Raw genomic sequence first — 144,179 nt, 5'->3', positions numbered from 1 at the left:
AGAGGAGTGTGTAAGGAGATGAAGTGAAAGATGTATGATGAACAAAAGTTTGTTTATGCCATAGTAAGCTAAGGAGTCAAGTAGACAGTTTGTAAGTGGATGTGAGTGATAAAATAGTAGCAATCATCAGCATGAAAAGAAGTGTTTATGAATTATTTACAGGCCAGAGGGATTTACAGTACATGCAAGCTGACTTAGCTAAGCCCCTGCTTCCTCTGCATCCTCTCGATCTCATTATTATCCATTCCATTTAAACCACGTCCCTTTACATTTACACAACATCATCTTCAGCTTTTTATGGCCTCTTTATGCCTTCCTTCTTTTGTCTACCCCACTAAATCTCTAACTCATCTTTGTTCAGCTAATCTCTTCTCTTCCTTCAAACTTTTTCATCCTTTCTACCTTTCCCTCTTTTTCTTAACCATATCTCTGTTTTTATAGACAGCTAAGGCCTTTTAATTATTTTATCTCATTTTCCTGATGAGTTTATGGTATCAGTTGCTAGTTTCTGTTGTTAGCTAGTGTCCTGTTTCCCGGTTAGATTCACTTCTTGCTCGTCATGTCTAGTTTTAAGCACAAGATAGAAAAAATACTCGGCTTGAAGCTACAATACCTAGATCAGTGCTACAGTAGTAAAAACTGTCTTTTAGATACAATCCAGTCTGAATTCAAACTGGAATCAAGATTGACTGTTTATATAAGATACAAAGAATTCCAAAAAGAAAAGGTATACAATAACACATGCATTGTTAAAATACTTATACTGTTCATGGGACAATATATAAAACTATTCATATATATATGAATATATAATTCCTCTCTCACCCCTGAGGGCAGTCTATCCTTCAAGCTCAGGTCCTCTACAAGAGGCCTGGGAGCTTAAGGATTCTGTGCAGTATGTCTTTGCTGTTCCTGCGCTGATCTTGACAGAGATCTTGGATGTTGTTCCTGGGATCTGCTGGAGCTACTTGGACTCAGTGCTCTGATTACAACTGGGGCCACTGTGGCCTTCAGCCTCCACATCTTCTTCAGTTCTTCTGTGAGCCCTTGGTACTTCTCCAGTTTCTCGTGTTCCTTCTTCCTGATATTGCTGCTGTCATTTGGTATAGCTACGTCTATCCTCTTCTGTTTTTCTACCACAACTATGGCTGGATGGTTGGCCATTACCAGTCTGTATCTGGAAATCCCACAGAATCTTAGCTTACAGTCAAAAGTTAGGATAAACCTTCTCAGTAAATATTCTTTTGTTTATTTTCATGACCATTTACATTGTAGATTCTTACTGAAGGTATCAAAACTATGAATGAGCACATGGAATTATGCATTAAACATACAAGTGTGAAATAACTCAAAACATGTTTTATATTTAAGATTCTTTGCAACAGCCCCCCTTTGCTTTTATTACTGCTTTGAACACTCTTGGATTTCTCTCCATACTCTTTATGAAATGGTTTCCAACAGTCTTAAAGGAGTTCCCAGAGATACTGAGCACTGATTGGCCCCTTTTCCTTCATTCTGCGCTCCATCGCATCCTAAAAAAATCTCGATTGGGTTTAGGTCAGGTGACTGTGGAGGCCAGGCCATCTGGTGCAGCACTTCATCACTCTTCTTCTTGGTCAAATAGGCCTTACACAGCCTGGAGGTGTGTTTGGGGTCATTGTCCTGTTGAATAATAAAGGATGGACGGGATGGCATGTCGCTGCAGGATGCCGTTGTAGCCATGCTGGTTCAGTGTGCTTTTAATTTTGAATAAATCCCCAGTAGTGTCACCAGAAAATCATCCTCACATCATCACACCTCCTCCTTGCTTAAAGGTGAGAACCATGCATGTAAAGACCATCTGTTCTTCTTTTCTGTGACACACAAAGACACGGCAGGTGGAACCAAACCAGCTTCTCATGTTCCTTCTTCCTAATGTTGCCGTCATTCAATATCGCTAGGTCTATCACTACAGCCGCCATCCTATGCTTGTCCACCGCTAATATGTCCTGACATAGTAGTCCCACAGGATCTTAGCTTGGTCATTGTCGACCACCCATTTTGACCTTGGAACTTCCAGGATCTGATCTTGGGCAGAGCTTAGGTGTTGATAGCCCGGATCTTGTTCTTACCATTCAGCTGACTCCTCAGGACCTTCCTGACCATCTGCAGGTGCTTGGTGGTTGCAGCTTTTCTAGTGGCCCCTTGTGGTTCCCATTTGCTTGTGGGATTCCCAGGTAGTTGTGGCTGTCCTTGATGTCTTCATTGTTGCCTTCTGGTAGTTCGATCCCTTCAGTTCTGACTACTTTCCCTCTCTTTGTTATCATCCAACCACACTTCTCCAATCTGAACGATATTCCGATGTCATTGCTGTATAGCCTGGTAGTGTGGATCAGTGAATCGATGTCTCGTTCACTCTTGGCATACAGCTTGATGTCATCCATGCATGAAGTTCTAAATTTCTCATAGTTATATTCCTCACAACATGAATTAATACCAGTTTTCATCAGATTAAAAAACAAACACACAAAAACAACAACAACAAAACAAAAACAAAACAACAACACAACCATCCACTACCTTCATTTTTACAACAAAGCCAAATTACGGTGGCCCTGAGAGGCCAAACAGACTGCAACTTCAGAAAGCACTTGCAAAAAGAAAAATGTTGAAAAAAGAAAACACCTGCAAAAAGAAAACATCTGCAAAAAGAAAAACGCTACAAAAAGAAAACATCTGCAAAAAGAAAAACGCTGCAAAAAGAAAAACCCTGCAAAAAGAAAAATGCTGCACTGCAACTTCAGAAAACATCTGCAAAAAGAAAAACGTTGAAAAAAGAAAACACCTGCAAAAAGAAAACATCTGCAAAAAGAAAAACGCTGCAAAAAGAAAAAAACCGCTGCAAAAGCACACAAAACACAATGGAAATAGGAAAAAACACAATGGAAATGTTTCTGGGGAGACAGTAACCCGACGGACCAGTTGCACGAACCAAAACATGTATGTATGGCTGGATCCCAATTCAGGGTCTGCAGCCTTAATGGTCCTCAAGGGCCGCGTACTCAAAGACCGCTAAGGCCAGAAGTGTGAGGCTTGTAGGCCTGTGAAATGGGACGGTCTAGCCTCCATCGCGCTGCTCAGGTTGCCTAGCAACCATGATACTAACAGCTGGAAACGTTTCATACAGCTTTGTTTGACAGAAATGAAGGAGAAAATATTTTGTACATTTTTTTCTACATGAGCTTTGTGTGATTTGATGAGTATCTGAGGCTGAGACCACAGGACTGTAAAACATGATTGTTGGGATTCATTTCTGTGCTGAACAGTCATTTTAAGATTAGCTAGTAAATAACAATTAGCTAATGTTGTTCATGAGACTAAAGTCATCTCACTTTGGTAATGTAAATATAATATGGGCAATATTATAGTTATTATATTAATCATTATTAGTTATTACAGCAGTGAGTTTGAACTCCGTGTCAAATACTGAGGTGTGTTTTTTTTGCAGCGTTTTTCTTTTTGCAGCGTTTTTCTTTTTCTTTTTTTTTTTTTGTCCTGTCCCGTTTGGCTCTTTTGCATCAGAATTGTTGTCTAAAGGCAAAGAAAGATGCCCAACGGATTTACTTTACCAAACTGACCATCCCAGCCTTGCCGTAATGGTCCATTTGATTCACCTTTTATTGTTTATTTTATTTTCACTTACTGAATACGGGACAGACTTGACTGGGGGAAAGAAGGGGAGAAAGAAAGAGGGAAAGAGAAACAGCTGAGAAGAGGGACGGGGGAGAAGGGCAAAAGACAAAAACCAACAGAACGGGCAGAGAAAAAAAAATGCATATATCAATCACCTGGATCACCTGCTGAGAAAGAAAAAAGAAAGCAAGCAGAAGAGAACAAGAGTAATAGAATAAACAACATCACAATGATATATGGGAATATGACAGCAAATACTAAATATTAAACATTATTGTGCAGCACATAAGATCAACAGAACACAGTGTGCTTTGAGGCAGGAGCCAAAAAGGGTGTAGTTTGTGGGTGTGATCACCCGTGTGTACACCTGTGAGCATGGACGCGCTTGTTTTTTGTTTTTTAAAAGGTTCCTTCATGTAATAATCTGCTAGAGGGTGTGGGGGGGCCACAGCCCCGTCCTCCAGGGCATGAAGCAGGTATGGAGGAGATCAAAACTCCAGACATCCAGAGGCCCCCAGAACACAAGAGACCAAGGAAGACCAACAGAGGGGCAGCTGCGCCACTGTCCCGGAAAGAGCTGAGGAGAGTCCCAGATGAGGGCTCACTCAGCAGCCGCGGAGCAGAAGCCAGGGGGAGTTGCAGTGACGCGCCCGTGAGCTCCGCCGGCCGCCAGCTGCGCCTGAGTGACCGAGCCCCAGGCCGAGAGGCTGGGGGCACCCCACCTCCGAAGTGGCCCGAGCGAGCCCCAGGCTCCAGGCCCGGATAAGCGGCCGCCAAGGAGTGAGCCGGTGTGTACCTGGACGCCCATCCCCGGACACAAAGAACCACCAACGCACCGATGTCTGAGGGGGTCCGCCACTGGCAGGGGAAGTGGTGGTAGGGGGAGATAGGCCTCCAAACCTTGGAGGGCCTGAGATGTCCCCAGAGAGGTGGCGCCTGACACCCAACCTGACATATAGACACAGACATACAGGCACACACAGACACAAACATCTATTCCCACCCTCATGCTCTCATATGCACTTACTCCACACTCAACCAACGTGGAGACAGACATAAAGAGACGTTGTACACACGATCACACTCTCCAAGCGTACTCTACAAACCGGGTCTAGGTGCCCCCGCCCCTGGAGGGGGGAACTGCACCCAGACCCAGGTGGTGTTTCCCTTTTCCCTGCGGTGGGGGGAGGCAGACCGCCCCGACTCCGCAGCAGCAGGAAGGCTCCACACTCCAGACCGCAGTCGGACGGCCAACTCCTCCTCCTAGTCCTAGCCCCCCTGCTCCAGCAGGTCGCAGAGAACGGGGGTGAGAGAAGACTCCGAACCTCCCTCCACCTGCTCATTGTAATGTTGATGCATGTGTGTTCTAAGGTGCATTTAAAACCCAGGAGGGCATGGAGCTACCTGCCAGAGAGCAGCAGGTAAGCGCATGGTCCCTCCTGCTAGCCCTCAATGTCTATGTGTATTTAAAATTGAGAGGTGGGCAATGATGCCAGGGGTGAGGTGTACACCCTGATGGTACTTTGGACTCCGTGTATCGTGCCCACCCCCAAGATCCTATATGTATGTGTAATGAGAGTGTGAGTAATGTGAATGTCTAAGTTGTGGGATAAAATTGAGGCAGAGGCAGCCAGAAGGGGACAGAGGGGGGGGTAGCCTCCTCTGCACCCTGGTGACATACCCCTACTCCAAGGCCCTGCATGTGTGGGTGGTTGTGGTGGAGCGGGAAGAGGGAGGCAGCTGGAGATGGGGAGGGAAGGAAGGGAGGGGCAAGTGACCCCTCCCTGGGGCCAGCTCCCCCGCTGACCCCAGTAGGCACCCCCATACTCCGCGACCCGCCAGGGAAAGGGGGCCCAGGCCCATCCAGACCGGGCCCAGTGCAGCAGCGCCGCCCGGCCCCACAGAGCCCGGGACAGTCCACCCAACCCCACCACAGAGAAAACTGCACCCACCCCACCATCCACTCATCTTCCAGACTACATAAGACAATAAACACCCAGGCTGAGATCTTCCTCCACCTCTCCTGTATCTCCCCCTCCTGCAGAGGGAGCTCCTGAGGAGAGGAAAGCTCCTGCAAGATGTGACAATCTCCCCCACCAGTTGAAGAGCCCCCCAGGTGGCTCGACGCACCGGCGGCACCCTGCTCCAGGGCTGGGCCCCCATGCACCCACCCGCCCACAACCCCGGCAACACACCAACCAGGACCCAAGCCCCCGAGGCCCGGTCCGGGTCCCAGCCCAGAGACGGAGTGCCCCCAGAACCTCACGCCCATCCCGGACCCACCCAGGGGCAGCCAGGCTACCAGGTCAGTAACCCACGTCCGTCAGCACAGACCCTCCCCTAGCCCCGCTGCACGCAGCCGCGAGGAAACAGTCACCGGAGAGCCAACAGAGCCCCTAACCGGACATGACCGCTACCCCGGGTGAGCCCCCCAAGGAAGATGCCTCCGGGGAACCCCCCGACGCCCTAAGCCTGTCCCTACCCCCACACCAATCACAACAGTGAAGGCGGGACCAAACTATACCATACCAACTTTATTTCTAAAGCACTTTAACATAAAACCAGAGTTTCACAAAGTGCTGTACATGTTAATAGCATACGTAAAGAAAATTAAAATGAGATACAATAAACTATGACCCCCCACCCCCACTAGGTGATGGAGCTGATCAAAGGAGCCCAGAGCAATTGATCTGATGTGGTGGCAGAGGCTGTATCAAGACTAATGTAATCTAATAGATAATTTCTATATTGGTTAGAATTAAGATTATTTTTATTTTTCCAGTTCATGAGGACTGTTTTCTTGGCTATGCATAGGGCAGTGAAAACCATATGGGCTATATTCTTTTCTGAAGTGACATTATCTAAGCTGCCCAACAAACACACTAAGGGGGAAGTTGGAATGTTACATTTCAGACACTTCGATAAGTCTTCACATATCTCGCGCCAAAACTTCTGAACTGGTGGACAGAACCAAAGAGCGTGGATATAATTGTCCGGTGAATTGGTTTGGCAGTGTGAGCAGTTGTTGGTAGACGTAAAGCCCATCTTGAACATCCGATGACCTGTATAGTGCACTCTATGTAATATTTTGTATTGAATTAATTGAAGACTGGGATTTCTAATTAGATGAAAGGTTTTTAAGCAAGTCTGAGACCAGAAGTTTAGGTCTAAGTTAACTGATAAATCCGCTTCCCATTTTGCAATAGGAAGGGATATTGATTCATCTGTTTTAGAAAGCATTCTGTATATTTTGGATAGTAATTTGGGGGGTTTAAGAGTAAGAAATTGAACCACACTTGGTGGTGTTTGTAGTTCAACTTGACCCGGTTTAAATTTCTTTTTTACTATGGATTTAATTTGTTGATATTCTAAAAATCTTTTCTTGTTGATCCCATATTGTGTAACTAGTCCGTCAAATGAAATAAATTCTGTTCCTTCTAGTATATGTTCTAAATATTTGATTCCTTTATCACTCCAATCTGAAAAGTTTTTCTTTTTGCAAGTGTTTTCTGAAGTTGAAGTTGGCCTCTCAGGGCCACCGTACCAAATAGAGCAAAAAGCATGCAAAAAAAAGGGAAAAAAAACCCTTCTATGAAAAAAGGAGGCTTGTGTAATGCATATGAAGATTCTGTTTCTGCATGGGAAGTTGTTGAAAAACATAGTTCATGAGGAGAAAAATTATGTACGTACAAACTTTGAAATGAATTAAATTGATTTAAATCAGACCTTCTGTCATGTTATAGGAAGATACAAAACCCGTTGATGTCACAATGACTTTAATAGAGTGTTCCTTCAACCTCCATCAGTTTTGTTTCCTTTTTTTCTCTTCTTTTTTAAAATAGTGATTTTCTTTAGAAGTGGTACATTATAATCCGTCACAAGAAAATCATAAGCAAAATGTGAGTTGTAATAACTTTTATAATCATAATACCTGACAATATAGCTGCTAATTTTCATGTAATTTTCTTATATCTCCCTAGAAGTCAGCTTGTTTCTAATCGGTCCTAATCTACTGTTAATACATCACAATGCATTTCAGTTAAAGCAGTGCTAATTTACACATTGTAAAACCTGGAGATCTAAGTGCCATTGCAGATGTAGGGATCCCAGCTGTATCTGAAATAAAAAGACAACCCAGCATAAAGATAACAGCAGTTCCTCCTTTGTTGTTACTCCAGGTTAGGCCCTGGCTTGGGGGTAGACCAGGTTGTGCATAGTAATCTTAGGAGCTTTGAAAGAAAAGCCACTGGACTTCTTTCAGTCCTAGCTATTTAAGCTGTAGTGGAATTTGTCCCTTAAGAGGGTTTTTGACCCACTATTGATCATGTGCCTCATCACACATGATCAATAGTAAGTCAGTGATCAATGGTAGGTCAACAACCCTCTTAAGGGACAACTTCCACTACGGCTTAAATAACTAGGACTCTCTATAATTTGGTCTTAGAACTAAAGAAGCTGCTCAGATGAGAGGTGAAACACCTTCAAGAAACTTAAAGAAGTCCAGACGCTTTCCTTTCCAAGCTCCTTAAATTACACGACTTGGATGACGGAGAACATACACAGACAATGTGCATAGTAGTAAAAATGTCTGTCTCAGTTAGTGTTGAAAGAATTTTGAGTGATTGGTAAAACTAGAAAAAAACAAAAGCACTGTATATTATATATTACACCACTATATATTATAGAAATATATTAAGCACCATTTATCATTTAACAAAGATCAGTGCTCCTACCACTCCAGTCACTGCAGTAAGCTGGGTTAATTGTTGCTTTGAAAAATGTACGAAAGTCAATAGGCTTTCATTGAACTCTGATAAGACCGTCCATTTGAGAGTCCTTATTTTTGAACACATCATTGTTCTCCCAGTGATGAGCACTACACATGGATACAAAACTCACTGGAGCCAGAAGAAACCTAATTAAAAATCTCTTAGGTTAGTTGAGATGAAAACATATATTTTAAAGTTCAAGAGAACCTAAAGATGTTCTCCAGGCAAAATAACAGGAAACAAATCCATCAGCCCATAAATACTGACTCTATTTCAACTGATGACCCACAATGTTTTTTAGAAAAAGAAGAATGTTTTTGGCTGTTTTAAGTCTTCTTCCATTTGCATTAGGCTACAGAAATTAAAGTTGTGCCACATATGTATTTTCACTTGGTTTTTCTTGCATCACTCGGTAAGGAAAGAATTTCCGTTTGAAAACAAATAGTTCAGTCACTTTTTTTTCTTTTGTGCTGCACAGCGAAGATGTCAGGCACGTAGGCAGTCAGTCAGCCAAACAGTGTTATTAAGTTTTGTGCAATGCGTCAGTTTTCCATAAAACCATAATAAAGGATCTGTTTTATGGATTCTCGTCAGGATGTTAAGCTATATCCAAATTACAGTTACAGTTCAGCTCATTAATTTTGGGGCATTATAATAGTTGTCTCCTGTGTGTTTGTGTGTGTGCATCTGTGTGTTAAACTGACTGGTCTCTTAGTGTAGTGCTTCAGTTCTTTTCATTTATGATCAGCTTGCAGAGGCGAGCTTTTTTTGTTGATTTGTTTGTATCAATATGTAATTAGAAACCAAGAGCCACTGTAGTCTGGCCCAGGTGTGTGTGTGTGTGTGTGTGTGTGTGTGTGTGTGTGTGTGTGTGTGTCCGTGTGTGTGTAATGCCATGAAGTTCCTTTATGTGCCATAATTATACTTATGAGGCACTGACAACAGCCCTGCAGTCACTGAAGTACACAAACACACACACACATCAGATGTGCGCACACGTATACACACTCTTTTTTCCACACATAAACACACACAGGCGGTTTGCTGGTTAATGGAGCTCTTCTTTTCTTTAATGAGCGTTGCAGTCGTTCTTCTCTCCACTGTCCCCCTCATTACCTCCGTCTTCACTCGCTTCTTCCCCCTCTTCTCTGCTCTTTTGCACCTGTGCCTCCCTCTTCATCTTTTACTTTTTTATTGTGTGTTACTTTCCTTCTTTCATTCATACTTTCATTTGATTGTCTCGAACAGCAACAGGGGAGCTCATGTGATGTGTTCCCCTGTTGCAGTTTTCTTCTTGCCCCTCTTCATTGGCTGTCTCAGTTCACAACCCAGTTGTCTTTCCTTATGTCTTTTCTCTGTCTCTCCTCCCTCCCTTCTTTCTTCTCACTCCATTACTCAATACAACAAATAGCATAGTGTCACAGCAACATAATTCCACTACTCCAACAATTGTGTTTTAATTTATCTAAATTATTATTAATAATAACTCTGTCAGGGGCAGCCTTGGGAGCACATCTTCAATAACAAAAGTCAGACTTTTAACTAAACACTGTTCAGACATCTAAATTCTTAATCCTCCCTGATCCTGGTTCTTCCAAAGGTTTCTTTGTGTTACAAAGGGGATTTTTCCTTCCCACTGTCACCTTGCTCAAAGGTGGTCATATAACTGTTAGAGTTTATTGTAGGTTCTTTACTATATAAAATGCCTGAGGCAACTGCTGTGATTTGATACTATATAAATAAAATTGAATTGAATTGCCTTGTTCTTTACACAGAGAAGAACCTTTCTCCTGGCATCGCTTTCAAACATCATCATCATCCAGTCTTTTTCTAACTTTATTTTCATGAACTTTAACAACTTTAATGGCCTGTAGAATCTGAGATGTAGCCCTTGAATTTTCTGCAGTTTGTATGAGAAAACTCTGAGGTTTGCATTTGGGAGTTACACCAGGGAGTCCACTGAGGCTTACTTTTCAGAGGAGCTACAGAATCCAGAAGTGAAGATGTAAAAGTATTAACAAGCTAATCAACCTCTGTGGGAGGTCAGTTATCTTTTTCAGGTAGCTGCTCTGCACTGTGTTTGCACAAGGCAATGTTCACAATAACAGTGGATGAATTATAATTCAACTTTTTAGAAAGACATTTTTGGTGATGAAATCTATTCCCCACTGCTGCGCAATTCAAAATTTACAATATCATAAATTTAAACGTTATTATAAAATGTTCAGTTTCTGTGCCATTTATCAGAACAAGATCTATGGTGTTATTAACCCTTGTATGGTGTTCGGGTCTGTGAGACCCGTTTTCAGTTTTTCTCAAAAGAAAAATTAAACAATTAATTATTTTTTCAACCTGAAATTCATTGGCTGTGGCTTATTTTCTGTGAAGAACATAAATCCAAACTAATTTTCAATGACCTCATACTGTACCTCCCCCCACACATTTACATTACATACAAGGTGCTCGGGTCCACTGGACCCAGGTCTAACAAAAGTGTTGAGAGTGCAGGTCCTGTGTTCCCACACTCTGTCTTCCTCCTTTCTGGTGCTGCTGATAGTGTTTTCTTCCCCTCCTGCTCCGCGCAAAGTTGCAACATTGTTGAAAATTCAACTATCAGCACCGTCTGCTCTGACATTCCCGCACATTTTACCCTCTTTCTTGAGGGATCCAAATTTTATTTTCTCATACCCTGTCCCACCTGCAAATTAGGGGCATAATACTATAAATAAGACTTTGCCAGTGTGGTTCTTTATCACAACTGATCAAGATGGCAAAAGATTATCTGCTGCGAGGGCCATCCAATTGATTTTGGAAGAGAGAGGGGCTTCGGATGATGATGTTGACAAAGAGGTTTCAGAATATTTCACATTTCTGAAAATTCAGAGTCTGACAGTGACTTTGAAGAAGAGGATGAGGTTGATCACCATTTAGTAACAAAACGAAGACGAGTACCCCATCTGCAGCCAGCTCCAGGACCAGAACAAGCCCACCAGACAGCAAGTGAAGAAATATGGATGTCAATAACTGGTGAAATTGAATGGTCTTCTTGCACAAGAAATGAGCCACCCTGCAGAGCTGCTACTGTGATAAGCCAGGGCCAACACGGCTGACAGTTACTCATGTGCAGGACATCAAGTCTTCATTTGAGCTTTTCATCCCAGATTCCATCCAGAGAATTATTCTGGATTGCAGTAATCTAGAAGGTACCGGTAGGCGTGTTTTTGGAGAGAGGTGGAAGGAGACCAAATTCATCTAAGAACCCCAAAGGCCTACTTTGGGGTTTTTATCCTTGCAGGAGTTTTCAGGTCCAAAGGGGAATCCACAGAATCCCTGTGGGATGCAGAAACCGGCAAGAACCTTTCCGTGCATCAATGTCTCTGGAAAACTTCCACAAAATTTCCAGGATTATCCGTTTTGATAACCGAGACGACAGACCAGCTCGATGGCAGAGAGACAAGCTAGCTGCCATCAGGACAGTGTGGGATAAGTGTGTGCACCGCCTCCCCCTGTTTTACAACCCTGGGCCTAATATCACCATTGATGAGCAGCTGATCCCATTTAGTTGTGAAACATATTGCTTCACGTGTAAATGTGTTGTCTTTCCACTCACTCCACTCGATTATAACATTTTTTTTTTATAATATTTTATAAAAAAAAAAGAGAAGCACATCAATTCATAAATGTGATCTAACAAAGGTAAAGGGAAAAAATTAACCATGTTTGCTGTTCATGTGGCTTGTAATTGGGATGAAGTAAACATCTGTTGAGTAATTTAACACAAAATTGTTTGATAGTGTTCATTTGGAAAGCCAAAACTCTAGCGGGTCCACCAGACCCATGAACACTGGCTGAGTAACAAAAATATGAACACCACACAAGGGTTAAAGGGTAGGTAGGTTCTTTTACATTTTGAAAGAAGCCAATTGAGTCTAATAATATTAATATAATATTAAATAATTGATGAAATGTATTTCATTCTATGTGGATGTTAAAATAACCCATAATAATTATTTTATCACTAAATCAGATAAAAAGTTTAAGAAATCAGACAGAAAGAGTAAGGCAGAGTTAATCAAATTGTTGATCAATTATTAATTTATGTACTAGACTGGACTTAAAAGAGAGAGACATAATATTTAATAATATACATTTCACTGTTTTACTCTTTGGTGCACTTGTGGATAATATATTGTTCTTTGTAATTTCTTGTGTTTAAATCATTTTTTGCCAGTTTGTGGTTTGTTTTTGTTGGTTGAACAGATACAGTCTGTAAGGGGATGGGACTTTGGGGGGATGGCAGCAGGAGAGAAGCTGCAGAGAGGCATGTAATATGTCTTTCAACGCACATATTAAAAATATATGTAGTGTTGCTTTCTTCCATTTGCACAATATCTCTAAATTTATTACTGTTTAGGCTGGACGACTGTAATTCATTATTATCAGGAAGTCCTAAAAACTCCCTGAAAAGCCTTCAGCTAATCCAAAATGCTGCAGCAGGAGTCCTGACAGGGACTAGAAAGAGAGAGCAGATTTCTCCTGTTTTGGCTTCCTGTTAAATCCAGAATTCAAAATCCTGCTCCTCACATACAAGGTCTTGGATAATCAGGCCCCATCTTATCTTAATGACCTTGTAGTACCATATCACCCTATTAGAGCACTTCGCTCTCGCTCTGCAGGCCTACTTGTTGTTCCTAGAGTATTTAAAAGTAGAATGGGAGGCAGAGCCTTCAGTTTTCAGGCCCCTCTTCTGTGGAACCAGCTTCCAGTTTGGATTCAGGAGACAGACACTATCTCTACTTTCAAGATTAGGCTTCAAACTTTCCTTTTTGCTAAAGCATATAGTTAGGGCTGGACCAGGTGACCCTGAATCCTCCCTTAGTTATGCTGCAATAGGTGTAGGCTGCTGGGGGTTTTTCTTCATCACTATGTGTTAACAGACCTCTCTGCATTGAATCATCCATCCATCCATCCATCCATTTTCATCCGCTTTGTCCGGGGCCGGGTCGCGGGGGCAGCAGCCTAAGCAAAGAGGCCCAGACCTCCCTCTCCCCAGCCACCTCCTCCAGCTTATCCGGGGGAACACCAAGGCGTTCCCAGGCCAGCCGAGAGATATAATCTCTCCAGCGTGTCCTGGGTCTGCCCCGGGGCCTCCTCCCGGTGGGACATGCCTGGAACACCTCACCCAGGAGGCGCCCAGGGGGCATCCTTGTCAGATGCCCGAACCACCTCAGCTGGCTCCTTTTGATGTGGAGCAGCAGCTGCTCTACTCTGAGCCCCTCCCGGATGGCCGAACTTCTCACCCTATCTCTAAGGGAGAGGCCAGCCACCCTTCGGAGGAAGCTCATTTCTGCCGCTTGTATCCGCGATCTCGTTCTTTCGGTCACTACCCACAGCTCGTGGCCATAGGTGAGAGTAGGGACGTAGATCGACCGGTAAATTGAGAGCTTCGCTTTTACACTCAGCTCCCTCTTCACCACGGCGGACCGGTGCAACGTCTGCATTACTGCAGCTGCAGCCCCAATCCGTCTGTCGATCTCCGGCTCCCTTCTCCCATCACTCGCGAACAAGACCCCGAGATACTTGAACTCCTCCACTTGGGGCAGGAACTCATCCCCGACCCGGAGTGGGCACTCCACCCTTTTCCGGCTGAGAACCATGGCCTCAGATTTGGAGGTGCTGATCCTCATTCCCGCTGCTTCACACTCGGCTGCGAACCGCTCCAGTGCGAGCTGGAGGCCCTCACCCGATGAAGCCAACAGAACCACATCATCTGCAAAAATCAGAGATGAGATTCTGAGGCCACCAAAGCGAAAGCCCTCCGCCACTTGGCTGCGCCTAGAAATCCTGTCCATAAAAATTATGAACAGAACCAGAGACAAAGGGCAGCCCTGGCGGAGCCCATCACCCACCGGGAATGAGTCCGACTTATTGCCAGCAATGCGAACCAAGCTCTTGCAACGGTTGTATAGGGATCGAATGGCCCGTAGCAATGGGCCAGACACCCCATATTCCCGCAACACCTCCCACAGGACACCCCGAGGGACACGGTCGAATGCCTTCTCCAAGTCCACAAAACACATGTAGACTGGTTGGGCAAACACCTATGCACCCTCGAGTATCCTCGAGAGGATAAAGAGCTGGTCCAGTGTTCCGCGACCAGGACGAAAACCGCATTGTTCCTCCTGTATCCGAGGTTCGACTAATGGACGAACTCTCCTTTCCAGCACCCTGGCATAGACTTTCCCAGGGAGGCTGAGGAGTGTGATCCCCCTGTAGTTGGAACACACCCTCCGGTCCCCTTTCTTGAAGATGGGGACCACCACCCCGGTCTGCCAGTCCACAGGTACTGCCCCTGATCTCCACGCAACATTGCAGAGGCGTGTCAACCAGGACAGCCCTACAACGTCCAGAGCCTTCAGGAACTCGTGGCGGACCTCATCAGCAGCAGTATCAGTGACGTTTATATAGGTTTATATTAAATCAAGTGCCTTTTTACTCAATTAAATTTACTGCTCTTTTTATATTTTTTAAATATAAAAATATTGAATCATATCTGTTATTAATCTCTGTCTCTCTTCCACAGCATGTCTTTATCCTGTCTTCCTTCTCTCACTCCAGCCGTTCGCATCCAGCAATGTTCCAACAAAACCAGGCAGTAACAACTAAGGGATTTTGCCATGCTGTGCTGACTTGATCTCCAGGTCCATGCATTTGTGTATTTCCTATATTATTAATAAATACTAATTAATTCATCAAGTGAGAAGACCCTGTCTGTGATTTTCTCTGTGAAGAATGATGGCATGTTGATTTTGGGCTATTATGATCACAGCTTGCAAACCACCACTTCCTGAATGGCCCAGAATCCCTCTGATCATCATTATCTTCACTAGTTTTATGCGTGGCGTGGACAGAAGTGAGGGCAATGTTCTCTTTTGTAGCTGCAGTAGTTACCATGGCAGTGCATCTGTATCTTAGCCATCTTACCATCATTAGCTGATAAATATAGCTAAGCAAAAGCGCATCAGGCATGTACACTGCACACACGTACAATTAGTGCATGTCTACCTACTGAGCAATTTTGATACATGCCCCACAACCTGTTTGTCTCATTGCTGCCAACATTTGTCACAGCTGACTGAAAGTTAATGAATAGCAGGATACTAAAAAGTATTTATTCACTCAGATCAGGTGTCGTTTCCTTGTATTAATGATTAATCAAATAATATATTTCAGGCAAAATTCTACATTTTACACATTTTTTCCATTCAGGGCAGAATCAGCAGAGTAAGTTACACCGTGATTAAAACCATAATCAGTGATCAAGCAACACAGACAATTTGTAGAAAAATAACATCTGTTATTTGCCCTCACCTGCATTTTTACTAGCACACTAAACATATGAAATAATTGTATTGCAGTCTGTTATGATATGAGTGTAATGTAATGTGCACTGATTTCATCCATGTGGGGAAGTTTTCCATCTTAGAAATCCAAATAGCTTAGACTAACTGTTAGGGTGAATTGTTAAATGTTGCCATTGTTGTACTCAAAATTGTGAACCTTGTTTAAACTGCACGATCAAAGACATTCGTCACGATCGGGGGCGATCATGGTTCTAGAGTTGGGCATTCGTCTTGTAATCGGAAGGTTGCCAGTTCGAGCACCGGCTCCGACAGTCTCGGTCGTTGTGTCCTTGGGCAAGACACTTCACCCGTTGCCTACTGGTGGTGGTCAGAGGGCCCGGTGGCGCCAGTGTCCGGCAGCCTCACCTCTGTCAGTGCGCCCCAGGGTGGCTGTGGCTACAATGTAGCTGCCATCACCAGTGTGTGAATGTGTGGATGATTGTGTATAGTGTAAAGCGCTTTGGGGTCCTTAGGACCAAGTAAAGTGCTATACAAATACAGAGCATTTACATTCTTTTGTTTCTATTCTCCTCCTCTGCCTGTTGGAGGGTGGGAGAGGCAATGTGTTAACCGCAGGCACATTATATGTAAGGTTCTTATTTAGTAAAGAATGTTCACTTCCTGCCCTTTATAGGCTCACCTGTGTTTGTATATGGTGGACCATTAAAGGAGCTAAGCCATATATGAGGGGTGAGGGGAGATGACCCTTTGTGATCTGCAGGAAGGCCCCCCCCCCCCCCCCCCCCACACACACACACACATACAGTGCCTTATGACGCACCACAGGGGTTTTACAATGGGTGTTTGTGAAACTGTTTGTCACTGAATAAAAGGTGGCAAGGGGACACTGGGAATGGGAATTGTCTTGGATCGGGTGAGGAGCTTCCAGCTCCAAAAGCCTGATCCGATCAGCTCCCCTTGCAAGTTGAAACCGATCGATCTCTGTTTGTCTTGCTTTGTTCACGGGAATAAGTCTCTGAACCGGCAGGGCCTGCATATTCTGTTCAATGTTATCATGTTTAGTTTTTTGGGTTTGTTTGTTTACTTGTTCCTGTTTTTAACGCTAAGATTTCGTTGTTTGTTGTATTCTCTGGCTTCTAGATTTGTTTCCTTTATTAGAATACAGTGAATTTTAGTTTCGGTAATACTAAAGCTTTTTCCCTCGTTTATCATGGGTGTTAAGTTCTAAAAATAACCCGCGATAGGTGGAATCCGCGACGTAGCGAAATTTATTTTTGACAATTATTATAGATGTTTTAAGGCTGTAAAACCCCTCACTACACACTTTATACACTTTTCTCAGACAGGCAGGAACTGTCATGGTCCTGGGTCCCCTGACCCAGCGTTTTTAGTTCCTTGTGATGTTTGTATTATTGTACTTGGTGTGAGTTTCTATGGTTTCTAGTTTCGATCCCTTGCCCTTCATGTTTTTGTGTCCCCTCTGTTCTGTGTAAGTCTGTGTCTGCAGGTTTGAGTTCCCCTCTGTGTCTCTCGGTTCTTAGAGTCCTCTGCCTTATGGTTTATGTCTCTGTGTTTCTTAGTTGCTGTCTCCACTGTGTCAAGTTCGCGTCTCTGTGTGATCCTTCCTGTTTTACTTTGAAGGTCCGTGTCTTATGTGAATGCGTCCTGCTTTGCTTGTCTCGTCAGTCCTGATTTCTCCCAGCTGTGCTCTCCTTCTGTGTCTCATTCCCTCGTTATCCCTCTGTGTATTTAAGCCCTGTGTTTCTCTTTGTCAATGTCGTAGTCTCCCTCATGCTGTGTGTGATTCTCCCCGTGGTTCCTGGTATACTTTATGTTTAGCTTTCCCAGTTTAGTTTAGTACTGTTTTTGTGTTTCACCTTTTGCCAGCATTAAAGCTGTGTTTTTGAGTTTACGTTTTGTCTCCGTGAGTTTGCGTTTGGGTCCTCTCCTGCCTGCCACACAGCCGAAACATGACAGGAAGATTTTAATACTTTTCTCTCTTGTTTAAACCTCTTCAAAGTTCAAACCTTTGTGGAAATATAAGTCCAGTATTATAGAATGATACCAAAGATCAAACCCTGTTTTCAGGTCCAGAACATGGGAATAGAGCAGCTGCGAGAGAATTCAACATTAATGAATCAATGGTACGGAAGTAGAGGAAGCAAGAAGAATGAGTTGAGTAAAGTTTGACTTATCTGACTGTTTGGTTTCACTTAATGCGCCTTATAATGCTTTGCCGTTGATACTGTTGTGTTTGTTGTCTTCTGCTAGTGAAGATTTATGTAAATTTGACAAGCTGGACGTATTCTGTACTGTACAGGAGACACAGCACGAGATTGGCTGTAGACCATTTTCAGTCAATCAGGACGCAGAACACAATCACAATGCGCTGTAAAAAAAAAGCCACAAACAAACAAAAAAAAAACATGCAAAATTGCACCAAAAAAAAAACATCTGCGAAACAGCAAATAACTTTGTTATTTCTGTTTCCCCTGTGCTCTTATCATGTTGAGCATTAGTTTCTTGTTTCCGTGGTTACCAGTTTTCTCATGGGTTATATTCTGTTCTACCTGATTGTCTACACCTGTGTTTTATTTTTCCAAGGTGTCTCCACTCTGATTCCACATCGGTTATCCTTTTGTGTCTATATAGCCTCAGTTTACTTTTCTCCTTTGTGAGGTGTTATTACGATCAGTCGTAACAGAGGGCAACTGTTTTGTTTGTATTTTTTTCTGTTCCTGTGTGTGTGTGTGTGTGTGTGTGTGTGTGTGTGTGTGTGTGTGTGTGTTCGTGTTCCCAGGCTTTTTAAAGTCAGCGTTCCTTCCTCCTGTTAAAGTTATCGACCTTTTATCCGTTAATATAAAGGCATTCTGTTTTACATCTGCCTATGTTTGGATCATCAACCTGCATCATAACATGAATACTGAATTTTTAACTTATGACTAGGAATACTATCATAATACCCATAATAGTATTTACAATATATGTAGCCAGGTGAACTAGTACTACGCATAAAAAAGATTCAAGAAGGGGTGGCTGTGTTTTTAACTGCTTGCCTGTCTACCAGAGGTATTTGTAGGGTTGTCATGGTGATGACTAGACCTCGCATTTTGGGGGTTTGCTGTCCCATTAAGAGCTGCCCTAAACCAGAGCACGCATGCACTTAAGCTTGCGCCCCGTTGTGAGCGGAAGCATTGGACAGTTAGAGGTTTGCAAAAGCTACACATAAGGGTTCTGAACGTGCGACGGGTGTATGTTTAATGGTCACGTGCTGTGAGAAGGACTGAAAAGTGGGTTGGCAGGGGAGATCACTTGCTGCGCATGTACTTGTCCTAGCACAGTGGCTGTGTAGAGAAACCAAAGTCTCTACTGTTGTCTATACTGTTTGAATTTAATGTGCACATATGATAGTTACTGTTGTTAAGTTCATTACCCTGAGGCTCAACACAAAGAGCGAGGGTGAGTGTTAGAGCTACACTCCAGAATGGGAAGCATCTATGAATACACCAGGAAGATGTACTCAAGAGCTGAAGACAGAGGTGAACAAGAACAAGTAGAAGTATCATGGCAGTCCTTTGGGATGTACTACGGACAGACAGTAAAAAGTGGCTGAAATTAAGATATCCTACGAGTAGCTAGAATAAAAACAGCTAGCACAGGGTACAGAACAGGGGTTCTGATCATGGCATCACAGGAACATCACTAAGTACAAGATCCAAGACAGTAGTCTACCACAGCAGTAGATCTCCACTTGTAGACTGTGGAAAGGTGTATATAATAGCAAGATGTAATATGTAAGTAAGTTTAGGGATGGGTATCGTTTAGGTTTTATCCGATACCGGTGCCAAACCGGTACTTTTGAAACGGTGCCGGTGCTTGAACGGTGCTCGAAGAATAGAGAACACAAACTTTGTCCAAAAACCTCTCATGTTCAGCTGTTTTTTTTGTAAAAAGATAACAATGTTAGCCTTTTCTGCAGCTATGGGTCATATATGGCATCACTCTTGGCTGGAAGCAGTGCTTAAACAATGGAAAAAACACAAACTTTGTCCAAAAACCTCTCATGTTTAACTGTTTCCCACTTTTTCTTTGGTCATTTTAGCCTTTTTGGCCAGGGTGAAGGGAGTATCTGCCATCAAACAAGAAGACAGCAGCATGTAACTACGACGGTGTTTGCTAGTTCACCTTACATGCATTAATGTAATAACGTGGTTAGCCTACTCAACGTAAATTACACACGAACAACATTAAGCTACTCACGCAGAGAAGAACGGCTGCTGCTGCATCATCATCCTCATCATTCCTGCTACACTGGCAGGGCTAGGGGCCAGGACTCTACTCTTCGGGTTTTTGGGGGATGTTGCTAACTCCGGGTCAGCTAATAGGCAACCCACCCGCAGTAGATGCCATAATGGCACCGGATACTGGTACCCATCCCTAAGTAAGTACAGCACACACTAAAAGACACAACCAAGTGGCACACAACTAACCACCCGTTTAATTAAAATTTACCATGTCCCAATGGGAGACACCATCAAAGGTGGTTAGAACAACAGGGCTAATGTCCTGTGGGACTTCAAGTTCCACACTGACAAATAGGAACTGGCCAGCTAACTATGGAGGACCACAAGAGCAACGCGCATCGGAATAAAGATTTGTGCTTAAATAATGAATTGTAGAATAAATTCTGCATTTGTAAATTCATTTTTGAATTCCAATTTAATAAACTGCATTTCAAAAACCTTTTGAAACCACACATAATGTTAGTCGACAAAGAACAGAAGCTGCAGTTGTCATAGATGTGGCAGTAAAAGGAAATATTAGAAAGAAGCATAAGAAAACAGAAGTATCAAGGGTTGAAGAAACAGCTGGCACAGATGTGGATGGTAAATAAAAAAAAAAGGTCCAAAGTGGTCCCAATTCAATACACTGGGGGAAGTCCAGTTTGTTATATTAAGTATCGAACTTGCAACACAAACCAGAAGATGGAGACCAGCCAAGATTTGAACTTTATCACTAATAAGTTTATAAGACTATAGCGTTATCCTAAGAGTTTTCCACAAAGGTCCTTCAGAATAGTTTTCTTTTTTCTCAGTAGCCTTAACCAGTCATACAAGGCATCATGCAAGTTTAGGTTTTTCCACAACCAAATGAATATCTTATTAACCTGTGACTGCTATCATTATGCATGTTTTACTTGAGATTCACACTTTAGGTTGGTCCAGGTTTTAATTTACATTTGCAGCTGTAGACTTGTGAATATTTCACACTAAATTTTCTTGGTATCAGTAAATTTACAAGAAATATTCACAAGTGCACATTGAGTTCAGTTAAAAAGATCATGGGCTGTCACATCTAAGTTTATGTGGTGAGTCATGCATCTGCAAGGTTTTCTTTGGCACTTGAATATTTTTTTCTTTCCTTCTGCATAGAGCAGGTAACTTCTGTGTTTATCTGACACTATCTGACACACAAGAGTGTCTTTTCTGTACAACCAGCCAGCCACAATATGTTATTAAGCATTGCTTCAGTATTGTAAGAAAATAATAAAACATTGAGTTTATCGACTGCATTCCAGTTGCAGAGCACATGTCCATATTCTATTTGCAGTTCTTTTCTTTATGTGGTTGGATGCTTAAATGATTGGATAGATGGTTGGTTGGCTATTATGCACTGCAGATCAGCAGTATTGAGTTAGTTGAATCTGGTAGAATCTATTCTAGTTCTCTAGAATTTCAAGTGAATGTGCAAATAAAGCTGACACTATCAGCCGGCTGCACACCTGGAGACACAGAAAGAGAAGGGGTGAGAGAGAAAAGGTAGAGACGAGGAGAGAGGGGTGAGATGATGCTTAATGTGGTGTGTAATGCTGTTTTTCTGTCTGTGATTGGCTCCATTTAACCCCAAGCAACCTTCTCTCTCGTCCCCTCCCCACCTCTTCACTAGCCAGGTGGATCACTGTCTGAGCTGCTGCCAACCTATAGGCTAAACAGATTGTATATTAGGAAGCATACTTTTGCAGTTATCTCAACCTGCTTTTGAGCAGATATTCATTTTTATCTGTCCTCACCCATTCACTGTTACCCGACCATGCTGTGTCAGCCACATCTGCTACAAATCAGCACAAACCAGAACCCATCATAGGTCACACAGAGGGAGAGTTGGATAAGTGGAGCATAGAGGAAGAAAGGGAAAGGAGCAGCAGAAATAGAAGCTAAGAAAAGATTCCAACTTGTAACATTACACAGATCTATCAAGTGGGGAAATTTGTCCATATGAATCTCAGTAACACATATGGCATCATAAACATTTAACACCTAGGCTAAAAAAGTGAAATACTGGAAAGAGACAGGTGTGGTATGCTGCAGAGCCATTCAATAGTGCCATGAGCAAGAAATCATGATCTGATAAGGTGGATTTTTTTCCCCTATACGTAGAGTACCCTGCACCGTCAGCAATCATATTCATAGTGGCTTAATATCCCAGGGAATGTGGGTGATTAAACATTCGTCATGCTGAACTGATCATTCGTAGCAAAATTTTAAATGGTCCCAAAAAGAAAGGGATTCCATTTTAAAATCTATCAAAAATATGCTCACAGCCAGAGGGCAGAAAACATAATGGTATCATGATAACATTTAAATTCAGCTCTGCTTGCCATAGAAACAATTATGGTTTTAGACAGATTTCAATGGAACATCCATGACTAGCTGCATATTGACAACTGGTGGATGGGGCCATAATAACTGCCCTAGGAGGTGAGTTCTTTTGTTTTTTACATCCATCTTGATACTAGAGTTATTGGTAAGGATACTCGATGCTACTTAGGGATGGGTATTGATAAGATTTTCACGATTCCGATTCCATTTTCGATTCTGTTTAACGATTCGATATCGATTCTTTTTTAAAAAGGAGAACACTAAGGTCGATTAGCTTAGAACTATGTTTTACATCTTCTCTTTGAACAAGATAGAAATTTAGGAGTAACATGGCCTTACAAACCCAGCAGTGAGATCTTAAGAGATCCATGTCAGGGCTCTGTGTGCGGGCAGGCGGAGAGGAGGATCCAAGCGCAGGACTCGAACACAGAATTATAAATCAGAACCTCAGCTTTTATTGCTGACATGAAAACCAAACGTGAAGTGACGTGAATACAGAAACCAAAGAAACACACAGGCATAATCTGAGGGTACGACACGACACTGAGCACAGGAAAACACAGGGCTAATATACACAGGGTGGTAATCAGCGAATGGGCAACAGGAGGGAGACACAGCTGGGAGAGATCAGGGTTAACGAGACGGGGGGAACCAAGCTGCACACACTAACATAAAAGACTTTCACAATAAAACAGGAAATATGAATTACTAAACAAGCACGCAGACTTGACACTGAGAGACAGACAGACAGAATGACACATGGAACGTGAACTAAACTAAACGTGAGATATAACCGAGAACAAATCCTTAAACAGAAACAAGAAACTAATAATAATAATCATCATTACTACGAGAATAAGAAAACAATCCATGAAGCAGAATTAAACCGAAATATAATAAACTCAAAATACTGGGTCCAACGGACCCAGAACCGTGACAATCCAGCCTACGGCTCTTCAATGGGGTGTCACTGGGTCCCCGGGAAAAAAAATTGTAAATGTAAAATAATAAAATAAATATTCTTCTGTAGCAATAACAAAGTATAACAAATTATTCTGTAGCAATTACACAAGAATATCCAGTAATGTCCCTGCCTACAATTAAACACATTCACTTACTGAAAATCATCTGCTGTGGCAAATAGGTGCAAGCCTTTTACCACAAACTGAGTCACTGCTGGGTGACATTCGTCTGTCCTGGCCTGAAAGGAGACGCTACCGGTAGACTGCAGCGAGAACTGCCAGCATCTGAGCCAGACTCTGTCTGTCTCATCATGGTCACCTACACTCAACAAAAATATAAACGCAACACCTTTGTTACTGCTCCCATTCCCCATGGGATGGACGTAGAGACCTAAAATTCATTCCAGATACACAATATAACCATCCCTCCCAAACAGTGGTCACAAATCAGTCCAAATGTGTGGTAGTGGGCACATCTGCTATATTGAGATAATCCATCCCACCTCACAGGTGTGCCACATCAGGATGCTGATCTGACATCATGAGTAGTGCACAGGTGTACCTCAGACTGCCCACAACAAAAGGCCACCCTGGAATGTGCAGTTTTGTCTCACAGCAAAATGCCACAGATGCCACAAGCAATGAGGGAGCGTGCAATTGGCATGCTGACAGCAGGAATGTCAACCAGATCTGTCGTGAGAAAGAACCCTTCACAAACAGAGAGATGTGTTTAGGGAAAATGTAATAAACGTTGTGGAATATTCAATTTGACAGCAACATGCTGCAGTTTATTTGCACACTGCCAGCAGTCTGGTTTGAGGACTAACATATTTTTCTTTGTCTTCGCTTCTTTCAACTTCAACCCCCACCCGCCCCTTCTCCATTCTCTTTCTCGCACCTCCTCCCTTTTCTCAGTAGAGTCGTGTAACAACATTGATTTGATTACTCTGTGCAGCTACAGTCTTTCTTTGTTATCATCCTTCATAAATGTTTAAAGAGCATTAAGGAGACACAAACAGACCAGCTGGACAGAGGGGATATCTTAATGCTTACACGACCGTTTCTCTCTTCCCTTTAGAGATTAAAAGCTTTACTTTGTTTCTTCTGCCTGCTACTCATCTTTACTCATCATCATCATCATCATCCCTCTCTCTTCCTTTGCCATCTGAATTCTGGAGATTTATTTTTGTAGGTGATGTCTAAGTGATGTGGAGATAATGGCAGTGACGAAGCCAAGTAGAAAGGTATGGAGGAAAAAAGAGGAAGATAAGTGTATAAAAGATTCAGTAAAATGTGATTAGCATTTCAAATGAGATAAAATCATTTTATTATGAGTGGATCTATCATGCCAAATAATATATATATATATATATATATATATATATATATATATATATATATATATATATATATATATATATATATATATATATATATATATATATGTAATGATCTGCTAGAGGGTGTGGGGGGGCCACAGCCCCGTCCTCCAGGGCGTTAAGCAGGTATGGAGGAGATCAAAACTCCAGACATCCAGAGGCCTCCAGAACACAAGAGACCAAGGAAGACCAACAGAGGGGCAGCTGCGCCACTGTCCCAGAAAGAGCTGAGGAGAGTCCCAGATGAGGGCTCACTCAGCAGCCGCGGAGCAGAAGCCAGGGGGAGTTGCAGTGACGCGCCCGTGAGCTCCGCCGGCAGCCAGCTGCGCCTGAGTGACCGAGCCCCAGGCCGAGAGGCTGGGGGCACCCCACCTCCGAAGTGGCCCGAGCGAGCCCCAGGCTCCAGGCCCCGATAAGCGGCCGGCAAGGAGTGAGCCGGTGTGTACCTGGACGCCCATCCCCGGACACAAAGAACCACCAACGCACCGATGTCTGAGGGGGTCCGCCACTGGCAGGGGAAGTGGTGGTAGGGGGAGATAGGCCTCCAAACCTTGGAGGGCCTGAGATGTCCCCAGAGAGGTGGCGCCTGACACCCAACCTGACATATAGACACAGACATACAGGCACACACAGATACAAACATCCATTCCCACCCTCATGCTCTCATATGCACTTACTCCACACTCAACCAACGTGGAGACAGACATAAAGAGACGTTGTACACACGATCACACTCCCCAAGCGTACTCTACAAACCGGGTCTAGGTGCCCCCGCCCCTGGAGGGGGGAACTGCACCCAGACCCAGGTGGTGTTACCCTTTTCCCTGCGGTGGGGGGAGGCAGACCGCCCCGACTCCGCAGCAGCAGGAAGGCTCCACACTCCAGACCGCAGTCGGACGGCCAACTCCTCCTCCTAGTCCTAGCCCCCCCGCTCCAGCAGGTCGCAGAGAACGGGGGTGAGAGAAGACTCCAAACCTCCCTCCACCCGCTCATTGTAATGTTGATGCATGTGTGTTCTAAGGTGCATTTAAAACCCAGGAGGGCATGGAGCTACCTGCCAGAGAGCAGCAGGTAAGCGCATGGTCCCTCCTGCTAGCCCTCAATGTCTACGTGTATTTAAAATTGAGAGGTGGGCAACGATGCCAGGGGTGGGGTGTACACCCTGATGGTACTTTGGACTCCGTGTATCGTGCCCACCCCCAAGATCCTATATGTATGTGTAATGAGAGTGTGAGTAATGTGAATGTCTAAGTTGTGGGATAAAATTGAGGCAGAGGCAGCCAGAAGGGGACAGAGGGGGGGTAGCCTCCTCTGCACCCTGGTGACATACCCCTACTCCAAGGCCCTGCATGTGTGGGTGATTGTGGTGGAGCGGGAAGAGGGAGGCAGCTGGAGATGGGGAGGGAAGGAAGGGAGGGGCAAGTGACCCCTCCCTGGGGCCAGCTCCCCCGCTGACCCCAGTAGGCACCCCCATACTCCGCGACCCGCCAGGGAAAGGGGGCCCAGGCCCATCCAGACCGGGCCCAGTGCAGCAGCGCCGCCCGGCCCCACAGAGCCCGGGACAGTCCACCCAACCCCACCACAGAGAAAACTGCACCCACCCCACCATCCACTCATCTTCCAGACTACATAAGACAATAAACACCCAGGCTGAGATCTTCCTCCACCTCTCCTGTATCTCCCCCTCCTGCAGAGGGAGCTCCTGAGGAGAGGAAAGCTCCTGCAAGATGTGACAATCTCCCCCACCAGTTGAAGAGCCCCCCAGGTGGCTCGACGCACCGGCGGCACCCTGCTCCAGGGCTGGGCCCCCATGCACCCACCCGCCCACAACCCCGGCAACACACCAACCAGGACCCAAGCCCCCGAGGCCCGGTCCGGGTCCCAGCCCAGAGACGGAGTGCCCCCAGAACCTCACGCCCATCCCGGACCCACCCAGGGGCAGCCAGGCTACCAGGTCAGTAACCCACGTCCGTCAGCACAGACCCTCCCCTAGCCCCGCTGCACGCAGCCACGAGGAAACAGTCACCGGAGAGCCAACAGAGCCCCTAACCGGACATGACCGCTACCCCGGGTTGAGCCCCCCAAGGAAGATGCCTCCGGGGAACCCCCCGACGCCCTAAGCCTGTCCCTACCCCCACACCAATCACAACAGTGAAGGCGGGACCAAACTATGACCCCCCACCCCCACTAGGTGATGGAGCTGATCAAAGGAGCCCAGAGCAATTGATCTGATGTGGTGGCAGAGGCTGTATCAAGACTAATGTAATCTAATAGATAATTTCCATATTGGTTAGAATTAAGATTATTTTTATTTTTCCAGTTCATGAGGACTGTTTTCTTGGCTATGCATAGGGCAGTGAAAACCATATGGGCGATATTCTTTTCTGAAGTGACATTATCTAAGCTGCCCAACAAACACACTAAGGGGGAAGTTGGAATGTTACATTTCAGACACTTCGATAAGTCTTCACATATCTCGCGCCAAAACTTTTGCACTGGTGGACAGAACCAAAGAGCGTGGATGTAATTGTCTGGTGTATTGCCTTGACAGTGTGAGCAGTTGTTGGAAGATGTAAAGCCCATCTTGAACATCCGATGACCTGTATAGTGCACTCTATGTAATATTTTGTATTGAATTAATTGAAGACTGGGATTTCTAATTAGATGAAAGGTTTTTAAGCAAATCTGAGACCAGAAGTTTAGGTCTAAGTTAACTGATAAATCTGCTTCCCATTTTGCAATAGGAAGGGATATTGATTCATCTGTTTTAGAAAGCATTCTGTATATTTTGGATAGTAATTTGGGGGTTTTAAGAGTAAGAAATTGAACCACACTTGGTGGTGTTTGTAGTTCAACTTGACCCGGTTTAAATTTCTTTTTTACTATGGATTTAATTTGTTGATATTCTAAAAATCTTTTCTTGTTGATCCCATATTGTGTAACTAGTCCGTCAAATGAAATAAATTCTGTTCCTTCTAGTATATGTTCTAAATATTTGATTCCTTTATCACTCCAATCTGAAAAGTTTATCATATTATTGTTTTGTAATATGTCAGGGTTGTTCCAGATAGGTGTACGTTTGCATGGGATTAATGAAGACGCCGTCAATTTTAGAAACTCCCACCATGCTGTCAGAGAAGAGCTGATGTTGATGCTTTTAAAGCATTCATGTCGTTGGATGTTTGAGCTGATAAATGGTAGGTCTGAGATCTCTAGATTATTGCAGAGTGCTTGTTCTACATCTAGCCAAGGTTCATCTAAGAGGGTGTGTTTTAGCCATCCTGAGATAAACTGAAGCCTGTTGGCTAAGAAGTAGTGCTGAAAGTTAGGCAGTTCTAGTCCTCCTTTATCCTTGGTCCTTTGTAGTGTTTTTAAGCTTATACGTGGGGGTTTATTTTTCCAAAGGAATTTGGACATACATGAATCTAGAGATCTGAACCAATCTTGTGGCGGTTTAGTTGGGATCATTGAGAATAAATAATTTATTTTTGGTAAGACCATCATTTTTATAGCGGCAACCCTTCCCATGAGTGATATGGGTAGACATTTCCATCTAGCCAGATCATCTTCTATCTTCTTTAAAAGTGGGATATGGTTTAATTTAGTTAGATCTGCAAGCTTGGGAGAAACATTAATACCTAAATATTTTATATTTCCCGATTGCAGTGGTGTAGAAGAGGAATTATGGAAGGAGCATGCCAAATAATATTACAGGCACAATGCATTATGACTGCTGTGCTTGGAAATTGTTGTCTATACATTTTCTCCTGCTTATCTGTGTTAGGAGCAGCAGTCTAAGCTGAGATGCCAAGACTTCCGTCGGCTCAGCCACCTCGTCTAGCTCTGCTGGGATAACACTGAGGTGTTCCCAAGCCTGCTGAGACATCATCTCTCCAGTGGGTCCTGAGTCTGCCTTGAGTCGTTTCCCAGGTAGACATTCCTGAAAGACCTCATCCTGGTGTCATCCAGGAGATATTATTTCAGGGTCTTTTTAAAGTGCCTTGAGGCAACTATTGTTGTGATTTGTTGTGTCAGTCTGCCCCAGGGCAGCTGTGGCTACAACTGTAGCTGCCTCCACCAGTGTGTGAATGTGAGAGTGAATGAATAGTGGCATTGTAAAGCGCTTTGAGGGTCTTGAAAAGCGCTGTATAAATGCAATCCATTATTATTATTATTATTTGTGCTATTTGAACTGAATTGAACTGAATTCAGTTGAAGTCGGCATCCTGGTCCAACTGACTGAGCTCCACATCCAGTATCAGACACCTTTGGGAGCAAACTCATTTCTACCGTTTGCATGTGCACTTTTATTTTATTTTTTATTGTTGCCGTAGGCAAGGGCTGGAATGTAAATCAACCACCAAGCTTTGCTATAACACTTAGCTCTCTCTAACAAACCTGGAACATCAGCTGCAACTGCAGATGCTGCATCTTTCAGTCTACTGCTCCTTTCTTCCCTTACTTGTAACTAAGAATATATCATAATTAAACTATTTTACTTGGGCCAGCAATTTTTTCCCCATTTAGAGTGGGCAGTCTATGGCCTCAGGCTTTCAAGTAATAATTTTCATCCCAGCCACTTCACACGGTGCTGCAAACAGCCACAATGAAAGCTGGAAGTCGCCGTTTGAACTTATCAGAGGAGTCACATCATCTGCAAAAGGCATGACCCTAAAATGATCAAATCCAGTACACTTTGTACCTGGGGCTAGCCTAAATATTTTATTCATAAAAAATTATGAACAGACAAAAGGCAGCACTGGTGGAGTCCAGCACTCGGTTCAAATATCCTAGAGAGGATAAAAAAGGCATCAGTGTTTCACAACCTGGACAAAAACTGTGATATCACTTGTTCCCAGATCCTCGTCCTACAGAGGGCATGTCAGTGGGACTGGAGTCTTTGAAGTACTCAACCTTATTATATTCTCAGTTGCAGATATATATCCTGACTGTATACAGGAAGGCAAAAGTCATGCTCCATGTGGCCTGCCTAGTGTCCATCATTTGGTTTTAGGATTACCACCACGAAAGGTGATAATCAACTGACAGTTAAACTCCTCTTTACACACATTGTTTGAAAGGTTAATAAGACTAAAAATGCACAGTTTAAATGACACTCCTTTTACATTTCTTTTTGCCATTCGAATCAGCCTTTTTTCTGTAATGTTTATTACATGTACACAGAAGTTATTCCAGTGTCCAAGGATCAAACATTTAATGGTGACCTTAGTGTAAAGATCTCCACTCTGGAAATTTTACTGGAAGGCAAAACCATTTCAAAGTGTAGTGTGTGTGTGTGTGTGTGTGTGTGTGTGTGTGTGTGTGTGTGTGTGTGTGTGTGTGTGTGTGTGTGGAGAGGGCCAACAGGCAGTGATAGAAATAGGTTTCTATGTGTCTATAGGGAAAGGGGGGAGGAACTGATGGAGGTGGATTTGGATGTAAAGAGAAGCTGAGGCTTGAATTCAAACAGGGTCATTGGTGAGAGATGAGCCATGGAGGATGAAAATACTCAGCACTAATTCTAGAGCTGCTGCTCAGAATGACAACTTTGGAGCAGACATGACATACACGCATGCATGCACATGCAGACAAACAAGATTAGAGGTCTGTATTTGAGTCTCCTACTCACTAACATATAAAGAATCTTGCCTGTGTTCAGAGTCCAGTCTTTCTGTCAGCAGCTTGTCACTAGCAAAAATCAGAACCGACTGGCTGCTCCTCAGCAAAGAAACCCACCTGATTATTTAATAAGCCTAACAATGGACACGGAGCTTTGTGTGTTTGTTCTGGTAGTTGTATTGGTGTAAGGACTGCTTATGTTTCTGACCCAGACAAACGGCAACTTATTAGTTTGATGTTCAAAAGCTTGTTTGGGTGTTTAGGGCTGAAAGTTAAGTTAACCACCCATGACACAAATAAATGCTCACTTTTCTACTTTGTATCACAAATGACTACAAGACAGTATTTATTCACCTGAAACCCACTTTATGAAAGCTTTTATATTTCCTCTTCCAAACACCTGGGGTTCTATCGTTGTGAATCAATGGCGCATGGCACAGACGCACAGGGCGTGGCAAGTGATTTGTGGTCATTTTTATGACCTGAGGTGCACAGTGTTGCAAACAGCATGAGATGCAGTGATAATGCATTGATGGGTTTTGCTTTTATAGGCGGGAGAAAGTGATGATCTGGTCATCACCACACAACTTATAAAATGAAGCTACCTGACATCGTCCGAGTGCATTAAAGACATTTAATTATCTTTTATAAGATAAGATAAGATAAGATAAGATAACCTTTATTAGTCCCACACGTGGGAAATTTGTTTTGTCACAGCAGGAAGTGGACAGTGCAAAAGTTATGAGGCAAAAATTAGAATACAATAAGAATAAATACAGTACACAGCTGTACAGAATAGAATAAAATAAAATAAAATACTATATACAGTAGAATAAAATAAAATAAATATACAATAAGATAAAAATAGAATACAAATACAAATACTATATACAACTGAGTAAAAATACAACGATGCCAGAAAGGATTATTGCACTTAGTATTATTGCATATGTATGGATGTGTGTGCTTGATCAGTTAAAGTCTTTATTATGGAGTCTGACAGCAGTGGGGAGGAAAGACCTGCGAAATCTCTCCGTCCCACACCGTGGGTGCCGCAGTCTCCCACTGAAGGAGCTGCTCAGTGCTGTCACAGTCTGCTGCATGGGGTGGGAGATGTTGTCCATCAGGGATGACAGCTTAGCCGCCGTTCTCCTGTCACTCACCACCTCCACTGGGTCCAGAGGGCATCCTAGAACAGAGCTGGCCCTTCGGATCACCCTGTTCAGTCTCTTCCTGTCCCCAGCAGAGATGCTGCCGCCCCAGCAGACCACGCCATAAAAGATAGCAGAAGCCACAACAGAGTCATAGAAGGTCTTCAGGAGTGGGCCCTCCACTCCAAACGACCTGAGTCTCCGCAGCAGGTACAGCCTGCTCTGCCCTTTCCTGTAGAGGGCGTCTGAGTTATGAGTCCAGTCCAGTCTATTGTTCAGATGAACACCAAGGTACCTGTAGCTGTCCACAGCCTCAATGTCCATACCTTGGATGTTCAGTGGTTGCAGTGGAGAATGCTTGTGCCTGCGGAAGTCTACCACCAGCTCCTTGGTTTTACTGGCGTTGATCTGGAGGTAGTTCAGCTGGCACCAGTCCACAAAGTCTTGAGTCAGTCCTCTGTACTCCTTGTCGTCCCCATCAGTGATGAGGCCGACTATTGCAGAGTCATCAGAGAACTTCTGCAGGAAGCACTGGGTGGAGCTGTGGGAGAAGTCTGCAGTGTAGATGGTGAAGAGGAACGGAGCCAGAACCGTTCCCTGTGGGGCCCCCGTACTGCAGACGACCCTGTCCGACACACAGCCCTGAGTCCTCACATACTGTGGTCGGTCGGTGAGGTAGTCCAGGATCCAGGTAGTGAGGTGATGGTCCACTCCAGAGTTCACCAGCTTGTCCTTTAGAACCGAGGGAAGAATAGTGTTGAAGGCACTGGAGAAATCAAAGAACATGATTCTCACAGTGCTTCCAGCGGTCTCCAGGTGAGCGAGGGAACGATGTAGGAGGTGAATGAATTATATTTGACTCTGTACATTTAATGAGAGTGTATTGTGGATGAAAGTAATTTACACCATATACATATAGGTATGTGGCTTCCTGAATATATGAGTGATGTCACTATCACGTCTTAAAAGTTCTTTCTTTCTTTCTTTTTATTCATATCAGAATGATTATTTTTAATGAGACAGATTTAGCCTCACTGAAATCTTACAGGAGTGAGGTGGCTGTGGTTTGTTGAGTTGGGGGCTGCTGTTGCCCTCCTCCTCAACTATGTCTGTGAGAGCAGATTTTTGCCCGGCTCCAAGCTTGACTGACATCTGCTATGTATTATATGCAATAATTTTTGATCTTCCTTCTTATGGAGTTATTGCTCTGAAAGAAAGTATCATTTATTTCTTCTAAAAAAAAATCAAGGTATATTATACACGATGGTTTTGAACAAATAGTCACTCCAGGCTCCCATGTAAACGCTCCAGCGTTTCCTGGCTCTGCTGGGTGCCAGGCGGTTCTTGGGTGCCTAGGTCCCTGTTCTCAGCTCGTCCCAGGGTGACCGGCCTCTGGCGGGGCCAGATGCCCGTCGCCTCTGCTTTCCTAGGACTCTCGTCCTTTGGCCGTGGGCACCCCATCTGGGGCCTTTCTCCTTTTTCCTGCTGGGATGGACACACAGTTGTCACCATGATGTGTGGTCTCACATCTTCAATGCTGTTGTGGATTGGATGGCCCGGATCTCCTGGGTCTATCCCTGAGGGGGCATCAATACAGCTTCTCACTTTCATTATCAAGTATATTTTGTGAGAAAGACACATAAACAGACACTTACACACACACACACACAGATGAAGATTGATTTATCCATCTCTGCATTTTCATATTTTTCTGTTCCCAGTACTGTTTTTTTTTCTTTGTGCAGCAGTTGGCGATACATCATCCTTTTTCCTCCCCCTAACTTTTTCCCCCTGCCCATCAGCTTAGTATTGTCACACTACAGATATACTGTAATAACTGAAATAACACTAATAGAAATTAATAAAATAAAGACACAAGAGTCAAGGGGAGTCTACAGAGAATTTATAGAGCTCATCTGAAAAAAGCAAAAAGTGTTTTTCAAAAGCTGTCAGACAAGACGGGATTTAAAAAGGAGGAAGAAAAATAAAATTATGTCATGGTGGCTACGCCCAGTTTTACACAGACTATTGTTTTGAAGGCATAGTTAAAGAATAAGAGACTTCATGTGATCCTTGGAAAGTCGGTGCGAGTATAACAATACTACTATATTACTTTCAGTGTTTGCATATGTGCTTGTTTTCATTTATGCCGAGATCAAATGAGTTTTTAGACAGACGAGTGTTTTCATCAGTCCCACACTGACAGCTTCTATTAAAAACACCCTTGGATTCATTCTGATCACAGTTTGACAGGAGTAATTTCCGTGGCATGCAGGATGAAGAGATGGAATGCAGACACAACTTAATTTAAACATTTTAATGTCTTTTTTCCTACTGAAGAAAAAAAATGTAGTTACTTGCTGCATCAAAGCCATATAAACATGTAAAATCTTAGCTTGTAAATAGCAGCTTCAGTACAAATCATTCACAGCTTTGGGTTGAGCTCAGCAGTGTCTCTCATTGTTGGTGAAGACAATATTTCAGTTAGTTGAATGCCCTAATAAAGGTATTGTAACTGAGGTTTGGAGCTTGCTGTATCAGGCCATTTGTGGTGGCTGCAATCTGTCCTGTACTTAAAACTATAGCCTGAAGGAAAATCTAGATGCATCTAAAGTCGATTGAAATAACAGCAATCCCCGCATGCTGCGCTTGTGCATCATAATGTATGTGCATTCTTATTACTGTGGCCATATGGCTGAGCAAATGTGCCAACTAGCAACTTTGTATCACTCTTTGTTTGAAGTTTTGATCAATGCGCATTTTTTCAGATGCATAAAAATGTTATTTCATCATCATCCATCTGTATGCTCTGCATGTAGCCTCACATTTTGCAAGTTAGTGTGGTTGTCAATCTTTTTATCCCCCAGGGGTTATGTATTGCCCATGTTCACTGAAATCCTCATGTCGCCACATCATTAAGCATTTTCAGACGTAATATATTTACACTGTACGATTTCTGAACCTGAAAACACTGAAATCACATGCAGTTTGTTTCATTTCCAAAGCTTGTACTTCTATCGTCAAACACTCTTCAGCTGTTAATGCTGAGATAAAGCACCTCATGTCATCCATGCTGAATGACATATTTCAGTGCTGCGATGTTCTTTGACATAACTCAGCTGCAAATTATGGCAAAAAACAACTAACAACACTGTGAGCTCATTTTACCTGATGCTAGACACTTTAAACATAAATCAATGTTGCCAAATGGCTGCTCTCTGGGAGTTTAAGTTTAACCTGATAAAGTGTGACACATACATTCACTTTCATTTTAATGCTCCCACACTGCCAAACCTACTCTAACACCAAACAAGCTGTACCCACAGCCCCTCCTTTATGAGAAAACAGCAAGGATGAATGACAAAAAATCTGTGTGGCGCATTTCAGGTGCAAACACAGGCCTGACTGTCGACGGTTCTTACAGAATAATCTATGTCTAGCATAATTGTTAGTTAATTCTATAGCTGAAGAAGAGTTTTTAAAACATCTGCAGCATAATAACATTACCTGGCAGTGTAGCTATCACACACAGAATCACAGCATTACAGATATCTTGAGGCATGCTCAGCCCTCCAGCTAAGAAAATCCCAGAACTCTCTACAGCATTTTGAGTAGTAGAAACATTTTGTCACTCATCCAAGAAGAAGAAGTCACTTGGATGAGTGATGAAACGTTTCTCCCACAGATGAACAGAATCAACTTATGGGAGTTTAAAATGGCCTGTATTTGTAAAGCGCTTTGGGGTTCCCTAAGGAACACTAGATTCAGTCACACACACATTCACGCACTGGTGATGGCAGCTACATTGTAGCCACAGCCACCCTGGGGCGCACTGACAGAGGCGAGGGTGCTGGACACTGACGCCACCGGGCCCTCTGACCACCAGTAGGCAGAGGGTGAAGTGTCTTGCCCGACGACACAACAACCGAGACTGTCGGAGCCGGGGCTCAAACTGGGAACCTTCCAATTATAAGACAAACTGCCAACTCTTGAGCCACGATCGCGAAGTTTCTTGCCTTAGTTAGTTGTAAGGCAATGAAGAAATAATAAGGAAACATTTAATTCAATTCAATAATAATAAATAAACATTGTTCTCTCTCTAAATGTCTAATTTACCCTGCCCTAACTAAACTAATAAGCTCCTACCTAAGACTGATTATCGATTTATTGACTCAAAGTGATGTAAAAACAGCAGTTAGCAATGATTCTACGTGATTCCCACATCCAGAGCTGGAAAGCTCAATTTAAGCTCCCAGGAACGAAACAAGGCTATGGAGCAATTGGAGCAGCTACAACACCCACATCACTGCTGTAGCTGTAGCTCAGGAGCTAGAGCAGATCATTTACTAATCAGAAGGTTGGTGGTTTGATCCATGTCAAATATCCAGGATACTAACTCAAGTTGCTCTCTGCTAATCAGAAGGTTGGTGATTCAATCTCTCCAGTCTTTGCAAGCCAAATATCCTTGGGCAAGATACTAACCCCAAGTTCCTCTCCAATGCATTGGAGTATGAATGCGTGTGCATGTTAGATAGAAAGCACTTACTTAGAGGAGCATAGAAAAAAGCACTTTTCTGAATAGGTGTGAGTAGGTGAATCAGGGAAGTTGTGCAAAGTGCTTTGAGAGCTCAGATAGAGTAGAAAAGTGCTATATAAGAACCATTTATCTTATTCCTCCAGTAACTCCGTACCTGTCCTGGATTGGCTCCCAGGTGGTGCTCAGATGTGAGGGAATCCCAGCTGCTGCACTCCTCCTTCTGTTTAGTAACTCTGTGTGACGATTGATGGGTCCTGCTCGTCCGTTTTGATTCTGTGGAGGTTGCCATGTTTCTTTATTCTGATCCTCAAACGGAACTTATCTCCTGTCTTTTGAGAGGGTTCCCTCTTCAACAGAAGCCTTCACTGTCACTTCTTGCCACAGTTTTTGTCAGCTTGAGTCGTGGACTTCTCAGACCCCCTTGTGGCACCTTCTGTGTAAGGGAAGAGTGATCAGTTAGTTAGGCAACTGAGTTCTCCATCAGGGTGTGCTGGCTTCTGTTTCTGCTCCTCACAGTTTAGTGGGAGAGGAAGCTTCACCTCCTGGGTTTGTTACCTCAAACTGACACTCGGGCTGAGGCAAACCACTGCACCTGAGAGGACACACAAAATTCTACCGGATTTTCAGGTCAGGACCCTAGTACAGGAAGTCTAAATCAGCTCTCTGTTTAAAAAGTCCTAACCTCTGATCCTGAGTCTTACCCAGTAAGTAGGACTCATTCTTATATAATGTTTTTTATTCTCCCGAAGCAAGAGCTATTCACACTAAAATGGATTAACACTTTTAAAAGGTTTTTAACTTTTCGTAAAGGGCAAAAAAGGAATATCCTGAATTTAAACTTCTTTAATGCAGGATATGTTATTAAAGCAGTTTAACAGGAGCAAAGAAAAAGCATAATCAAATATTAATAATCGCATCATAATAATCAAGTCACCTAAATTTTACTTAGCATTTGCTCAGAGTGAGAACCAAATATTGGTTGTAGTCTTTGGATTGTTACAGTGTTACAGAGATTGGAGAGGAGAACGGGCACATCCAGGCCTGAAGATGCACATCTGCTGGTTTAGGTACAACCCAATCGGAAAGGAGTCAACTCTGGTAGGAAACAATGAAGATCCAAATCTTCTTTGAGTTATACTGTAACGTGGTAAAAACGCATGGAAAAAAAATCATAAAAGCAATGTTTTTTTCAAGAGTACTTATGGGGACTAGAAAGGGGGAGCATGTTTCTCCTATACTGGCTTCTCTTTACTGGCTCCCTGTTAAATCCTGAGTTAAATTATGCTCCTCACATACAGTAGCAGATCTTAAATAATCAGGCCCCAAAAGTGCATGGAACTAAAACATTTTTAACTCAATCCCTCCTCCATTTCAGGGGCTAAAAGTAATTGGACAAATTAAATAACTCAAAAGAAAATGTTCATTCCTAATATTTGGCTGAAAGCCATTTGCTGGCAATGACAACCTGAAATCTTGAACTCATGGACATCACCAAATGCTGGGTTTCCACCTTTTTAAGGCTCTGCCAGGCCCTTAGTCCGGCTTCTTTCAGTTGCTGTTTGTTTTTTTATACACTGTAGATAAGTGCGTGCAGTTATCAGAGGATGCTGAATGTTAAGTCCCCATGAAAGAGGCAGGGGCCCACATCAGGGCGGGGCTGTTCAAACAAAAGACCACACATCAGGTTCTCACCAATTAACCAAGGAGGAAATTATGATCCAGACTCAAGTGATAGATCAACAATTATTCTGTCACCAGTGAACAGTTCTGATAGCAACGGTTCATGTAAGTAAAAAAAAAAGTAAATAAAAAACAAAACAAAACCTAAAAAACAAAAATTGAAAAAACCCTGTTCCTTCTATTATGTTTCTCATTATTGTGTATAATCCCTGCTCTTATGCCTATTTTTACTACTTTGCTCTGTACAGTGTCCTTGAGTGTCCTGAAAGGCGCTTTTAAATAAAATGTATTATTATTATTATCCATCCACCCGCTTATCCTTTTCAGGGTCGCTGGAGCCTAGCTGTCATAGGGCGAGAGGCGGGGTACACCCTGGACAGGTCGCCAGTCTGTCGCAGGGCTAACACACAGGGACAGACAACCATTCGCACTCACATTCATACCTATTGACAATTTGGATTATCCACTTAACCTATCCCCACAAGGTGCATGTCTTTCGACAGTGGGAGGAAGCCGGAGTACCGGGAGAGAACTCACGCAAACATGGGGAGAACATGCAAACTCCACACAGAAAGACCCCGGCCTGATGGTGGAATTGAACTCAGGACCTTCTTGCTGTGCGGCAACAGTGCTAACCACCGTGCCACCTTGCATAACTACAGGGAGTGCAGAATTATTAGGCAAATGAGTATTTTGTCCACATCATCCTCTTCATGCATGTTGTCTTACTCCAAGCTGTTTAGGCTTGAAAGCCTACTACCAATTAGGTGATGTGCATCTCTGTAATGAGAAGGGGTGTGGTCTAATGACATCAACACCCTATATCAGGTGTGCATAATTATTAGGCAACTTCCTTTCCGTTGGCAAAATGGGTCAAAAGAAGGACTTGACAGGCTCAGAAAAGTCAAAAAATAGTGAGATATCTTGCAGAGGGATGCAGCAGTCTCAAAATTGCAAAGCTTCTGAAGCGTGATCATCGAACAATCAAGCGTTTCATTCAAAATAGTCAACAGGGTCGCAAGAAGCGTGTGGAAAAACCAAGGCGCAAAATAACTGCCCATGAACTGAGAAAAGTCAAGCGTGCAGCTTCCAAGATGCTACTTGCCACCAGTTTGGCCATATTTCAGAGCTGCAACATCACTGGAGTGCCCAAAAGCACAAGGTGTGCAATACTCAGAGACATGGCCAAGGTAAGAAAGGCTGAAAGACGACCACCACTGAAGAAGACACACAAGCTGAAACGTCAAGACTGGGCCAAGAAATATCTCAAGACTGGTTTTTCTAAGGTTTTATGGACTGATGAAATGAGAGTGAGTCTTGATGGGCCAGATGGATGGGCCCGTGGCTGGATTGGTAAAGGGCAGAGAGCTCCAGTCCCACTCAGACGCCAGCAAGGTGGAGGTGGAGTACTGGTTTGGGCTGGTATCATCAAAGATGAGCTTGTGGGGCCTTTTCGGGTTGAGGATGGATCCAGGCCGTCTTTGTTACTTCGGAAACATGGCTCGAACAATTTCTCTTCAACGACGTAATCCGATAACAACCGATCTCTTTACCCGTCGGCTTCCACAGTTACAACAATACAACAGCTTCTTGTCATTTTTGTGTTTCTTTTTATTGCTGTATAACTGATTTCAATTGAAAGCCTACGTGCGCTAGTACCTCTTGCCACGAGTTCCCAGAATTCTTTGCGGTTTTACCCCTGAGTGACGTCACATTTTCAATCTCTATTAAAAGGAAGTTTTTCCCGCTGTCACCAAAGCACTTGCTCAGAGGGGATAATTTAATTATTGGGATTTTCTCTGGGGTTTTTTGTATCATTGTAGGATCTTTGCCTTGCAATATAAAACACATTGAGGCAACTGTTGTTGTGATTTGGTGCTACATAAGTAAAATTGAATTGAACCAGAATTCTATTAGAAGTCATTATGAAAGACCGGACACATTGGCAGTCAAGATAAGGAAATGTCATGTTGTTTATTTATTATTCACAGGTGAACACAGCAGAGGCGTGGAGGAGTTCATACCACACATTCGGCACATTCAGCAAGGCAAAATGTCAGTGACTAATCAGAAATAGAAATCCTTCATGCAGGGACACATAAATGCCCCAGGTCAGAAACACTTTTTCACCAACACAGTTTGAAACTTCTGTCACTATCAGTCTATAGATCTCTATAAACTGGTGTTTACTTCTGTTTATTTGCCTTTTTCTTATCTGTATGCACGAAAGCCTGCTTGGAATTCATGTGCCTATGAAACGGTCAGTAACAGTCCAAACATTTGAAAAGCACAGGAAGTATCAGGACGATCAACACTAAAATGCTTGAGAGTTGGGAAAGCCCTGTGGTAATGCACCTCCTTTATTCTGGCACTTTACTTTAGGTAGGGAGGAAATGTCAGTTTGTGTGGAGTGTTCTTAGCCCTCATCGATGTTCTTTAAATAAAGTATGTTTATCACTACCTGCTCACCTCCAGGGTCCAAGCTTTAGTTTGGAATTATCCACAGAAAAGGTTTACATTTGACAAAATGAGAGAGAAAGACCGATCCATCTAATTTGGTTTAAAATGGAGCACTGTAACAAAAAATAATTTCCCCCAGGGATCAATAAAGTATTCTGATTCTGATTCTGATTCTGATTCTGATTGCCTTCATGCTGCTGCCTCTTCTCGGAGTGACAACTTAGGGTTGTCACTGTGTGTGTGTGTGTGTGTGTGTGTGCGTGCGTGCGTGCGTGTGTGTGTGTGTGTGTGTGTGTGTGTGTGTGTGCGTGCGTGCGTGTGTGTGTGCGTGTGTGTGCGTGCATGTGAGCATCATCGCCTCAATCTCCATGACAATGATATCCTATTCAGCTAGGCACCTGCCAGGATAAGAGGTGAGTGTGGAGGAGTTCAGTCAGTCAACCAGGGAAAAAAAGCATCAAAATGGCCACCCCACCCTCACCAGGTGTTGGTATACTGAAAAGGATCAAACTTCCAAAAATTCATTCAGCTAAATTTACCCCTTGAAGTCACCCAGGGTGCAGAAACTGCAGTAGCCATGGCAACACATTGCAGACAGTGACCAGATTGTGCAGCTGTGTTGAATGGGAAAATAAACATCATGCTTAAGAGACAATACCACTACAGAAAACATCACAAACATCAATTTATCTGTGATGCAGGGAAGTTTCACAACGGTGTATGTGCCTATATGGACCTGTGACCTGTTTATAGGACAGGTTTTTTTGTTATCTGGTAAAAGGATGACTCGACAGACGGAACCAGTCTGAAGCAAGCCCTCATTGAGGAGCAGCGATTCCACAGTTCCAGTTAATTGGATGGCGAGCCAACCCAAAAGTGAACAGGATTTGCTGAGGTTTTATTTCAAGCCAAAGTTTCGTTCCCATTGAAGCTTCAGATACCTGCAGGACTACGAACTTTCTTCCTTCATCGGAGTGTGGTAGGACAAACATTAAACAAACTGAACGGGCCCCAACGATCCATCAGTTACCAGACATTATTCACTCATACATTTGACTCAGAGAAAGCTGTATGCGCGCACTTTTATTTAGTTTGTTATTTTGGGGGGAAATATTTTGTATTTTATTTCATTGCTTTCATTACATTTGTTGCAGCTGCTGTGTGTCAAATATAACAAATTTGTGAACAGTCTACTGTGGTGTGGTCTCTCTTTATTGGTGTTTATACCTTGGGCTCCTGTCGATCCTAGATTATCTGATATTGTCTAGTGGGAGTTCGGTCATTCTTAATAATAATTCGTAAGTTGGGTTACACAAGACAATAGAACAGCAGTCCCCAAACTTTTTTGTGCCATGGACCGGTTTATGCCCGACAATATTTTCACGGACCGGCCTTTTAGGTGTCGCGGATAAATACAACAAAATAAAACTAGTACCGGTACCGAAAAAAAGAAGATTTATTCATAACACACGTGAAAAGACCCAGGAAAACCGAGTTAACGATAAAAACGATAACAAAATAACGCTGAAAACCGATAAAAACCCTGAAAACCATACATTTCATACCTGACCCTCAACTCTCACGGCCCGGTACCAAACGACTCACGGACCGGTACAGGTCCGAGGCCCGGGGGTTGGGGACCGCTGCAATAGAACATACCCTAAATGCTTAGTGGTTTTGCTGAAACCATATTATGCAGTATGAGTGGATACGGCTACTTTAGCAGAGTTCATTTTTAGCTTTTTAACATTGGTCCATATTATTAAGAAATAAGTAACCTACTCTTACTTCAAGGATACTAACTAGTATGTCTTTTATTGAGGATCTGAGTGATCCATGAGTGATCAGTCTTGATTTGGTAAGGTTTAGGCAAGTAATTTGTACTTTAATTTGCATTTAAAGGTTAAAGCATTTCAACTATTTGGCTTGGTTTAGGAAATAATCATAGTTGAGATGATGGAAATAAGACCATATAAACCTCCAACCTTTACACAAAAGTGGATGTGTTGCTGGGAACATGCCAACACTCAACACATTTTAACTCTTGAATATCCAACTGACTTATTTCCAGGCCACCTACCGCCACCATTACTGAGACTAACAAGCTGATCTACACCACGGCAGCAGTGATCACTGAGATGCTTAGCTACAAGTTGAACAGCCACAAGGAGTAGTACCCTCCACGGAGAAGGAGACTAGAGGCCAAAATCAAGGTAGCACAGAGGGAGGTTAGCCAAATATCGAAGCTGCAGAAAGGTGCAATGCAGAAGGTGCCTAAAAAGTACAGCAAGCTGTCCATACCTGAGGCCTTGGAAAATGCCAAGCAAAGACTCACAGCCTTGACCAGCCGCTTGAAGAGGTACACCACAGAGATAGAAGGCAGGACAATAAACCATCTGTTCTGCACAGAACCAGCCAAGGTGTACTCTCAGTGGCAGGGGAACAATATGAGAACAGCACCACCAAGGCTGGAGACAGAGCAATACAGGAGAAGGACACAAACCATAATGGCAATGCTCAGTGGCTAGTGGATGTAAGAGCAGACCACAGCAACCTCCCTGAACAGGGTCCAGTAACCATCACAGTGGCAGACACCCAAGAAAGGGTCTCCAGTATGAAGAGTGCTGACATGGTTCCTACTAGCAGCACAAATGAACCAGCTACTAGTCGATGAGAGACACCCAGAATGGCTAACTGAAGGCCAGACAGTCCTGGTCCCCGAGGACACCCAGAAGGGATTGGTCCTATCCAACTATGGGCCAATAACCTGCCTCAGTACCAAATGGACGCTCCTGTCAGGCATCATAGAGGCTAAGATGAACAGGCACATGGGTGGCCTTGTTCATCTTCACTCAATACATGAGTGGGGCCCTGAAAAAAACTGGCAAGAATACCAGAGGGGCAAAACACCACCTACTGGCAGACCGAGCAGTCAGCTGAGACTGCAAGACCAGAGTGACCAACCTGTGCACTGCCTGGATTGATTACAAAAAGGCCTATGACTCAATGCCCCACAGCTGTATCCTGGAATGCCTAGAACTATACAAGATCAACAGGACCCTAAGAGCCTTCATCAGGTACTCAATGGGGATGTGGCATACAACACTAGAGGCCAACTCCAAGCCCATAGCACAAGTCACCATCAAGTGCGGGATCTACCAGGGAGATTCTGTGTCCCCACTGCTGTTCTGCATAGGCCTGAACCCCCTCAGTGAGATCATTAACAAGACTGGCTACGGATACCGACTACGGAACAGAGCAGTTGTCAGCCACCTCCTGTACGTGGATGACATCAAGCTGTATGCCAAGAGTGAACGAGACAGCGATTCACTGATCCACACTACCAGGCTATACAGCAATGACATCGGAATGTCGTTCGGACTGGAGAAGTGTAGTCGGATGATAACAAAGAGAGGGAAGGTAGTCTGAACTGAGGGGATCAAACTACCAGAAGGCAACATTGCAGACATAGAGGACAGTTACAAGTACCTGGGGATCCCGCAGGCAAATGGAAACCATGAAGAGGCCGCTAGAAAGGCTGCAACCACCAAGTACCTGCAGAGGGTCAGGCAAGTCCTGAGGAGTCAGCTGAACGCTAAGAACAAGATTCGGGCCATCAACATGTACGCCCTGCCCGTGATCAGGTACCCTGCTGGGATAATAAGATGGCCAAAGGAGGAGATAGAAGCCACTGACATAAAGACAAGAAAGCTCCTTACCATGCATGGAGGGTTTCACCCCAAGTCCAGCACCCTGAGGCTGTACGCTAAGCGGAAGGAAGGAGGCCGGGGACTGGTGAGTGTCACCACCATAGTCCAGGAAGAGGCAACGAACATCCACGAGTACATTAGGAAGATGGCCTCAACCGACCGCATGCTCAGTGAATACCTCAGGCAGCAGAAACCAAGAAAAGAGAAGGAATCATCATGGAAGGACAGGCCCCTGCACGGTATGTACCACCAGCAGATAGAGGAGGTCGCTGATATCCAGAAATCCTACCAGTGGCTGAACAAAGCTGGACTGAAAGACAGCACAGAGGCACTAATCATGGCAGCACAGGAACAAGCTCTAAGCATGACATTGATAGAGGCTGGGTTCTATCACACCAGGCTAGACCCCAGGTGCAGGCTGTGTAAAGATGAGACAATCCAGCACATAACAGCAGGGTGTAAGATGCTAGCAGCAGGGCATGCGTGGAACGCCATAACCAAGTGGCCGGCATAGTGTACAGGAACATCTGTGCCGAGTATAACCTAGAAGTCCCGAGGTCAAAATGGGAGACGCCCCCAAAGATGGTGGAGAATGACCGAGCTAAGATCCTGTGGGACTTCCAGATACAGACGGACAAAATGGTGGTGGCTAACCAACCGAACATGGCGGTGGTAGACAAGCAGAAGTAGATGGCAGTAGTGATCGATGTAGTGATACCGAATGACAGCAACATCAGGAAGAAGGAACACGAGAAGCTCGAGAAATACCAAGGGCTAAAAAACACCATAGTGGCAAACCTAACGCTACCCCTGACATCACTGGTGACCTGGTGGATGGTAAGAATTCAAGAGTTTGTGATTATTTAATGTTTAACTTTTTGAACCAGGCTGTGAATACAGCTTAGCAGTAAAAACAAAGAAACTTTAGCTGTTTGTGATTGTCAGTGGCATCTGTGTATGTTTCCATAGTTTGCATAAGAATCTGAGACTTCCACTGCATGAAGAAACGTTTTTGCGATGATTTGGTTAATTTGATTAAATTTACTCCTATGGGAGGACTTTGTATGTAAATGTGATAATAATATTTTTTCTCATTGGGTACACTATAGAGAACTGGATTTAATGACATTCACTAAACATGTCTGAGCATTTACGTCGATTCAAGCAATCTGGTAATCTAGTTACGCAGAACATATGGCTGAGAAGTTGAACTTACTATTGCCACATATTATTGCTCACTGCTCCAAAGAGCACAATGAGTTTTACATGTATTTACATTACATTTATAGATTGAATAACACAGCTTTTTGCTGATGGTCTTTCAGGTTTTGCTAGATTAAGCTAAAATGTTTCTCACTTCAACACATTTTGACTAAGGTGGCCTAAATAAAAAAAAAACAACTTAATGAATCTTTTGTGTGTGTGGGTTTACCATTTTCATTTTCAAGTTTTCCAGTGTCTAAGAATCAACATTCTGTTTTCATTGCAGCATAACTGGTTTTAACATGAGATCTTCAAGAGACGAGAATCCCAAACCCTAACCACAGCTAGCTGTTGAAAAATATCACCTCTGGAAAGATGCTCTATGTGAAATCTCCAAAGTGACTTCTGTTTTTCAGGGCACTCCTGAAGTCAGTGTAACAGATATTAAAAAGAGGAAGAACTGTGGGCAAAAGGAATCTCAGTTAGGGTGTTACTGTGTTGATGCATCTTTGTTTATGTGTGTGTGTGACTGAGAAATGCAAGAAGCGTGTGTGTGTGTGTGTTTGAGTGCTCTGATGCATGTGTGTGTTAAGTGAAACAGGAGGGTTCAGGCTTGACAGTCACGCACAGGCACACCTTGCCAGTCCCATCTCTCACTCACGTTTTTCTCCCTGTCTGCCTTCATCATATTCCACTCCTCCTCATCGTTTTTCTGCTCCTTCTTCCCCTTACCTTCGTTCCTTTCGTCTTTTGCACTTCCACTGTATCTGTTTTTCACCCACTTTATGCCACCGCTTTATCTCACTGGATAAAGCTTTCTCTGCTCTGGAGTTTGTTTTGCTCTCTGCTCTGCCTTTATCTTTCATTTGAATGCTGTGTATTTGCAGAAGCAGAGAAAGAGAGAGAGAGAGAGAGGCATAAATGAAGAGAGAGAAAGAGAGAGAGAGAGACAGCATCCCCATGTCAGGCCAATGATGGATTAGAATACTAAAATACTGAAGAGAGAAAGCAGGCACACTAGAAACTCAAATCTGACATGGTGTGTGTCTGTGTGTGCACACACATTTGTCCATGCAAATCTACTGCTTGGTAATAGAACAATAAAAAAAAGCGCTCCTTTCCATGAACACATCCTCCTCTAGTCCTCTCTCACCCTGGAGGCTTGTGTCGTATTGCTCTCTCTCTTCCTCTCAAAGGTGATTTAACGCATGACTTCTCTGCTTGTTTAGTACATATTATTGTAAATCACCAGTGTCCAGTCCATCCTCTGCCTCTCTTTCTCCCTCTTGTCATTCCATCATCAGGTATCTATCTTCACAACAAACAGCCGGAACAACAATTAAAATGAACAATGGGTTCCAGTAAAAGGATACTGCTCCAGCCTCTGCTAGCCACATAATTCAGACACCTGCTCCCCCCCAAGCTGATCTCAATTAACCCCTGCTATCAGGTAATGCAGAGGAAAATGGAGTGGAGTGGCTGTGAGGTCAAAGGAGACAGTTCATTGACTTTTGAAGTAATTTGCTTTAAACCACATGCTCAGTGTTGTCAATTTGAAAAGGAACATCTGGTAAGTGTAATCAAAGACTGATGTTGTCTTTGACCAAGGCAACAATATCCTCTTCTAGTATTTTTAAACCCATGTGGAAGAAATTTGGTGTTTGGAGAAGTTATTCTTGCTACCCAGCCCCAAGAAAGAAACATCAAGCTCAGCGCAGCAGGGAGTGGGAAATGAGACATCCACCCATGGAAATAGGAGCAGCAGTGTTTTCCGGTGGCAGATACATGGAGTGAACAGAACACTGACAGCTCAACTGCACTGCCATATCGATGATTTTCTGTAGAATCACAATAGTAGAGCAGCAGACCTTTGGTTGTGGAGGCGTTCAGGACAAGAGAGTATTTGCCATTAGGGCTCTTTTACCACTCCAAAGTAAGAACATAGTCTCACAACAATTTATGAAACTGTAACAGAATTGTATCTATTCATCAGTGCTTCTGGACAACTTCTTGGTTAGGACTAGAAAAAACTACCCTGTGACATTTAGGCAATAAAAAGGCTTAAACAAGAGGATTGTTTGTATTAAATCACAACAATTGGCACATTTTTCAAATCTTAATTTTTTTGTGATTGCTCATCATGTTATTATTGGGGTTTCTTAATAATATTGTAGGGTCTTTACCTTAAAATATTAAACACATTGAATTAGCTGTTATTGTGAATTACATGTAAATTATACTTGAATTGGTTACTAGGGTAATGTGTGCTTCTGTAAAGGCGTACAAAATACATCTTAAGTCTGCACACATGAAACAAATCATGTTTAAATGGTTAAATTTAAAGTTGTGTTGACTGCAATTAAAAATACGGTCAAACAACAGTTTTTTGATGAGTGAATAAATGCTTTGTGTGATCATTACAAATTTTGCTATGAGACTTCCACCCTGGAAACAACTGCTTGTTACTTATTTCTGAACAAGTAATGTAACGTTTACTGCTTACTTAGCTTTACAGGTTTAACGCCAAAGAAAACTAGCTGCCACCGGTGGCTGATGTGAGCAAGTTAGCTAAGAACAGAGGGTTTGAGCAATATTGCATTCGCCTTTTTTGGGAAATCAAACAGTTGATCTAGGATTCAAATATTTATCAGACTGTTCTGTTAATGGAAAGCACAGATGAGGAGCTAAGATATAACTGAGTAAGATTAAAAAAACTCAGTGAGATAAAAAGGCTGTGGTCGTCACACATCATCTTAAAGATGACAGCTGATAATACCAGAAATTTTAGGTTCCTGTTACCTGAGTTACCTAATGTATTTACCCCTAAGCTATATGTCAGTCACTGATATCCTCCACTCTCATTTCAGGCATTTACCTCAAAGTTCAGCAAAGTTTTTCTTGGGGCCCATCCACTTTGCACTGTCAGTGATTATTTCACCGGTAGTAGCCGGTAGTAGCTGATGACTCTGCAATAGTCGGCCTCATCACTGATGGGGACGACAAGGAGTACAGAGGTCTGACTCAAGACTTTGTGGACTGGTGCCAGCTGAACTACCTCCAGATCAACGCCAGTAAAACCAAGGAACTGGTGGTAGACTTCCGCAGGCACAAGCATTCTCCACTGCAACCACTGAACATCCAAGGTATGGACATTGAGGCTGTGGACAGCTACAGGTACCTTGGTGTTCATCTGAACAACAGACTGGACTGGACTCATAACTCAGACGCCCTCTACAGGAAAGGGCAGAGCAGGCTGTACCTGCTGCGGAGACTCAGGTCGTTTGGAGTGGAGGGCCCACTCCTGAAGACCTTCTATGACTCTGTGGTGGCTTCTGCTATCTTTTATGGCGTGGTCTGCTGGGGCGGCAGCATCTCTGCTGGGGACAGGAAGAGACTGAACAGGGTGATCCGAAGGGCCAGCTCTGTTCTAGGATGCCCTCTGGACCCAGTGGAGGTGGTGAGTGACAGGAGAACGGCGGCTAAGCTGTCATCCCTGTTTGACAACGTCTCCCACCCCATGCAGCAGACTGTGACAGCACTGAGCAGCTCCTTCAGTGGGAGACTGCGGCACCCACGGTGTGGGACGGAGAGATTTCGCAGGTCTTTCCTCCCCACTGCTGTCAGACTCCATAATAAAGACTTTAACTGATCAAGCACACACATCCACACATGTGCAATAATACTAAGTGCAATAATCCTTTCTGTCATCGTTGTATTTTTACTCAGTTGTATATAGTATTTGTATTTGTATTCTATTTTTATCTTATTGTATATTTATTTTATTTTATTCTACTGTATATAGTATTTTATTTTATTCTATTCTGTACAGTTGTGTACTGTATTTATTCTTATTGTATTCTAATTTTTGCCTCATAACTTTTGCACTGTCCACTTCCTGCTGTGACAAAACAAATTTCCCACGTGTGGGACTAATAAAGGTTATCTTATCTTATCTTATCTTATCTTATCTTATCTCACAGGTCTCCTTGCCAGTGTGGATGTTGCTTAAGTAATGTGTTACTGAACTATATAGTAGCCAAATGACTATTTAAGCTAACTTAGAAAGAAATTAACCTTGCTAAGTTGTCAGGTCAGATGGATTTTTATTCTGTTTTTTGTTGCTTGTCATTCTCTCCATGTGTTGGTTTAAATGTCATCTTTACATAAAAATGATTTGCTTCAGTCCATTCCCAGTATTTGATCTCAAGACACTGATTTTATATTAGCCAGCTTCTATATTACATTATATGTTAGATCTGATGTCTCACATGAAGAAATTTTAATTTTTTGAGTCTACATTTTGACTCACACATCTGAACCCACATCAAACAAAATTAATGGGCTGGTCTGTTTTTGACCCCCACAAAGGTTTCTATCAGTTCCCTCACCTGAACAATTACACTTCAAATAAGTCAGTTGTTTAAGGGAAACGTTTAAAGTGTTGAACAGCCTGGAGGCCGAAGACAAGGAAGGACCCCATCAGAGTTAACTGTAAAAACACCCCTTCTACATTAAACCTTTTGACCAAGGTAGCATTGACAACTTACAAAGGTTGCAGATTTGTTATATTCTCAGTGCTTAAGCTGTAAATTCGAAACAATGTTTGCTAAAAATCATCACATACAGGTAACAAATTCTGCGTCTTCTATAGTGATTTCAACTTAAGAACTTGCTGAGACTACACATGAAAAAAGGAAAATGTGCTGTGAATTGTTCATTTATATCACAGCAGATTCAGTTTAAGCAGAAAGCTGATGCTGGCCTGTTACTCATCTTGGAGAATAAACTCTTACTGAGCATATAAATTCTGAAATTCCAGCCTCAAATTTACACTGTCATTTTTCTTTATTTTAAATCTAACATGGTCAAACTTTTATTGAATGTTTTTGTCTAATCACCTGGGGAGCTTTTAATGTTTAATTAGGTAATTTTAGCATTTGTTAGGGTGTGGATGAATCCATATTTGAGTCAGAACAGTATATATACAGGGAGTGCAGAATTATTAGGCAAATTAGTATTTTGTCCACATCATCCTCTTCATGCATGTTGTCTTACTCCAAGCTGTATAGGCTCGAAAGCCTACTACCAATTAAGCATATTAGGTGATGTGCATCTCTGTAATGAGAAGGGGTGTGGTCTAATGACATCAACACCCTATATCAGGTGTGCATAATTATTAGGCAACGTCCTTTCCTTTGGCAAAACGGGTCAAAAGAAGGACTTGACAGGCTCAGAAAAGTCAAAAATAGTGAGATATCTTGCAGAGGGATGCAGCAGTCTCAAAATTGCAAAGCTTCTGAGGCGTGATCGTCGAACAATCAAGCGTTTCATTCAAAATAGTCAACAGGGTCGCAAGAAGCGTGTGGAAAAACCAAGGCGCAAAATAACTGCCCATGAACTAACTCAACTCCCAGTCCTACTGCCAGTTTCTGGAAGACACCTTCTTCAAGCAGTGGTACAGGAAGAAGTCTGCATCCTTCAAGAAAAACATGATTTTCATGCAGGACAATGCTCCATCACACGCGTCCAAGTACTCCACAGCGTGGCTGCAAGAAAGGGTATAAAAGAAGAAAAACTAATGACATGGCCTCCTTGTTCACCTGATCTGAACCCCATTGAGAACCTGTGGTCCATCATCAAATGTGAGATTTACAAGGAGGGAAAACAGTACACCTCTCTGAACAGTGTCTGGGAGGCTGTGGTTGCTGCTGCACGCAATGTTGATGGTGAACAGATCAAAACACTGACAGAATCCATGGATGGCAGGCTTTTGAGTGTCCTTGCAAAGAAAGGTGGCTATATTGGTCGCTGATTTGTTTTTCTTTTGTTTTTGAATGTCAGAAATGTAACTAAAACTAAAAACTACTTCCACAAACATTCAGCTTTGATATTAATGAGTTTTTTGGGTTCATTGAGAACATGGTTGTTGTTCAATAATAAAATTAGTCCTCAAAAATACAACTTGCCTAATAATTCTGCACTCCCTGTACAGCTGACACAGCAGCTTCATGAGAAAGACTGACCAGGCTGTGAGTGTTTGAGAAGTTAATTAACAATAATCCCATCACTTTTCCTTATTAATTTAACTCTAACATACTTTATGATGGACTGTTTCTTACATTGCACTTTTCTATTCAAGCACGCCGTACAGCATGCCTCCTTCACCGACATGCATATAAGCACCTGTGTTTTCTATCTAATATTCATACAGAACATTTTGATTACTAGATGACAGAGATGTTTTACTCTATAAAAGGACACCTTGTGAACATTTCAGTGGTACAACGTGCCAAGTTGTCTTTATACTCTGCAGTGACACAGCAAACCTGTGTTAAAGCTTCATGAAAATGCATAACTGAGACAGTGACTGGGAGGATAAATGTTTTATTACTTTTAGTATCCACCAAACTGCAGGCCTGAAAACGTGAACCCAACATCATTAACAATAACGCTTCAAAAATGTCCAAAATGAGTGGCACATTGTCTTTGTCAAGCTTGTATATGTGTATGGCATCCTCTCCTGTATTGCTGTTTTTATTGCCTTCTCACAGAACATCAGTAGTTGCTGTGCAGACCTCCTCAGTATTTAAAGATAAGAGCTTTACTCTGCCCTAAACCCTTCATTCTCTTTGTAGTCTGTTTCCTTGGCGACTTTACAAAACAAACCTCTTCCTCCTCCTCTTCTCTGTGTTTCCTTTAACATTCTGCAGAAGAAGAAAACAAGAAAAGCTCTTGTTTTCTGCTCTTGCATTACCCTTCTCCTGTTTACTTTATTATATAGAATTCTTGATTCCTGTCTTATTCTTTTCCCGCTTTATTCCAGTTGCTCTTTTCTTTCTTTTCTTATTTCTCTTTCCCTTCATTTCCTGTTGAGTCTTATTCTTTTGTCTGTCCTCAATTTTCCTTTATTCTCCTAGTTTATCCTTCTGATTTTTATCTCCCTACTTTTGGCTTTTTTACCCTACTTCATTTTTTTCCTTCCCCTCTTCCCCATTCCACGTCTCTCTTTTCAATTCCATCTTGCATCTTTCATGGACTTTATTCTTTGCTCTTCCTTCTCTGTGATTCTCTTTTAGTGTCCTTTTCTGTTTTTAATCCTTCCCTCTCCCTTTTTTCCTTCCTTCCTTTAGACTGTCTTTATCTCTTTTGTTTCCTCTTCCTTCCACTCCTCTTGTCTTCCCTTTTGCTGTTTCCTTTTTTATCGCCTTTACTTCTTTGACGTCTATTCTTCTTCCTTGTTTTTTCTTTTCTTCAAACTTACTGTTTCTTTCATTACTTCTTCCTTCTGTTTTCTTTCTCTCATCTTGTCTCCATCTTCCCAACCATCTTTCCCCCTCTCCTTCCACTGTCTCCTTTCTTAGCTCTGCCCCATCAGTGGCGCCCCTGCAGATGGAAGCTAATTTTACATGTTCCACAAAAATAGGAAATGAGAGAGGAAAAAAGTCGTGCCAGCAAGAGATTTATAAGACACAGAAAATCGAGAGCTGGCAATTCTCTACCATGTTTGTGCTCCAGGGCCAGTGATTTAGCTATCACTGCCTGGTAGCAGTGATAGGACACACACACACACACACACACACACACACACACACACACACACACACAGCTCCTCCCCAGGAGGTCAGATGATAAAAAGATGTTGTTGCAAACTGATCATCAGCAACTAAAAACAAGACAAACATCAAACACAAAGACCACACGGGGACTCGGCCTTATTTCTCTAACATACATTTCTCTCTTTCCCACTCTCTTCATGTTTGTCCGTGTTCATGAACCTGTCAGGGAGCTTTTTGATTTGTTCTGCTGTTTTAGAGATCATATTGTTTCTGGTGTGTTGTTTTTATTAGCACTGCTTTATTCATATTACTGCCTGTGGCAGGGCAAAGGGGATGGAGCGATAAAGAAAGAGAGAGCTGCGTGGTCTTGATATATGGCAGGCAGCATGTGTGCAAATTGGGGGGGGACGTCTGTCCAAGCATCCAAGGCTGTGCTGATGAGGGTGGCAACATTACAGTGCAATTGTCAAAGTATAATGACAATTTTTGACAAAATGCAGTCCTTGCTTGATCCCTGCACTTGTATGCACAAACACACACATACTTGGCACTTGAACTGAGAGACAAGCGTGTAATTTATCATTCACTATGGCTGGAAAGCAGAGACAGTGGCAGAGCTACTGGGAAGGCTCCATTCATCACTGTGATAAAGTTTGACTTGTGAGTTGTATATGAAGACCTCTTTTCCCTTCAGTCATTGTCAGGATGACCCTTAGACAGGTAAGCCACAACCAGTGACACTAATCATTATTCATAAAGTTAAAAAACTAAACAAGTGACAACAACAAAACAGATGTTATCATGATAAAAATATAATTAATTGATTTATGACCTGCTGTAATTTAGAAGTAAATATTTTAGTAATATTTGTGTAGCATATTAAATTAATATTTTTAACAGTTTTCTTACATAAGGGGAGAACTATTGGAGCCCCTGTGAAGAGTATTTCCCAAGCACTGTTAAACCAAGCAAGGAATTTTTAACACAGCTGTTCAAAACATCCTCGTTTATTTTGGATGCTTACATTATTTTACTTTGGACACAGAAACAAAAGTATTTTACAAAATCATTTTTCAACATTTTTTGGTTTCTTTGTTTTTTACCAGGGACAAAATTATTAACCCTTCTGATGCTAATAGTCAGTTGTGTGTCCTTTTTGCTGGATAAGAGCCTGCAACCATTCCTTAGTAGTAGTTTTGAACTGATCTCACAAACATCTATGAGCAATCCCAACCCATTCTCCTTTGGCAGATCGCTTGGGGTCCTCCAGATTTGATGTTCTTCTGGTATGGACCTGGGCCTTAGGTCCACCCTATAGGAGTATCAATGGGATTCAGGTCAGGGCTTTGCACAGGCCAGTTTTGGGTCTTTGTTTTGTTGGAAGAATGAGATGATGTATGAACCAGTTCCCGTTTTACTGCTGACAGCTTGAAGTTTTCAGAATCTTCATAAATCCTTCTTTCTTCATAATTATTTCCACTGTCACAAAATTCCCCAGATCCAGAAGCACTGAAGCATTCCCACAGCAACATACTGCAGAGACTGTTCTTTGGGTTGTAAGCCACTCCCTTCTTTTTCCAAACATAAGCAGCGTCTCTCTGGGCACAATTCCAGCATGCATGATCTTTAGCATACGTCAGTCTTGCTTGTAACTGTGTGTTCTGTAGTAGTGAAGTTTTTCTTGGCCTCTAACCTTGCGCTCCATTCTTCTGCAGTGTTCTAGTGATTGTCTACTTTGAGACTACAATAAGTTGTTTTAGACGCATCTCTCACTAGTTTTCTTTCTAGAGTCTTTGAAATCTTTTGCTTAATTGACAGGCTTATTCTGTACCGTGTGGCTCTCTTTAAATTTCTTCATTACACTTTTCAGTACAGTTCTCAACACTGTCAAGCACTCAAAACTCTGCATATCCATCTCATGCTTTATGGGCATCAACAGTCTAAAGTGAATTGTTTTTTGGTTTTGGTATCATAATTTCTCAAGTGACAACTCTTGTTAAAGTACAACATATACATTTGCAGATAATCCTCAATATTAACTTGATTTTTTCCGGTAGTAATTATGTTATTATATGCAAAAAGAAATACTTTATGCTTTCTAAAGAAAACTAGTAAGGAATGCTATGTTGAAATTCCATTGCTCTGTTAAAAAAGCACTTGGGAAAATTTGGACAAAATGTTACATTTTATGAGGTGGGGGTGGAGTGGTGATTGTGGGCTAAGAATTTTGTTTCAGGCATTTTGGTATGTACTAAGTATGCCTTTTATATACCAGTTCAAAATATTGTCTAAACTTTACAATTGGGTGTGTACAAAAGGACGAAAAACCGCTGCCAGAAAGTATTTGCTGAGACTACAACAAGCCACTTTCAATTTTTCTCTAGACCGGTGATATGAACAGCTTTATTATGCGTATTAATAAATGCATTATATGAACACCCTACCACAACTGGGATTTCTGTGCTCGTCAGACCTTTTACCTTCAGTCACATTCAGAAAGAAAAAAGAGGCATGTTTAGGTTAGAGGGCAGAGCGTGGGGATCGAGGGGTTCTACAGACAAATGGCAAAGTCAACTTTTTCAATTTTGGAATTATAATTTTACAGCAATGAATCTAAAATAGTTGTGTGTATGTAATTTCTTTCCATCCTCTGTTTTACAGCCAGCTGAGGGAAAATGACAGGAGAAGAAGCAGGAGTAGCATGGCTTTAGATGGGCCAGTGGTCAGAGATGTGGACCCCCCAGTCCCAGAAGAGCCTAGGTTGGAGACAGTAGCCCTCTCTGAGTAGAGCGGGATGACATCAAACTGGCCACCATCTGCACCCTCCTGCTCATCTTCTGTTTGTGTCAATTCCTCCTCTTCCTTACTGTCCAACACCTGTCGGGGAACAAAGTGTGAGTGAAAGTTATTGTTGCATTTTTTCTGCTTGGACATTTTCACATTTCACAGTGTTGAAAACAGTGCCACTCTCTGGGTCCTGGTGAGGAGGGGAACGTGTCAAAGCTTTTATGTGTTCTCTTGAGGTACGAAAATAGAATTTGAAACTCAAGAACTGAATCTATATTAATTATTTAAGCTATTAGCACATGCCTAATTACATTGTGTGTTGTTCTGTTTTGTTTGTTTGTTTTTTGCCATGTGCAACCAAAAACGTCTTTTGAGCAGCGCCCTGAGTCATTGCAGTGATATGGGTGCTAGTGCTGCTGGTTAAATCTAAGACCTATGTAAAGTTGCTTTACTCATAATATGCCACGAGCCTTCAGATGAAACTGCTACTGATCCTGGCCTGTTGTATGTATTTATATATATCTGACTGGGATTGTTTGAGTCTTTTTTAACATTTGATTATCTAGTGTGAAAATCAGAAGCTCCAAATAGGGCTGAGATGTGCAGCAGGTATAAACTGAGAGAAATGAAGTGAGTTAAGGTTAGGGCTGTGCGATATGACCAAAATCTCATATCCTGATATAAGACATTTATCGTCCTGACAACGATATAAATCACAAAAATGTAACATTTTCTGTAAATTCTGTGAATCTCGGGCAGCTCGACTTTCCTGACATGTATTGAGCTGGGCGTGCTGTAGTCGAGTGTTTTAACCGATGAATGAAACAATACATTTTAAGACATAAGTTGTAACGGCTGCCGTTTTCTTTGTGAGTATTTATTACACAGCGTGCTGTGGGGAAAAGCCTGTTCTAACGTTTGAGTCTAAGGTTTATTTTTTTAGCACCTGACGGCTCTTTTTGCTTCTCATCCCTAAACTCTCCGCATACTTTTTCACGTGATTCAGTTTATTTTGAAAAGCCTCAACAGGATCTTGAGCTTTATTGTGAAACGAGCCACGCAATGGTTTTACCATCATTGTTGCTAATGACAACACATAAAAACAGACACTTGTCCATCAGTAGTGTGGTGATATTAAACATAAGAGAAAGAGAGAACTTTAAGAAATGAATATAGCCACTACAGTGACATCAAAACCATGAAAAAATATTGCTGTAAACAGTTTCAATTTCACGACACCACGAAACAAATGATAGCATGATAGGAAACGACAGATGTTTTTATATCGTCATCCGATATATATCGTTATATCGAACAGCTCTAGTTAAGGTGGGTGCTGTAATGCTTTGAGGATGCAAGACGGAATGAGCTGAGGAGCGACAAGATGTGATGAAATAAGACAAATAACATATTAGTGAGTAGAGGAAATGATGAAAGGACACAAAGAAAAAAGGAGGAGGAAAGGAAGAGGATTTGGGGGAAGAAGTAGGAAGGGGAAGACACAGAGCATGAATAAATTCATGCTAATAAAGCCTAAGCGATGCACTGCTTCCAACCAACACCTCAACTAATCTGTTCACTGGAAGAGAGACAGGCAAACACAGAGAGCGAGCGAGCAGAGGAGGACAACCAAGACAGAGAGAGAGAGAGTTGGAATCCCCTCTTGTCCACTGGCCCAGATTATCTCTGGCAGTAGATGCATGCTGGAAGCTAGAGAGCCACAGCCGTGGCAGATTGTGGCCTTTCCAAGGTTACATTAGGCAGGGCCACAATTGGCTTGGACCACATTTATTGGTCAGTGACGGACAAGAGCAGCCGGGAACCATGGTTCTCAAAAGATGTGTTCTCACCACATTTCAGAGAGTGTGTTTATGTGTGTGCATGTGTATGTGTGGGGTGGGTGGGGGAGGGTGTGTGTGTGTGTGTGTGTGCATGTGCATGTGTGGGGTGGGGGAGGGGAGGGTGTGTGCGTGTGTGTGTGTGTGTGTGTGTGTGTGTGTGTGTGTGAGTGTGTGTGTGTGTGTGTGTGTGTGTGTGTGTGTGTGTGTGTGTGTGCATGTGTATGTGTGGGGTGGGTGGGGGAGGGTGTGTGTGTGTGTGTGTGTGTGCATGTGCATGTGTATGTGTGGGGTGGGGGAGGGGAGGGTGTGTGTGTGTGTGTGTGTGTGTGTGTGTGTGTGTGCATGTGCATGTGCATGTGTATGTGTGGGGTGGGGGAGGGGAGGGTGTGTGCGTGTGTGTGTGTGTGTGTGTGTGTGTGTGTGTGTGTGTGTGTGTGTGTGTGTGTGTGTGCATGTGTATGTGTGGGGTGGGTGGGGGAGGGTGTGTGTGTGTGTGTGTGTGTGCATGTGCATGTGTATGTGTGGGGTGGGGGAGGGGAGGGTGTGTGTGTGTGTGTGTGTGTGTGTGTGTGTGTGTGCATGTGCATGTGTATGTGTGGGGTGGGGGAGGGGAGGGTGTGTGTGTGTGTGTGTGTGTGTGTGTGTGTTTAGTGACAGAAATAGTGTGTCAGTAACAATCTGTCAGGACAAGGAAGGTAAACAGTGTTTGGTCAAATCTAAAAATAGACATAAATTAAAATGAAGCAGTAAGTAGGTAATGCAATCTGTGTAATTTCGTCTCAAACAGATGAAACCCATTTTACAAGCATATATTCTGACGGGGCGGCACTTTTTTTCTCACGGTTTGCACATGAGCACTGTGGATAGAAAAATGATGGGCGAGCAGCGTGTGCTGGCTCTGAGGTCAGTTACAATAAGTACTTTGTGTGGAAACAAAGCATTAGCGACTAAATAAACGTCAGTGGTCCGCACTGTAGATTATTGTCCTCTTGGTCAACACCTTGGCCAACTGTGTGTGTGTGTGTGTGTGTGTTGGAGTGTGTGTGCTTCTGTGCGGATTATTTGTAGCAGTGGAGAATGCAAACATGGCGCACAGCCCAGGTCTTGTCTGAGGCCTTTAGTGCTTGGTTAGAAAGAAAGCAAATGTTTAGATGTCTGACTTCATGTATCACTTCTGGACCCAGAAATGGGATTTGTTATATCTGACTTTTCTCTGCTCGTTTTTTCCTGTGTTAGAAGATTTTCATTGTTTCCTATTGGACTTGGCTCCTCTCCTATTGAGTTATACCTACACAGAAGAAATAGGTGCGTTACATCTCATAAATAGCTCTTACAGATCACTCCAGCCTTTTAACAGTAACATACTCACTGTTCAGGCCACTAAACTAAATCTAGAGCGGACCTGCTGGAACTGGTGTGGTAGATGACGCCTGCAGGGCTACTCGGGGCCACCAGTTTTTCATCAGTATAGGCAGGGTAGACATCCGGAGAATAGCGGCGGTTCCCTCAGTCCCCTGTTCCTCGCTTACATTCTAGCTCTGCACTGCTGACTGGGCCATACTCATTGGATCAGAGAATAGACTCTTTAAATAGAGAGCCAATCCAGATTAACTGTATTGGGTTTAGGGTAGTGTACAAAGTTTGAGTTGCCCCCAACGTGGTGTGAATGCTGGATAAAGTGTCATGTTCCTGAGCCTGGTGACTCAGTGTTTTGATTATTAATATTCGTTGTTTCAGTTAGTTTCTGGTTATATTTCAGTGATTTTTAGATCTCAGGTTTTGTTCTGTGTGTCACGTCAAATCAGTTCTGTTTTGTTGTCTGTTCTTTCCCGGTCTCTATATTTGTGTATCTCCTGTGTCTCCCCAGTCAGTTATGTCTCCGTGTCGTTGTTTGATAGTCTTGTCTCTGTTTCAGCCGTATCTCCTTGTCAAGTCTACGTCACCGTGCCTGTCTTGTGTTTCCTGTTTTACTTTGATAGTCTCATGTCCTTCGTTCAGTGTTTTCACTTTTGCTTCCCCTTTGTTTCATCATGTCAGATTAGGTTCATATATGTCGCCCTCCATTACTCCCTTGTGTATTTAAGCCCTGTAATTTCGTTTGTCCATTGTTGTGTCGTTAACTACCTCTATGTCCTGTGTGTTATCTCTGTTCTCCTCAAGTCTCCTTGTAACTCCTAGCTTCTTTTTTTCCCATTTTCTATTTTATTAATTCTGTGTCCCTAGCTTCCTAGTTTCCAGTTTAGGTTTTGTTTTTCCATGTTTGAGATGTCTGAGTTGTTGCCACAAGCTGCCTCTCTCAGTTCACCCCTCTTGTGTTTCAAGTCCTGCGTTTGGGTCCTACATCTTGCCTGCCACAGCATAAAAGAAACATTGGGTGAAAAGGCTTAGTAGTTGTAGAAAGTACTTTAAGTGCTCATCAAGCCCTCATCAAGAAGCTGCAGAAGAACACCAGAACTGTGAATTGGGAAGCAGGCAGAAATAACAGGATTGGGGCAACTTGCATGAGCCCGAGGACGACTGCTGGAGTTCCAACAGCAGGCTAACATCAATGGGTGAACACAAACCAAATTACTTTTTGGTTTGTGTAATTGTGTAACCCCCTGACCGTGGCTCAGGGGGTTGGGAAGCGTATCTGTAACCGGAAAGTTGCCGGTTTGATCCCCGGGCTCTCTGTCCTGGTCATTGTGTCCTTGGGCAAGACACTTTACCCTACCGCCTACTGGTGATGGCCAGAGGGGCCGATGGCGTGATATGGCAGCCTGGCTTCTGTCAGTCTGCCCCAGGGCAGCTGTGGCTACACCTGTAGCTGCCTCCACCAGTGTGTGAATGTGAGAGTGAATGAATAGTGGCATTGTAAAGCGCTTTGGGTGCCTTGAAAAGCGCTATATAAATCCAATCCATTATTATTATTATTTACTTGAACTACAAATGGCACTTGACAGAAAAAGCCTAGATGATGAACAGCTTTAATGTTTTCCCTGAAAGAGTTTAGTTTAATATGTTCCAGTTTACCAAACTGTTTGAAATGTTTGATTTGAGTAGAGATGCACCTGAGTGTGTAAGTGGGTGTGAGTATATATGTATATGCACACAGTACTATTATATTTTTCATGTAATTGCTAGGCTTAATTATTGTAAATAAATGTTGGTACTCTTAAACCAGGGAAAGTGTTATAGGAAGCCTTGATCTGTGGGTAAAAGGCAGTCGTCCTCCCTGCCTTACCTGGGCAAAGCATCCTTCTCTCCTAATCTGTTCACCTGCTGCTCATCTTTAATCAACTGTAATACTTAAGGACCAGTGCAGCCATCCAGACCAGTGTGGCCATCCAGACTCCGGGATATTATTTTAGAATGGTAAACGGTAAACATGACTCCCCGAGTTGTCACCCCGTGTTCTCCCGATTTGACTCAACTTCCTAGGGTCTATCACGACAGTCTTCAGCAAGGAGATGGCTCCTTCACTACCTCCCTACAGGCTATAAGACAGCTGCACAGGCCTTGTCCTGAGCTCCATTACCTACCAGCAAATTATACAATCTCTCCCGCCCTGAGAGGGAGTCTATGGAGAAATACATTATGGATTCCCTCACCGCTGGGATAATTTGACCATCTGCCTCCCACATAAGGGCTGGGTTGTTTTTTGTGGCCGAGAAAGATAAGACCCTCACTGAGTACCGTGGACTTAATCAGATCACAGTGAAAATTAAATATCCTCTTCACCCCAGTAATTCTGTCTTCAAACTCCTCCAGGGGGCCTCCGTCTTCACTAAACTGAACCTACGAAATCCTTACCATGTGGTTCGAATTCGTGAGGGAGATGAATGGAAAATGGCATTTAATACACGCCTCGGTCACTTCAAGTCTTTAGTGATGCCGTCCGGCCTTACTAATGCCCCAGCTGTCTTCCAGGCACTTATCAATGATGTACTCCGGGATTTCTTAAACTTGTTTGTTTATTTAGAAGAAATTCTTATTTTTTCTAAGAGTATGGGGGAGCACCAGGTCCATGTGCATCAAGTTTTGCATCGGCTCCTTGAGAACAGATTGTATGTGAAAGCAGAAAAATGTGAGTTTCATGTAACTACAGTATCTTTCCTTGGCTTCGTGTTTCAGGATGAAGACTTATCTGGAAAGAGTAAAAACCATGGCGGATTGGCCCACTCACACCACCTGAAAGCAGCTTCAGTGATTCTTGGTGTTTGCTAATGAGGGAGCCAAACATCCATTTGTTGTACTGACTGACCATAAGAATACACTAACCTCCTCAGCCACTGGTATTTCCCCTGTTGAGGTTGCTTTTGGCTATGAACCACCCCTGATCCCAGCCTTGGAGAAGTACCAGTTCTCTCGGTCCACCAACGTCTATGTTCTGAGTTACCCTTAGTTTCCTTTTGCACATATTTAAGCAATCATTATTTTCCTCAGTTTTGTGTTAAAGTGAAAAAAGTATCACAAAGTTTATTCTGCATCTCGCTGTCTTGCCGAAGTCCCACACTTGAGTCAAACTAAGTAAGCTGCAAAACACGACAGAAAGAGAGATATCTTAAGGGAGTCATGAGTTTTAGCTGGTGACAAAAATACCTATACATGTTGATGGGGGAAGGTAATGATGAATTAACCCACAAAGGGTTGGGAATCAACACCAGAGTGGCGTCCCCTCTTTACGAGAGGTGTCCCAGCTCAAAGCATGAAGGGGCCAGCACTTGACAGGTGTGTAGCTGACCTGTCTGGGTGGAAGTCAGCAGTTCTAAATACACTTCTTTGTTATTTAAATATGTCTCACTAAAGCTCTTCTGCCAACCGTGGCATTTAACCATTGTGAACATAAAACAAAGGAAATGTTAGAATTATGTTCCTTAATGTAAATGTTCTGGGAATTCCAGTGAAAAGATCTAGAATAATTACCAAACGTAAAAAGGAAAAGGCACAGATGGAGAAACCCATCTGTTGATTGTGGAAGATGAAAAACCCAAAAGATTTGTCTTCAATAATACTTTTTATTGTTCACATAGAAATTCACGTAAAAGAGGAGAAGCAATATTAATCTCTAATACTATTCATTTTGTGTGTGGAAAGGAAATTAAACACGATGAAGGCAGATACTTCATAGTTAAAGGACTGATGGACCAAACATTGTTACACTGGTGAACGTGTATGCACCACCTGAAAGTGGACAGAATCTTTTAAATCTCTGTTTGACGCTGTATCAGTGGAAAATGAAGGAATCTGTATATGTGGGGGATCTGAACGTAATAATGAATAGTAATATGGACACAACTAGCTACAGGAACCTGTTGCTAAATTAATTAGAAATGTGTGGTGATGGTCGTGGTCCCTGTGGCTGTCCGGCTCACTCTGCAAGGCTTCATGTGTTTTCGCTTTCGTTTTTGCTCACGCTCTCTCTACCTCTGCCTGGGCAGAGCTCACCACGGGCTCTCGCCTTTGGCCCACGCACCTGCAGGCAATTACACACCTGAGGCTCATTATCCAGCAGTTTCCTGGCCACTACTTAAGGTGGTGGCTCAGAGTTTCTCGTCGCTGGACTGTTGTAAAGACTCACGTTAGTGTAACCCTGGGTTTTATCAGCGGATGAGCTTGCTAACCTCTTTTATACTACATGCGCTGACATCCTTAACTCTCTGAGGATTAAACGTGCCAAATCCTCACAACCCTGGCTAAATGATACTACTCGCGCCCTCAGGCGTGAATGTCGTCGTGCTGAAAGAAAATGGAGGAAAGACAAACTCCACGTCTCTCTGGACATCCTCCATAATTGTCTATCTAAGTATCAAAAGTCTGTTAAAGCTGCCAAATCTGCCTTTTTGTCTAGCATTATTATGACTAATAGCCACAACCCCCGAGCACTTTTTAATACTTTTAACTCTGTGGTAAACCCTTGCACTACCACTTATAGGGATGCTTCCCCTGCTCTTTGTGATAAATTCTTAAAGTATTTCTCTGATAAAATCTCAGCTCTAAGGGCTTCTCATCCATCTCATTCATCATCAGTTTTAGACCCAGTTCCAGCCTCTGAATGCTTGACTGTCTTTCAACAGTTTGAGCCAGTGTCTTATTCTGCTTTAAAAGATATAATTGATCATCTCAAAATCTCTGGTTCCCCGCATGATATTCTTCCTTCTCGTTTCTTTAAGGAAGCTTTACATGTTATTGGTCCTTGTATCTTATCTCTGCTGAATGCATCATTGTCATCAGGTTGTGTACCGTCTGTCTTTAAGCATGCTGTTGTGCAACCTATTATGAAAAAGAAAAATCTTGACCCTAATGGTCTCACTAACTACAGGCCGATCTCCAAACTCCCTTTTATTTCCAAAATATTGGAAAAGGTAGTTCTAAAACAACTTCAGGCCTTTTTAGATGCAAATGGTATTAATGACAAGTTTCAGTCTGGTTTGAAACCTCGCCCCAGCACAGAGACAGCCTTACTTAGAGTTTTTAATGATCTTCTTTTAACTGTAGATTCTGGATATTCTGTGGTCTTAGTTTTACTTGACTTGTCTGCTGCTTTTGACACGGTTAACCACAACATTCTTCTATCAAGACAGGAACATGTTGTTGGTCTCAAAGGTTCGGTTTTATCTTGGTTTAAATCCTACCTCTCAGAGAGGTCGTTCTCTGTTGCTATGGGGCAACACTCCTCGGCTTCTGCCCCTATTTATTGTGGTGTGCCTCAAGGGTCCGTGCTCGGTCCTGCTCGTTTCTCTTTGTACATGTTGCCCTTGGGATTCATTTTTAGTAAATACAACATCTCCTTTCACTGTTATGCCGATGATATCCAGATTTATTCACCTCTGAAATCCGATGTGACTGCTTCTTTGCAACCTCTGTTCAACTGTTTGCATGAAGTTAAAATTTGGTTATCACATAATTTTCTTACATTGAACAAGAATAAGACCGAAATCATAGTCTTTGGTAGTCACACTCCGCTAGACCAGTTAGCTGATGCCCTAGGCCCTCTCGCTAGCCATCTCTCGCTCACTGTAAGAAACCTCGGAGTGTTCCTGGATGGCTCTTTTAAACTCGAGAAACAGGTGTCCACTGTGGTAAAAAACAGCTTTTACCAGTTGCGTCAGATTTCCAAAGCAAAGCCGTTCCTTCCTTTAAAGGACCTTGAAAAGCTTATCCACACATTTATTACATCCAGATTGGACTACTGTAACTCCCTCTACTCGGGCCTCCAACACTCCTCTCTTTGCCGGCTTCAGTTAATTCAAAATGCAGCTGCGCATCTTTTAACAGGTACGAGAATTCATGAACACATAACTCCAATTTTAGCCAAATTACATTGGCTCCCTGTTAAATATCGTATAGATTTTAAAATGCTTTTGTTCACTTTTAATATTTTGAATAATTTAGCGCCCAGTTATCTTTCTGATTTACTCCATTCATACAATCCCAACAGAGCACTTAGATCATCCAACCATAGGCTCCTAGCACAACCTAGGACTCGAATGAAGTCGAGAGGCGACCGGGCCTTTGCATCCGTGGCACCCAGACTCTGGAATAACCTCCCCGTTCATATTCGCACTGCCGAGTCGATCCAGTCTTTTAAATCACGTCTTAGAACTTATTTTTTTACTTTGGTTTTTGATTCTGTCTAGTTGGCTGTTTTAGCTTGTTGTGTTGTTACCTATTGTTTGTTGTCCTCTTTTATTGTTTGTTTTAACTGTCTCATGTTTTTATTGACTGTGAAGCACTATGGTCAACACTGTTGTTTTAATATGTGCTATATAAATAAATTTTGATTTGATTTGATTTGAGTTTCTCTTGTGTTTTCCAAGCGTTATTTAGTGTTGATTCTACTTCGTCTGTCTGTAAACAGATTTCCCTAGACCCGTCTCTTGGGCATTTCCTTTATTCCCTGGAGTATTTCCCTGGCAGTGTGGCGAGTGTTGCATGGAGCGTGTTGGAGTACGTGAGCAGAGCAAGAGTGCAGAGCCCCCTTTCCTCCCTACCCTCGGATCCCCGGAGTCCCAATTCACTCCCAACACTTTGTATATAGTTCATTTGGTGTTTGTAAATAAAACACTCCATCCATCTGCTTCTGCTTATCCTTTTCAGCGTCGCGAGCTGTCATATGGCAAGAGGCAGGGTACAGCCTGGACATGTCGCCAGTCTGTGGCAGGGCTAACACAGAGAGACAGACAAACATTCACAATCAAACCAATGGGCAATTTAGAGTTTCCAGTTAACCTGTCCCCACTAACTGCATGTCTTTGGACTGTGAGAGGAAGCCGGAGTACCCGGCGAGAACCCACGCAAACACGGGGAGAACATGCAAACTCCACACAGAACAGATGGTGGAATTGAACTCAGGAATTGTTGTGCAGCAACAGTGCCAACCACCGTGCCACCGTGCTGCTTAAAAACAAGAGACTGTTAAGTTGAATCTTTCCGTCTACACTGGAGTGCGTTCAGTCAGCATGACAGGAAGAAATGATTTATCGATGGGTGGAGAAATTGCCACCCTCTCCAAAAGAATTACACCCACTACTTAGTAACCCCTTCTGTTAATTCTAGAATAGACTACTTTTTTACACAAAGACAGAATAGGGATAAAATTCGAGAGTGCGTCATCGGGGTATCGGATGATTCAAATCATAGTACCATGTGCTTAAAGCTTAGGTTGAAAAGTGCAAACAGAAATACAATTTGGAGGGTTGATGTCAGAATATTGAACAATCCAGAGATATTTAAAGAAATCAAGGGGGAGATAAAACAATATGTAGAAGAAAATGATGATGATGATAAATTAGGACCAAAAGCCACAAAACTACTGGCAATTAACAACATTAACAACACCACATTATCAACTTCGACACAAATCTAAAGAAGAAAAAAATAACTGGACTGTTGCTCACTGACTCAATGTCCTCTTTTCCAATGAGAGCAAATTTTGCATCTCATTTGTAAACCAAGGTCTCAGAGTCTGGAGGAAGAATGGAGAGGCGCATAATCCAAGACACTTGAAGTCCAGTTTCCACAGTCTGTGCTGATTTGGGGAGTCATGTCATCTGCTGGTGTTGGTCGACTGTGCTTTATTAAGTCCAGAGTCAACACAGCCGTCTACCAGCACATTTTGGAGCACTTCATGTTTCCTTCTGTAGACAAGCTTTATGGAGATGCAGACTTTTATAGCAGGACTTGGCACCTGCCCACACCGCCAAAAGTACCAAAACCTGGTTCAGTGACCACGGGATTACTGTGCTTGATTGGCCAGCAAACTCTCCTGACCTGAGCCCCATAAAGAATCTATGGGGCATTGCCAAGAGGAAGAGGCGAGACATGAGACCGAACAGAAGTGCTGAAGGCCGCTATCGAAGTATCCTGGTCTTCCATAACACCTCAGCAGTGCCACAGGCTGATAGCATCCATGCCACGCTGCATTGAGGCAGTAATTCATGCAAAAGGGGCCCAAACCAAGTACTGAGTACATATGCATGATTGCACTTTTCAGAGGTCCGACATTTAACATCGTTGTTTTATTGATTTCATGTAATATTGTAATTTTCTGAGCTTTTGAAGTTGAGGTTTACAAAAGCTGTAAGCCATGATGAACAAAATTATAACAAATAAAGGGTTGAAATATCTAGTGTTGCATGTAATGAGTCTATATCATATATTAGTTTCACCTTTTAAGTTGAAATAAATGGACTTTTGCATGATATTCTCAATTTTTCAAGTTTCACCTGTAATAGGGAAGGGAGTCGAGAACCGGTTCCAGCAGCCCAATTCTCCGGCATTGTTAGTCTGCCTGGGTATCAGTCCCACTTATCAGTTCTCGCACGCTCGCTACAAACAGCTGATTTCAGTTTGTGTGCTGGAGGAGGAAAATAGTGGAGCACTATCCAGCGAGGATATGGACATTACTTTTATTTTTATTGCACAAAAGAATGAAAGTGCGCTGGTAAAGTGGAGACTGCTCCAGGTCAGGAACAACTGCATTATGCTATTAATGCAACTTCACAAGCTCTTCGCAAACACTGGCACGGACAGCATGCTAACGCTAAGCTAGCCAAGAATGCAGAGTAAACGCAGACCCCAAACCCAGCATCGTGACAAAGTGCTGAACTTCAACATATAACATGCTGATGAGGAGTCAGGCCGCAGCCTCCTGCCTGTTCATGTTTCTAAAGCAGAATCACCGTGACTATCACTCTAAAGTGTCTTTGTGCTGGTTTCCATCTTTCCTGTGTGCTGTCGGCTTTGTGTTCATATCTAAATACTAAGTGAAAAATCCTGCGTGTCCTCAATAGTGTGTTTCAGATAATTTTACAGAGTAACATGAGAGTAACATAACGAGTAGTATAACGAATGTCTTTTTTCGGGGTGTAATTAAGTAACGTACTGCAAGAAAAGTGAAAAGTTTTAAGACATGTATTCTGTGTAATATGTGTAATATGTGCAATTACTTTCTTGAGTAATGACCACACTGACCATAACAAAGAGGAGAAACACCTCCAACGTGCACAAACATTTGACCACACAGCATGTAATTAATTTGCATGAATGTAATGTCTTTGATATGCTGCTTAGGGATGGTGGTGACTCTCAAAGTGGAGTCAATGAGAATCGATAAGGAATCAAATCAATAATTGATATCGATAATGGAATTGGAATTACTAAAGTCTTATCAGTTTCCATCCCTATATATTAAACCACTGGCTCAGATGATTAGGCAAGATAACTCAGGGATCAAAATCAATAACCAAGTACTATTAGTTTATTCACAGACAATATCATGATATGTTTAACAGACCCAGTTAATTCCTTTTTTAAATTAAGGCAAGCATTAAACACATTAGGAAAATACTCAGGTTACAAGATAAATATTAAAAAGATTCAACTTCTATTATTCAATTGTATCCAAGACCAAAAGCTCCAAGAATTGAAAATAAACTGGAATGCAAACAAACAATATCTAAGTTTTTAGTTATAAACATAACTGAAAACTTAGCGTCCTTATACCAACTACGTTCCAATTGACTCAGACATACAAAAAGATCTTGATAGGTGGAATACATATCCTGTGAATCTAGCAGCACAATTATTATATTTATGTTTAACCATGCCAAGCACCACAAGCACATTTTCACAGATGGGATAAATTTCTAGATTTATTTGGGAAGGAAGGAAACCCAGGATTCATTACAACATCACTGCTAACTAAGACTGAAGGAGGGATGGCTCTTCCCTATTTAAAAAACTATTTTGATGCAGCTCAGATACACATTCTGGTATATTAATGTAATACAGAATACACCAAATAGAAATAGAGACCTCCATATTCAATTTTCCAATCCAAAGAAGTATTGGGGAGAGTAAGATCAAAGTTTCAATAGAAGAAAATTCTAATCCTATAGTCAGATTTACTCTAGAAAAATGGTACACGGTAGTAAAACTTCTAAAGCTGGAAATGGATTTATTACTATTAAAATGGATATTATACGACAACACATTCATACCAGGAAAATTAGACTCCAGCTTAAATGGTTGGCACTAAAGGGGATTACAGCACAATTACTCATAAGCTTCCAATATCTCAAAGACACATTTGACCTCATGAGCCAAGATTTCTATAGATATCTAAATATATTTATATATAGATACGTGTGAGAGTATTATTTGAGATACAAGTGGCACAACAGTGTAGCTCACCCATTTTGAGGACCCCCATGATGGTTTTTCTTGTGCTAAATTGAAAGATTTAATAAATACTGAAAGGATATTAGCTTGATTTTTACAGGCCAATAGTTTTAAACCAGTAAAAATGGAGGACTAACACAATAACTGAGGTATAAAAGCCCAGCAACAGAGATAACCACATAATAAATAAAAGCGTGACAGTGATTTGATGGGCTTAGACCAAAGATAGCAAGAAGGCTTTAGGATAAGTCTGAAAGGTAATTTAAAATGTGGCAGCAGTGATGAGCGGTGATGAGCTTTAGCGTACTCACAATGTTGTTGTGCTCAGGCAGGTGGTTATTCTTCAGCAGCTCATCCTTCTGAACCAGCGGGGAGGGTCTAGGCGCAGGAGGTTGGGTGATGTCTGCAGGCAGCAAGCCGAGGCTCCCCATCCAGCTGATGGAGTTACCTGCTTGGAGAAACAAGCACATCACTCCCTCTGTTTGTGTGTGTGTGTGTGCGCGTGCACAGGTCTGCAACACTCCATCTGTGTAGGCATGAAAAAACATCTATTTGGCAGCTTTATTGTTAGAGCAGTTGGCAGATAGATAAATTACAATGATTTAAGGACAATACATTGATTTATAGATCCAGGCTTTAGTGTTTAGATGTTTATGGCCATTGTGTATGGACACCATTATTGAGAGTTCTTGTGATTGAATGACAGCTGACGGGGCTTTTCACACCCTACAAACCTGCAGAGACAATCTGTAAAACTCTCCTGACTGCTAAGGTTGCAGCATGTAGCTGCCTTTTTAAAAAAGGTAGAGCTCAGTTCATGCTGAGTAAGCCACTGCTGGAGACAACCACCCAGACTGATCCAGCAGACAGTGTCACAGTCATTTTTCCCTTTATTTCCTTTGATCTGAATCTTGATATATCTTTGATAGTAACACACATTAATGCTGTTTTCACAATTCCTCAGATGCATTATTTAAAGCAGACATTATCAAAATAAATTGTGTGTCAAGTCTTTAAAGTGTGTCTATTTTCAAACCATCCCAGAAATATAAACACTTGCATGATTTAGTGTAAAAGACATCTGCATTTGCATGCAGAGCATCATGGGACACCATTAAACCATAAGCTGTTACTTTTTATATATTTTTAGGCTACATTAGAAAAATTGGCTGCAAAGTGTAGCTTATGCTACCTCATGAGGAAATGTTTTTAAAGTAAGATTCATCAAAGCAGTCGTTTTCTTTCTGACAAGTAGGTATGCATTGGACTGGCCTAGTTTTCATTCATTTATTTGATAAACAGCATTTTTTGCTGTTGCATTTTCATTTTATTTCATGTAAAATATTTAATTTATGTATCATGGCTGTCAAACATTTTAAAAACAAAAATTAAAGAATTATATTGTAAACAGTTTAGACGAGGGGTAACAAACAAGTTAGTCAAACTTGTTACATCCTGCTATTTGGAATGAAAAATGACTGCTGTATATGAAACGTATGTACTGTAGACTCACGCAGGCAGCTGTTGTGGGTGAAGATGCGCTGCAGTTTCAGACATTCCTGCCACTGGTTGCCACTGCCTTCACAGTTGCACCACAGCGACACATCTGCAGAGCTGTTACTGATGTAGTTGGGCGTCATGATGGTACCTGTGGTTTTAAAAGGTCAAGGTGTTGTCACAGAAACTTCGCTGTGGGCAGATCAAAGGTTCTGGATTTTACATTTTAATGATTATCAATCTTTGAGACTATGTTCTAAGATACTTTATGCATTTATTGGCTTCTACATAAAGTTTTACTTAGAACGATTGAGCACGAAATTGAAACTGGTTTTGTCTTCTGCAGAACAACATAACAACCACTTAATGACCTTCATTTAAAGGACCAAGGGATATTGAAGTTCTGCAGATCCTAGAGTTTTCTGGCACTACCTTGTCAATTTTTAAGCCACAATTTTGCATTTTGGAAGTTAGCTAGCACTTTAACAGGCAGTAAAAAACACAACTCAGTGCAAAACACACACACAAAGAACATTTCAACATTTGATACATTACTTTCCATTTGTTCTGATAGATATCTTAATACATTTAATATCAACATTTTTGGAGCCCTCGTGTAAGTTACTTAACAGGCAAATATAAACTACTTTGGAATAGAACATGGATAGAAATAACAGAAGCTAGTATCCATCCCTCAGTTTAGAATACAATAAGGTTTTCACTACAGACACGTGAACAAATATTGTAACACGTGTCTACGATTCAGATGTAGTTTTCTGGGATCATGTTAAAACTGGCACAATACTGTAAGATTAATAACAAATGTAACTTATTTGATACTGCTCTTTCGATGTATATCTTCTTTTTAAAGGAAACCAATCTGTAAGTGTGGGTTTGTACCGCTGGCAGGCTAGCTCGGTTTGTGCCATGAGACTTTGAGAACGATCATAAACTAGTGTCTGTTCAAGCCAGCATGGCCATAGTACTGATGTGTCAGAAAAGGATTAAAGAGTGAGCTCTTTGTATGTGTTTGTGCCTGGGACTGCTGTTTATGTAGAATCATGGCCTTATTTCTCTGATTAGAAAGAACAAAACCTACTGAACAGGAAGCCAAGGTCATAACTTAGGCTTACTGAGAGAGAAAGAATGTGAATGCTTAGTTTGGAGGGAGGCCGAAGCTATAAGAATGTGAGAAACAGTCAGACACTGTATTGTATGGAATATTGATTAAAGAGATTGTTGATTGAGCATTAAATGCCGAGTGTTGTTCTTCCTTCAGTCCAAAGATGAAAGAGTTGGGGTATTTAACAACATGCACATTTGTGACGTTGTGCTACTAATCAGCATAATAACCAAACCCCTAAAAGTGATGATGAGACCCGGAAACCGAACTTTCAAGCAACGGTGAGTACACTAGCGTAGATAACACCAGGTTGTGTGATAATTTGTGCTGTAAGAACATCTCTGCCCCCATCAAGCTCGCCCAAATCACCAGAACACAAACATCATAACAAAGCCCAGGAGAACCAGATTGGTTGCAACCAATAGCAACGACGAGGAAGCTGACAACACCATTGTACTACGTGAGAAACATGCATGACAGCCTGCGCCAGTGTCCAATTTAAATATGTAAAATGCTTCAACTTTAATGGTCCCAGATTTTCATCTCTGCTTTTTGCAGATGATGTGGTTATGTTGTCTTTATCTGGGGGTGACCTCCAGCTCACACTGGAGCAGTTTGCAGCCAAGTTTGAAGCAGCGGGAATGTGAATCAGGACCTCCAAATCTGAAGCCATGGTCCTCAGCTAGAAAAGGATGAAGATCCCACTTTGGATTGGGGACAGGTTGGCGCCCCAGTTGGAGGAGCTTAGGTATCTCGGGGTCACATGTGACGGAATATGGTGGCAACAGATTGACAGACGGGTTGAGAAGTGATGGGGACACTGTACTACTCTGTTGTGGTGAAGAGAGAGCTTACTGTAAAAGCGAAGATCTCGATTTACCGATCAATCTACGCCATCAACCTCACCTATGGTCACAAGCTTATGGTAGTGACTGAAAGAATGAGATTGCAGCAGATGAGGTTTCTAAGGGTGGCTGGTTAGAGTGAGGAGTTGAGACATTTGAGAGGGGCTCAGGGTAGAGCTGCTATTCCTCCGTATCGAAAGGAGCCAGTTGATGTGGTTTGGGCATCTGACAAAGATGCCTACAAGGTGCCTCCTGGATGTGGTGTTCTGGGCATGTCCCACTGGAAGGAGGCCCATGGGAAGACCTAGAACATGCTGGAGAGATTACATGTCTCAGCTGGGATGGGACGGCCTTGATGCTTCCCCCGGATAAGCTGAAGAAGGTGGCTGTGGAGAGGGAGGTCTAAGCTTCTGTGCAGCTGCTGCCCTGTGATCCGGCATGGATAAGCAAGTAAATAAATGTCTGTAAATTTTAATGTTTCAAACACTATTGATGAGATAGATTACAACATCAAGAGAGGGACTGTAGAATGCACATGTTTTTAAAGTGTCGGATGGGACAGGTTAAAACACTCACACTCAGACTCGTTACCTTTTCTTTTTCCTCTTTTTCATTGTTTTGTCCATACTGTGTGTTTCATGATTCTTGTTTGTTACACTTCAAAAGTAACTAAGGGCTCTATGTTTTCTAAATTTCTCTGAAACTGTAATAAAAATGACAAACGTGCCAAATCCGACACTTGCAGCCTTCTATTTTTTGGTAAGGCAGTAGGCTTTTTCGTCTTTTTTCCCTCCTTCCCCGTGTGTTTAGTACCTATGAGTCCGGCATAGGCTCGGAGACAGAGGCCTGCTGAATCTTTCAGGCAGCCGCTGGCTGTCAGATGAGACGGCTGGCAGTTATTGAGGAAATCAGCCAGTCTGGACCTGGCAACAACACAAACAAACAGTCAATATCAACATTAAAAGCAGGCAAGACTAACTTACACAACACCTTCTTATGTATAATAAACTTAGCACAAAAAATAAGAAAATTTTTCTTTGGCTGATTATTTCTTTGCTGTAGCAATACTTCTTAGCAAAAAATCATCTGTCTTTAGGAAGCCTGTTCATTTCCCATTAAATGGCGTCACATTTGTAAAGAAAATGCATTTATGGTTTGAGCAGTTGAGTATATGGGTTGCACCCATGAAAAGTTTGCCAAATATTATCTGCCAAATACTAAACAGCTTATTCTGTTATTGACTCTTGTTTTGATCCTCTGTTACTGTAGACACCAGCTGATGATCAGGTGTTTGATTGGCACCTCAGTAATAGCACCTCTGAACGTGGACCCTGCTACAGCAGTCAGTTGGTGTCTCCTTCAAACATGCCATGTTTGATAGACGTGGACAGGGCCCATGCGTAGGGCAATTTCAAGCAGGTGTTCCACAACACCAAGCTTCAATTTTATTTGGAGTGAGCCCTAATACCATCTCCAAATAGAAGTTTCACGTCCATATATATGGGGAATGTCAGAGACACGCTGCAAAGTGGGCCACTCCCAAGAAGACAAAGCCAAGATTGTCAACTCTCACCACCTAGGACCTTCTACAGATTTACAGTCAAGGTTTGCAGGACAACATGACTGATTTCTCTCTAATTGCACACAGCCAATCTGTGATTTCAAAAGGGTGCCAGGAGGCCTGCTGATTGACCTTCACAAGGCAGGGATAGTTCAGTAGGTGGAGTGGTGGCCCCATGATCGGAAGGTCGGGGGTTCGACTCCACTGAACGGTTACCCTGAGGTACCCCTGAGCAAGGTACCGTCCCTACACACTGCTCCCCGGGCGCTGCATTGGTGGCTGCCCACTGCTTCACTGAGTGAATGAGTTAAATGCAGAGGAGCAATTTCCCTATGGGGACTAACACACACACAATTTGTGCTGGTGTTGGCAACGTGCGCACTGGAAAGTGAACATGTGGAGAAATTTTATGTGGCGTGATGAGTCCAGATTCTGCCAATGGCAGAGACGATGCAGAGAATGCTATATTGACTGCTGGAACAATATGGTAACCACTGTTGGTGCAGGCAGTGTAATAGTGCATCTCCCTCACTAAAGAAAAACAAGGGTTTCAATCATTGGATGCATAGCAGTGAAAATGTATGCTATGCCTTCTGATGATAGTCCCTAAGGGAAGCATGTATAATCTAAACAGAATTGGTCCTAGCACTGAACCCTGTGGAACCCCAGTGTGTGAAGAGGACTCTCCATTTACATGCACAAATTGGAGTCTATTAGATAGATATGATACAAACCACTGCAGCGCAGTACCTGTAATACCTACAGCATGTTCTAATCGCTCTAATAGGATATTATGGTCGACAGTCTCGAACGCTGCACTGAGGTCTAGCAGGACAAGCACAGAGATGAGTCCACTGTCAGAGGCCATAAGAAGATCATTTGTAACCTTCACTAAAGCTGTTTCTGTGCTGTGATGAGCTCTGAAACCTGACTGAAACTCTTCAAATAAGCCATTCCTCTGCAGATGATCTGTTAGCTGTTTGACAACTACTCTTTCAAGGATTTTTGATATGAAAGGAAGGTTGGAGATTGGCCTATAATTAGCTATAAGCTGTTATGCCTGTTGTACATAGCTGATTAAAAGAGAGGCTGATCATGTTTAAGACTGAAGCATTAATCAATAGTAGGACTTCTTTGCGCAGCTGCTAGTTTTAGTCTCTATAAGGAGGTTGAAACCACCCACAATAATTGCTTTATCTGAAATGAGCATTAAATCAGATAAAAAGTTTGAATTCAGACAAAAACTCTGAATAAGGCTCAGGTGGTGACAACAAATGAAATTGCAGGTCTCCTAAACAGACCAGATTTCCCCCAGAAAGTTTACCAATTAGCTATAATGCCCACATCCTTTTTTGAACACCACTCAGACATCCAGCAATATAAGGAGAACATGCAGCTAAATGTGTCAGTCGTTATCGGACAGCATAAGGTACGCATAAGAAAACTACAGTGTCTGAAATTGTTTTGCTAAAGTTACACACGATCCAAGATTAATTTCAGTCAACTTTGATTGACATGACCAGGTGTCATTACTGCTGACATGAATTATAATTTTCTGGAATTTAATTTTACCCTCAGCCAGCAGTTTTAAATTTCCCTTAATGTCCCCTGCTCTGGCCCCTGGAAGACAATTCACTATGGGTGTTGGTCTCTCTAGCTTCACATGTCTTCAAACAGAACCATGTGTAACCAAGTTGGGGACCAGGAGGAGCTGAGCATTAGAAGTGCCAGGCTGTTGTCATTGTCTATGGTTTTTTCACATGCTACTGAGGCCCCTGTTTGTTCCATCCATCAGCCATCCATTTCCTGATGCTTATCTGAGTTCAGGCAGCAGTCTCAGCACAGAAGCCATGACATCCCTCACCCAGCCACCCTTTTCAGGTAATACGGACATTCTCAAGACAGCTGAGAGATAATATCTCTCCAGGAAGTCTTGGGTCTGTCCTGGGCCCCCCTCCTGGTGCAACATGCCCAGAACACCTCACCTAGAAGGTGTACAGAAGACATTTTAGTTAGATTCCTGAATCACCTCAACTGCGTAGACGAGCAGCAGCTACTCAGTCCCTCTTGAATGACTGAGCTCCTCACCCTTTGGCTGGGCTGTGGCTGGGCTCTCTTTCTACACTTGTATTCACAACCTCATTCTTTCAGTCACTAATCAGAGCTCATGACCATAGGTGAGGGTAGGAGCCTAGATTATCTGGTGAATGAATAGCTATGCTTTAACACTCAGCTTTCACTTCACCACAACAGATTAGTACAGCAACTGCATCAGTGCAGACACCTCCCCGATCCATCTGCCTTATGTTCCACTCTAACTCATGAACAAGACCCCGAGATACTCGAACCCCTCCACTTAGGCCAGTAAGTTGTCCCTGATCCAGAGTGTGTATGCCAACTTTTTCCAGATCAGACTTGGGGGTGCTAATTCTAAATTCTCAGGCCACCAAAGTGGAGAAACTCCACTACTTGGCTGCCCTTTACATGCTGTTCTATCCATAAAAACTTTGAACAAAATCAGTGACAAAGGGCAGCTCAGGGGGAGTCCAGCAACCACCGGAAATGAGTCCTACTTACACCCCATACTCCCAAAGCACCCCCCACAAGGGACCTGGGCAAATGCCTTTTCTAAGTCCACAAAATGCATATAGACCACTTGGGCAAACATAAACCCTTCTAATATCCTTAAGAGGATAAAGAGTTGGTCCTGTGTTCCACGACCAGGATGAAAACAGCATTGTTCCCTCTGAATCCAAGGCTCAACTAACAGATGGACTTGCCTTTTCATTACTCTTGCATAAACCTTCTCAAGAAGGCCAAAGAATCCCACTGTAGTTGGAGCACACCCTCCAGCCCCCCTTCTTAAAGATAGGAGCCACCACCTGAGCCTGCATATTCAGAGGAACCATTTGAGACCTCCACATGACAATGCAAAGATGTGTCAGCTAGGACAGCCCTACATCAACACTCTTCAAGAACTTTCATCCACTCCAGGGGGCCTGCCACTATGCAGTTGTTTAACTACGTGAGTGACTTCACCCCAGTGATTAGCGAGTTGTCCCCCTCCTCCTCTGCATCAGTGCCGCACTCCGTTGGCCTGCCAGTACCTGTCAGCTACCACTGGAGTCCCACAGTCTAACACAGTCACAGTCTTTAAGCCCAATAAAATTCCTTCAACCTGATGGCTCCCTTCACCTCTGATATCGACCATCTGGTTCTGGGATTGCTGTCACGGACACTAACAACCAACAATCTTTCAGTTGCAGCTGTTTGCAGCAGCCTTAGCAGTGGAGGTGCAGAACATGGTCCACTCAGACTTAATGTTGCCGGCCTCCCTTGAAATGCAATTGAAGCCAGAGATGAAAACAGAAGATCTTGATGACTGTGGCAGACATTCCCAGTGCACTGGTACACCAGGTCTGTCCAACATTTCCTCCCACCACCTGATCCAACTCACTATCAGGTAGTGATCAGTTGACAGCTCAGCACCTCTCTTCACCCAAGTATCCAAAACATGCGGCGGCAGATCTGATGATACGATTACAAAATCAGCAGCTGTTCTGCTCTACTAGAACCCTAACTTCAGTGACTGGATGAAGATGACAGACAAGACCTGTTCCCAGACCCAAAGCAACCCACTTGTCTTTATACATACAAGTATACCCACTGCTGCCTGCCACCTCTCGCTAAGGGTAACTCCAGAGTGGAACAGAGTCCAACCCCTCTCTAGAAAACTGGTTCCAGATCAGGTAAGCCAGACTATATCTAATTGATTTCTCCGAACCTCGCTCAGCCTCCTTCCCCACCAGCGAGATGGCATTCCATGTAACACAAGTCAGTTTTGGAAGCTGGGGATTGAAGCACCAACATCACCACCTATGACTGCCACCCCATTCTGGACAAAGTTTGCAGAACCCTTGAATTGTTATGCTGCATAGAGATTGTATGAATCACTGCTCACCCAGGATCTGCCACGGAGACCCTACCAGGGGCCCTGACAACATAACTCCTGGGATCAATGGGACACACCAACCACTCTATTGCAATAAGGAGTCAATTTATAGAAGGAGGACACAGGGATCATAATTTGTTAAACTGCTAGTATGTCTTGCTCCTTCAGATTTAAATTATCCAAACCATTAAACAAAATGAAACAAGAGTCAATTGCTGAATAAAGTGTTTGGCACTGGAAGCAAAATATTTCATTGGCTGAAATATAGCCCCAAACAAAGCCTCCATCAAGTTTTACAGATAACTGTAAGCGCTCACTGTTAAACCTCTCCTGACCTACTTCATATACTTCATACTGATATACTGATAAAATTGGCAACAGGTCTTCAATCCCAAGTTTTTGTTTTTTGGTTTAACTCTTTACGTTGAAATCGTATGTAATTTGGTATTTCTTTTGGGTTTCTTTCCTTAAGAATGGCTTATTAACTGCAACTCTTCCACTGAGAGCATTACTGACGAGGTTGGATCCGAGAGTAGACAGATCAACTTAAGACCCAGATGCATCTCTCAGGTCCTATGTCAGATCTTTGCAGGATTCCCCCCCCCCCCCCCTTTTTTTTCCTAAGGACATTTCATATACTGCCTATCTACTCTAGATAGGTTGTTTTACATCTGCTGCTGTTTTTGTCCTCTACTTGTCAAGGTTCCTCAGATTTTATTAAGGTCAATCTGCACACTGTGCTAAGATACACTGAGTTTTGGGCTAATAGCGCTTTGGGAATCATTTAGTTGGTGAAGAAATGTATTGAAGTGCTCAAAGACACTAACTAAAATGTTTCTTTGGTAATCATTTGTTATGTATAGACATCACTGGCTCGTTCCTTTTCTTTGGTGACTGTTTTTGTTTGAAAAATACAGAGGTTAGCATTAAGTGGCAAAAACTGAAAAATACTTTCCTCTGAAAATGGTCAGGTTCAAGTACTGGACAGAAATATGCAAATACATCAATGGATGTCCAAAGAAAAGCTTCAGAAAGCCTGGGGAAATATTGCTCAAGATCACTTTAAAAATTACAAAATATTCTGGCTCACTGAAAGCAAAATATAAAGAAAGTAGGGATGGCTCACAGTACTGTTCATCTGCCTCTACACTTTATGTCTAACCTGCAAAGGTCGTCTCGGCGACAGAAGCTTTGCTGGTGGAGGCAGTTCAGTTGCAGACCTTCTTTGTCGTGGTAGGAGCAGGAGGGTACAATGGTTTTCCTTCTCCTCTCACCACACAAGGTATCAGTGCAGCGGCAGAACAGGACACCCAGGCTGTACTCTTCTGGCACCCGCTCCAGAAAGCGACGTAATGATCGGTGGCATTTGTGTTGGTTACATCTGTTGGTACCAGGCATCGGCTTTGTGCAGGCTAGCACGTATTCTGATCGTAGGTTACCACACTTTTCGTACAAGCCACAGTCTTGTGCTGCCTTCAAGCACTGGTTCTCACCACCCAGTTGCATGAAAGATGAGGCTGGGGGGGTGTCAGAAGAATAGACCAAGAGAAGATATTCATTCCTAGGATTAGCATACTCTTTGACTACATTCCTCAACACATCAGTTCATACCTGGGATTTTAAATCAGCATGTAATTGGATCTGGCTTCCAAGCACTTTTTGCAAAAACATGAAGGCTATATCATTTCTATTAGAGAACAAATATCAGAGTCCTGCACAGTTTTAACAAGCTTGATTCAGTACAGAAGCAAAACCATTACCTGAAACTATAATCCAAGCCCGGCCATTAGTGATCACACATTTAGGCCATTCTCAGACATTCTCAAAGTTTTGTGTGCTACTGAGCTGAATTTTATAGGCGGTTCCCCATTGAAACAGTCAGCATGTCTGCATTGGCCAGGCTTGTTAATAGCAGCAACTGGTGCATGCATGTTGCTTTTGCTTAATCATATGTGATGGTAAAACACTTAAAAGTAAAGTGGGGAAAGGAAAAAAATAGCAGTTTTAGATTGACATTACAAAATGAAATAATACAGTGGGTAAAATGCATATTGAACATGTTATCAATTTTCAAAGTGAAAGTGTTTTCATTGCTCAGGAATGAAATGAAATGAAATGAATGAATGAATGGAATTTTGCATGGTAAGTGTGCATCCAGGCCATGGCAGTTGAATACATTACTTATTGTTTTCTTTAAAACAATTGTAACTGGTGATTCCAGATTTTTCTGTACCTCTCCACAAGTGGTCCTTGGCTCGTGAACAATTCTTTTGATAATTCTTTTCACTCTTCTGTCTAAAACCTTGGCTACTGGTTGTGACCAGTTTATGGTGAAATTATGTTCTTTCCACGTCTGGGATATGGTCCAAGACTGCTTGCTGGAACCTTCAGGAGTTTAGAAGTCCTTCTGTAGGCCTTGAGAGAGCCATTGTTTTGTTCTCTGTTTGCTGACAGATTTCAGCTGTGTCATGACTTTCCATGCCTTTTTATACCTCCCTTTCTTCATGTGTTCAAGACTTTAATAATAATAATAATAATAATAATAATAATAATAATAATAATAATAATAATAATAATAATAATAATAATAATAATAATAGAAAGCACTGTGGCACACTGTTGCCTCACAGTAAGAAGGTCCTATATTCAGTGTTCGCCTTTCTGTGTGGAGTTTGCATGGTCTCCCTGTGATTGCGTGGGTTCTCTCCGGGTACTCCGGCTTCCACCCACAGTCCAAAAACTTGCAGTTAAGCCCCTTTTCCATTCGTAACTACTCAGATTGACTCGCCAGGGTTTTCCTTTATGTCATATTACCTGGTACCAGGTACATTTTTAGTACCTGCTCGGCCGGGGTTCCAAGCAATCCAACCAGGAACTAAAATGTGACATGGCCACGCTGCATGCCAACGATTTCCTGGTCACTCGATGAGTCATGAGAGCGTCTCGTTCACAATAATTAAAAACGCCATTTTTGAAACCTGGGAACGAGGGAAATGGCTACAGAAAAATCGCAGTGATTACCTGAGGAATTGGAGGAAAAGCCACAGAACAAGCAGCAGGCACATTCTTGCCTCATTCGTGCCACCTTTGTTGTACCGTTCGTGTTGCATATTAATTAAATCACGAGGCACCCAGGCTATGACAACAAGCATTCACTCTGGGTTGTAATGGAAAACCAGTTGATCCGAGTTCATCCGAGTCGTGGTGTTTCAATGTGTCTTCACCACGTCTTGAATTCTGAGATTTAGCAGATGGGGGAACCCATCTGCAGCAAGTTTGTCAGGAGCTAAGCTAGAAGCGACCAAGGGTACCACATTCTGCTCTTCACCAGTTAAACATACTACAATTTCAGTACAGCAAACTACCCAGTTTGTAATATAACTGTTGTCTAATATAAACCTTAAATTATTCTCATCTAATGTGCTTTTGAAGACATTTTAGAATAAGAAACATCCAGATAAATTCAGCAACATCTCATGTACATATCCAATATCCGATTTAAAACCTTGGATAGATTAGAACATTATATATAAGCTTCAAATGTTTAGCTTATCAAACTTGCTGAGCAGTCTTTAACTTAGAAAATAATCTTCAAAGAATGCACACATTAATTTGTTTAAAGGTTACTGTGAATATGCTCCACTTCTGTAAAACTATCTAGATGCTGAAATACCTTAAGCACAACTTCATATCTGAACATATCATATGTGATGAAAACACAATTGCAGGCAGGATCGTGTGGTGGCTTAACTGTCTCTGTGGTATCAGAGACAAAGAAAATGAGAATGGAGCTCATAAAAATTAAAATTGCTTGACAATATTTTGTATTAAACTGCCAGTCAGATTTAATTGCTCATTAAATGAAGGTGCCTGAATCCCAATCTAGATCATTCTGGGTTATTTTAACTCCTGCATATACACAAAATAAATGATAATACCCTATATATATACTCATACCATATAAATAATACTTATTACTTTCCTACATTAAAGTTTTTCTAATTTGATTCAAATGAATGAAGTGGTATCTAAAATTAATAAATAAAAATAAAATTACATTTACAGCTAGAGAACACTATAACATCTGTTATTGGCACGAATCTTGCCTGTGATCCAAAGTTCTTCAATTTTCTGGTAACATTTTTGGTTTGGATACAGGATATGGACTTTTGAATGGGTCGATATCAGCATGCAGCGTAATGCTGCTTGGGAACATTTACAACATTTCAGTCTAACCTGTTGTTTCTCTTTTGCGATGCTCGGTCGCTGCAGAAATTTCTAAGTAGTATGTTGTTTTTATGGAGGAAAACTGGCCCAAAGTTCATTTTTGTGATGAGGGAAATTTAATTTAGCTAGTTCAGATGAGAAATAAATATATTTGGGGGAAATCTGGGGAAAGATTTTGTGAAGTGAGAATGTGAACGACATCAATCATTCAGGAGTAGCGGTTTGGTCTCTTACTGATCTACATGGCAAGTTGAACAATAAAGTTTATCTTAAGCTCTGTCACAAACAAACAGCTTGTATCCACAGGCTGAACTGGAAGAACAACAGAGAGGCTGTACACAAAAGGGGATAAGCAGGTGCTTCAGTGTGTGCAGCTAAACGATGTGTAATGTGTTCTGTGTAAGTTGGTGTGGTTACAACTACTGTAGCAAAAGAATTTCCCAAATGTGGGGTAAGTATTACTCATTTGTCATGTATATAAGATTGTCCTATGCTGTAAATTATGGGATACAGTTTTTTTTTTTAAAGGTGTAAAATTAATCACAGTAATTCTTCTCACCGAGTACTAGTACTCTTTAAAAAAATTACCCTCTGAATCTACAGCAGGTAAAATAAGTAGATAAATAACATAATATAGTTAATAATATATTTCTAACGATACTACTGACATGAAATTCTCATCAGATGTTGATAACAAAGTAAATAAAGACCTACACTAACACAAAGAAAACAGAAAAAACAGAAAAATTTCAAGACTGATTGATTTCAAGACCTTCGCAACCTTATCGTTCTAAAATATACTGATGGGATTGGTTATAAAATAATTTCTAAACTAATGAAGCTTCCAGTAAGCATTCTTGGGGCCATAATCCAGATGTGGAAAGAACATAATTTCACCAAAAACCAACCACAACCTGGCGCTCCTAGCAAGATTTCAGACAGAGAGAAAAGAATTATCAGAAGAGTTGTCCAAGATCCAAGGACCACTTGTAGAAAGCTACAGAAAGACTTGGAATCGGCAGGTCCAATAATCTCAAAGAAAACAGGTAAACCTCCAGGGTGTCACCACACAAGATTCACTTTCTGAAAAAAGCATATTGAACCTTTTTTTAAGTTTTAAATTTAACTCTTTGAATGCCATAAAATACACCATATCTGAGGCACTTGCTGGTCAAAAGGCACTTTATAACACCATATGAACAGTGATGTTTGGAAGTAGGTACATCAAAGTGTGGGGCTGTTTTCCACCACCTGACACTTCATATAAGTGAAGGAAAGATGAATGTAAAAATGTACCAAGACATTCTTGATAAAAAATCTGATGCCATCTACCATGAAGATGAAAAATGTGGTTTCAATTGGTTTCAAAGAAAGAAGATAAAGCTCCTAGAATGGCCCAGCCAAACATATGACCTGAATCCAATTCAAAATCTATGGAAAGAACTGAAGAACTGAGGTCATAGAAGGGACCCACCGAACTTTCAGGCTTTGGAGACTGTTAAGGTGGAAGAATGGGCCAAACTCAGACCTGAGCAATGTTTGCACCTAGTTTCCCCATATAAAAGGCGTCTTGAATTGATTACCAATAAAGGCTTTTGTACGGAGTATTAAACAACTCTCCGTAAGCATGTTCATTTCTCACTATAGCACTTCATTTAATTTATGGACCTCTATGGTTTGATTTCTTTGAATGTGTGGATTGGATGGGCTGTTACCAACATCAGATTTCATAGCACCTTTAGAAATATATTTACTTGGAACATGTTCAATACTTATTTTACCCGGAGTAGGCTGGGATTCCTCCCCTGGGAACCTTGAGTATGTTTCTTATCAGTGTTATAGCTACCTATTAGCTTGAGACATTTGACAGTTTATGCTCTTTTGGATATGTCCAAAAGTAATCACCAGTTTTTTTAGGATATGTTTTTCATAACAATAAATGCCTGTTGCATGTCTGTTCCATTCAGATAAGTAGATGCTGGGACATTTCTGGATAAAAGAAAATATGCAGCTGAACAAAGGAAACCGACCTAACACCACTAATGTGAGTGCACACTGAAAACCCTGATGGTGAAAATATTGTTGATGTAAATGGACTTAGAAAAGCAGAGATTAGAAAAAAACAGTAAAAGATCAGTGTCACTACATGATATTGATTGATATATACTTAACAACATCTCTGAGGCTTAGTGAGCCATTGATCTGCTTCACTGCTATAGACATCTATGTCATTAAAAACTCAATGTTCAAGTCCACAAACTCAATGTGGTTAATCGTGAAAAAAAGACTGCACAAGTGACCATGTGCTTATCAGTGTGTGTTTTACCTGCCACTAACGAAGCCATGTGTGTATCCACAAGCATGTCGTCATATGGAGATGTTTCCAGCTCCTCCTCCCCTGGAGACAAAGGAACACACAAACATTAGCAAACCTATCTGTCTGTTTATGATAAGGCAAACATATTTAACCTCCTAGGACCTGGCGTCCACATATGTGGACATCACATTTTTGTTTATTTAGACCCAAATACTCAATTTTGCTCTACAAGGGCCTGATGTCCACTTACGAGGACATTATACTACCACTGTTCTATCAAAATTTTAAACGAATATCCTCATTTGTGGCTCTCATTTTTCTTAGAAACAAAAATTGGGTAAAAATCTGGTAATTCTTTGTTTTTACATTCATCGGGCCCCAATCAGCCCAAATATCAGAGAGAAATTAAAAATGCTGCTGTGGAAGAGTTGGAGTCTTAGGAGGTTAAAAGAAAAACTTAGGTAATGCATGGAAATGATATCGGAATTCCCCACTTATATTCATACATCTGTTTTCATTATTAAAGGATTTAATTAATTACAGATTCCCGAGGAAAGAAATTGGCTCATGCTTACTGATTGGTTTTAGGTTAACTCTGAGGTTGTTCAGTTTAACTGAAGTGCCACAGTCCTACACCTTTACTTCAAATTCACTTAGAAAAAGTCAAAAAGAGACCCACTGAACTGGGAACACCAATAACCATGATGTTTATCCAGGGCCAGGTCACAGAAGCAGAAAAACCTAGACTCGCCCTCTCCAGCCACCTTCTCCAGCTCACGCTCATCCATCCAATTCATTATTCTCATGCCAGCTGAGAGATCTGACCGGTTTGTCATGAGTCTACACATGGACTCCTAATGGCAAAGTCTGAAAAGCCAGGGTGTGGGCCACCAGGGCCTCCACCTTTGACTGCTGTCTAACGCACATCACAGCCAACCCCTGTGGCACCTACTGTGAGCCTGCAGGAGGGCAGGCCCATTTTTCCTTTTCAGGCTCGGCCAAAAGAACGAGCCATTGGGCGCTTTCCCACATACTCCCTCACCAGGCCTGGTTCCAGGATGGAAGCCAGTTTACTCTGTATCAGGCAGGGTAAAATAGACCGGTGCTATTTTCTGCGCTAACAGGAATGACACTTCATATTTTAGTTTTCACGGCAGCTGGTTGATATTAACAATTGTAGGCCTGATGATAATATGGGGATGAAATAAACATATTTGACACAAACAGAATGGTAACACAAGGCAATGAAAGGCAATATGACATAATGTGGTGTAATGTAATGTACATATAATATGCATTATAATGTTTCATGAGGATGTAGATGGTTCACTTAAGAAATACAAAATGACGGTTTCATATTAAGTAACACTGAAGGGCTTTTTTTAGACTGTTGGTCTCCCTGTTGCAATTGGCTGGGATGTGAGGGGGGAAATGAATAGGAAGGAAGGGAAGAAGAACACAACAGCTTCTGAAGATGTTGCAACAATTCGCTTGGTTTAAGAGGGGTAACTTATAACAGAGAGATTAATAACAATTATCAATGTGTGTGAATGTTTGTTAAGTCCAGTGTTGGGGAGTAACGGAATACATGTGCCGCCATTACGTATTTAAAATACAAAATATGAGTAACTGTATTCCGTTACAGTTACCGTTTAAAAGGGTGGTATTCAGAATACAGTTACTTTGTTGAAATAAATGGATTACACTGCGGTACTTTCCTGTTTCATATTGTCGCGGGTCAGGACTGTTTGGGTTTGTTTGACAGCTACGTTCTGTTGTTCCAGGCGGCAGCGTTACGGTTGTCATGGTTACAGGGCGACGCTCTCTCTCTCTCTCTGCGACTGTGTGTTTCCTGGGTGAGAGAGCGCCTTTTCGTTGTTGTTGTTGTTGTGCTAAGCTAACAGGCAGAATGCTACAAGCATAGCTCTAAAGAATGTAGCATCATGGGCAGTGTAGTCCGTGCTGCAGGGAGAATGGACTGCCATACACGTTATGGGTCTGTGAGCGCGAGGAGGGAGAAAAAGGGGAGTGGAAAGGTACGAGTTGTCATCGAGGAAAAACGGGAGCTGGAAGCATGTAAATATAATAATAACCACTGCAGCCAAGAAGAAAGCCTGACGAGCCCAGTTGTAAGTAAGCTATTAAGACTCGACTGTACACCGTGTTCCTGTTTTCCTCCGAAAACAATAAGTTCCGTTGGAGCAGCCTTTCAACGCCTCTCTCTGTCTCTCGCAAGAAAAGTTGACCCACACAAATCTCCTTAAAACAAATGCAATGCAAAATGTTGTTCGCTGGATTTACATCCGCAAAGAAGACTATTACAAAGCAATGGTTCTGTCCTGACATTTGTATGGAATCATTCTGGAGACGATGTCTTATCCGTGTTATTGGTTTTGAACATACCACAGCAAAATTAAATAAAGCTCGACCCACAACTGTTGACGCTTGGAAAATCTTCTCATCCAGAGTTATCTCCTGGAAGAGGCAATAATTGGTTTTAACTTTGTGTTTTTGTGTCTTTTCTTTGCTGTCCCTATGCCTTGTTTGCTAATGTTTGCTTTGCTACTGCAGTTTACAGTTGTGCTGTATATGTCTGTACCCCCCCCCCCCCCCAACCCCGTTTTAAATCAATAAAATGTTGATCACAAAAAAAAAAAAGTTGACCCACACAACAAAGTAAAGCTAGTTTTCGGCTACGAGCCGACAGGGACCCCGCCGTATTAGTCAGAGGTCCCTTTACTACAGTTCGGAGTCGCGGACCTTCAGTAATAGTAATAAATCACACAGCAATAGTACATTCACGTTGTTGTAAAAAGCATGATAATATATTAAGTAATCCAAAGTATTCAGAATACGTTACTGTCATTGAGTAACGTAACGGAATACGTTACAGAATACATTTTGGGGCATGTATTCTGTATTGTGTAATGGAATACATTTTAAAAGTAACCTTCCCAACACTGGTTAAGTCCCACTTCAGAGAACCGTACTGCAGTGGAGAACTGTTTCCAGGTGAGACCTAAGCAGCTAGCACAGATTGCTTGTCTGCTCCATGGGCTCAACTATAAAGAACTTTTGGTGGACTGTTACAGAGTTGCAAGCATAGAAGTACACGCTATCATCACGAGGAGGCAAGACATGCGAGTCCTGCCTGATAAAAGCTAATACCCCAGCTGAAAATAACGGGTATCACAACCAGAGATGGGCAGTAACGCGTTACTGTAATCTGATAACTTTATTCAAGTATCGAGTAAAGTAAGGGATTACTATTGCAAAAAAGGTAATTAGATTACTGTTACTTTCCCGTAAGAACGCTACATTACTGCGTTACTAAAACTGTGATTTTTTTTGCGAGAATGTCTCATGACAGTGACGTAAGCAAGTGCGACGTTCGTGACAACAGCTGTGTGCAGATCAACAATGGATCATATATCGAGTGCAGAGAGAGTATGAGCGTGCAGCGTTTAAAGCGTGGAAGTACTGACCTTACTTTGAGTTTGATTCCATAAAAAGTGACAAAAACATTAGTGTCCGCTGTGCGTGGGAAGAAAACTTCTTTTTACAGCGAAAAAACCCCTAAACTTCCAAACAAGCACCGAGTAGCTACGACGTAATGGGAAACTCACAGAGAAACTCGCGGATTCTTCCACTGACTGCTGCGGCTCACCTGCACCAGGGTAAACCTCCGCCTACCCCGCTCCTGCTTTACTGGTGAAAATAGAGCAACAGGACCGCTGAGTCTGTGACTTTATTTATTTTCTGCTGTGTTTTACTTGCATCTATTTGAAAGACTGAGTGTAAACACAAAAAATATTTTATTTTATGAGCTGGAATGTGCAGAAAATAGGTTTAAATGTTAAACTAATTTCTTCCAGTCAGAGAATATTGCATATAATTTAATATTTGCTTGATGCAAAAAGTTAAAAGATTAAACCTAATAAAACAAGTTTAAAAAAAGAAACTTTTCCATTTCCATTTTTCCAAGAATAGGTTAACTTGAGTTCATATGCATGTAAAGGTAGACGAGCGAATACTTTTGGCAATACAGTGTAGTAAGACAGACAAACATCTGACATTTGTATCATAAAACAAACAAAGAGGATAAAAAAAATCTAGGATATGTTATTGACGACAGAAACTTTATTATTTTATTCTAAGAACGTTTATCAAAATACTGTAATTGTTCAGACATTCTGGCAGAGGACATGTGGAGACCAATCCACATGGTTTAATTTTACCAAATTTTACCAAAATGATGTTTTTTATTTTGGTTGAAGAAAAAGAAGAACACAAACAAGAAGAGCCTAAAGAAACACTCTAGAGTCTATAGAGATCATCTGACAGTGAATTAGACTCAATCTCAGAACAAAAGCAGGGATGTCTGGAGAGGGAATTAGGGACAGGTGCCCAGGACAACAATGATTTGATTCAGAGAAGTGGTTAACCTCCAGAGAAAACCAACACCTATCGCACTGGTTAACATCCCTGGTTTGGACATCAAGGTCATGAACAGGTATGAATTCCTGGGTGTTCACCTTAACAGTGAACGGCACTGGTCACATGACACCCATGGGCAGTTCACTGTGTCGTAACAAGTCTTCAGTAATGTCTTGCACACCCCAAGAGACTTTGATGGTTGCCTGCTGGGCAAGTGGCAGCACAGAGGGGTAAAGGAAAAGGCTTGTGCGGCTCCTGACTGAGAGAAGAAGATTGGTGCAGAAGGGCAGCTCTGTCTGGCCAGCTCCCAAAACTCTAAATAGCAGATGTGTGGAGGAGGATGTTAGCCGAGCTAACGTGCATTATGGACAACACCTCTAACTCCTGGCACGAGACTGTTAGAGCCACAGTGCTATCGCGTCCTGACAGCATTCAGACTATATGATACATGATAGATGATAGTTCTGTTTATTATTCATTTTTGTGTATTGTGATTGACTATGTGCTTCACATGTATGATCGATTGGTTTTAAAACTTAAGAGCCTTCTAGGATGAAGGTGAAACGTCTCTGAGAAACATACCAGAAGGCAAAATTCTAGAAATGCTTGTCCCCAACAATTTTGGACATATGTCACTGAAAAACTGTCATGGAAATGCAGCTAAAGAAATTGAAATCTGAATTTCCTCATTGGTCACAGTTCACACTCAAAGACATGCCTCTAATGTTCCTGTTGCTGTATCAGCAGACCTGCTTCTAAGCCCTATCACCACAGTATGCTTCTCACCACATTTTGGACCTGGCTCTGGGGCTCACAGACACTTTGCTACCCAGCCAATCATCTGCATCCTGATGCAGACGGGACATCGCCAATCCTTTGCTATTTCGCCTTTTCAGGCGGAAGAGGGCTACTGTCTCTCTGCTTCTCACCCTGGTCAGAACCTGCCTCTTCACCTAAGTCTGAGGACATCAAGGTGCTAATGATGCTGAGTTTTCTGTTTATGAGTCTTCAGTAAGCTTGGTGGTTCGATCCCAGTATGCTCCAGTCTACATGCCAAGTGTCCTTGGGTAAAATACTAACCATGCTACTCTCCAATGCATCCATCAGAGTATGAATGCATGTGAATCTTAGATAGGAACCACTTGTCACAGTCTGGCGAGGGCAGACTGTATGAATTGAAAAAGGACCCAAAATGCAGACTCCAAGGAACAGGGAACAAAACTTGAATGTTAACAAAAAGCGAGCCGTTTAATATGGCTGAACCTCCAGCTGGCACAACAGGACCAGGCGAGGCAGGGCCAGACGCAGCAGAGGCCGGACCAGGCAAGGCTGAAGACTCTGACGAAGCTGGACCAGACGAGGCTGAAGACTCTGACAAAGCTGGACCAGGTGACGACGAGGCGGCCGCAGGTGGCGGCTGAACGGTCCCCTCGGACCCTCCAGCTGACGAGGCATGAGGCTGGACGGGCTCCTCGGGCCCTCCAGCTGACGAGGCAGGTTGCTTTTCAAGTTGCAGCAACACACAGTCTATAGTGGGTGAAATGAGTTCGTATGAGTTCTCAGACTGAGGTGTGGCAGAACCAGGTGAGGCGTCGTCCTCAGGCTGAGGCGTAGAAGCAGCAAGCAGTAGCGCAGCAGGTGGTGGTCCTGCAGGTGGCGGCACGGGAGCCGCAGGAGGTGGCGCTGCAGCCACAGGTGGTGAAGCAGAAGGTGGCCAGACGGGCTCCTCAGGCCCTCCAGCTGACGAAGCATGAGGCTGAATGGGCTCCTCGGGCCCTCCAGCTGACGAAGCATGAGGCTGGACGGGCTCCTCGGGCCCGCCAGCTGACGAAGCGTGAGGCTAGACGGGCTCCTCGGGCCCGCCAGCTGACGAGGCGTGAGGCTGGACGGGCTCCTCGGGCCCGCCAGCTGACGAGGCGTGAGGCTGGACGGGCTCCTCGGGCCCCCCAGCCGACGCGGCATGGTGCTGGACGGGCTCCTCGGGCCCTCCAGCAGACACAGGAAAAGGCTGCACAAACTCCAACTTAGCCCCTGGCTCCAACCTGGCCTGGATCTCGGTCCCACAGTAGCTTAGCTGAGCCTCATGGCTAGCACTTCCAGTGCAAACAGTCTTATAATTTGGCTTCTTGGAAGCAAAGTTCATAGCATGATCAATACACTGGGATGCTAGGTAATTGTGCAGAGGGATAAGATATTCCGTGGAAGACTTGGCTGGTGATTTTTCAGTCTTAGTCATTTCATAAACATGCCCATGAACCTTTAAGGCAGTGTTTGTTCCAATATTGTCCTTAGAAAAAACGCGTGGATTCAGAATACAATCATCCACCTCATGTTGCTGTGAGCCGTGGTGACGACCTGGACGCCGCCTCCTCCTGGAAGCCGTGGTCGTGGAGGCCAGCGCCGCTACGGCTGAGGTGAATGTAGCGCTGGAAGCAGCCACCGGTTGAGGTGAGGAAAACGCAGCACTTGTCTGCTGCAGTGGCGACATGGACATGGAGACAGGCGGGAGACTCAACACGCCAACTTTAGCTCCTATAGCTGGCATAGGGAGGGCTGCGTCACAGAGGGGCTGGAGTAATTCAGTCTGCATGCTGGGGGGCTGCTTTGGCAACACGGTGCGGATGAAGCCGTGCAAATCCTCCGACAATCCCTCCATGTAAGCCGGGTATGCAGACAGAATCCGGTACAGCTGAACTCTAACTGACTCCTTCTCACTCTCCTGTCTGCACGCAGAATAGATTTTCCACTGTCCATGGAGAATGGTCACACGAGTGCTGAACTCCCAAAAATCCTCAAAGATGTCTGCTGGGTCCATTCTGGTCAGGTCGTTCTGTCACAGTCTGGCGAGGGCAGACTGTATGAATTGAAAAAGGACCCAAAATGCAGACTCCAAGGAACAGGGAACAAAACTTGAATGTTAACAAAAAGCGAGCCGTTTAATATGGCTGGTAAAAAAGGTACAAACAAAGGGCAAGGCAAACTGAAGCAAAATTAACACAAACCTAAACTGGGAAATCTAAACAAACAATAAGAAAAACCTAGACAAGAAACTTGGAAGCATGGCATAGGAAACATGGCGTGGACAACAGACGACCTGACAATCACACACTGAAAACAGAGGACTTAAATACACAGGAGGTGATTAGGGGAAGTGGAGACACATGAGGAAACAGCTGGCACACATGAACATAATGACGTCACAGTGGGAGAGTAAAACTGAACATGATGAACACAGAACACCAGACCTCTTCACAATAAAACAGGAAACATAATGAGACATAGACATGACAACCCGAACTTGACAACGTAAGACACAGACATGAAACGCACGAAGAGCAGGGGAGATTTAACATGGTTGGAAACACGAGGGGAAAATAATAACTAGAAACACTTAGGCATAATAATACAAACTTGATAACATAAGACACGCAGCATGAAACACGAAGGGTGAGGGGAAGCTTAAATACAGGGGAAGAAAACACAAGGAGTCTAATAACCAAATGAACTTAGATAACCTAATGAACAAAATAAACTCAAACTTAAAACGCTGGGTCAAAAGACCCAGGACCATGACACCACTTAGAAACAGCGTACTTTGGACATACTTCAGTCATCCATGGGTGAATGTACAAGTAAAGTGCTTTGAGTGGTCAGAGTAGAAAAGCGCTAAATAAGAACCAGTCCATTTACTTTCCCGAGCAGCAGATATAAAAAGTGAATTTTCAGCCTGTTAATATAAAGACTGGTTCCATCTGTCTTCCTTCTCTCACCCCAACCAATCACAGCAGATGGCCCCGCCCCTCCCTGAGCCTGGTTCTGCCGGAGGTTTCTTCCTGTTAAAAGGGAGTTTTTCCTTCCCACTGTCGCCAAAGTGCTAGGGCTAGTGCTATGGTTGTTGGGCTTTTCTCTGTATGTAGGCTCTACCTTACAATATAAAGCACCTTGAGGCGACTGTTGTTGTGATTTGGCGCTGTATAAATAAAACTAAAATGGAATAATTCCTGTGGCCACAAACACAACAGGTGGTGAAAGATTATATAATATAATGCAATGTGATGTATATAATTTCAAATTAATTATAATATTTTATGAAGACATAGTTTGTTCATTGAGAAATTTGAATATTGTGGAAACTTGAAATGATTTGACATTAACATTGAAGGTAACTGAGGTAAAATTCTTAGTTGGGTTTTTTTGTTTGTGTGTTTGTTTTGAGTGGTCACATCTGCTGACCCTCTACCTACTTTGCTATGGAAGCTCAGAGACTTTGAATGGTTCCTCTACAGGAACTGTGCAAGCCCAAGGAGACTGTGTGCCCTGCTGAGCAGTCAGAGTCACCAGCAAATTTAGTGATGACACCTCAGATGTCTCTTTAGGGTTGACACATATACTAATTGGTGTTCTCATCTTACCCCACATACAACACATCACTCAACATGTGTGGTCTATGCATCCATTATTTTAACGACTATAGAAGCACAACCATGAAAGTCATTTCCCTTCATCATATTACTGCTCTTTAGGTCTTCTTGATGTTTCTTGTACTGAATTGCAAATCATATTGTACACTTAACCTTTTATTGAAATCAGCCAATAACACATCCCTCTGTCATATAAAATCTCATCAATATGGACAAAATAAATGACAAGATATGACCGACAGGATACCACATCCAAAGTGATCATGAGCCCATGTTATTAAAAGCTACTTCTGTCCACTTGTAAAAGCCATTAGCAGAGCTGTAATTGACTAGTGGACCAGGCGCTTGTTCCTGCAAATTATTTAAGCGCATTCCAAAGTACAAGTTCAATCAAAAATGTAATGGCATGTAAAGTGTTTATGTATGTAAATCCTTTTCCAGGCTATATATTTATGGTAATGACATGCTAGAGCAGCCTAGTAGCATAGGGAACTGAAGAGTGTGTAATTACACTAATGCTCCACTGACTAATAGGCCACAGGGGAGGTGGAGTCCGTAGGCTTGTGTTAGCTCACTTACTGATGCACAAATCCCACCAGCATAGAAGATAGACTCCTGTGAGTCTGTGTGTTCAGACTGAGGAGTCTTTAGCAGGGCTTCATTTGTACACAAGACTGGTTTGGGATTATGACAAGTTTGTTGGTTAAAAAAGAGATTCTGTCTTGAATAAAAGGGCTAAAATTAGCAATGACTGAATATAGAGTAGTCGCTAGAAAGTCTTTTTATAACATAAGAAAGTACATCGATGCATATGGTTGCCTGAGTAAAAAAAGAAAAAAAAAGTATCAACAGTGTGTCAAAATACTGCTGCTAATGATCTTCTATGTAACCTGTCAGAAACAAGGATGTAGGTGCTGTTATTTGGTTAGTGAGCATAAAATCTTGAGGCATGATGTTGATGAGTAGACTCACACACAGATATATTGAAAACACTGTAATATCTGACAATTATACCTACAATGTAGATTCAATCATTACATACAAAATGTGTAGCGAATGTGATATAATAGTAGCTTCTATATCACATTTACCTTCCACACTGGCATGCCTCCACTATACCTAATATATATGTCATACAAAAATAATAAAGCACAAGCTTTAAATGTACTTGAGACTTTTGAAGTATAAAGATAGCCTTCAAAACAGTACATACTATATTTTATGAATGTGAATGGAAACGTTGCAAACAGTAATGTGCATGCAGAGGCAATTCTCTACTGTGGCAACAAAACAAACCTATATAAATACATGAAAGGCCAGAAAAAAAAATAAAAGCTTTTTCTTGGAAACAGCAGGAAAAGAAACAATAACAAGAAATTCCACAGACAGACCCCGACCGCCAGCGTAGAGACAGATGCCACTGTTCCAGTCCTTCCAGAAATGCAAAGAATATCCAGGTAGCTCATATAGTGGTCAAAGTAATCTCTTAGTAAATGAACTGATGCTTTTATAGCACTTTTCTACTCTCCCAGAGCACTTGTCACGCTTTATACGACATGCCACACTCACACAAGCGCTTTCTTCTATGCTTTAAGGGCTTACTAGCTAACATTCACACACATTCATTTCTGAAGCATTCCGATGGATGCATCAAAGAGCAACTTGGGGTTAATGCCCTCTCCAAGGATCCCTGGCTCCCCCATGCAGACTGGGGGAGTCAGGGATCAAACCACCAACCTTCCAATCAGTAGATGACCTGCTCTACCTCCTGAGCTACAGCCATCCCATTAACTCATCTGAGGGCACTGCTGGGACATTAGTCATGATTCAGGTTGTTCTTTCAACATTACTTAGTGTCACTGATCATCACAGCTGTTACTTTAACAAACTGATAACTGATTTAGACTATATTCACAGACCCATCCATCTATTCGTTTCCACTTGTCCTTATCAGGGTCATGGGGGGGCTGAAGCCTACCCCAGCGGATAATATAGAATCACCAAATAGCCTAACCCCATTAACTGCATGTCTTTGGATTGTAGGAGGAAGGCAGAGTACCAGGAGAGAACCCACATAAACACAGGGAGGACATGTAAAAAGGCCTGGAGTCAAACTCAGGACCATTGCTGTGAGCAACAGTGCTAAACACTACACCACCATGGTGCCCTATATTGAGACATTTAAATTATATATTCAGCCCACTGAATTGTGTTAAATAAGTTACTTTATTCCAGCGTGTCTTGGGTCTGCCCTAGGGCCTCCTCCCAGTGGGACATGCCCGGAAAACCTCACCCAAGAGGAGCCCAGGAGGTATCCTTGTGAGATACCCGAACCACCTCAGCCTGCTCCTTATATTTTTTATTAAATCTAATAAAATTAATTTATTGGATTTGAAAATATATACCTCAAATATGAACCATGAATCATGTCTGAATATATTAACCCTTTATGTTGACTGTTTATCTTATTTATAAAATACATTTAAACTGGTATAATACCAAGTAATTTTAAGTTCCAGGTCTCAGAAAAACCCAAAATATTTGAAAATCTAAAAGGTATTTTTTAAATTATTTAAAATACATTCAGGTCATTAAATTTTAAATTAAGTGGTAATGATTCATCTCATAAATCTTTTCCTCTAAACAGTTAGAACTATAAGTATCGCTGTTGGTATCTGCAGTACTGGTCCTGTATTTACTTGCTATTGATACCAAAATACGTAGTGTCACTCAACACTATCAGCTTCAGCTGGATTAGTCAGCATACTGTTAAACTGAAATGACCACACCCCTAATTTTAAACCTTATGCTATCCAAAGAGTTTAGTTGAGCTTTAGATATACACCTCCAACACGATCCAACCACACTGACCTGGCAGCAGACGAACCCTCCAGTATATGCGCAGGCACAGCTCCTCCTTACGGAAACCACGCTGACATTTGCAGGTCAGTAGAGAGGGGTGTTTGGCTAGCAGGGCATCCCGCCTCTCCACGCACTCAGATGCCAACTGTTCTGCCTGCGGGGACACCGCTGCATCTTCTGCACATAGCTCCAAGCCTCGATACAATGCCTCGCACGTGGGTTCAACGGAGCACACACGATGAGCTTCAACACAGTCGATGGTGGGGGCAGGGAAGTTAAAGATGGATGCTGAGGATGGCAACACACCTAGGAAAGCAAAAAAGTTAACATCAGATACACTGCATTACTATGCCATGACAAGGTCTTAGAGAAAATACTTACAGCGTATACATATAGTGACTTGAATAGCCAGCAAACTATTGCAGCTAAGATAAGATAAGCTAAATGTTAGCTTTACTGTTTGCACTGTTATATGTTTACTCTTTTGTGGAGCACAATTTTTTCTGATAGAGAATAAAATGTTGAGTGGCGCACCACAGCTAATAAGCAACAGCACCTTCTTCTGGACTCAGTCACTGGCTTTCTGCACCCTCATAGGTTCATACTCTCAAGTTAGAACTGTATTTTCCGCACTATAAGGCGTATGCTTTCACTTTCATATTAGTGCATCAGTGCGCCTTATAATCCAGTGCGCCTTGTGTATGAATTCTGGTTGTGCTTACTGCAGTGTTGCCAACTCCTCAGTAAGGAAAATCGCTATTGGCTGTCCTAAAAGTCGCTAGAAGTCGCTAAATGACGTCATTTGCATAATTGGTCATGCTAATCTAATTGTAACCTATGTTGTTGGAGAGAGAAATAACATCGTGGAAGAGACATAAAGTGAGTAAAAAACGTCCTAAATGCATTTAGAATTTATTTAGAACTACAAATTAAATTTCTTTTAGCAATTATTGTTTTTTAATGTCACAATTCCAACCCTGCTCCTTATCTGGGCATGGACCGGTAAAAGTAACCCGAAATTGGCACTCTGGTGGAGTTACTTTGTGTGTGTGTGTTTATAAGTAGTTTTAAACCTCGTGATCCACAAAACAGCACAACAGTAAAAGAAGAACTGACTGCGTTACAGTCAGTGCGGGAGCAGCGGCTTCGCTCATGTGCGATTCATTTGCAGTTCGGACGCATAGGTGTGAACATCTTCTGCCCTGACAGCAGCTGGGGGTGGACTATCCTCCGCCCGTGAGCACTTTGGAACGGGCGAGGTACCCACGGCAGCACCCGCTGCTTGTTGAGAGTAAGAGCGATACCCGCTTTCACGTCAAAAGTCGTCATAAATAAGTCTCCAATAACACCAGAAAAAGTCGCCAGATTTGTCGCTAGTCGCTTTTTAGAAAAAAAGTCGCTAAGGGGGTCTGAAAACTCGCTAAATATAGCGACAAAGTCGCTAAGTTGGCAACACTGGCTTACTGACCTTGAACCAATTTTATGTGGTACACGGTGCTCAAAAATCTGTCAAAAATGTTTTAGTACGACTTTGGTAAGCTACAAAGCCGCATCGCTTCATGGATTGCTGGAGCATTACAGCTACTGTAGTCATGGGTCTTGCTGAGTAATCTGGGTCCTAAACTCTGTTCACCTCAGGTCTCAACATCAAACGAACACTGCAGCATCACTGAGAGTTAAAAACTGTCTAAATTCTTTCATCTTTAATAAAATGATCAGCGTTCCTGCTTTACCAGTTGTAACAATTAAGTTTAACATCCAGGCATCCATGAAGACAGAATTTATTAAATTTAACGGAGTTAGGAGTTAGCAAGAAGTTAGCTCGCTAGCTTCCACCTAAACATGATATAGCATGTTCTGACTGAGAGTTTTCCGAAAAATTCAAACGTACAGCTCTGCTATCACTTCCAACATAAATGACGACAGAAAACTAAACAGCATGACGTTTGTAGGGTTACTGAAGTTGGGCTAGCTGGTATAAAATGATGTCGACGTGATCACTAGCAATGCAGCTATGTTAGCATAACATCAACACAGTGAAGCTGGAGGATGAACGCCAGCTTTTTTCCACTCGATAAAAGTTAACGTGGGGGTTCCCGATGGTTAGGGACAAATGCAATTGTAACCCTAGTAACTGCATGTCTTTGGACTGTGGGAGGAAGCCAGAATACCAGAGATGCAGATAGCCACAGCAAGATGGCAGGGTCGAACTCAGAACCTTCTTACTGTTTGCACCATGCTGCCAGGTAGGAATATTTCAGTTTTGATTATTTCAATATTGAAAAGGCTGACCCTAGCCATCTTTATGCCACTCTCCTCCAAAGTTTTAGAACCCAGGAAACAAAGAAAATATGAATTACTATACAAAAATAAGTATAAAACCTATACACCGCAAAAACTGGAAGCAATTTGGTTATTTTAAGCTGATAGTTGGTCAGTTGTGGAAATTCCGGGTTCCAGTTGCCTAGTTAACCCTTTAACATATATGTTGTACATTAATTCTGCACTAGTATTGGTAGTGATAAAACTTTTACAAGTTTAGGACCGGTTGCCAGTCTGGGCTAAGACTCACACTTGCCAGCAATTTAAAATGACCAATTAACCTGACCACATGCATTTCGTTGGACTGTTGGAGGAAGACAGATGTGGTGAGGCGTGGTCGGCAGTGCCGTGTGGACGCACCTGCATGGCATCCGCAATCACGCCTGCAGTGTTAAAAACACGGGGAAGCATTGTGGAAGAATTGTGAAACTGCTATCAAATAAGCAGTTCTATATTAATATGTAACTTGACCTGTTAAGATGTTTTTGATTGAAATAGCTTTTGATTTCAGTAAATATGATCTTCTGATGCTGCAAATTCAACAAATGACCATTTTCAATTCTCTACAACCTATAAAATGTTTTGAAACTCTGTTGTGCGTAATAATTTGGAACAGTGCGTTTTACGATTTTTATTTGTGAAAAACACTGTTATCATTGGGAGGTTTGTTCAGTAACATTTGAATTATACTCTAATGGTTGATGACTCAAAAATTATGCTGACTGTCATTTGAATCGACTATTTAGGAAAATCAGAGGAAAATATCACTTACATAATAATTTGGAACTTGGTGTATGTTCCCTCTGTCACCATGTCAGCTATGTCATAGTGTTTCTGATGTCTCTGAGTCTGTGTCTGTGCGTACATGTCGTATTTCCTGTTTCACTTTGACAGTCTTGTGCGCTTGGTCAGTGTATCTAGTTTTGCCTTCCCTCATCTCATTATGTTTGATTTGTCCCAGCTGTGTTTCCTGCTGTTCCCCATGCTCCCGTGATCCTACCTGTGTATTTTAGTCCTCAGTCTTCCCCTGCTTGTTGCATCGTGCTATGTTTTCTCCTCTCATGTTCCTGAAAATATTCTTGCTCCTGGTCCTGGTTGGTTTCCTTCCTCAAGTTTCTTAGTCTCCAGGTTCCAGTGCCCAGTTTAGTTTCTAGTTTTTGGTTTGTTTTTTATATTAATGTTGTTGCAACGTTTGAGGCTTTTATTTCTGAGTTGACTGCTTTTCTGGGTGCTCCACGTGGGTAAAGAAAATTCTGCATAATAATTTTGGCTTTGGAATGCAGTCTAAAAGTGAACTAGCACAAATTCTGTCTGCTGTGCTTTAACATCTAAGACAAACCACACCACAGTCAAACTGAAAGCGTGCTGAGAAGAATTCTCTGTGTGGTTGTTTGGTCTGCATTTGTGTAATAGGCATGATGCCAGTTGTCATGGACTAAGCACACAGTGACAATGTCACTCATCTGACTTTTAATAACTAAAGAATAGATTTTTCTGTCATTGCAACATTCCACCCCCTCTTTTGTTTTCTTACCTACTTGAAGAAGTGTACAATAAATGTAGGTAGGAATGGATGCTCTCCAAAGTCAGTCTTTCCTTTATGTATTATTTTCAAATTGCTCTTAAATTCTGTTGAATCCAAAGTTTTTCCAGAAAGAAATTGTTGCTTTCTGAAGTAAGATTGCTTCAATTTGCAATAGCAAAAAAAAAAAACTAAACAAAAACAAAAACCTTGATGATCCACTGCTAAAATCCAATAACTGACACACGGGAAGTGCGACCCTCTGCCATCCTATAATGATGGCAGAAATGTCATATGGGGAGGTGGACGAGGTAATGCAGAGATAGAAAAAGGGAGAGATGGCAGTGCAGAGAGCAAAGGATGTAGAAGATTGTGAGCGAGCATACCAGTGTGAACCTTGATGGGTTGGACACGTGCACAGCATGAAGCACAATCAGCAGCACCACAGGCACACGCGCATGCATGGGAGAACACAATATTGTATAACCACAGGGGAGGGTTTACAACACACACACTCATGCACACATACCTTTGAGTAAGAATATTGTGGTTGGGACAGCATAAACAGCCGTAATGAGAGACTTATCACATACACAGTACTTTTTTCAGTAATTAGTAATCTAACACATTACTATCTAATTCTAATTACTTTCTATCGTTACAATGCCGTTACCGTTACTAACAAGAAAATGCGATGCAGATGCGTTACTATTTTTCAACACACATACGATTGAAGCTGTCTTCAGCTTACTGGGAGCCAGAGGGCAAAACAATTGCACAAGTGCTGCTGATTGGCTGAGGAAGAAATAAGTAATCATGGCAAACCAATCGCATGACCAATTTAAAGTGACATAGCAAAAATGACTACGGGAAGAAACTGCGTTGTCTAAAGAAAGCCCTCAAAAGCAAAAACAAAAGCCAATAAACCCTTTCCTATTGGTGGAAAAATGTACCGTGTTGACCAATCAAAAAAAAAACGACATGGCAACATGGCATTGGTTGTTCAGGAAGATTTTTTTTTTTATTCTTTTGTTGAGGGAAGTTTTAGGAAGGGTGGCAGCAAGAGACAGAGCGAGAGAGGGAGGGAGTTTTGAGATGTGAGAGATTTGTGACGTTTAGCGTGTTTGGAGTGTGTAGTTAATGTTTTGTCTTGTGTAGTTAGTGTGTAGTGTTGTGGATAGTTTTGTGTTGTGTGTCAGAACAATGAGGTAACTGCTGCAATCGCTGCCAAAAAGCCACCATAAGCAGACAGCAGTGTAAACGGATAAACATTTTTTAAAGTAACGCAATAGTTACTTTTCGTAGTAATTAGTAACTTGTATAATATTGTAACTTAGTTACTAACTCAATTACTTGAAGAAGTAGCTAGTAACTATAACTAATTACTTGCTCAACACTGACAACTTTTAAGACCTGCTGACTCAGTGGAGGTTAAACACTGTCTGACGGGGGGCGTTTACTGTATTTACAACTTAGAAAATCAGTTTGGCTCAGATTAAAGTTAAGTCTCATAACTGCTGTTAGACGTTTAAACTGAACCATTTGCTGTTCTTTATTATTTGGTGTTCATATGTGTTGGATTTTTTTTTAACGGAATTGAATTTTGAATCAAAACTAGCATTAACAATCTTTTTTATACAAGGAGGAAAGAGAAGTGTTGGGATTTATGTTTATCTATAAAACTAATGTCTCATAAATAGAATAACATATTTGTGTTTTATTTTTTACTGCACACAGTGAATTGTAGAGAGTTTGGAAGTAGACTGCTACCCTAATAGTAACAGACACCAGACCCCTCACAGGAACGGAGCCTCGATCATAAAGCTTCTCTTACAGAATGCAAGCTCCGTCTTTACACTGGACGACAAGAGATGGTTGCCATGGTAATGGAGACGCTTAGAAAGCTGCAGAAGAGGAAACCTGAGCCGACATCACACCTAAGGCCACTCTAAACTGTTCTGACCAATCATATTAATACCACGTTTTTGTGACATGCAATAAAAGAGTGTTTACTTCCTGGGTGCGACAGCCTTTTGTCTCTGAGCCAGAGAGAGAAGGTCCATGGTGCCATGTAAAACTAATTTGAAATTCCAACTGTTTGGATAATAAATTGTGAAAACTTATAACTGGAGCATATTTGCCTTCTCTCTCATAAAAAGCCCTACAGAAGGTGCGTTTCCACTGGGAGGAGCAGCGTCTGAACCAGCATGCTCCAGCCTGTCCAGAAATGATTACATCATCTGGTTCTTAATATTTATTCAACTGTATTCTAAGCACAAGCTGACTGTTAGAATTTTCAGAGTTCACAAAAATAAAAATAAAAAACAACCATCCATCTTCTTCCGCTCATCCGGGGCATGGTCACGGGGGCAGCAGCCTAAGCAGAGAAGCCCAGACCTCCCTCTCCCCAGCCATCTCCTCCAGCTTGTCCAGAGGAACACCGAGGCGTTCCCAGACACGCCGAGAAATATAATCTCTCCAACGTGTCCTGGGTCTGCCCCGAGGCCTCCTCCCGGTGGGACACACCTTACACGCCCAGGACCACATCAACTGGCTCCTTTCGATGTGGAGGAGCAGCGGCTCTACCCTGAGCCCATGGCTAAACTTCTCACTCCCCCCCGCTCCCTACTCCCATCACTCGTCAACAAGAGATACTTAAATTATTCCACTTGGGGCAAGAACTCGTCCCTGGCCCAGAGTAGGTACTCCACCCTTTTCCAGCTAAGGACCATGGCCTCAGATTGGAAGGGGCTGATTCTCATACTACCGCTTCCCACTTGGCTGCGAACCGTTCCAGAGCGAGCTGGAGGCCAATTATTTAACAAGGCTTGTTAGAAACTATGAAACACATCGTGCAGACTTCTGGATGTTAGAAGACAACTAATAATTCTCATGAATAAGACTAAAGGCAGAAAGTCGGCCTTTATTTATGAACATGTTAATAGCAATGTTGATAGCACCCCGAGATTTATATTATATTATCCATTCATTCGCGTCCGCTTATCCTTTTCAGGGTCGCGGGGGGCGCTGGAGCCTATCTCAGCTGTCATGGGGCGAGAGGCGGGGTACACCCTGGACAGGTCGCCAGTCTGTCGCAGGGCCAACACACAGGGACAGACAACCATTCACACTCACATTCACTCGCACATTCACACCTAGTGACAATTTGGATTATCCAATTAACCTATCCCCACTAAGTGCATGTCTTTGGACGGTGGGAGGAAGCCGGAGTACCCGGAGGGAACCCACACGAACACGGGGAGAACATGCAAACTCCACACAGAAAGGCCCCGGCCTGATGGTGGAATTGAACTCAGGACCTTCTTGCTGTGCGGCAACAGTGCTAACCACCGTGCCACCCTATTATATTATCTTTCTATTATATTTTATTTATATTATATCTGTACATATATTTATTCTTATAATTCTTGAATTCCTATTCTTATATTTTGCTTTGTTTCTTCGTTCATCAGCTGTGCAGCTAGTCTTACAGCAGGGTCCTGCTGAAAAACTGCAAAACACATGGAAACATGTTGATGATGGAAATAGCAGGTCTGCCTCAAGTCTTTGTGTTTCCCTAATGAGCATCAGTAATTAATCACAGACACAACTTTATTCCTTTTTCATGTTGGCTGAAAACTGTTTTACATATATGCTCTTATAACAGGACGCAGACACTTTAATTGCTGAGTCTATGCTTGAAGTTTGTTTGTATACCTGATCTTTACTCTCAAACCTTTAAACTGCAGCGGAGAGAATAAAAAACTGTCGGAGCAGGTTTGATCATTTTGATTAAAAATCGGCTGGAAACTCCACATTTTCACTCACTCTTTTATTTAAAGCATGTGTTAAGAGATTATATGATGGGGGAATCTTTTATATGAGCTGCATGTGAAGCCCTTTGTACTGAAGAGCAAACGGTCACATTGTCACAGGAAGATGCGTGCATTAATTTGGTTATTTATTAAATATATACAGTAAATGTTGTTCTGGTTGATTCTAATCGGCTGCTGAGTCTCTTACGCCAGCGTAAGGTTGCAGGGTCAGACAGGGTAGGGGCCACACAGGTTTATAACCTCAACCTCCTCGAGCGTGGAGAGAGGCTGAAACCACTTCTCTGGTGAGCCTGGTGAAGGAGAGACATTAGTTGGGGCATTCCCGCCTCCCTCCATTGTGATGACCATCTCACACAGGCACAGAGAGCGGATGTTGCTGCATTGCAACAGCGCTTTCCAGACGTTCCCCCCTCCTGCTTGGCTGTACGACTCTCATCGAGCACCATTTTGAAACGCAGCTTGGAGTGACGGTGCGTTCATGACCCGACAGGCTTCCTGAACATAAAAGGCAAATTGTTCAGAGGGAATTGGCTGAAATGCAGAAGATAGGTAGCCCCATAGTTCTTGTGGTGAAGAAAGATGGGTCTATACGGTTCTGTGTGGACTATCGCAAAATAAATAAAGTGTCACATTTTGTTGCTTACCCCATGCCCCGGGTCGAAGAACTCCTGGACCGGTTGGGCATGGCCCAGTTTTTCACAACGCTGGATTTAACCAAGGGCTACTGGCAGAGTCCCTTATCTGCAGAACCCAAGGAAAAAACAGCCTTCTCCACGGTTTGTACCAATCTGTCACACTTGCGTTCAGCTCGTTCAGAGCCCCAGCCGAGTGCTGCAGCCACACAATGCATTGCTGCCCCCTACTTGGACGATGTTATCATCCATAATGACACCTGGGTGGAGGGTAAATGAAGTTGGTGTTCGCCCTCTGAGAGGTGAAAGTCAGCGGAGGTTATGCAAGTTATGGTGGCACCCACGCTTTATCGGCTGCACCTGAGCCCGACTGCTTGCTTGCTATGATACTGGGCTGGGCAGACATCTCCAAAATCTGGATGGGCTGGATGGGCCTGGGCCCCCTTTCCCTGGCGGGTCGCGGAGTATGGGGGTGCCTACTGGGGTCAGCGGGGGAGCTGGCCCCAGGGAGGGGTCACTTGCCCCTCCCTTCCTTCCCTCCCCATCTCCAGTTGCCTCCCTCTTCCCGCTCCACCACAACCACCCACACATGCAGGACCTTGGAGTAGGGTTATGTCACCAGGGTGAAGAGGAGGCTACCCCCCCCCCCCCCGTCCCCTTCTGGCTGCCTGTGCCTCAATTTTATCCCACAACTTAGACATTCACATCACTCACACTCTCATTACACATACATATAGGATCTTGGGGGTGGGCACGATGCACGGAATCCAAATTACCATCAGGGTGTACACCTCACCCCCAGCGTCGTTGCCCACCTCTCAATGTTAAATACACGTAGACATTGAGGGCTAGCAGGAGGGACCATGCCCTTACCTGCTGCTCTCTGGCAGGTAGCTCCATGCCCTCCTGGGTTTTAAATGCACCTTAGAACACACATGCATCAACATTACAATGAGCGGGTGGAGGGAGGTTTGGAGTCTTCTCTCACCCCCATTCTCTGCGACCTGCTGGAGCGGGGGGGCTAGGAGGAGAAGTTGGCCGTCCGACTGCGGTCTGGAGTGTGGGGCCTCCCTGCTGCTGCGGAGTCGGGGCGGTCTGCCTCTCCCCACCGCAGGGAAAAGGGTAACACCACCTGGGTCTGGGTGCAGTTCCCCCCCTCCAGGGGCAAGGGTACCTAGACCCGGTTTGTAGAGTACGCTTGGGGAGTGTGATCGTGTGTACAACGTCTCTTTATGTCTGTCTCCACGTTGGTTGAGTGTAGAGTAAGTGCATATGAGAGCATGAGGGTGGGAATGGATGTTTGTATCTGTGTGTGCCTGTATGTCTGTGTCTATATGTCAGGTTGGGTGTCAGGCGCCACCTCTCTGGGGACATCTCAGGCCCTCCAAGGTTTGGAGGCCTATCTCCCCCTACCACCACTTCCCCTGCCAGTGGCGGACTCCCTCAGACATCGGTGCGTTGGTGGTTCTTTGTGTCCGGGGATGGGCGTCCAGGTACACACCGGCTCACTCCTTGGCGGCCGCTTATCGGGGCCTGGAGCCTGGGGCTCGCTCGGGCCACTTCGGAGGTGGGGTGCCCCCAGCCTCTCGGCCTGGGGCTTGGTCACTCAGGCACGGCTGGCTGCCGGCGGAGATCACGGGCGCGTCACTGCAACTCCCCTGGCTTCTGCTCCGCGGCTGCTGAGTGAGCCCTCATCTGGGACTCTCCTCAGCTCTTTCCGGGACAGTGGCGCAGCTGCCCCTCTGTTGGTCTTCCTTGGTCTCTTGTGTTCTGGGGGCCTCTGGATGTCTGGAGTTTTGATCTCCTCCATACCTGCTTCATGCCCTGGAGGACGGGGCTGTGGCCCCCCACACCCTCTAGCAGATCATTACATGAAGGAACCTTTTAAAAAACAAAAAACAAGTGCGTCCATGCTCACAGGTGTACACACGGGTGCTCACACCCACAAACTACACCCTTTTTGGCTCCTACCTCAAAGCACACTGTGTTCTGTTGATCTTATGTGCTGCACAATAATGTTTAACATTTAGTATTTACTGTCATATTCCCATATATCATTGTGATGTTGTTTATTCTATTACTCTTGTTCTCTTCTGCTTGTTTTCTTTTTTCTTTCTCAGCAGGTGATCCAGGTGATTGATATATGCATTTTTTTTCTGCCCGTTCTGTTGGTTTTTGTCTTTTGCCCTTCTCCCCCGTCCCTCTTCTCAGCTGTTTCTCTTTCCCTCTTTCTTTCTCCCCTTCTTTCCCCCAGTCAAGTCTGTCCCGTATTCAGTAAGTGAAAATAAAATAAACAATAAAAGGTGAATCAAATGGACCATTACGGCAAGGCTGGGATGGTCAGTTTGGTAAAGTAAATCCGTTGGGCATCTTTCTTTGCCTTTAGACAACAATTCTGATGGCAAAAGAGCCAAACGGGACAGGCAAAAAAAAAAAAAAGAAAAAAAAAAAGACATCTCCAAAATCATCAAAGCACTTTTGCAAATAGGCTTTATTTTAAAAACCAAACACATATTTGAAGATTCAACCACTCCATTAAGTGCATTTAGTGACACACAAACAGGGTATATTTCGAACTACAGCTTAGTTAGTTTCAACATTTCTATTGTTGGTGCTGAGAAATACCCAATGAAAGAATGGCCATCAGGCCAAAGCAATGGTTTTGACTCGATCATCGCTAGCCCTGCTCCCTGGCTTTGATGACTGAGACTGACAAATAAAATTAATTCATGAACACAGCCCCGAGGCCAGGAGTGCCAAAATGAATTAAATAAAAGGTCATTAAATAACTAGCTAAATGTGTCAATAAGTAATTTATTAAATAAATAATTAATTTATTAAATGTGTCATTATTTAAATAAAACAGGAAATAAATAATTTTATAAATGTTTTAAATAAAATGAGTGGGCATTTAAATATTGATATATTTCTTTAATTAATTCCAATTTTAATTAATTAATGAAACATTAAATGAATTATTTAACTCTTTAAAGCCAGTCGGAGCGGGCACGCTCCGTTTTGCGTAACTATTTTTAAGTCCCCGTAGAACCGGAACCACTTAAGCAATAATTTTTTTTTGCATATGAAACCGGAGGAGTCGTACTTACATCTTGTGCCATCAGCTTGCCCTAGGTCACAGTTTCCTTCCACATAAAACTTTGCAAAAATATCGCGCTTGCAGCAACAAAAACATAATATTCCAGAAACACGCTTTGCCGATCCGATCAGCTGTTCAAAACACGTCCTACGTTGGAATAGACGTCAGCGCGAACTATCGCATAGCCGTTATTTTCCTGGCCAAAACAGGAAGTGAATGAAACTAAATCCCATGAAGTTCTCTATCAGTGTTATTGAGTTAATAACACTTAGGCCACATGCAGTTTTTAGGCATGTAAATATTGACTGAAAGTTGGTGCCTCTGTGCACTACGTACCTCAGCATCTGCTGATCCTTTTCTGTAATATTAGGTTAGCTACCGCTTTGTGCTGACTAATTGTCATTCCCACTTGATCCACATTGTTATAATACCACTAACAATTGATTGGGGAATATTTAGTAGTGAGGAAAGGCATTGTTGCACAGATGGTATCCTATCGGCACCATGCTGAAATTCACTGAGCTCCTTAATAATAATAAAACTACTACTAATAATAATAATAACTTTATTTATAAAGCGCCTTCAAACAAAGTGCTGTACAACTATTTGAACCTAAAGAGATAAATAAAATAAAAGTGATACATAGCAATACAAGTAAAAAACACAATACAATTTAAAAATGGTAAAAATTTAAAAACTAAGAGCCATAGAATTAAGACATGTAGGATGGGGTGAACAACTGTGTCTTCAACTTAGTTTTAAAAACCTCCGCAGAGCATGCCTGCCTAATATCTTGAGGGAGGTTGTTCCACAGACACAAAAAGAAAAAGCACGCTCTCCATTTGTCTTTTTTTCTGACCTAGGAACCTTTAGAAGGCCAGAGTCCTGAGATCGTAGAGCACGGGATGGAACATAAAGGTGTAAAAGGTTGGAGAGGTATGAAGGTGCCGTTTAAAGCCTTGTAGGTGAGCAGCAGGACCTTAAAATCTGCTTGAACCTGACAAGGTAGCCAATGAAGAGATCTCAGTGCATGGGTATTGTGCTCAAATTTTCTAGTTCTTGTTAAAATGCAAGTAGCTGCATTTTGCACCATCTGTGAAACCCATTCTTTCACAAATGTTTGTAAGAGCAGTCTGCATGCCTAGGTTGTTGATTTTATACACCTGTGTTCATGGATATGATTTGAACACCTAGATTCAATAATGTAAGTGAATGTGAATAATTACTTTTGGCAACATGGTATAGACGAGGTCAAGCAGGACACTTTTCTTACAATTCCAAAGAGTCCAAAGAGTCGTGCTGACAAATTTCTCTCTTAGCAGCAGCTTTCTCTGTATCATGTAGACCAGATGCAATTATATCCAGCCTGTGAGATAATTTCATGCGTCAGTTATTAATGGCCCCTCCAGTATGTGGGACATCAATCTTTAGCCCTGCTGAGAATTCATGCAGGCAGAGGTGGGACTATGTTTTGATGGGCCCACTATGTGGTCAATCACATTAAAATACAGACTGGGCTCACACTGTTATGTGAAAGAATGAAGGGGACAGATGTTCCAAAGACAGCAAATGTAGTGGTGCAGGTCAGGTGTGCAGAGAGGCGGGGAGTCGGTGGTCTTCTAAAGTCTTTGTGGGGCCCTCGCTATAACACGCTTCACTTTTCTTCACTTTTCTTCACTTTTCTTTTTTGCATGCTTTTTTTTGTTTGTTTATAGCCCATTGTGTTCTGCATCCTGATTGGCTGTAGACCATTGTCAATCAATCTCGTGCCGTGTTTCCTGTTTAGTACCGAATGCGTTCATCTTGTCAAATTTACATAAATCTTCAATCGCTAGCAGTGTGACTCTGAAGTGCTGCACTGTATGTTTGTAAGATTCCTCCAACAAACACAACAATGTCGACGAAACCTTTTGCACTGTCAAAGGCACCTGTGGTTGCACCCAAAAGGCAGAGGAAGATGATAACCACCGCACAAAAAGTTGGACTTCTGGACAGGCTAAAGTAAGGTAGAAGTTAGCGTATTTTTCAGATTATAAGGCGCATTAAGTGAAACAAAACAGTCAGATAAGTCAAACTTTACTCAACTCATTCTTCTTGCTTCTTTTACTTCTGTACCATTGATTCTGGACCCGAAAACAGGGTTTGACCGTTGGTTTCATTCTATAATACTGGACTTCTACGAAGGTTTGAAGTTTGAGGGTGTTTAAACAAGAGAGAAAAGTGTGAAAATGTTCATGCCTGTCTGACAAAAGTGTGTAAAGTGTGTAGTGATGGGGTTTTACAGCCTTAAAACATCTATAATGACTGTAAAAAATAAAGTTGGCTACTTCGCCGATTAATTTTAGAACGTAACTCCTGCGATAAATGAGGGACCACTGTACATACAAAGTGTCTTTGATTGGCAGAGATGCAGAAATGTCTGTATGTAGCACAGAGCCATGGCTCAGTGTCTAAATGCATTTCACAGGCTTGAATATGCGCTTGAAGCCATTTATAATTCTTAACTCAACACAAACAAGCACAAGCAGAAATTTTAGAGAGAGTCATTGACCCACTATTGATCATGTGCTTCATCACACGAGCCAAGATGTGAAAAAGGACGTGAGTCCTTATCTGCACTGTTTTCAGGTAAAACGATTGCGAGACCTTGCCTCACTGTATCATCTGTCCAAAATGTAAACATTAGTATCCTCGAAAGAGTGACCTTTATCTTTAGAAGCATCTTTAGATACAGCTGAGGCCTGTGGTACTCATTACATTTACATGCTATTTTGATAGACTATCAGCAAGTAAAACAATTATGATATGAATGGAGGATGGGAAAGAAGAAAATAATTTGGAAAGCATCTGATTGTCTTAATTTTTCAGCATGACAATGATCCCAAACCCACTGCCAATGCAGGTCAAATAAAATACCTGCAGAAAAAAAACATAGTGGGGTATTACCAGTGATCGACTGGTCTCCCTGAGCCGCGGTCGACACATTATTGAACCAGAATGGAATTATCCTGACAGACAATAGAACAAAAGGCAGCCAACATCCAAAGAAGAGCTGTGGCGTGTTCTCGAAGAAGACGAGAGAACTATTCCTGAAGCATTCTTAAAGGAATTAAAAGAAAGCTTGCATTAGAGAGTTTAGGTTGTGCTAAACAATAAAGTTTCTCGTGTCTAATATTGACTTTTAAGTTTGTTAGAATTGTATCTAATTTAATTTAATAAATGGCTGCCCCATTGACTATTTTCCTAACAAAATATTAAAAAATTATAAGAGGCTCAGACTTTTGCACAGCAATATATTCCTTTGGTACCACTCAGAGTCCTAACGAAGAATTGCAGCTGCTTGCCTTATAATTTATTAGCAGGAACTCTGCAGCAGGTTTCAGTATATAAGTTTTAATAAGTTTTAGTTCTCTCCAAATTTGATTTGCTTAACCATTTTGACTTTTTCAAATTAAATTCCAACCTTGTGATATATCACAGTTCTTTTTCAAGTCATCCTTAAAGTGTTAATTCAACTTTCAAGGTTTCCAGCTTTTCTAGAGCTTCCAAAAAACCAAGTGAAGCATTGTCCCCAAAGTTGGGAATATGCTATTTCAGTTAAATTATTTTTCTCTTGTTTCAATCAGGTCTGCTGAAAAAAAATGAAAATATGGTGTTTTGACCAGGAGGAAGCCCTGAGGCAAACCCAGGACATGCTGGAGAAATGATCTCTCTCAGCTGTCCTGGGAACGCCTTGGTGTTCCTCCTGGAAAGGCTGGAGGAGGTGACCGGGGAGAGGGAGGTCCGGGCTTCTCTGCTTAGGCTGCTGCCCCCGTGACCAGGCCCCGGATGAATGGAAGACGATGGATGGATGAAAGTTGGCATAATCTTCCATTATGGTCCACTTTAATAAAATACTGCAACCAATAAAGACCTAAAAATATATCCTTATATTGATGCATCCCATGACTTTGGCAAAATGATACCAATCAAAACTCTCTATTAGCCTTTCAAACAATAATCAGTTCTCCCTCATGCATAACGAAAAGGCCCAGTCATAGCTGATGGAAGATGGAAAGGAGCAAAGAAAGACTGTTTTCAGCTTGTGATAAGAGAACATCTAAGAATCGCTGCGTGGACTTTGGCTCCCTGTTCTGTGCTTCCTTAGTAACAGCTTAAGCTGAAGACCAATAACTGTAGTCTGACCGTTTAAGAAAGCAAAAACTTTACCATATTTGTAAAATTAGTTCTGCAGCACGAGAGTGGGTCAACATATCTATCGTATCTGTGGGAGAAAGAGTAGTTTGCAGAAAATCAACAAAATGAGCTGAGCTCTAGTTCTCCTTTGGTTCCTCTCACCATCCCAACTCTATCCTCATTTTAAATGAACCAGAATTAGTCTTACAGAACTCAATATGTCACCTGAAAGATCACATTTTAAAGAGACTTGGAGAGACTGAATAACCAACCCTATACATTCTCATTTCCCTTCACTCCTTGTTTATGAATAACTTAACAGGGGAGCTGTAATTAGTGTAATTATGACCTGAGCACAAAATAATGGATAATGTGTGAATGGTTGCAAAGTTCGCAGACAGTGATGAATGCCTTTTTCTTTCCATTCTGCAAAGGAAGTCCCACTGTGTCGCTACTGATCCCAGTTTGTGTTTCATAAAAGCATGAATGTTGATGGACTGTGGTTTTCACAAGAAAAAAAGCAGGAAAGGGGTGAGTCACTCGCGGCCAATGAAACGACTGCTGGGGAGGTTGTGATAGCAAGCTTTAAGTGAGTAATACTCCGCTAAACCTATATTAAACCTATACTGTGAATGAGCGACAGGATGTCAGTCACACTGAATTGAAACTAAAAACTCATGCTGACAACGATCACCATTCCTTAGAGAATCAAGAGGCAGCAAGAGACGAAAAGAAAGTCGAGAGTAAAATAACAGATGAAAAATAGGGAAAAACTCTTGAATTCCTGTGAAAAAAACACCAGTTGTTCCTCAACTATGTAAATGTGCTTAAAAATGAAATACAAGCTCGTTTCTGTTGCCGTTAATTTTGTACAATCATAATTTAATAAACTGCTGAAATATGAATGCGCTGTCACAGATCAAATTTGAAATCAACCAAAGCTTTATTCACAATGAAGACAGCAGTGACTGATTATTATCCAATGGGAGTTTACTAATTAATAAGAATATTCTTTTTAGTAGTAATAGTATCAGTTAAATCAACTAACATAGAGTTTTTCAAAACTGACCAGTCAAAGTAAAAAAAACACTAAACTGCATACTGCATCCAGTAGAATAGAATAGATTCATCTTTAACCAACTGATTCAATTTATAGCTCTTTTTCACTCATGCTTACAGGGTCAGCTCGGCTCACATACAAAGGACGTCGTGGGACTTTAGACCACAATGCTATAATGATAATATAATAATAATATAATAACAATACTACTTAAAATAATATTGTAATGAAAACTGAAATAGAAAACGTTGAGTCGTGTTGAGTTAAGCCAGGTTGCATTGCATCAGAATCAGAATCAGAATCAGAATCAGAATACTTTATTGATCCCTGGGGGAAATTATTTTTTGTTACAGTGCTCCATTTTAAACCAACATTAAGACAAGACAGACAATACACTAACTAAGAATAGTACAATATATACATATATATACATACATACATACATAAGTCACTCATAAATAAATAGTTGGAAAAGAAAATCAAGCCTGGTAGGTAGTAGTGGGCAAGGGCTATTATTCTGTCATTAAAACAAATCAACTGAAAATGAATCCTGGCCAGGTCTCTCTTGTTAATGACATTTAAATCTCAATGAAACTTTTCACCTGGATGAAGGACAATAAAGGAAGTATGACTATATGAGACTAGAATAGGAGACATTCCTCTTCCAAAAGTCCAGCAACTGGTCTCCTCAGTTTGTAGATGTTTAAGGAGAATTGTTAGATGGGGATGCTACAGTGGAAAGATGGGCCCTTTCCTAACTTTTCTGAGACATTTTGGTGCCATCAAATGCAAAACCAGTTAATATTTTTTCTAAACTTTTCTTACAATTCTGAAACATTTTTCTCACTTTAAACATGTGATGTGTTTTCCAGGTCCTACTGTGACTAAAATATGGGTTTATGAGATTTACATATCAATGCACTCAGTTTTGAGTTACATGTTAAACCGAGTTTATTGGAATGTGTAGGTACTGTATTTGCCAGAAAACAAACCCTTTGTGTCTGTCCGAAGGGTGTTTGAGATTTCTTGTATTGGCAGATCCAGGATCAATTGTATACTTTCTACTTAACACTGATTTGTTTTTCCTCGAAATTGGACTTTTATGTATGTTTGTTTTATGTATGAGGTGCTGCAGCAGTTGGCTGAGCATGTTTGTGTGATGTTTGGCAGATTTTTATTCCAGACGCCTTTCCTGAAACAGCTGCCCAAGAGATTTGTGGCATCACTCACCACGGCGAGCGTTGTGGTGCTGGGTCTGTGACCCAGTGTTTCTGCATAACAAAAGTAATATGATGACAGGCTTTATGTAAACTATTTTACATAAAGCACATAACTGTAGCTGCCTCCACCAGTGTGTGAATGTGAGAGTGAATGAATAGTGGCATTGTAAAGCGCTTTGGGTGCCTTGAAAAGCGCTATATAAATCCAATCCATTATTATTATTATTATTTTGTAATTTGACAGTTTTAAGTCTTGTATTATAACCTTCTTTTTCCTATTTTAACTGCTCCCTTGATGAGATCACCACAACATATCATCTTAGTCCATCTCACACTATCATTATTACACCGACACTCTCCTTCACTACACTTCCTATTTTCCTTCTGCCCGGCTGCTCCACCTACCTTGCCCTATACATCCACTATTCTCCTCTGTACAGATACAGCCATTTAAAATAGCTGCCTCTTCGCTGACAGGACCATGGTGGATGTGTGACGGATTCTTGGCTGATGCGTGATAGTGATAATATCACCTTGTGAAGTGGACGATGAAACCATTTAGAAAACCAGTGGTAATGTCTTGTGTATTGACCATGTAACTTAGTATTTTATAAAGTAATTGATACGTTACATTATGACTTCAAAAGATTCTGTGTATAATTCACATTTTGTGGATATGAATTAAACATTGCTGTTGCAACATTACTGTTGCTTTTGTATTGTGTTACAGGTGCGTAAACATTACAAATGGGTCATTTTGGCCCGTTGGTTGGTAACTTTTAGACAACACAATGCAAGAGGATTTCGTAAACAGAGCCTTTGTGTGTTTTGTATGACTTACACACACACAGGTACTTAAAATTCCCCTCTCGCCCCTGCAGGCGGTCTACTCTTCAAGCCCAGGTCCTCTACCAGAGGTCTGGGTCCTCCCACTCGACTTGCTTGGAGCTCACTGCACCAAGTGTTCCAATTAGCACTAGGACCACTGTTACCTTCACCCTCCACATCTTCTCGAGCTCTTCTCTCAACCCTTGGTACTTCTCCAGCTTCTCCTGTTAGTTTTTCCTGATGTTGCTACATCTACATCTATCACTACAGCCATCTTCCTCTTCTTGTCGACCACTACTATGTCCGGTTGGTTAGCCATCATCAGTTTATCTGTCTGTACTTAGAAGTGCCACAGGATCTTAGCTCCATCATACTTAGCCACCCTAGGGGGATTTTCCCATTTTTACATTGGACATCTAGGCCATACTCGGCACAGATATTCCTGTATATTATGCTGGAATTGGTTATGGCGTTCCATGTATGCCCTGCCTGGTAGCATCTTGCACCCTGCTTTTATGTGCTGGAGTGTCAGGGGGCATCTTTACACAGCCTGCAACTTGTAGCTGTCCTCAATATCTGCAATGTTGCCTTCTGGTATTGTGAGCACCTCAGTTCTGACTACCTTCCCTTCCTTTGCTAGCATCCGACTACATTTCTCCAGTCCGAATGACATTCCAATGTCAATTGCGCCATTCGTAGTCAGTATACATAGCTAATCCTGTCAGTAATGTCACTGAGAGTGTTCAGGGATATGCTGAACATCAGTGAGGACAGAACATCTCCTTGGTAGATCCCACACTTGATGGTGACTTGTGCTACTGGCTTGAAGTTGGCCTCTAGTATTGTTCACCACATCTTCATTTAATTCCTGATGAAGGCTCTTAGGGTCCTGTTGATCTTGTACACTTCTAGGCATTCCAGGATCCAGGTGTGGGGCATTGAGTCATAGGCCTTCCTGTAGTCAATCCACAGATTGGTCTTGCAGTCTCGGGCGACTGCTCTGTCTGCCAGCTGCTGGTGTTAAACTCCTCTGGTATTCCTGGCAATTCCTTTCTGTACCACGCTCATGTATTGAGTCATGTGCCTGTTCTTCTTAGCTGCTACGATGCCTGACAAGAGCTTCCATGTGGTACTGAGGCAGGTTATACCTTTTGGGGATCCTTGGGACTCAGGACTGTCCAGCCTTCAGTTATCCATTCCAGGTGTGTCTCATCCATTACCAGCTGGTTCATTTGTGCTGCCAGACACTCACAGAGTGCAGTCAGCTTCTTCAGCCAGTTGGTGTGAATCATGTCAGAGCCTGATGCTGTCCAACTCTTCAATGCTGGAGACCCTTTCTCGGATCTTTGCCACTGTGATGTTCACTGGATCCTGTTCAGGGAGGTTGGTGTGGTCTACTCTTAGATCCACTAACCACTGAGCATTGTCGTTATAGGTCGGGTCCTTCTCACATATGCTCTTCCAGTATTGCTCCATTTCAAGCCTTGGTGGTGCTGTTCTCATATTGTTCCCCTGCCACTGAGAGCACAGCTTGGATAGCTCAGTGGAGCAGGGCTGGTTTATGCTCTTGCCTTCTATCTATGTCTATCTATGTTTCCATGTTTGAAAACTGAGCAGTTGCCTGAGAGTGATTTATAATACTCAAGCTGGGAAATCAGACAAGGACTAAAATGTAAGAACTTTCAGTGTTTGTTTTCACCTTCAGTCAAACCATCCTAGTGTATGTGTCTGTACATGTGCACATATGTTCCACACAAGCCCCTCCATCCCCCGCCCCTCTCCTAGCCTTGGCTTTGAAGCCCACTACACACACCATCCTCTCGCTCAGCATGATGGCAGACAGCAGATCAGATAATTCTGTTGAGTTTGTGCGTTGGGGAGTCTGTGAAGATGTCACTACATAGGGTGGAGTTTCTGTTCCTGTAATTCCTGTAGTTGCTCCATTTAATATGCTCAAATAGAGTAGAAAACCGCTAAATAAGAACCAGTCCATTTACCATTTAAATGGACGTGTACTAACTGTCTCTCACTGTCCTGCAAGTGAGTCCATCATTCTATTGGTTCATGACAGCAGGAAGAGAGAATAAAAGAAACAATGTGGAAGAGAGCCAGAAAGCAATAATGATGATTAAATGCAGAGTGGTGTATGAAAATAGAGAGAGTGAAAACAGGTGTGCGAAGAAGAATGCCTCATTGCATTGAGTTGACCTCAGAAGTAGTTTATTGCAGTTTAACCAAGGGAAGGGTTCAGAGTCACCTGGTCCAGCCCTAACAAGCTGTATCAAAAAGGAACGTTTTAAGCTCAATCTTAAAATTAAAGTGGCAGTCTGTCTGGACTCTGGGTTTAACAGGGAGCCAATGAAGAGAAGCCAACATGGGGGACTCTCTTCTAGTCCCTGTCAGTGCTCTCACTGCAACATTCTGGATCAACCGAAGGCTTTTCAGGGAGTTTTTCACCGCATCCTAATAAAGAAATACAATACTCCCGAGGAGCATCTTCCTTGGAGGGCTCAACCCGGGGTAGCAGTCATGGCCTATTAAGGGCTCTGTTGGCTCTTAGGTGACTGTTTCCTCGTGGCTGCGTGGGTTACTGACCTGGTAGCCTGGCTGCCCCTGGGTGGGTCCGGGACGGGCGTGAGGTTCTGGGGGTGCTCCGTCTCTGGGCTGGGGCCCTGGCTGGGCCTCGGGGGCTTGGGTCCTGGTTGGTGTGTTGCCGAGGTTGTGGGCGGGTGGGTGTATGGGGGCCCAGCCCTGGTGCAGGGTGCTGCCAGTGCATCGAGCCACCTGGGGGGCTCTTCAACTGGTGGGGGAGGCTGTTACATCTTGCAGGAGCTCTCCTCTCTTCAGGAACTCACTCTGCAGGTGGGGGAGATACAGGAGAGGTGGAGGAAGATCTCAGCCTGGGCGTCTATTGTCTTGTGTAGTCTGGAAGATGAGTGGATGGTGGGGTGGGTGCAGTTTTCTCTGTGGTGGGGTCGGGTGGGCTGTCCCGGGCTCTGTGGGGCCAGGCGGCGCTGCTATGATGGGCCCCGGTCCGGATGGGCCTGGGCCCCCTTTCCCTGGCAGTGTGGGGGTGCCTACTGGGGTCAGCGGGGGAGCTGGCCCCAGGGAGGGGTCACTTGCCCCTCCCTTCCTTCCCTCCCCATCTCCAGCTGCCTCCCTCTTCCCGCTCCACCACAATCACCCACACATGCAGGGCCTTGGGGTCACTAGGGTGCAGGGGAGGCATCCCCCCCTCTGTCCCCTTCTGGCTGCCTGTGCCTCAATTTTATCCCACAACTTAGACATTCAAATTACTCACACTCTCATTACACATACATATAGGATCTTGGGGGTGGGCACGCTACACGGAATCCAAAAGACCATCAGGGGGTACAACCTCACCCCTGGCCTGGGGGTCGCTCGGGCTACTTCGGGGGTGGGCGACCCCACATCTGGGACTCTCCTCAGCTCTTTCTGGAACAGTGGCGCGGCTGCCCCTCTGTTGGTCTTCCTTGGTCTCTTGTGTTCTGGGGGCCTCTGGATGTCTGGAGTTTTGATCTCCTCCACACCTGCTTCATGCCCTGGAGGACGGGGCTGTGGCCCCCCCACACCCTCTAGCAAATCATTACATGAAGGAACGTTTTAAAAACAAGCGCGTCCATGCTCACAGGTGTACACACGGGTGCTCACACACACAAACTACACCCTTTTTGGCTCCTACCTCAAAGCACACTGTGCGCTGTCGATCTTACGTGCTGCACAATAATATTTAGTATTTACTGTCATATTCCCATAGATCGTGATGTTGTTTATTATGTTGCTCTTTTTTTTCTTCTGCTTGTTTTCTTTTTTTTCTTTCTCAACAGGTGATCCAGGTGATTGATAGATGGATTTTTTTGTCTGCTTATTTTGTTTGTTTTTTGTTTTTTGTCCTTTATCCCCGTCCCTCTTCCCCGCTGTTTTTCTTTCCCTCTTTCTTTCTCCCCTTTCTTTTCCCCAGTCAAGTCTGTCCCGTATCTAACAAGTGAAAATAAAATAAAATAAAATAAACAATAAAAGGTGAATCAATTTGGTAAAGTAAATCCGTTGGGCATCTTTCTTTGCCTTTAGACAATAATTCTGATGGCAAAAGAGCCAAACGGGACAGGCCAAAAAAAAATAAAATAAAATACAATAGTCCTTCATAAAAGTAATACATTCATGGAACTAATTTTTCAGCATCACTCTGAGACAGGATGTTTCTAATTTTAGAGGTATTGTACAAATGAAAGAAAGCAGTCCTACATATTTGTTTTGTCAAAAATGATTCCAAGATTCCTCAAAGTGTTACTGGATGACAATGTAATGCCAGAGGAAGCATCTGGTTAGATACCATGTTTCTAAAGGCTTTTGTGTAGGGCTCCCCTTCCTCCTTGCAGTCACCATCTGCACTCGGACAATTTGCTCAGGGAGAGCTTACAGTGGCTGAGCTAACTTTGCCTGCACCAACTTAGCAACTTGATTTTCAAGTGTGTCTCGAAAGATTCCTTTTTGATAAAGCATATACTTAGGATTGGATCCAGTGAGCCTGAACCATCCCTTAGTTATGCTGCTAAGCTCAGGCTGGTAGGTGAGTTTCAGTGATGCAAATAATAAACAGACATTTACACAAACAGATTTTAGCTGAATGAATTTTAATTTAATGTCAGTTCCACATATATCCTTTTAGAATTAACATATGCAAAACTTGTATGTGCAGGCTGGCTTTGCAAGGCCTCATCCAATTAACAGTAAACTGCAGAATTATTCCCATTCTTCCTGTGTTTATTCTGTGAGTTGCCTTAGGGCTATTGATGTCTTAGGGTTTTGTGCTTCATGCGGCTAGGAAAAAGGTGGAGATGATAAAAAGTTGTGTTTCCACCAAACTAACTGTGTTTAACTGAGACTAACTAGAGATTGTGGGTCCATCCACAGGTCTTAAGCCAGGCTCTAACGCATCTGTTATTGTGATAGCAGATGGGCTGGAGGTCAGACCGTAGCTGACCTGGGATCAGCCCAGCTCTCCAACCACAGAGAGCAGCAATCCCTTCAGGGAGCACTAACTCACGTTCGACATTGAGTTTGGGTAAGGACCCCCCCCCCCCCCCACACACACACACACACACACACACACACACACACACAAATTCACAGCACTGAAGCTACTGCTGTTTACACACTTCATGCACAGACACACACACACACACAACCAAGCAGAAGCCAACACACCATCTGCCGCCCCTGTGTTTGAGTTCCAAATCCCAGTTATCAACAAAACACACAGAAGACCTCCAAACTATTCCCTTGGATAGACCAGAAGAAGAACTCTCACACACAGTCACATATGCGCACACTGCACACACACCTCTGCATCCAGATCAGATGGAACCAGGCGGATGGAGTCCAGGTAAGTTGCTCATTTTTCATTAAATGTGACAGAAGAAGTGAGATGGGTTTTCTTACTTCTTTCACAAAGTTCATTCACCTCACACATTTCTAATCCTCTTCATCTCTCTCCCTCCTCTGACCTGGGATGATCTCCTTTCCTTCCTGCTCTGAGCTGCTTTTTTTTCACACTTATCATCAAAGCAGGTTTACGATGCACATTTCACTGGCCTCATTGCTCTTCATAGACGTCATCATCTGTCACTAGAGATCAATACTGATAAGAAATTCTCTCCGTGTCTCTCTCTTGCTCTGTGCCTACTGGAAGGACTCCTGTTGCTCAAAGAACACACCCCTGCAGTGCTGGGAAATCATCAACGATAGGTGAAAAACACCTGACACTAAGTGTGTGCGTGCACATGTGCAAATTATAGAAGTCTACAGCACAGCAATACCAGCATTTGAAATATCTCACTTGTGCAGCACCCAGTGCTGCTTCTACAATAAACAATAATTAAAGGTTTAACATTCATTTTACGTTAAAATTGCGTGCACAGCAACAGACGACCAAGTCTGACAATTTGTGCAAATGACACTAAGAAAGGAGTTGCTCTCTCTTTAACACCAACAGTTTCTAAACATCACAACACAATTTTAACTCGTCTGATGCAGTGCAAAAAATATAGAAACTGCAAAGTATACATAGGACAAAAAAAGGTAGTGCACAACAAAAATTAAAACAACAGGTAGTGCCGAGCTTCTGGTGAGTTTGGACCATGCTGAAAAGAGTGTTAGATTGACTTTCACTGTTCCTGTCTACTTCCTGGCAGACCTTACTCAGCTTCAATCTGGGGCTCTTAAAAATACACAAAAACTGTATTATCCTCTTAACCCTGTCTATTAATATTACAGACAGGCAGGAATGATAATATTTACTGCCTACCTACTCCATTAATATTAGTGTGGTATTCTGAACCACAGCTGCGAGGCAAAACAACCATCTTGATTGTGCTTCGATTCTGATTTTTTAAATTTTGTACAGTTTCTGAAATCTTCCACTTTTTTTGCTGCTACAGTGACACAGCACATTAATGATCAAGGAACTGACCTCCCAGACCATTGTCCATTCGGTGGGTGAGGTTTAGGTATTGTGCAAATGTCCTGTTTATAAGGTTGGAAACCTGCAGTCAGCTGAGACTGAAGACGTCACCTGGATGATGATGAAATGTTTCTCCCACTGAAAACGTCCAGATGAACAGAATCAACCTTTTGGGATATGTGCTGTATGAAATGATACTACAGTAATGTTACTTACAGTGACAGTGCACTGCCACTTCATTAGGTACAGCTGTATTCATTCTACAGTAACAAACTTTTTGCTGAACCTAATCAGACTGCAGGCTGCCGGTTTAGGTTTCTTACATGCTTCAACTCTTATGTTCACATAATTTTTACTGTCTTTCTCTGTTTCTCAGTATGATCATACAGTATGGGTAACATTCACAGTCTCTGCCATTGTATTAAGTACACTTTTTAGTTGCATGTGAAGAAATTGCTGAACTTAGGATAATTTTGACATGTCTAAAGTTTATGCTCTGTGATGGCTCTATTGTTTTTAAGGGGGTTTAGAAGCAATTACTTCGTGTCATTTACTGGCTCAGTGACACAGTTACTCTGACCATCTGTTACTGTTGTCTGCTGAAGGTCGCCAGTTTGTGTACCATGACATTCTTCTCAATATGAACTAACATTATGAGTAACATAAAGACTTTATTAGGTACACCTGTTTTCACTCTACAGCAACAACCTGTTTACCTGCAACTTTTTACTGCCACCAACAGCGAGTCGGTAGAAAAATCCTGCTGCAATTCCTCCACAAATTGCACGTTTTAGTTGCTAAATGCTAACTGGTTAAAGTTACGTGTTCAACAGGCAGGTTAACATTTATGATAGTTGTTTAAAACTTCAATGCTATTGAAATAGGGGTTTCATCTGAAATTAGACCATTTGTAACATCTTTAGCACATTTTCTGCTCGGACCTACATAAAAAGCGTACATATGAGCGCTGTGAAATAGCACTGTAAAATATTAGCTTCACATAACAAATGTGTGCAAAAGTTTTAGGCAGGTGAGGGGAAAAACTGCTGTAAACAAAGAACGCTTTCAAAAGTGGAAGTGTCCTATCCACAGATCCTCTGTGTCGTTGAGCTGGTGGTACCATAGGAGGAAACAATTTCTGCCTCAAATTGGCTGGCAGAGGGTGGGCCCGGTGGAAGTGGGGTGCAGGGGCTTTGTTGCCAGTACAACAGCAGAACTGCTTAGAGAGAATGGGATCAGAGGACAGGCGCAACGGCAGGCTATAAGAGAACTAGCTAACACTGCTGAGAGGACCAGTCACTGGCTATGGTTAAAAATGGCTGACATCACTTGGGCAGCTACGGCAGTCAGCTAACCGCGAGAAAAAAGAAAATATTCTGCTCTTCTCTGCTCTGCTCTTCTTCCCTTTTCTGGGAGGCAGTGGGGGAGGTGTGGGAAGCCGGATCGGGCGCCCCCCTTCCGGCTCTGCGCTCTTCTATCTTGTCCCTCTTGTCTTACTTCTCTCTGTCACCTTTTCTGTCCCTTTGAGGAAGTGAGGCTCCATAAATGCTAAAGGGGTGAGTATTATTTCTCAGTTGCAGTGAATAGATTAGAAAGAATAAGAGAAATAACAATCTAAGATAAACCAGTGACACACTCCAGGGCCTGATCAACCCTGGCAGAGCCTCCTTGGATGAGGGTGTCTGGTGATAATGGCCAAAACACCCGATGAATCCAAGGTCCACTACTGATGATGTGTCCCAAATGTTAATATGATAATCTAGATCAGATCTCTAATCCCCCCAAAAAATGGCAGATGAGCTTGGGTAAAAGACCCAACGTTGAGGCACACCATGATGTGCGCTGCTGGTAAAGTTTCCGGGCTGCCTTTCCTCATAACAACCATCCCTCAAGATTCTCACCATGTAAAGCAAAGCATTGTCAGGGACTACAACATCTAGTCCTTTTCCTGAATGTGGATGTAGGCTTCCTCACATCCTTCGGTCTCTTCACTTAATCCCAGACACACTCAATGATGTTGAAATCAGGGCTGTGTGGGAGCCAAACCATCACTTCCAGTACTTCTTTATGCTGAAGATAGTTCTTAATGACTTTGGCTGTGTGTTTGGGGTCGTACATTTGGGCCCAATAAACAATCATTTATATTTGTGAAAGCTTTCTTTGTTTACAGCATTTTTTCACACCTGCCTAAAAATTTTGCACAGTGCTGTATATATATATAGATTTTTTTTTCCTTTTGAAAAAATGGTCCGTTGACTCACTTTCAAATCATTCTTTTGTATATCAAAATATTAGTTAAAACCCTGAAATTGTTAACGAATTGATTTGGTACAGGTGCAACAAACAAATACGAATTATTTTTCCTCATATTTGCTAGTTAAAATATGAGGGGAAATCCTTCAAGCCCTCCTACAAAAAAAACAATACGCATTTCACATTGGAAAAGACAGCTACTGGCAATTTCTGAATTGTATGTAGTTATATTTCACAATGATGCAAAATAAAGCATGTAGAATACTTTTCAACATTAATTTCTTAGTAACATAAATAAAGAAAAAGCTATTTTCATTCAACTTCAATGCTGGATTAAGGATATAGGATAAATTGCATAACAAGAAAAATATTAATAGATTGTCAAATCCAAATAAAACTAAATTCTGGACTTTCTACATGGCACTCTAATTAGAAAATAGAAAATAATTGTTATTAAATATGTGCAGATTTTTCGCTTTCAAGCACTAGGATATCTCAAATCATCAAATCAAATTTTTAGAAGATTTTTTGTTAAACCTCCATTTGGCATAAAAAATTAGTGTTCAAAGTCTGGATACACGACTACCATACTACGTGAAGTAACTGCTGAAAATCTACTAGTGAATGCAGCATTACAGACAGTCTGTACTGCAAAAATCAAACCAACCAACCAGCTGATCTACACCACGGCAAGAGTAGTCGTTGACATGGTTGGCTACAGGATGAACAGCCACAAAGAGCAGGACCCTCCATGGAGAAGAAGACTAGAGGCCAAGAGCAAAACAGCATGGGGGGAAGTTAGCCAACAATCAGAAATGCCCTATTAACCCGCTCAGTTTTCTGCCATTTTCAGTCAGAACTGTGTCATTCCTCTGTCTATGTGCAATCTCACTGAGGAGCTTAGCTCATGTTTTCACTCCAACTGCCACACTGTGGCTCCGCTGAAAACCAGGAGGCCTGAAACTAAATCTGAACCCTGGCTGTCAGACACGAGTGCCGCAGAGCTGAGTGCAAGTACAAAAAGGACAATCTGCAGGTGTCACTTCAAAGGGATTGCTGAAATCATTATCAGCAACCAGTGAAAGATGGCAAAAGAAAATAGTTATCTGCTATTATTCTGTCAAACTGTGACAAACCTCACGTTTTATTTAAGACGAATGCCTCACGGAGAGTTTGCATTGAATCCTCTCCTGCTGTTTGTGAAAGCTTCTCTTTTTTTATTGGTGAAGTCATTTCCACAAAGACTCAGATCATCTGCTGATGACCCCTCAGTGTCTGTCCCCTGTCCTGTTGTTATCAACAAGTTTAAGCCTGTGACTTCGTTCTCTTTACAGGAGATTGATGATCACTTGAAACCATTCGGTTCATTAAATGATGCTGTACCTTCTTATCTATTTAAAGAGGTGTTTCCCACTGTAGGGCCGTCTGTTCTAGCAGTGGTCAATAGCAGTCTGCCTTTTTGGAATAACATTCTAGAGGTTTTCCACTCTGGTTTCAGAACTTAATACAGCACTGAAACCGCTCTTTTACGAGTTTTAACAACTGCTACTGACTCTGGCGATTGTGTTGCTCTTAACCTTTTAAATTTAACTGTTGCATTTGACACAGTGGATCTTGAAATTTTACTCTCTTGTTGGGACCAGATCATTATTATCAGGAAGTCCTAAAAACTCCCTGAAAAGCCTTCAGCTAATCCAAAATGCTGCAGCAAGAGTCCTGACAGGGACTAGAAAGCGAGAGCAGATTTCTCCTGTTTTGGCTTCCTGTTAAATCCAGAATTCAAAATCCTGCTCCTCACATACAAGGTCTTAAATAATCAGGCCCCATCTTATCTTAATGACCTTGTAGTACCATATCACCCTATTAGAGCACTTCGCTCTCGCTCTGCAGGCCTACTTGTTGTTCCTAGAGTATTTAAAAGTAGAATGGGAGGCAGAGCCTTCAGTTTTCAGGCCCCTCTTCTGTGGAACCAGCTTCCAGTTTGGATTCAGGAGACAGACACTATCTCTACTTTCAAGATTAGGCTTCAAACTTTCCTTTTTGCTAAAGCATATAGTTAGGGCTGGACCAGGTGACCCTGAATCCTCCCTTAGTTATGCTGCAATAGACGTAGGCTGCTGGGGATTCCCATGATGCACTGGGTGTTTCTTCTTCACTCACTATGTATTAACAGACCTCTCTGCATTGAATCATATCTGTTATTAACCTCTGTCTCTCTTCCACAGCATGTCTTTTATCCTGTCTTCCTTCTCTCACCCCAACCAATCACAGCAGATGGCCCCGCCCCTCCCTGAGCCTGGTTCTGCTGGAGGTTTCTTCCTGTTAAAAGGGAGTTTTTCCTTCCCACTGTCACCAAAGTGCTGCTCATAGGGGGTCATATGATTGTTGGGTTTTTGTTGGGCTGTATAAATAAAATTGAATTGAATTGAACCAGTGCATGAACATCAAGGGCATAGCCCTGGAGTTATTTAGATCCGACTTAGCAGATTGAACTTTCTGTGGTCGCCTTGGTGACTACAAATACTCCTCCACTCCTTTTCAGGGCTCAGTTTGATTATTTTCATGAACCCAGATTTTTGTCCTTCTTAAAAAGAATGAAGCATATTCTGCTAGATTGCTGCTCAAGTGTCTTGAAAACATAAAGGCCTGGATGGCTCTCAACTTTTTAAATTTTAATGAGAAAAAGTCAGAAGTGATGGTGTTTGGTGATAACACTCAACCTGGGTTCCTTTGTTCAGTACGTAGAGTCGACTGTCACAAACCTTGGGGACGGTGGAGCGTAAAGCTCCTGGTGATCTGAGATGGAATGAGCCTTTATGAAGTGTTTTGACAGTTCAGTAAAGTCTTGCTAAGTGTTCTGAACATCAACTACTGGTCAAATCTTTAACTGCTAATGGGGGGGGGGGCTGTGTGCCTGCCCCTCCATAGTGGTGCTATGTGATGTGACAGCTAAAGGAGGGAAAGAAACTAATGAATGTTTGTTTTGTTTTTGTACAGTCCAATAACACAAACTAAGCAACCCAACGAGGCAACAGTAAAGAAACAACTCCCCTGTTTTGCAACGTAAAGTTGGTGTTTTTGTCAATTAAGTCTGGTGAACTGTAGCAGCTTCACTTCCTTGTTAAAAAGAAGCAGATCAAGAAGTGAAAATGTCTTATATACAGTGCTCAAGTCATGATGACTCTTTTAGGTTACTTCGGGGCGCCACAGAAGTACATTGCTTTAGGTTTTGCGCCAGCTGCCACTGCTCTCTGCTCTCTGCTTGGGAAAGTGCCTACTGTCATCTACTGGAGTTAACAAATTGTGTGGATCAAACTCACACATAACTGACTGAAAATAGTTTACCCAGTGAAAGTATTATTATTTAAACCATGTTTTTTTAAGTTTTAAATGTTGATGAGAAAAGGTGATGGTGTGTGGTGATAACAGTCAGACCCCATTTGTTGATCTGGGGTCTCAGTACATGAAGCCAACTGTCACAAACCATGGGGTTAAAGTGGACGCTGAACTTCAGTTTGAGAGTCAGATCATGGCCCTGATTAAATCGAGCTTTTTACAAGTCTTGTCGGTTTTTAAACCTCTTCTTAAAACCCTTCTTCTCCATGGCCTGTAACATCTGTGATATGTTGATTGTGCTACAGCTCGTGATTTTTAAATATAACCTATGCAAATTAATGAAATCCTTAATTTTTTAAAAATAAAATAACAATAATAATGTATTGTTCCTTACAACACTGAAAATACTACAAAAATATGGAATTATGTAGCAGAGAAAAATGATAAATAGTTGTAAGTAGGTCTTATATTTTAGATTCGTGAAAGTAGCCACACTTTGCTTGGTTGACAGTGCTGTTAGTGACCCTCGGCCTTCTCTCAATGAGCTTGATGATGTAGTCACTTGAAATGGTTTCACTTCACAGGTGTGAAGGTGTCAGGGTTCATTTGTGGAATTTCTTGCCTTCCTAATGAGATTGGGAGCATCAACCCTATTAAGAAGACAACAACACTCCATCGTTACTTTAGGAACTGAAGGTCAGTCAGTCTGGAAAATTGCTGAAACTTTGAATGTGCAGCCGCAAACACCATCAAGTGATATAATGAAACTGGCTCACATGAGGACCGCCCCCGGAAAGGAAGTCCAAGAGTCACAAACATACCTCCAGGCTGTGTAAGGGCTATTTGATCAAGAAGGAGAGTGATGGAGTGCTGCACCAGATGGCCAGACCTCCAAAGTCACCTGACTTAAATCCAACTGAGATAGTTTTGGGATGAGATGGACCACAGAGTGAAGGCAAAAGTACCAACCAGTGCTCAGCATCTCTGGGAACTCCATCGAGACTGCTGGAAAGCCATTTCAGGTGACGACCTCATGAAGCTCATGGAGAAAATGCCAAGAGTGTGCAAAGCAGCAATCAAAGCAAAGGGGGCTGCTACGAAGAATCTAAAATATAAAAGTTATTTCACACTTTTATGTTTGCTGCATAATTCCATATTTGTCCATTCATAGTTTTGATGCCTTCAGTGAGAATCTATAATGATGCCATGAAAGTAAAGAAAAACCATTAAATGAGAAGGTGTGTTCAAACATTTAGTGTATATACGTGTACACTACCAATCACTTCATCCTAAAACAACTGAGATATATTTTCTCTACATAACTCCATCGCTCGCTCATCTTTCCTGCACTAAACTGATTTAAAAAAAACATAACTCGACATAATAACAAGTAATTTTATTTATAATTGATATAAATAAAATAACTTGACATTTCTCATATCTGAAAGGACACCCTCCTCAAATGTGTTTCTAACCCTATAATACCCTCAGTATCATATTTGATACACGAGTTTCTGAGACCTGTTTCATCAGCATGATCAATACTTTCCATCATTTCAAAATTTTATGGACTAAACTCTTTTTTTTTTTGTCTAAAATTAACATTGTTGTTAAATAAAAGTTGCCAAAAATACAAAATGTATCAAATGCGATACACAAATTATATAATAAATATATAATAAAAATATATCATACACAACATAATATAGCAACAAAAAATGTGGATTTTGTTATTAAAGGTTAATAAACATCTCAGTTCCAAAAAATCTGAATTTTCAGGCTATTTTTTGATGGGTTGAGTCTTACAGGGATAATATTCCACAAAGATATTCTGATGAATTTTGTGAAAACTTTGTGAAAACAAAAGATTATAACATTACAGAGGTTGACTAAAATCATTATATGTCCACACCATGTGCAAAAGGTTATAAACATTCAGTATTTCCGTTTGATACAGCAGTAATCTAGCACCGCCTACAAATGTAAGATATTCTAAAGCAGCACAAAGCCCTGTTGTTCTGCAGTATCGAGGGGTTAAAAATTCTCCAAGTATTTCCTGATGAGAGCTTCATTTAAAAAAAGTATCCGTATCAGTTTATGCCTTCAAGAAAAAACATACCAGCAGTGTATGTGGGCCCTGTCATACACCCTCCTACTATTAAAAAAAATAAAATGCACACAAACACACATATCTGGGTGCACACACACATATGCGCATTTCTGACATATATATTGACTATATATAACAACTATGTAAACAACAACTATTTAAAACTATGGATTACTATGACAAAAATATGAATAGAAACCACTCATATAGCCAGAAATGCAACTATCCTGCAAAAAATGTTAAGAAATTTTAAAATGTGACTGGAAAGATACACAAACTAAAGCTTCAAATTATTTGTGCATATTGGACCTTCATTCATTGAAGCAGTTCAGCAGAATGCTCAGTTCAGTTTAAGCAGTTTTTATTTATAGAGCCAATTAAAGCATTTTACACTGTGAGGTGAAATTCAACTGAACTCTAACGTCTAACTGAAACTGATTCGTCATCCTGTTACCTTCTAGATGATGTCAGGAATTTCCCACCTTTAGTGTTATCTTACAGCAATTAACTGTTCAAATCTTGTCCCGCTAACAGCCAAATATGGGCTCATTCACACGGAGGTGCTCACAGAAGTTCACATTTTCACAATCTGATGAAACAACAACCAAGTTCTATACAAAAAGCATGATATAGAACGTGTTTAGAAAGCTCTTCTGCACTGTTACCCAGTGAAGACAGGCAGTGTATTTACACCTTTGTTCTATGCAGGCTTCTCCGCTTTCCCTAAACTAAACTACTGTTTAGCTACATGTGATTTTAACTTTACCTACACGCATAGTTTCTGCTGGATGCATTTGTGTAAAATGTAGTTAAATTATTCATTATGTGCTATCTATGGCTTTTTTCATTTTGATAAAAGTATATCACAATATCCAAAGCTAAAGACTAAAGACCAACTTTAAAATCTTACATATATAAGATTTAATATGACACTATAATTTGAACCTCTATATCTCTTATAATATAAATAAATTTCATTCTAATTTGATCCTTATAGGAGTCTGATGTATATCAGTCTGTGGGTTTACGGGTCAATACTGTGACTATCAGGTATTTTTTGCCTTTCAAAACGCCTCTATGAAACTTCAATTTCTTGCTTGAGCTAAGAGAACAGAAACAAAGCCAAAAACTGAGTTTTTTAAGAAAAATAAAAGCGAACTAGTATTGAGGATTAAGTAGTGGGCAGCATCCGCATCCATATTCAGACAGTCTTTCCATCGCTGATGTTCAAAACAATGAAACTGACCAAGCGAACCCAAATCTTCGCATCGAAGTTATGCAAATGCATAATAATCATTAAAACAAAACAACAGAGGCTCGCCGAACCAAAATGTGAGGCTATGAAATGACTTTTCACTCTCCATTCTCTTCTCCATTTTACTTTGGTGACAAAGAGCATCTAGACAAAGACTGTTGTGTTTTTCTTCAGGTGTTTCCCTGAAGAGTTCTCTCTCTTGTGACAATAATTAAACCACTGGACCTACCTGAGAGGTAAAGAACGAGCGCAAATCCGTTCAGAATCATGGTGGTCTTGTTCGGGCCACCCATTGGCGGACGGGGAGGGGGGAATTAAAAAGGAGGATGTGGGACGGGACGCGGTGCGTTCTCGGCTAGTCCGTGGTGCGTTCTCGGCTAGTCCAACAGCACCGCTCAGTAAGACACACAGCCCGCTGCTACATTTACCGCACTGACACTATCCGTGCGTCCCCTGTTCTCTGCCCTGCGACGAGAAAGTCCTTTAAGTTTCAGTCTCCAGAGAAAAGAAAGGAGAAGCCTCGGAGGAAGGTCTCGGTGCAAAGTACGCGCCAGCGAGAACGCTCCGAGAGGGAGATTGTGACTGCTGTTGTGCCAAAGGTTCGCTTTCACGCAGCTCTGCTCGGAGAATTCAACTGGATGGAGCAAATGTGACTGGGCTACAGCTGTGCACACAGACAGTCATAACGCGGCTTCGTTTGGTCCCGGTGCATTCTGCGATCACAATGCTGACAAACGGCGGATGTTGGGGTTATAAACTGGTGATATCCCTCCTCCTACACCCCCTGAGATCATCATCATCATCATCACCACCACCACCTTTAGGAACTGGCGGATGAAAACAGTCCTTTACTTAGGTCATTGTAAAGAGGGTAGTCACGCTGTAAACTGCTTTTCCTATTTCTGTAACCACCAAACACTGCGCACAGCCTCAACTCACTTTGGCCCAGCGACATTTATTCTCAGTTCTAATTATAAAATCACAAACATGCGCATTTACACTAACATCACTGAAGTAGTCAAATATTCGACCGTTTAATAATTTGGATGCTAGAATATCTACACACCAAAAAAAAAAAAAAAAAAAAGACAATTGATGCAACTTTCGACCATCAGAATTAGTTCTGTAGAATTAGATCACGGAAACGGTTTTGCATCCTGTAATGACTACAAGGACATCATCACAACACTAACAGCCTCAGTGCCGTGGTAGCAACAATCTATAGACTAGAGAGAGAAAATTAATCGCCAAAGCCAGTGCTGGGTCTTACAGTTTTAAAGAAAATGTTAAAAGAAAAGAATTTAAATGTAAACAAAACAAAACAAACAAGCAATAAAAAAACCTTCTTCACCCACCAGCTGTTCTTGATCCACACCTGCCATGGTACTGGATCTGTGACCCAGTGTTTTGCGTTTGTTGGTTAATTCATATTTTTGACTTTTGTTATTTCTGGTTCTGGTTATCTTTGTTTCTTAAGTTCTCAGCGATATTAGTTCCTCCTCCCTCAGGGTTTCTCTTAGCCTTTATTTGTCCCGGTTCTGGCCCTTTTTGCCCCAGGATGTTGAGTTTTTTTGGTATTATTCTGTATTATGTTTATGTTCTTTTTCACTATTTGTGCTGTTTCGATTATTATTGTTTCGGTTCAATTCTTACACTTACAGTGGGGCAAAAAAGTATTTAGTCAGCCACCGATTGTGCAAGTTCCCCCACCTAAAATGATGACAGAGGTCAGTAATTTGCACCAGAGGTACACTTCAACTGTGAGAGACAGAATGTGAAAAAAAAATCCATGAATCCACATGGTAGGATTTGTAAAGAATTTATTCGTAAATTAGGGTGGAAAATAAGTATTTGGTCAATAACAAAAATACAACTCAATACTTTGTAACATAACCTTTGTTGGCAATAACAGAGGTCAAACGTTTACTATAGGTCTTTACCAGGTTTGCACACACAATAGCTGGTATTTTGGCCCATTCCTCCATGCAGATCTTCTCGAGAGCAGTGATGTTCTGGGGATGTCGCCGAGCAACACGGACTTTCAACTCCCGCCACAGATTTTCTATGGGGTTGAGGTCTGGAGACTGGCTAGGCCACTCCAGGACTTTCAAATGCTTCTTACGGAGCCACTCCTTTGTTGCCCGGGCGGTGTGTTTTGGATCATTGTCATGTTGGAAGACCCAGCCTCGTTTCATCTTCAAAGTTCTCACCGATGGAAGGAGGTTTTGGCTCAAAATCTCACGATACATGGCCCCATTCATTCTGTCCTTAACACGGATCAGTCGTCCTGTCCCCTTGGCAGAAAAACAGCCCCATAGCATGATGTTTCCACCCCCATGCTTCACAGTAGGTATGGTGTTCTTGGGATGCAACTCAGTATTCTTCTTCCTCCAAACACGACGAGTTGAGTTTATACCAAAAAGTTCTACTTTGGTTTCATCTGACCACATGACATTCTCCCAATCCTCTGCTGTATCATCCATGTGCTCTCTGGCAAACTTCAGATGGGCCTGGACATGCACTGGCTTCAGCAGCGGAACACGTCTGGCACTGCGGGATTTGATTCCCTGCCGTTGTAGTGTGTTACTGATGGTGACCTTTGTTACTTTGGTCCCAGCTCTCTGCAGGTCATTCACCAGGTCCCCCCGTGTGGTTCTGGGATCTTTGCTCACCGTTCTCATGATCATTTTGACCCCACGGGATGAGATCTTGCGTGGAGCCCCAGATCGAGGGAGATTATCAGTGGTCTTGTATGTCTTCCATTTTCTGATGATTGCTCCCACAGTTGATTTTTTCACACCAAGCTGCTTGCCTATTGTAGATTCACTCTTCCCAGTCTGGTGCAGGTCTACAATACTTTTCCTGGTGTCCTTCGAAAGCTCTTTGGTCTTGGCCATGGCGGAGTTTGGAGTCTGACTGTTTGAGGCTGTGGACAGGTGTCTTTTATACAGATGATGAGTTCAAACAGGTGCCATTCATACAGGTAACGAGTGGGGGACAGAAAAGCTTCTTACAGAAGACGTTACAGGTCTGTGAGAGCCAGAGATTTTCCTTGTTTGAGGTGACCAAATACTTATTTTCCACCCTGATTTACCAATAAATTCTTTACAAATCCTACCATGTGGATTCATGGATTTTTTTTCACATTCTGTCTCTCACAGTTGAAGTGTACCTCTGGTGCAAATTACTGACCTCTGTCATCATTTTAAGTGGGGGAACTTGCACAATCGGTGGCTGACTAAATACTTTTTTGCCCCACTGTAGATTCTTAATTCACACACCATGAAGTTTTCTGTTTTTGATTTCCATCATTCCTAGTTCTGTGCGCCTTCTTTCCTAGTGTTTCTGTTACATACATACATGTATACAGCAGTATACACAGTATACAATGTGCCGGAATTCTGTTTCACCCTAAGCTCCCCATGGTGCATTTATAAGTATATAAAATATATATCTCCAAGAGATATAAAACTAGAAATTACAAATAAATAACATGCCAAATTTCAGTAAAATTAACAGACACAAAGGTACTAATGACTAACTATACAATACTATAATGATAACTATACAATACTAAATGTACGATAAACAAAAACAGGACAGAGCCAATACGAAGTGGATTGTGTCATGATATTGAATACCAGGTTCAAGTTATTGTCCATTTCTAGTGTTTTAGTTCTTAGCTTCTACTTCCCACATAGCAAAATTGGTATGGCCTAGATCTGGCCCACACAATGTGCTTACACATGGCCCACATACCGCAAAGAATGACGGCCCTTTGGTGGCCCAGATCTGGTTTGCCAGAGGTGGCCCACACATGGGCCAGCACAAGGCCAGTTGCAGAAACACTGGTGGTCCTATGCTGGTTTCAGCCCCAGATGTCAGTCTAATGTCAGGTGTCAGTTTTGGCCAGCGGTCATAGGTCCCTTCCAATAATATGACGCAAAACTGGAATAAAATGTATCCATGGACTAGAAAACATTATTAAAGAAGATATATGTTAACACAGCCCAAACACCAACACCAGCTAAAAGCAAAAAAAAAGCTTTATACTCTACCTATTCAGGTGAGCATCCAGACTAACTAATGAAAACGAAAACACAACTCTCCACACAAACAAACATACAACAACATTAGAGCACATAACAAACATATACATATTTCCAACACATACTATAAACAAATCAATAACATAAGCTTCAGCCATTTCTATGTAAATTAAAACCCTTCTTAACCATACTCCCCTAACCTGGGCACACTGGTCTGCTCCAGGAGCTCACAAGCAGGTGATTGAGCTGCTCTTACTCTTTAGCTCCACATTCTGCAAGAAGCAACCAGGACAGGTGAGTACTTTTACCAATTCTGTTAAATAAAAAATGAATGCCTGAAGGAGGAGCTTACGCTCAGCTAGGCACTCCCCTATGCTAACTGGAGAGAGCGTCGCAGATACAATACAACTAAACAAACGACTGGCAAACAACACACCAAAACTTATTAAATTTACTAATTGCTGTTAGTAAATTTATTAACAGCAATTTCCGCCAGCGCACCTCTGGCAGAGGTCAGAGGCCAGCGCGCCTGCACAGTCTGCATCTTCACACTTTTCTACCACACCACACAATCACTGGCCATTTTCTGGGCCATTAACTGCAGAGCTTCGCCTGCACCGGTCATCTGAAGGCAATTGTCTATGGTGTGAAGCACCTGAAACTACGGATACTGGATGCCTGTGCTGGCATTTCTCCTGCGGTGTTGCTATCAGTGTGTGAAGAGTGGGAGAAGAGGGTTGCATTGACAATCCAACACAATGGGCAGCACATTGAACACATTTTATGAGTGGTCAGAAACTTGCAAATAACTCATGAAAGAATAAAGTTACGTTGAAACCAAGCACACCATTGTTGTTCTTGTGACATTACCAATAAGTGTGATGTGTCACATGGCCCTCTTCCTATTGAAAAAACAAAAGTTGTATCCAAGATGGCCGACTTCTAAATGGCCACCATGGTCACCGCCCATCTTGAGGAGTTTGCCCCTCACATATACTAATGTGCCACAAACAGGACTTTAATATCACCAACCATTCCCATGTTATTACGGTGTATCCATATAAATGGCCCACCCTGTAGATCACCTTCAGATCCCCTCGCAACCGCCTCAAAGGATCAAAGATTTCTTCACAAACCGGCCTCAATCCATTAAGCTCGGCACCCATCTCTCAGCTCCACTCTCATACTGTACACCATCCCACTCAACCATCATCATCTAAATGTACTTGTATATTGTTCACATGTTGAAATAAAATTACCAATCAATCAATCAATCAATCAATCATCGGTAAGTATGCCAGTGATACCACTTTGACTGGTCTCATCTCTGATGGAGACAAGACAGCTTACAGGGCAGAGGTAGAGAATCTGTCCCACTGTCGCACTCAGAAAATAACCTGAAACTGAATGCCCTCAAAACAAAAGAACTCACCATGGACTTAAGGTGTCATGGTCTGGGTGGGCACCTGCAGGTCTCCGACAGCGGCCCCTCCTCCTTTGGGCGGAGTTCGGTTGCTCCTCCCTGGCTGACCACCTGTGAGCAATCATGCCAGCAGTATATCAGACCTGCGCTCTCAACCATTCATCGCCTGAGTATCTGCTATCCCCATGTCAGTCGAGTGGAGCATCATAACTCTGTCAGACGCTGTGTGATGTCTTACTTGTTTTTCTTGTCCTCAGAGGTAGCACCTGGAGTGGAGATCTTGTCTCCCTCACTCCCGCCTTCCTGGACCTGGGCCGCCTGCTGCTAACACGACGTGGCCTGCCGGCCCACCACTCACTTGCCTGCCTCCCCACGCTTCGACCGCTTCCGGGCTTCCGCCCCACCTGTCACCTCCACCTGAAACCAAGTAAGGCAACTCAATTCAACTGTGGAGGATCGTTGATTGTCTGCTGGATCCCACTGACCGTGATCTCCTCTTATTCCAGTGCCCCGGCCCCTACCTAGTCCTGTTTCTACCTCCCCGCTGCCTCTGCTGTTCAGCCGTCTCCTAGAGGTGTCTAGGTCGCCCTCATTATCGTAGATAATCCTACGCGCCACGAGTGTGGTGGCGCCGCTTTGCTTTTGCTTTTGTTTGCCTGTGGGCGGAAATAAATCATTTGTTCCCTACCGTCTCGCTTCCGGGTTGGTTTCTGCACCTGTGTCCATCTTTGTTCCCTCGTGCCGCTGGGCCGTGACATAAGGAGGTGCAGACAGGTTCACTCTTCTCTCATTATAAATGGAGAATGGATGAAATCCATCAACACCTTCAGGTTTCCAGGCAGCCATATCACCACCGATCTCACCTAGACCCACAATGCCACGCCCAGGTAAAGAAGACCCTTCCCACGTGTCTTGGGGAAGAACAACCTGGACCAGAAGTTGCTGCTTCAAACCCAACCCTGAATTGAATAAGGGGATGTATGGATGTATGTATGGATGGGTGGACAGATGGATGGATGGATGGATGGATGGGTGGATGGATGGATGGATGGAGTTCATCACATATAATATTGTGTTATTATAGATAAATTTACCCAGTGGTAAATGAGGCACCCTAAGATAAAAGTCAAACCATTTGCTCCTATAAATTATGTATGATTCAAATATATATTTATGCATGTACATGATTGTAGAGTCAAGTATTGCTGCCATAACTAGGCCAAGACCCATAACAGATTTTGCACTAACCAACTAACCCACTAAAGCTACCAGTCTTTGAGGATCTGAATTAACTTTCAGATAAAAAATAAATAAACAAAAAACCAATCTGCTGTAAAGTCTCTTTTACTCTGCTAGAAACACAGAACAAACCCCAGGAATACCAGTTCAATCAATGCAATGAATTTCACTCTTATTTATAACAATATTGAAGGAATGTCCATGTCTCCTTTATTAGCCTATGGGACAATAAGCTTTAATGTTTAACTAGATCCCGTTTAAAGTTTCAGAGCTCCAATGTGCAGCCATTACCTTAGAAATAAACAGCAAAATCTGCTCAGGGCAAAAACTTTTAACTGGAGTTTAAATGTTTATTGTGTGTGCTGAATGACCAGATTTACTGAAGAATTTTCTCTTTCTGTTTGCTGATAGTAAATTGTGTTTATTCTTAATCAAACATGTAATCAAAATATAAGTCTGATTAATATGTTAAATAAGGGATGGAGAAGATGTGTCGCCAACCCATCATTATACATGATTTTGAATAAGAGTAATGATATTAAGCATTCAAGTGTTGAACACAAAACAATAATTCATATTTTCCTGACAGTCAGTTATGCTTAATGCTGATCAAAATATAATCAAGTATATAAATATAAGTATGTCTAAGTTTAACCAACATAACAAAAAAGAAAATATAAAAGATAATGATTCTAAAACTCAGAAGTATCTGAACTATTACCGTACTCTCACACATTTCTAGGTTTTATTTTAGATTCCCTTTCAAGCATTCAAGTGAATCATAAAATTCAACAATTAAACAACAACTACAATTTGGAATTATTAAACATCCTGATAATGTGCAGTACTCTTCAGTAAATTATGTTTGTGTTCTCATAACACTAACTCTCACCCACTGAACATAAATCATGACAAAATTGTGACTTAGCGTGATGAGCAAGCAATTAATAAAACAATATTTTATGCATCAAATACTGTGATTAGCATCCTCAAAAGTAAACATCTATAACCCATGAAGAAAATGAACATGAGTACAATAAGTAATCACTCTCGCTGCAAACATTTTACACAGAGGGTAAGTTTGCAGTGGAGACACGTGGAACAACATTAATTTAGCCGGATTTTGGCAGCTCTGCCTAACATTCATCTCACTGTTGTGACTTCACCTGATAATGTCTGGAATTGTGTTTGTTTGTTTGTTTGTTTGTTTGTTTGTTTGTTTGTTTGTTTGTTTGTTTGTTTGTTTGTTTGTTTGTTTGTTTGTTTGTTTGTTTGTTTGTTTGTTTTAAACAACTTTTATTAAGCTTTGCTTCAGTAACAGAGACTAATCAAGCAAAAGGCTTATTTTTGGTTTTTGGAGGTTTTTTGTTTTTAGTTACTCCTAACAACAAATGTTAATGAACAACTTCCTGTAGATCTTCATAATAAAACCTCCTGCTAGGCACAGCAGGAAGTGGAGTAACCAAAACCAGTTGTTTCACGCGATCACTTATTGTAACAATAAAATAAAACAAATAAAAGAATGATTCCATAGCTTACAAATCACTTACAAATGATCTCTTATTTAAACCAAGTTCTCCAGCTGTGACTGTTGTTATGAACAACACAGAAATGTGTTAACATGATTGGATGTCACAACGCGTGAGGCCAGATGTCATCTCAGAAGATGTGACCTCCAGTGATGGAGAGGGAAGAAAGGCTGAGCAGGTATAAAAGTTAAGTGAAGAAGTGATGCAGGATTCTTCTGTTTTGTCCTGTGAAATGAGAGATTGGACCTAAGGCATTCAGTCTTTTTTCTTATCAGAGGGATCAGGGAAGACACCTGGATCTTGAGGCAATTAGAACTGGGTGAGTCCTCCATCTGAACTCTGCATTGTCTGCTGGGTAACACTCATGGTATCAGAGATTAGGACTTTTTAAACAGAGAGCCGAACCCAGACTTCCTGTACTGAGGTGCTGGTCCTGCAGCAATTTTTGTCACCATTTGATTGCATCTCTGGAGTATAGCAATCATTTTCTGTGTAAGAAAAGTCGTATGATCTGTGAAATGTCTATTTGCGGCTAATCAGATGCTGCCAACACCACCCCTATCGTGTGAAGGTGCAGGAGAAACCCTGCTTCACTTGGTGAGTTGATAACCAGCTTCATGTGACTGCTTATCCTGATCGCCAGTGTTTGGATAAGTGAATCCAGATAACTCAAAACTACCATGAGTATGCTGAATTCCCTTCATAGTATATGGCTCCGTTCTTAACCAATATAACTGACTGCAGTTTTCAGTTGCAAGCACTTCCTTCTGTAGGATCAAGCTATTTTTATTCTGTGTAGCTTTGTAGCTTGTTTTTCAATGATGTCAACTATAAAAATTCAGTGCAGAGCATTATTGTCGACCCGTTATATACCACGTAAATGTGTTTTTGTAACTGCAATGCACTACAGGACGCTATAGGGACAATATCACCTCTATCATCTGCTAAAGGCTGCTAATGATGGCCATTGCAATTGTGAATTTATGGACTGAATCATGTGTAAACTTTGGAAACTTGTTATTTTGGATTGTAAAATAAAATCTTTTTGATTTATTTTGAATTTAAGGACAGAAGCCATTTTAAGTTTGATATTTTCACATTATTGTTTTTTGTTTAAATACTACCAGCATTTTAATTGGTATTACTTAATGTTTGTATTTATTTCATTTTTATTCTGATAGTCCTATTGAGTAATATTGAAATACATTTGATTATTTATTGGGTCATTATTTTAATTTGCTGTGGCACAAGACTAATCAACTAATGAAAGAAAAACTGGCAGATTAGTCGACAACCAAAATAATCTTTAGTTGCAGCCCTATTATAAACACACACACACACTTCTATTGTTGCTTCCTTGTGCCTCAGTAATGCTTTCCTGATAAGATTATGATCTCAGTTGCTAATTTTAAGTCCTCTTATATGTGGCCTGATGAGGATTTTTACATTATGGTCCTCATTGGAGTCAAATGGGAAAATTAGAGGAAAATTGGGTTCCCAAATAAAATTGCACTTAAATACAGCATTATCACATTACACTTTCAGTAAGAAAATAGATACGTTTCTGTATTGTGTCCATCTGAATTTAGGAAATTTAAATGAGACAACACTGCTATCATCAGGTCAAACTACAAATTACAATAGTACTCTGATATCAGAATATCAGTCAAAATTATTATATCTAAGGGCAATGCTGATGACGTGTTTTTTTATTTTAGAAAATGCGTTTTACAATTTGTAAAGTAATTGATTTCAATTATGAGCTTACCAGCTATGGGCTTATTTATTGACCAGCAATGTACTTTCAGTCCAGGGTTCTGTGAAGTACACTGCTGTAAATTAATATTAATATAATAAATTAATTATAAATTTGTTCCGTTGCTGATTTAATTTTTGTATACATGTCGTATATATGCATATCTGTTCAGATCTTCAAATAAATTCTAATGAGACACAAACACAACTGAGTAAATATAAAACTCTGTTGTTACATGATTATTTAATTATTAGGGGGGAATAACCTCTCCCCCTGTGGAAAGCTGATTTCAATGTCGCTAGCCCACACTCAATCCTGATTACTGTCACATCTGTTGAATCACGAAGTCACCAGTCAGAACCTGTCTGAGAGTGTGAACGAGGATAAAAGATCTCAGAAAGAAACACATCATGCCATATATTGGATTATAGTCTCAAAGGAGCTGGAAGACTTTCTACTGTTTTCTCATCTGGACGTTACCGGGCACAGGACCTGGTGGAGTGCATGTCAGGTTCAGGTTGAGGTCCTTAAAATCATGTAAGGATTTTTCTTCGGTCTTGCTCGGCAGCACGAGGATTCATATAGGTTTAAAGCAGTTCACTCGTACCTTATTAGTTGCACTCGTGTTTGATAACTTGTGTTAGCTAGCTGACTTTTCTTCGGAGTTAGAGGCCAGCTTATTTAATTTTTCAATGACCACATTTTTTTTATATCTATGGTTGGTTGTCATTGCCATTTTTCTTTGTTTCAAAACCAGATGTTGCTGTTCTGGCTCCAAACATTTTGACTCTATATCTCGGTCTGATATTAAAATTTGTTTAATCATCTGTAATATGGAAGTGTGACAAATATGCACAAAAACTAAAAAATCAGGAAGCATGTAAATTTTTTAACAGCAGGAAAAAAATGTTTAAAAGTGGAAGAAAAGTGTTAATAATATAAATGGTAAAAATTGTTTAACACATCGATGGGTTTGGAGAAGTGTTCATTTCTGAGCTGAGCACTGGACTAGTGCTTGTCTATTACATATATTGTTTTTTTGTAGTTTCAGCACTAAATGTAAATGACTACCTGGTGCAGAGACGAGTGCTGTGACTGTTCTGGTCCTTACCACAGTTCTATGTTCCTAATTCAGTAGTGGGAAGTAAAGGAGACATTTTCATGTACACATGCATGCAGATGGTCTGCCACCATGTGTGCTTACATATCTTCACATGCAATTCCCATAATTGATTTTATGAAAGAAACTGATGAGGCACCCTGATTTCAGGGAAAAGCTTCTGCAAAGTGTTCATTCAAAAGCTTTTGACAAAGCGCTTGCTTAGAGGGGTTTCTCTATCTTCTTTGTATTATTGTACGGGGTCTTTACATACCAATATGAAGCACCTTGAGGCAAATCTTTTTGTGATTTGGTGCTGTGTAAATGAAGCTGAATTGAATTCAATTGAACTGAATGTTGAGGCCAAGAAGACAATGACAGAACGCTGCTCTTCTTCAGATATCAACAGCTTTAACAGCTTCACTTACAACCCGCAATCAGGAATACCGTTTTACACACACTCACAAACAGAAGTGCTACAGTCTTGCCCACATCGGTTCTCGAGTGCATAAAGTAAATGCTGAAAGTTGACACACAGGTTTTACTTAACTCATCACTGTATGCTCAGTTCATGTGACTCGTGTGAGGAGATCATACTGGATTATTGCTTGGTGACAGTGGGTTTGCTTTTTTGTTTACACCACACTTGCACCCAATTACACCTGAGCAAAGGTGCTACAACCAAGCTCATATGCACACTAGGAGTCTAGTGGAGCACATGTTTGGTGTTTGGAAGAGACTTTTTCAGAGTACACTTCGATTCACGCCAAGAAGCTGCTGCATTGTCATTAATGCAACAGCTGTTCTTCATAACTACCTCAAACAGCATGAATGCCCAGACCCTCCAATACTAGAAGATGACAATCCAGATGTTCCCTCATGTAAACCGCAGAGAAGACTTACTTACAGAGAAACTTTTGCATTGTGTAATTTTTTCATTTTACATTTTCATTGTTCCACTGGAATATACAGTTTCACAAGTCATGATCAAATTATTCTAAAGTGTATTTGTGTCTGGTATATTAATGAGTCACACAATATGATGTACTGAAAAGATTTTATTCATTGCTGTTATAATGAGACCGTTGCATCTTGCTCTACTTCATCTTGATTGCTACTTTCTACTTTGAGCATCTTAATTTTCATTTCATGCTCGTCCTTTAGATACTTCAGCTTCATGAAATTCAGTTGCCAGCTTTTCATTGTGAGTCTTCTGTTCCTGTGAGCAGTGCTGGCAGACATCATAGCTTCTGAGGGTGTGGAGGGTAAACTGTCTTCTAACTCTGCCGTTCTGTCCATTTGAATTCCACCTACAGACAAGAACAGTTCATATGATCAAATGAACACATGGGAGAGCTGTTGGTGACAAACAGTAGTCTGAAATGAGAGAAAGGCTAAATCAGGGCTTAATATGCTCACTTCAGGTGTGCGTGATCCCTCGCCTGAACTGTCTAGATGGTCATCGTCTGATATGTTCTCTAAAGGTTGTTGGTGGTTGGTTCTCCATTATTCCTGTCAGAAATTCATCCAACTGCTCCGAGTCCTTGTTTGCAGGTCCTTCACCAGTTGTCAACCCCTCCTTCTGGCTTCTGCAACAATCTTTTTTTACACATTTTTTACATTGTTCTACAAAATCTGGAGACTTTTGTCTTCAAAAGAGTTTTCTCATCCTCAGTGAGGTTGTTTGACCGCTGTCTCTTTTCTGCTGCCATTGGTACAGTTGGATTTTCTTCTCCAGTTTCATAGAAATGTAAGCTATTTTGATTCCACAGTTTGGTTAAACCACACTAGCACTAGTGGTTTTAAGTTAATCCTAAATGCTTTAGTTTAAGACTCCATAGTCCAGGTGTTACTAATCTCTGAGGAGTCTGTGTTTCACGAAGTGGATTATTAGTTGGATAGTGGATTATTTTTTAAGATAAGAACAATCTTACTGTAACTTCATCTGTATCAACTTGACTGTGGTACGAGGGATAACAAAACCACTTTGGCCTACTTGTTAATGTTCATTTAAAGTGGTTTATCACTAAACACTAAAGTACTGATACTGCTAAACTCTAAACACTTACATAATAATTTATAATGGCAATTAAGCATCAGTCACTGTAGTATTTATAATATATATATAAAAAAAACTAAGTATATCCTTATTGCTTCCAATAAGTTCTGCCTGTGTCCTGGTCTGCAGCATTCAGCTGTGTGCTACAATCTTCCCAGGAGTGGACGTCTTAGCAACTTCCCCCCAGGTCACACTGTGGAGTGCTCAAAGGATTTGCAAAAACACAGTGCAGTTAGAAAGATGCTGAACAGGTCTGGCTTTTTTGGAAGGGTTGGCAGCAGAAAAATTATTTTCTCCATTCCAATGAAAATCTTCATCTTCATCTTCACCTCTGCACAAAGTGAACATGCTCCGCTTCCTGTCTTCTTGTCAGTTTCACCATCTACAGCACATCTCACAACCATCTTACAAAGCCTACTCATTCACTCTTGTTTCTATTCTTCTGTCACAAATCACCCGTGACACTCAGCTCCACTAATGAACAATACCCAGATTTCCTCTCTTGGCACCCTATCACATGCTTTCTCTAGATCTACAAACACAGTGAAACTCTGACCTTCTCTATGGTTTTTGGTTTCAGTTTAATTCAGATAGGTTTAATTCAATTCAGTTGTATTTATATATTGCCAAATCACAACC

General features: G+C 42.1%; 1 protein-coding gene across 2 annotated transcripts; it reads right to left on the bottom strand.

Annotated features, from left to right (window-relative positions):
* Positions 1-51,533: 51,533 nt before the first annotated feature.
* On the bottom strand, positions 51,534-131,231 carry gfra3 (GDNF family receptor alpha 3). Of its 2 annotated transcripts, none has more exons than XM_082552897.1 (8): positions 130,616-131,231; positions 96,265-96,561; positions 84,545-84,616; positions 79,154-79,508; positions 73,292-73,401; positions 70,527-70,661; positions 69,325-69,464; positions 51,534-55,598 (listed from the first exon to the last, which is right to left on the bottom strand). In XM_082552897.1, exons 1-8 carry the CDS (start codon positions 130,677-130,679, stop codon positions 55,377-55,379), a joined length of 1,395 nt encoding a protein of 464 aa, XP_082409023.1. In that variant the 5' UTR covers positions 130,680-131,231; the 3' UTR covers positions 51,534-55,376. The 2 variants fall into 2 exon arrangements, with proteins under 2 accessions (XP_082409023.1, XP_082409024.1); XM_082552898.1 differs by having other exon boundaries at positions 69,325-69,461.
* Between the last annotated feature and the right edge of the window lie 12,948 nt (positions 131,232-144,179).

Source organism: Aulonocara stuartgranti (assembly GCF_965226115.1).
Source record: "Aulonocara stuartgranti genome assembly, chromosome: 2".
Lineage (NCBI taxonomy): Eukaryota > Metazoa > Chordata > Actinopteri > Cichliformes > Cichlidae > Aulonocara > Aulonocara stuartgranti.
Note: the sequence above shows the minus strand (reverse complement) of the source record. Positions and strands in the feature narration are given on the sequence as shown.

Coding starts and splice junctions, on each gene's coding strand:
- gfra3 (XM_082552897.1), bottom strand. CDS start 130,679: ATGGGTGGCCCGAACAAGACCACCATGATTCTGAACGGATTTGCGCTC. Junction 96,562..130,615: donor GCTCGTTCTTTACCTCTCAG/GTAGGTCCAGTG, acceptor TTGCTTTCCTAG/GTGTGTTGCCATCCTCAGCA. Junction 79,509..84,544: donor CATGGCTTCGTTAGTGGCAG/GTAAAACACACA, acceptor ACACCCCCCCAG/CCTCATCTTTCATGCAACTG.